At 45.3% G+C, this 121896-nt stretch overlaps 2 protein-coding genes and 2 pseudogenes across 4 annotated transcripts in view; 3 read left to right on the plus strand and 1 right to left on the minus strand.

Annotated features, from left to right (window-relative positions):
* LOC133040328 (cytochrome P450 4A11-like) overlaps window positions 1-15809 on the plus strand; it is a 16252-nt gene extending 443 nt beyond the window's left edge. The window contains exons 2-12 of one of the 2 annotated variants that reach the window (XM_061120052.1): window positions 2372-2513; window positions 3105-3149; window positions 3603-3730; window positions 4918-5042; window positions 5507-5565; window positions 6006-6112; window positions 6197-6387; window positions 6485-6618; window positions 13022-13086; window positions 13216-13292; window positions 15614-15809. In XM_061120052.1, coding sequence (XP_060976035.1) covers window positions 2372-2513; window positions 3105-3149; window positions 3603-3730; window positions 4918-5042; window positions 5507-5565; window positions 6006-6112; window positions 6197-6387; window positions 6485-6618; window positions 13022-13086; window positions 13216-13292; window positions 15614-15809 — 1269 coding nt within the window. Of the gene's footprint in view, window positions 1-2371; window positions 2514-3104; window positions 3150-3602; window positions 3731-4917; window positions 5043-5506; window positions 5566-6005; window positions 6134-6196; window positions 6388-6453; window positions 6619-13021; window positions 13087-13215; window positions 13293-15613 lie in introns of both variants that reach the window. The other variant, XM_061120053.1, reaches the window with a different exon arrangement.
* Window positions 15810-48556: 32747 nt separating this feature from the next.
* LOC133039993 (cytochrome P450 4A11-like) lies at window positions 48557-56492 on the plus strand (annotated as a pseudogene).
* Window positions 56493-82853: 26361 nt separating this feature from the next.
* Window positions 82854-86004, plus strand: LOC133039994 (nascent polypeptide-associated complex subunit alpha-like; annotated as a pseudogene).
* A 128-nt stretch (window positions 86005-86132) lies between these two features.
* On the minus strand, window positions 86133-106200 carry LOC133041395 (cytochrome P450 4B1). Of its 2 annotated transcripts, XM_061121983.1 has the most exons (13): window positions 105979-106116; window positions 99790-100439; window positions 93835-93976; window positions 93609-93653; window positions 92910-93037; window positions 91972-92096; window positions 91527-91678; window positions 91266-91372; window positions 89825-90015; window positions 87958-88091; window positions 87110-87174; window positions 86924-87006; window positions 86133-86519 (listed from the first exon to the last, which is right to left on the minus strand). In XM_061121983.1, exons 2-13 carry the CDS (start codon window positions 99796-99798, stop codon window positions 86336-86338), a joined length of 1365 nt encoding a protein of 454 aa, XP_060977966.1. In that variant the 5' UTR covers window positions 99799-100439; window positions 105979-106116; the 3' UTR covers window positions 86133-86335. The 2 variants fall into 2 exon arrangements, with proteins under 2 accessions (XP_060977966.1, XP_060977965.1); XM_061121982.1 differs by lacking the exon at window positions 99790-100439 and having other exon boundaries at window positions 105979-106200.
* Window positions 106201-121896: the final 15696 nt, after the last annotated feature.

Consider the following 121896-nt stretch of genomic DNA (forward strand, 5'->3'; position numbering starts at 1 on the left):
AACCCTGCCCTTTGAGGACAATGGCTGCTCCTTATTGACTCCCCCTGCTCTCCAGACAGAGCAGCTTCAACGGTCCTCACAGAACAGGCTTTTAGATGCTTCCCTGCTCATCACCCAATTGCATGCTCCCTGCCTGGCCCTGAGCTTGCCTGGGAGCACAGACGTCAGTCTGATGGATCAGCCCTGTGGGTTCACTGTGTGTGGAGACAACAGACAGGAATCTAAGACGGTGCAGGTCACAGAAAAGAGGCTCACCTCCGGGGTCATGTTATGTCAGGTATTAGAAAAAACTGGCTTGGTTTCTTAGGACTGAGGGATTTTTCCAGACGTGTAATTACATGGCTTAATTCCTGACACGTTGCTGGCATGCAGAAACAGTTTCACAGGATGGGGTCAGGTGAGGGGTACTGCCTGCCTGGTATCCTCTCTCTAGACTATGAGCTCTTGGAACTGAGCCTGTAATCCCCCTCACCATCAGCACCCAGACCAGCCTGCACAGAGGGGTGTCAGTCCATTGTGTGAAGGGACAGCAAGGAGGGAAAGCAGCAGCTTGCAGGCTGGGAGGGGCAGCACTTGCCTGGAGGTGGGGGGAGCTCAGAGCAAAGTCAGGGGCCACGTGGAAATGGATCACCAAGGGTTTGTGGCTTAAACAAGTGTTAGGAGACAATCACAGGTTGAAAAGATCTGAGGCCTTTCTTTGTCAGCAGCATGATTAGAGCATAGTGGAGACAAGGACAAGTACTAGAAGCAGCCCAAGCCCCTTGCGGGCTGGCCCAGTGTCTCTCTCCCCTCTCCTTCCTAACCTCCTGCACCCCAGGTCACTCAAGGTCCTCCCCCCCAGCCTGTGCATTCCAGCCTCTGGGACTTGGCTCCCATGTGCCTTCTCCCTGCAGTGATCTCACTCCTCACATGACTTTCTCACAAGCCCCAGGCCCAAGTCATTTTCATCCTGGGTCTCCCAGGAGAGGAGAGGACAACTCTTTTTCCCTTGGATGTCTTCCTCAGTAGTCAGTGGTAACTGGATTCAGCTATTTCTCTCTGCAAGATCATAGCTATGAGCTTCTTCTGGAAAGCCTGCCTCTGGTTCATTTTTCTATCTTGAAAGCATCTTGGTAAATTATGAGTCAAATAATGAGCAAGTGCAGGAAGAAGACTTTTCTAACATCCAGGTCTGAGTTAGACCCTCTTCCCCAAAGCTTCCCCACAGGCTTTGTCTTCCCTCCATCACACATTCATGACCCACTCCTGTTTTGGCCGCTTAACCTCTCAGTCTCCCCCACTAGCCTGCAGGGTCCAAACAGATGAGCATCTAGAGCAGCATCCTAATTTAGTACCTTAAATCCATGCCTGGCACAAAGTAAATGCTCAGTAAACACAGGCTCAGTGAAGGAACGTGACCCACATTACAAGTTGCCTCAAAGCTGGGGAGTTTTGATGGCAGAAGAATATAGGTGGAGATCAGATACCAAAGGGGCAGAAGGTTGCTCTGAGTTACACAGAGTCATTGAAATGACAATTTGACTGCATGAAACACACCTGGGACCAACTGTTGATGAGAAATCCAGAGGTGACAAAACAAACTGAGTCTCCAAAGTTGAGGAAAGGCAGTTGTTCTGTGGCACAGAGAACAGGCCACCAGGTAGAGGGAAGAACGTGGGCAAAGACCTGGAAGATGAGCAGGTGGAGCCAGTGCAAGGAGCGCAGGCAGCATCTTGAAGGCAGAGCAATGCATCCTGTGAAATCGCCACCTCATCAGGGCAAGAGTAGAGACAGTAGAATCAGAAAGGAAACGCCTTAGTGGTGCATAATCAGGTTACAAATATTCCTCTAAGCAGTGGGAAGTGTACCAAAGTTTCTGACAGTAAGTCAATGAAAATGAGATTAAAAATCCACATATCAAAACCTTATTTCAATACCATTCTCATATGTGTACACTCAGAATCTGTCCTACAACTGTGCACACACTCAATATGAAAAATAATGATATATACATACAATGTGGTATTTAACTTTTTTCCACTTAGCTATATACATTCCAAACATCATCAGTTGTTCAAGCAATTATGTCACTGTGTACAAATGATTTCCAAAATTTTCATAAACCAAGTAATTATCTTTGATTAAGTTTCTGTAGGCAGTTTGTAGTGTTGGCCCATACCTCTACCTGACATGGGACAGAATCTGATCTTAGGACAGTGATGGACATTCTGCAAGGTTGGATGATATTCCAGGTCAGAAGAAATAGTTCTAAACTCTTAGTTCTGCTGATGGATCCAGAATGATTACCTGACACCTTTCCTGCCCTTCACCCTGACTTCAGCTCCAGAACTAAAAGAAAGGCATCATTGACTTGTCTTTCCCTTGGTGACAGTACCAAGAGGAGAGTGAGCTGCCACTCCTACTGAAGAGGGTAGAGAAATACCCAAGTGCCTGTGTTCGCTGGCTGTGGGGCACAAGGGCCTTTGTGTTGGTCTACGACCCTGACTACATGAAGATGGTCCTGGGGAGATCAGGTGAGAAGGCAACCCTCAGCTGGAGACAATCTTCCATTTGAGTACATGTCCCTGGGTGTCAAATTCCACAAGAGACTGACACTTTAGACATCAAGGCCTGAACTCCTCCAAACACCCTCCCAACCACAAGCCAGACGAGGGTTTCTCTTTTATGTCCTACCTTTTACTTTTTATAAACAAATTGAGATGATCCCAGAACTGGAAGATAGTTCCCTGTCCACACTGATCTAGGTGGGGCACCTCTCATTGTTGCCTCTTCTGGGTCATGAGATGGCCAGATGACCACACGCTGTAGAAAAATCACAGGTTCTGTCTTATTCTCTGGCAGTGAACTGAGTTTATGTTTCAGGGCAATTCACCATCTTAGTCCTGTGGGTGTTCTGCTCTGGAGCACCAAGTCTACCTTCCTGGGACCACAATGACTATCAGGACAGAGAGAGTCAGGGATGGGAGGCAAGAGTGCTGTGGCTTCAGAAAGACTGTCATCTGACAAGAACCAAGCAAGGAAGGGAGTCCGTGGTCTAGACTTCAGCTGCTCTGGAGGCTCCTTGCAGAGTTTGTTGCCATCCACATTTCTTCTATATCTTTCAGACCCAAAGCCTCATAGAACCTACAAATACTTGACTCCCTGGATTGGTAAGTACATTTAAATACAACTGCAGACCACCCACCACTTAGGTTAACCAAGAGTGGTCTCTTTGCACAAATGGAGAACAACAGGTGCCAGGCACCCTCATCTCTGAATCAAACCTCATTTTTCTTCTCCTAATAAAACCCTCAGCCTTTATAATGGTGCTGTAGCCCTCCTTTTAGCTAAGCCTCTTCTTCATAACTTCTCAGTCTTTACTAATGTTCCCAGCCCAACTTTTCGATAAGGCCTTCTATCACCTGTCTGCCTACTCTTTTTCAACCTCTATCTCACTGCTCTCATACTCACATCCTATGGACAGACATATTGTAAATTCACATCCCTGAAATATACTGGGCTTTCCCACCCCTGCCTATGATAAGCCTTCTCCTGATACCCTTGTTTCCTCCCAAGTTGGCCCCACTCTCCCCAGTGCCCATACACACCCATCTGTGGTTCAGGGAAAGGTTTGCTGCTTTTGGAGGGGCAGACGTGGTTCCAGCACCGGCGGATGCTGACCCCAGCCTTCCACTATGACATCCTGAAGCCCTACGTGGGACTCATGGCCGACTCTGTCCGAGTGATGCTGGTGAGTCCATCCCTTGTCACCATATGCACCAGAATCCAGCACAGCTGACAAAGTCCACTATCAGACACTTATGTCCCTCAGACATCCATTGAATAGAGCCCCATGGAATGATGCATTCTCAACTTAGTATGAGACAGCATTCATTAAAGCTAGGTGGGACAGAGGAACATCTAGGCAACAGCTTGGATCCTTGATTTTCTCCTCACCAAGAGAAATCAGGGCCATGGTGTATTCAGGGTCCACATGTCTCCCATCTCCATGTCTGAACACAGGGAGTAGATCAAGGAGGTCAGTGCAAATTGGTCCTGGCTGGCCTGGGCAATGGCAGATTCGGTGGCAGAGTGGATATCTCAGGATGTCACTCAGGATCACCTTGCCATCCAAGGGACTCTCAAGAGTCTTCTCCAACACCATAGTTCAAATGCATCACTTTTTCGGCACTCAGCTTTCTTCACACTCCAACTCTGACATCCATACATGACCACTGGAAAAACCATAGCCTTGACCAGACGGACCTTTGTTGGCAAAGTAATGTCTCTGCTTTTTAATGTGCTATCTAGGTTGGTCATAACTTTCCTTCTAAGAAGTAAGTGTCTTTTAATTTCATGACTGCAGTCACCATCCACAGTGATTTTGGAGCCCCAAAAAATAAAGTCTGACACTGTTTCCACTGTCTCCCCATCTCTTTCCCATGAGGTGAAGGGACGAGATGTCATGATCTTAGTTTTCTGAATGTTAAAGGACGTACTCCTTTACCTGGTCTTAGGTAACATTAAATGAATGAAAGGAATTGAGTTCATGCCCCTTCTAAGAGCACCATTAGAGTCACTTTAGCTTTTCCTTGCCTTGAAATATTTGCTTTGTAGTGTTAGATATCACTTGTCTAGTTCTGATTTCAGGACACAATATTTTCTCCCCCGAGAAACTATGCTTTCTGCTCAGCTGCCAGCTGGTTAATATCATAAATTATTCCTAACATTCATAATTAATTAGGATATTAGAAGAGAATACAACTATAGTAATGGTTCAAAGAAATAGGAATCACAGTATACATGTGTGTTACAGCCTTAAGTTGCTAAAACATGTCTGCTTAGAAAATTAGGAAATTTCGTCTGAAGATGTAGAGACAGAGAGAAAGCCAGGCCTTCTGGGGAAGCAGAGTAGGGTCAATCCCCATCCCTCCACAGGACAGTTGGGAGGAGCTTGTCAGCCAGGACTCACATCTGGAGATCTTTGAACATGTCTCCTTGATGACCCTGGACACCATCATGAAGTGTGCCTTCAGCCTCCAGGGCAGCATCAGGAACGACAGGTCAGTGACAGCTCTTCAACAGCAGGGTCCTTTTCTCACCAGCTGGGAAGGACTTTCCTGAGAGGCAGTAAGGGCAATGTGGATGCTTCTAAGCCCAAAAAGTAAGTTTTGCAGAGACATGGACCACGGTCAAATTCTACCCAGATTATTCTTGATTCAATCATTAGTCCCACTTTCCTATGCAGGGAGAAGCCTGGATCCTGAGGACTCTTGTAAATACTGAGGGACTCCTCAGGCTAAGACAGAAATGGCAATACCTCAGTGCTGCCTGTCTCCATTGACTGAGGAATCTTCGACCCAGAGACCCAATCCCACTCTAGGTCAGAGATTCCCTCAACTCCAGTCTCTTCTGAATCCTTTCCCTTCAGGAACTCCCAGTCCTACATCCAGGCCATCAGGGACCTCAGCTATATGAGCTTTTCCCGAGTGAGGAATGCTTTCTACCAGAATGACTTCATCTACAGGCTGACCCGTGAAGGCCGCAGGAACCACCAGGCCTGCCAGCTCACGCATCAACACACAGGTTCTCCTCCTTCTTGTGCGCTGCTCCACATACCTTCATCAGGCACATGTGAAAGGGCCTGGCTTTAATCCCTCAGGCAGAGCCCAGACTCCTGCTTCCTCTTCAGGAGCTGGCCCGCCAGCTGCAGGGCTGGGAACCCAGATATAAGGTGTCAGGTGTTGTGTAGGGAATTACAGGAGTCACCAGGTTGGTGATGACTGAGTGAGACCCCCTCCCAGCAGCATTCACACAGAGCCTCCATGGGCTGTGTTACTGCAGGGATTGCCACTGGGAGTAGATGATGCTGGAGCTCTCAGTCCTGATATGCTCACCCAGTCCCACCCTCACCCACATCCACCTGGCATCCAGATTGGGCCTGAGGGGCAGATGGGTCTATGGGGATGCTGCATATGGGCCCCCAGAGTCCTCAGCTCTGGCTGGGAAACACTGTTCCGGGACAGATGCAGTGATCAAGGAGAGGAAGGCTCGCCTGCAGAAGGAGGGAGAGCTGGAGAAGGTGAGGAGCAGGAGGCACTTGGACTTCCTGGACATCCTCCTCTTTGCCAGAGTGAGTGTGGGCAAGAGAGGCCTGAGCCTTTGGGCAGAAGCACACAGGAAGGGCAGACCCTGCACTCTGGCCCTGCCTCCACAGATGGAGAATGGGAGCAGATTGTCTGATGAGGATCTCCGTGCTGAAGTTGACACATTCATGTTTGAGGGTCACGACACCACAGCCAGTGGCATCTCCTGGATACTCTATGCTCTAGCCTCCCACCCTGAGCATCAGCAGAGGTGTCGGGAAGAGATCCAGAGCCTCCTGGGAGATGACACCTCCATCACCTGGTGAGTGTCCAGGAGATGGAAGAACCCTGTTCCACCTGAGCTAGAGAGAATCCCTGGTTGTCCAGTCCTGCCTGCTCTCAGATGGGCTTCCTTTCAGGGACCATCTGGACAAGATGCCCTACACCACCATGTGCATCAAAGAGGCACTGAGACTCTATCCACCAGTGCCAACCATTGGCAGAGAGCTGAGCAAGCCCATCACCTTCCCTGATGGACGCTCCTTACCTGCAGGTATGAACTTCACCTCACCACTTAGCTAAGTACTCTGTAGGACTACATGGTTAGACCAGAAATCCACTTGTGCTTTCCCAGTTGCAGTATGCTCTGATTCTTTTCTGCCAGAACATAATATTTACTCTGCAGTTTCAATGAGTTTTGAAAAATGTTTTTCTTTTAAAACCTAGGAATAATACTACCATATACCCAACAATCCCACTACTGGGAATATAACCTGAGACCCCAGAAATCAAAAAGAATGTGTACCATAGTGTTCATTGCAGCATTATTTACAATAGCCAGGACATGGAAGCAAACTAGATGTCCATTGACAAATCAATGGATTATAAAGATCTGGTCCATAAACTCAAGGGAATACCACTCAGTCATAAAACAGTACGGAACTGAGTGTTGCAGTGAGGTGGGTGAACCTGCAGCCAGTTATACAGAGTGAAGTAACTCAGAAACAGAAAAACAAATATCACATATTAACACATATATAGAGAATCTACAAAAATAGTACTGATGAACCCATTTGCAGAGAAGGAATGGGGATGTAGACATCAGTTCAGTTCAGTCAGTCAGGTTGTGTCTGACTCTTTGCAACCCCATGGAATGCAACATGCCAGGCTTCCCTGTCCATCACCAACTCCCAGAGATTACTCAAACTCATGTCCATCGAGTCAGTGATGCCATACAACCATCACATCCTCTGTCATCCCCTTTTCCTCCTGCTATCCATCTTTCCCAGCAAAAGGGTCTTTTCCAATGAGTCACATCTTTGCATCAGGTGGACAAAGTACTGGAGCTTCAGCTTCAGCTTCAGCATCAGTCCTTCCAATGAATATTCAGGACTGATTTCCTTTAGTATTGACTGCTTGGATCTCTTTGATGTCCAAGGGACTCTCAAGAGTCTTCTCCAACACTACAGTTCAAAAGCATTATTTCTTCGGTGCTCAGCTTTCTTTATGGTCCAACTCTCACTTCCATAAATGACTGCTGGAAAAACCTTAGCTTTGACTATATGGGCCTTTGTCTCAAAGTGATTTCTTGGCTTTTTAATATGCTATCTTGGTAGGTCATAGCTTTTCTTCCAAAGAGCAAGTGTTTCTTAATTTCATCACTGCACTTACCATCTGCAGTGATTTGAGAGTCCAAGAAAATTAAGTCTGTCACTGTTTCCATTGTTTCCCCATCTATTTGCCATGAAGTGATGGGACCAGATGCCATGATCTTAGTTTTCTGAATGTTGAGTTTTAAGCCACTTTTTCACTCACCTTCTTTCACTTTCATCAGGAGGCTCTTCAGTTCCTCTTTGTTTTCTGCCATAAGGGTGGTGTCATCTGCATATCTGAGGTTATTGATATTTTTCCTGGCAATCTTGATTCCAGCTTGTGCTCCATCCAGCCTGGCACTTCCCATGATGTACTCTGCATATAAGTTAAATAAGCAGGGTGACAATATACAGCCTTGAACTCCTTTCCCAATTTGGAACCAGTCAGTTGTTCCATGTCTGGTTCTAACTGTTACTTCTTGACCTGCTTACAGGTTTCTCAAGAGTCAGGTAAAGTGGTCTGGTATTCTCATCTCTTGAAGAATTTTCCACAGTTTGTTGTGATCCACACAGTCAAAGGCTTTAGTGTAGTCAATGAAGCAGAAGTAGATGTTTTTCTAGAACTCTCTTGCTTTTTCTATGATCCAACATATGTTGGCAATTTGATCTCTGATTCCTCTGGCTTTTCTAAATCCAGCTTGAACATCTGAAAGTTCATGGTTCACATACTGTCGAAGACTCGCTTGGAGAATTTTGAGCATTACTTTGCCAGTGTGTGAGATGAGTGCAGTTGTGTGGTAGTTTGAACATTCTTTGGCATTGCATTTCTTTGGGATTAGAGTGAAAACTGACCTTTTTCAGTCCTGTGGCCACTGCTGAGTTTTCCAAATTTGCTGGCATATTGAGTGCAGCACTTTCACAGTGTCATCTTCCAGGATTTGAAATAGCTCAACTGGAATTCCATCACCTCCACTAGCTTTATTCATAGTGATGCTTCCTAAGGTCCACTTGACTTCACACTCCAGGATGTCTGGCTCTAGGTGAGTGATCACACTATCCTGGTTATCTGGGTCATTAAGATCTTTTTTGTATAGTTCTTTTGTGTATTCTTGCCACATTTCTTAATATATTCTGCTTCTCTTAGGTTCATACCATTTCTGTTCTTTATTATGCCTATCTTTGCATGAAATGTTCCCTTGGTATCTCTAATTTTCTTGAAGAGATCTCTATTCTTTTCCATTCTATTATTTTCCTCTGTTTGATCTGTTTTAGTGTTGTTGCTGTTCAGTCGCTCAGTCAGGTTCAATCCTTTGCCATCCCTAGAACTGTAGCACGCCAGGCTTCCCTGTCCTACACCATCTCTGCCTACATGTCCTACACCATGTCTGCCCTTTCCTCTGTTTTGATCTGTTTGCACTGATCACCGAGGAAGGCTTTCTTATCTCTCCTTACTATTCTTTGGAACTCTGCATTCAGATGGGTATATCTTTTCTTTTCTTCTTTGTCTTCTGCTTGTCTTCTTCTCTCAGCAACTTGTAAGGCCTTCTCAGACAACTATTTTGCCTTTTTGCATTTCTTTTTCTTGGAGCTGGTCTTGGTCACTGCCTCCTGTACAATGTCAGAAACCTTTGTCCATACTTCTTCAGGCACTCTCCTATCAGATTTAATCCCTTGAATCTATTTGTCACTTCCACTGTATAATATTAAAAAGTTGAGCCATTAATTTGCTGGCAAAGTTCCATCTAGTCAAAGCTACGGTTGCTCCAGTAGTCATGTATGGATGTTAGAGCTGGACCAAAAAGAAGACTGAGAGCTGCAGAATAGACGCTTTTGTACTATGGTGTTGGAGAAGACTCTTGAGAGTCCCTTGGACTGCAAAGAGATCACATCAGTTATTCCTAAAGGAAATCAATCCTGAATCCTCATTGGAAGGACCAATGCTGAAGCTCCAGTACTTTGGCCACCTGATTCGAAGAGCTGACTCATTAGAAAAGACCCTGATGCTGGGAAAGATTGAAGGCAGGAGGAGAGGGGGACAACAGAGGATAAGATGGTTGGATGGCATCACTGACTCAATGGACATGAGTTTGAGCAAGCTCCAGGAGTTGGTGTAGGACAGGGAAGCCTGGCGTGCTACAGTTCTAGGGATGGCAAAGGATTGAACCTGACTGAGCGACTGAACAGCAACAACACTAAAATGATTACCTAAAATTTGGGTGGTAAGCAGAGTGATGTGGTAAGTGGAAGTGCATATATGCACATGTGTTCATCCACCCAGCCAGTCTATGTCTTTTAGTTGGTGCATTTAATCCATTTACATTTAAGGTAATTATTGATATGTATGATTCTATTACCATTTTCTTAATTGTTTTGGATTTATTTTCTGTAGGTCTTTTCCTTCTCTTGTGTTTCCTACCTAGAGAAGTTCCTTTAGCATTTGTTGTAAAGCTGGTTTGGTGGTGCTGAATTCTATTAACTTTTTGCTTGTCTGATCTGGAAAGCTTTTTTTATCTCCATGAAATCTGAAGAAGTGTCTTTTGGGTAGAGTATTCTTGGTTGTATGTTCTTCCCATTCATCACTTTAACTACATCATGCCGTTCCATTCTGGCTTATAGAGTTTCTGTTGAGAAATCAGCTGATAGCCTGATGGGAGTTCCCTTGTATGTTATTTGTTGTTTTCCCCTTGTTGTTTTTAATATTTTGTCTCTGTCTTTAATCTTTGTCCATTTGATTCCTATGTGTTTCTGAGTGTTCCTCCTTGAATCTATCCTTTCTGGGACTCTCTGTGCTTCCTGGACTTGGTTGACTATTTCCTTTCCCATGTTCTGGAACATTTTAGCTATTACTTCTTATATTTCCTCTGGTCCTTTCTCACTCTCTTCTCATTCTGAGACCCCTACACTGCAAATGTTGTTTAGGCTCTCTTCATTTCTTCTCATTCTTTTTTCTGTAGTCTGTTCTGCAGCAGTGATTTCCACCATTCTGTCCTCCAGGTTATTTTTCCATTTTTCTGCCTCAGTTATTCTGCTATTGATTCCTTCTAATGTATTATTTATCTCTGTTTGCTTATTCTTTAGTTGTTCTAGGTCTTTGGTTAACGATTCTTGCATCTTCTCAATCTTTCCATTTCTTCTTTTCATGAGATCGTAAATCATCTTCACTTTCATTATTCTGAGTTCTTTTTCTGAAAGGTAGCCTATCTCCACTTCATTTAGTTGTTTTTCTGGAATTTTATCTTGTCCCTTCATCTGGGACATAACTTTCTGCTTTTTCATCATGATTAACTGTCTGTAATATGGTTTTTGTTTTAGTCATTGTGAGACTGTACTTCATCTTGCTTCTTCGGTCTGCCTTCTGTTGAATGGGGCTAAGAGACTTGTGTAAGCTTCTTGATGGGACTGGTGATGGAAAAACTGGATCTTGCTCTGGTGGACAGGGCCCTGCTCAGTTAATTCAATTATCTGCTGATGAGTGGGGTTGCATTCCCTCCCTGGTAGTTACTTGGTCTGAGGCAATGCAGCCCTGGGGTCTACAGGCTCTATGGTAGGGTGAATGGTGAATTCCAAGAGGGTTTATGCCAAGGGGGACCTTCCAGTTCCCCTGTCCCTGTGGTAAGCCCCTGCAGGCCCATGCCTCCACAGGAGGCCCTCCAACATTAGTAGGTAGTTTTGGTTAGCCCCCTGCGGGGTCAATGCTCCTCCTCTTTGGGTCTTGGTGCATGCAAACTTCTGTTTAAGCTCTCCAAGTGTGGAATCTGTTTTCCTCAGTCCTCTGGAAGGCCAGTAATCATATCCTGTAGGCCCTCAAGTTTCTCTCCCCAGAGAGATTCCCAGTCCCTTTGTCAGATGTCCATGCTTAGGAGCCTGACTTGTGGTTCAGAACCTTTACAATAATGCAAGAACTTCTTCAGTATTATTGTTTTCCAGTCTGTGGGTCACCCACCTGGCAGGTATTGGATTGGATTTGATCATGATTGCACCCCTCCTATTGTCTTGCAGAAGTTTCTTCTTTGTCTTTTGTCGTGGGTTATCTTTTTTTATTAGGTTCCAGCATCCTCCTGTTGATGGTTGTTCAACAGCTAGTTCCAATTTTGGTGCTCACGCAGGAGGAGATGAGTGCACATCCTTCTCCTCTGCTGTCTTGAACCAGAAACTATAGTTGTTGTTTAGCCACGGAGTCATGTCCTACTCTTTGGCGACCCTAGCTCTGCTGGTAAAGAATCTGCCTGCAATGCAGAAGACCTCGGTTCTATTCCTGGGTTGCGAAGGTCCCCTGGAGGAGGGCATGACAGCCCATTCCAGTATTCTTTCCTGGAGAATCCCCATGCACAGAGGAGCCTGGTGAGCTACAGTTCATGGTGTCGCAAAGAGTCAGACATGACTGAGCAACTAAGCACAGACTTAGCCCTCCAGCCTCCACTGTCCATGAGATTTCCCAGGCAAGAATACTGGAGTGGGTTGCTATTTCCTCTCCATATATATATATATATATATATATATATATATATATATATATATATATGTATATGTATATATATATGTGTGTGTGTGTGTATACACACACACACACACACACACACACACACACACAACATTGTACAGCTAGTAACATCCAATTAAAAAATGACTGACACAGAACTTGGATGCAACAGAAGCTCAATAAACAAATGCTGACCCTTGAATGTGGTCTTAAAATGGAAGCTAAAATTCTAATTCCTTGAAACATGAAGACTTAAGAGAGAAGCAGACAGAAGCAGGGGAAGCACGCTTTTTCCACATGGATCTAAGTAAAGGAGGGAGCTTAGGGACTCCACTGTCATGGGTCAGATAGTTCAGTCTCTGAGGAGTCCTCTGGCAGGTGGCAGAAAGCAGCTGATGATGAAGTCTGAGAGCCCTGCCATGGCTGGAGGCCACCCACTGACTCACCTTCCAGTGGGTCTGAGTCCCAGCCCTGCCCCGTCTTAGCTGTGTGATCATAGGCCCATCCCTTAATCTTTCTGAGGCTCAGGTGCTTCATTGGTTCATACGGATAGAACTGCCTTCCTTGAGGGCTGTGTGAGGATTCAATGAGTTATCGCACATTCCCCAGGGTCATGATGGCACTTGATAAATGTGAGTTGTCACCTGAGCTACTCCTAATTGTAAGCCTCCAATTATTTTACTTCTCAATCCCGGGTCCTGGTCACCTACTCCTAACAGAGCTCATGTGCTTTTTCAAGCCCAGCCCACCTGTCTTGCAAGAACATCATTTCATTCAGAGTGATGGAGGGTGCTATCATGGTGGCTCCCAGGAATTTTGTGAAGACATACTCCCCCTGCTCCAGGGGGACCATCAGGCTTCTCTCTCTCCTCTCTACCCCACAGGAATCTTAGTCTCCCTCTCCTTTTATGGACTTCATCACAACCCAAATGTGTGGCTGAACCCGGAGGCAAGTTGGTGGTGTGAGGAGGGGATAGGATGCTCTCTCCACACCAGCTGCTCCTGCTCCTGCTCCTGCTCTGTGGATTGATGTGAAGAGTTTGACCCCACTGTCCTAGCCCCATTGCTCTCTCTGCAGGTGTTTGACCCATCCCGGTTTGCACCAGGTTCTACTCGACACAGCCATGCCTTCCTGCCCTTCTCAGGAGGATCTAGGTGAGACCTCTGTACCTGGGGAAGCAGGTGTCACTGGTTGCTACCTGATATGTGTGACTGTCTACATTCGTATGTGGTGCACGCAGTTCTGTCCTTGTGTGTTGATGTGTTGAGAAGGAGGTGTGGGTCTCCATGTACAAGAAGACCTTCATGGCCCGCCACAATGACATTGATCTCCTGATGTCCACAATGATTGACCTCATTTCCATGTCAGTGACTGATCCAAAGTATCCAGGGTTTTCCTCACTTAAGGAGTATGACGTCTTAACATTACAAGTCTTCTTGAAAGCTAAACTACACAAGTTTGGTTTGGACAATTTCAGTCACCTTAAAAGATGGTTTCCTCTGTTCCCACATTACTAGTCAGCCTACTGCCTTTCTGCTTAATTCACCAGTCCACCTCTCACTGTATCTATCATGCTTGCATGGGTTTGGAATTCCAGTTGCCTTCTATGTCCTGAGGCTTCAAGTCATGTCTGTGATCAGTCACAGTTGTTGTTTGAATAAGTTTCAGTCATGAGAGTGTTCTCTATTTCTACAGTACATCTGACATAATTTTTACTTCGTATTAATATAATCATGCCATATTTTCCTGTTGCCAAAATTCTTTATATAATAGCAGAAGTTATATATCATAGTCTCAGAGTCTACAGAGTCTAATGTTAGCAAGATAAAGAGTAAAGTGGAGGACAATCAAATCAGCTTTTGGGAGAAAACTGACTATTTTTTATTTGACAAGCATTTGTAAAGTCCCTTGCATGTAAAGTATAAAGCACACTTGAAATAGCTATTAACCTGGATGATATATTCCTAAATGACTGAAGATCTTAAAGGTTACAGAACCTCCTCTGAAATAGTACTTCAGTGACTTTGTGACTTAGGTAGAAACAAGTGTTTTTCTGATTCTACAGTTCTAGAAAATTTTCAACTGTGAATCAACATTCACAGAACAGGTTTGAAGCAAATGGTCTTCCTGAATTACTTCTAGGATTTGGTTTACACCAGGGTCCAGTCCTTCCTTATAGACATGGCTGCACATCATACAGCTGCCACTAGAGGACAGGGGAGACTAGGCAGCTTGGTTTTAGGTCAGAATGAATATTTATTATTCTCTCACTCCATTTGAGTTGTTTTCATTTCAATTAATATTGTTTAAATATGAAAGTATGTATTAAGCATGTCTCTGTGTACCAAGACCTGTGCTATAAGATGGGAACACAGGGATGATAATGCTGTCCTCCCTCAGAGCTCACTGTCAACATATCAACATGTCTACTCAAGACAGACATCATTCACACATCCACTCTTTCACTCATTTATTCATTGGGCAGACTGTGGAAGGATTCATGATCTGGCACTGTGCTGGGCACTGGATGTGATGTGTCCTTAGTTTAACACCCATGGTGCCTTGAGGGTCCCGAGTGGGAAGAGGTGCAGCCAGCAGAGGGGGTGAGGTGGTGGTCACTGGATTGAGCCTTGAGCATGAGGATGGCAAAGGCGAGGGGAGGGGACCTCAACAGTCATTGAGTCAGAAGGAGGAGCCGGACAGACCCCAGGTGAGTGAGGAAGAATCCAGAGAGGGCTGTGATGCAGCTGAGGCCCTGGGACGTGTCCTCCCTGTGATGCGGAATATAATAGGCCTGGAGCTACTGTGGCTTTAGAGGGAGAAGAGGAATAGAGGTTTAAAAGGCCAGATGAGGAGCCCAAGGGATGGTTAGGAGGGTCATTTCTGGATTAGAATGGGAAGGTTCCAAAAATAAATTGACTGAGGGGCTGAGGGGGACAGGAAGCCAGACCATTAATTGGTAGGCAAATGGTCAGCTGGTTAGAGTCGTTAACCCATGTCCCACCAGGAAGCCTCCGTGTTGCCATTCTGACTCCTTACACAATCCTGTCTTGTCATCTCTGGGAACTGGGCATCCTGTCTGTCTACCATAGGTGGTAAGGTCCAAGGAGGCTGTCCACCCTGCCCCCATACAGTGCCCTAGGCTGACTTGAAACCAGGAGTTGTCTGTAGACAAGTGAATAAAGTACTAGTTCGCAGTTCTTGATCCACTTGGCTTGACTCTGTGGCTTACAGCACTGATGCTCCCCAACAGGATTTCCTGCTGAAAGCAGAAGTAGGAGGTAGGAGATAGTCCTTAGAGAGGTGAGATTTGTCATAGGTCAGGGGGAAGAGTTTGGCCCAAGTCTTGGCTGTCCAGTCATTGTGATGAGTAAGGAAGGAATCAGGGCTGGGCCACGTGGAGAACAGCCCTGAATCCCTGTGCTCAGCCCAGGTTAGAAGCCTCTGCTTGCTTCCTTTTTATCTCCCAATCCAGGAACTGCATCGGGAAGCAGTTTGCCATGAATGAGTTGAAGGTGGCCGTGGCCCTGACCTTGCTTCGTTTTGAGCTGTCACCGGATCCCTTCAGGGTCCCTGTGCCCACTCCAGTCATGGTGCTGAAATCCAAAAATGGAATCCACTTGCAGCTCAGAAAGCTGTCTGATCCAGATGTAGACAAGAACAAGCTCTGAGGGCCCCTGACTGCCATGCTATCTTGCTGTCACTCTCTCCTGTCCTTGCCTCTTTGCCCACTTCCTGCTTCTGTCTGCCCCCTGCCAGTTTGCCTCATCTCCTGCCTCCTGCCCAGCAGCAGACTTTCTGCGCTTTTCCTCTCACCTTTCTCCACGTTCCCTGTCTGCTTATCTCTCCATCTGCCTCTGACCCCCTGTATCTCTCACTGTCCACCTGAATCCTGATCACCTGACATCCTCCAGTCTGCCTGTTCTCTCTTGTATTTCTCCACTTCAGTCTGCCTGTCTGACCCTGAATTCATGTACATTTACTTCTAAAATAATTTACCATTGGCTTAGGGACTTGGGGCTTCTCTGATGGCTCATGGGGTAAAGAACGCACCTGGTATGCAGGAGCTACCGGAGACTCAAGTTCAATATCTGGGTGAGGAAGACGCCTTGGAGAAGGAAATGGCAACCCACTCCAGTATTCTTGCCTGGGACATCCCATGAACAGAGGAGCCTGGTGGATTGAAGTTCATGGAATGGAAAAGAGTTGGACTTGACAGCACAGTGCAGAATATCTTAGAGACTTAGAACAATACAAAGTTATTCTCTGAAGGCTCTGGAGTGAGAAATCAGAAGTGGATTTCCCTGGAAAAAGGAAGATGTTGGCAGGCTCCCCCTCCAAGAATCTAGGACAGAGTCCCACTCTTTGCCTTTTCTGCATCTAGAGCTGCAATCCTTGCATTCCGTGGCTCCTGGGCCCTCCTCCCTATGTGAATCCAGCAGCATCTCAAACCTCCCTCTGCTTCTGTCTTCACATCACTTTCTCTTTCACCAGGACCTTTGTGATTAGATGAACAACTCAGATAAGACAGGCTTGTTCTCCTATCTGGGGATTAGGATGAGGACACCTGGGCAGCCATTGCAGGACCTGTTAAGTCTTGTGTGACCACCATCGGCCTGTCCCCGGCTGTCTCCAATGGGTGATGGGCCTACCCATGTGTCAGTCATTTGGCTTCCCCTCTCTTGCCCTCCCTTAATAAAGTTCACAATGTCATATGGAGTGTACTTGTCTTCTCTGAAAGGAGCTGGATGAAACAGAAGAGAGAGAAGTGGAGGGAAGGCAGCGGAGAGGAGGAGGGGATATGATACCTGTTCTGTGGGGTCAGAACTCCAGCAGGGAAAGTGTGTCTGACCCCCCTGCAGCCTCACACTCTGGGGTTCCTCATACCCCACATGCTGCCTGGCACCTGAAGCTCCTGTGACAGCTGAGTCAGGAGAAAGGGCTTGTCTCCAAAGGCTCAGAGGGAAGATGCTCACACCAGCACCTGTCAGGGAAGGAGCCTCCTGCTCTTCCGTGGTGGCTTCCTCACCACATCTGTAGAGGGGCCCAGCCAGTGCCCACCCTGTGCTGAGCGGGGAAGACATTACAGACTTGGCCAGGCACAAGGGGCTTCTTCACCCCAAATGAGACTTGAACAGTGTCCAGGCTGGCCTTCTCTCCAGTCCCTTGGCAGCCCTTCCTCACAGGCAGGGCCTCAGGCTCCTCAGAAGCCTAGAGTAGACGGCTGTGCTGGAGGGTCTGGGAGGAGCCAACTGGGCACAAGCCTTGGCTGCTGGGAGCGGGTGTCAGACCCAAATCAAGGACAGCTGGTGGCACCTCCCCCACAGGACATCACCTTGGAATCTCCTGCATGTGTGCCCAGCCACTCTGAGTGACGACGGGCTTCTTCAGCCCTGCCTTTCCTGGAGAGCATGTTGAGGCCTGTCCTCCTGACCCTGGGCACTGACCAGAACCAGGCCCCTTGCACTCCTCCTCCAGTCTCTCTGCACCCAGCCCTGCTTTCTTCTGGTTCTGCACAGGTCCCCTTCCTTCCCACCCCTGCCCTTCCTAGCCTAGGGCCTGGGTGACACAGGAGACCTCCCGGCAGTGCACATGACTAGTAAAATGGCATCTCCCTCAGCTCCTGCCTGCAGCTGAGACCTTTGGACCAGTCTTCACACACAACCCGATTCCTAAGTCACTTGGCTAGTTCATATTGCTCCAAAAAGGGGCCAGGTGGTATTCAGTGCTAGACCAGGGATAGGGCAGGAGGGTTAGATGGGAGTGTCCTGGACAGGAAACTTGGCAGATCCGCTAGAGTCTGGTGTTGCAGAAGGGCTCAGACTGATCACTCTAAAAGCATGGGATGATGGTCCCTCACTCTCTTTACTATTCCTAGTGTTAAACCACATTTCTGAACCAATAAAGGAAAGCCTCTTTGTTCAGAGTCTAAGTGGAAGGGGAAGACGAGATCTGAGAGGAACCCAAGAGGGAGGAAGGTTGAGTGTAAGTGAAGGGAGGAGGTTGAGTGTAAGTGGTTACCTGCCCCTGACCTTTAATATGGACAGGTGCCCAGAATGTGACCCCATCAGTTGTGTGTGAACCACCTATCATCATGAGGGCAGACAAATGAGGATGGTGTTGGGTCTAGAGTTAAGCTGGTGAGAGAGCTATTCAGGAGGAAACTGGAGGCCCCTGAGAGAGCTGGCTTCCAAGTAATTCTTCATGGAAATCTTTGGTGTTTTGATTTTTGAATCATGGGCATTAGATTTGATCTTAGAAGGGAGAATTATGACATCATAATGTAAGAGACTGAAGATGAAGTTTTTCCCATCCCTTGTTTTTTGACTTATGATCTCCATGATTTTCTCAGTGCACAAACCTCTAGAAGCAGTCTTTACCTGTTTAACTCCTATTCACCCTTCACAGCCCCATGTTTTTAGTTTTCTCCTTTCCTTCTTGTCCCAGTCAGTATTCAGTCCTCCACCACAAGCTTTATCATTTGTATTGCACTAGCAGAGCTTTCTGCTTTTAATAGCTCAGGAAATATTTGCTGAGGGAATGATTGGCTGAGTGAGCATTCCTAGGAGGTATATAGGAAATGAATTATTATTGCACCTTTCAAAGGAGACTGAAGCTTAGAGAGTACAAGTCACTGGCTTCATATATAATGAAACTGCCCTAGGTCAGGCCTCCTGAATCCAAGACCCCATGGACTGCAGCATGCCAGGTTTCTGTGTCCATTACCAACTTCCGGAGATTACTCAAACTCACATCCATCAAATCGGTGGTGCCATCCAACCACCTCTTCCTCTGTTATCTCCTACTCCTCCTGCCTTCAATCTTTCCCAGCAACAGGGTATTTTCCATTGAGTCAGTTCTTCACATCAGGTGGCCAAAGGATTGAAGTTTCAGCTTCAGCATCAGTCCTTCCAATGAATATTCAGAACTGATTTCCTTTAGGATTGACTGGTTTGATCTCCTTACAGTCCAAGAGACTCTTTTCAACAGCACAGTACAAAAGCATCAATTCTTTGACACTCAGCCTTGTTTATGGCCCAGCTCTCACATCTACACACAACTACTGGAAAAACCATAGCTTTGACTAGAGAGATCTTTGTTGGCAAAGTAATGTCTCTGCTTTTTAGTATGCTGTCTAGGTTGGTCATAGCTTTTCTTCCAAAGAGCAAGTCACCATCTGCAGTGATTTTGGAGCGCAAGAAAATAAAGTCTGTCACTGTTTCCATTGTTTCCCAATCTATTTGCCATGAAGTGATGGGACTGGATTCCATGATCTTTGTTTTTTGAAAGCTGGTTTAAGCCAGCTTTTTCGCTTTCCTCTTTCACCTTCATCAAGAGGCTCTTTAACTCGTCTTTGCTTTTTGCCATAAGGGTGGTGCCATCTGCATATCTGAGGTTATTGATATGTCTCCTGGCAATCTTGATTCCACCTTGTGCTCCATCCAGCCTGGCATTTCCCATGATGTACTCTGCATATAAGTTAAATAAGCAGGGTGACAATATACAGCCTTGACATAATCCTTTCCCAATTTGGAACTAGTCAGTTGTTCCATGTCTGGTTCTAACTGTTGCTTCTTGATCTGCTTACAGGTTTCTCAGGAGGCAGGTAAGGTGGTCTGGTATTCCCATCTCTTTAAGAATTTTCGACAGTTTGTTGTGATCCACACAGTCAAAGGCCTTAGTGTAGTCACTAAAGCAGAAGTAGATAATTTTCTGGAACTCTCTTGCTTTTTCTATGACCCAATGGATTTCTTGTTCCTCTGGCTTTTCTAAATTTAGCTTGAACATCTGGAAGTTCATGGTTCACATACTATTGAAGACTCGCTTGGAGAATTTTGAGCATTACTTTGCCAGTGTGTGAGATGAGTGCAGTTGTGTGGTAGTTTGAACATTCTTTGGCATTGCATTTCTTTGGGATTAGAGTGAAAACTGACCTTTTTCAGTCCTGTGGCCACTGCTGAGTTTTCCAAATTTGCTGGCATATTGAGTGCAGCACTTTCACAGTGTCATCTTCCAGGATTTGAAATAGCTCAACTGGAATTCCATCACCTCCACTAGCTTTACTCATAATGATGCTTCCTAAGGCCCACTTGACTTCACATTCCAGGATGTCTAGCTCTAGGTAAGTGATCACACCATTGTGGTTATCTAGGTCATGAAAAGATTTTTTTGTATAGTTGTTCTGCGTATTGATGCCTCCTCTTAATATCTTCTGCTTCTGTTAGGTCAATACCACTTCTGTTGTTTATTGTGCCCATCTTTGCATGAACTGTTCCCTTGGTATCTCTAATTTTCTTGAAGAAGTCTCTAGTTTTCCCCATTCTATTGCTTTCCTCTATTTCTTTGCACTGATCACTGAGGAAGGCTTTCTTATCTCTTCTTGCTATTCTTTGGAACTCTGCATTCAAATAGTATATATTTCTTTTTCTCCTTTGCTTTCCACTTCTCTTAGACAACCATTTTGCCTTTTTGCATTTCTTTTTCTTGGGGATGGTCTTGATCACTGCCTCTTGTACAATGTCATGAACCTCCATCCATAGTTCTTCAGGCACTCTGTCTATCAGATCTAATCCTTTGAATCTATTTGTCACTTCCACTGTATAATCATAAAGGATTTGATTTAGGTCATACCTGAATGGTCTAGTGGTTTCCCCTACTTTCTTCAATTTAAGTCTGAATCTCCCAATAAGGAGTTCATGATCTTAGCCACAGTCAGCTCCTGGTCTTGTTTTTGCTGACTGTATAGAGCTTCTTCATCTTTGACTGCAAAGAATAATCAATCAGATTTTGGTATTAACCTTCTGGTGATGTCCATATGTAGAGTCTTCTCTAGTGTTGTTGGAAGAGGGTGTTTGCTATGACCAGAGCGTTCTCTTGACAAAGCTCTGACAGCCTTTGCCCTGCTTCATTCTGTATTCCAAGGCCAAATTTGCCTGTAATTCCAGGGGTTTCTTGACTTCCTACTTTTGCATTCCAGCCTCCTATAATGAAAAGAACATCTTTTTTGGGTGTTAGTTCTATAAGGTCTTGTAGATCTTCATAGAACCATTCAACTTCAGCCTCATCAGCATTACTGGTTGGGGCACAGACTAGGATTACTGTAATATTGAATGGTTTACCTTGGAAATGAACAGAGATCATTCTGTCATTTTTGAGATTGCATCTGTTGACTAAGAAGGATGTACAACTTGAGAGTTGTGAGTTAAGTTTTATTTGGGGCAGAATGAGGACTGCAGCCTGGGAGGTAGCTTCTCCGATAGCTCTGAGAGACTGCTCCAAAGTAGCAGTGGGGGAAAGTCAATATATAAGGTTTTGGTGAAGGGAGAGTTCAATACCATGAAGCACTCAATTTACAAAAGGTTTTCTGTTACTCATGAGGATATGATGTCACCATGAAGGGATTTAGTGCTTCCCTAGATATGAGGAGATACAAGGATTGAGATCATAAAATCTGTTCCTAAAAACATCCAACTATCTAAAGACCTGTCACACCAGACTCCCTGGAGCACAGAGTGCCTCACTCCTCCTTGAACTCCGTCAGGGATTGTTGAATGTCAACAGCTATAGCAGCATGGGGTTCAATCTCAATAGAGGCAGATGGCAAATGCCTTTGTTGTTCAGTCATTGGCAATGCTCTTGGTAAGTGCCAATTTGTAGTTGACACATCCAAGTATTGCATTTCAGACTCTTTTGTTGACTATTGACTATGAGGACTACTCCACTTATCCCAAGGCATTCTTGCCCACAGTAGTAGATATAATGGTCATCTGAGTTAAATTCACCCTTTCCAGTCCATTTTAATTCGCTGATTCCTAAAATGTCAGTGTTCACTCTTGCCATCTCCTGTTTGACCGCTTCTAGTTTACCTTGATTCATGGATCTAATATTCCAGATTCCTATGCAATATTGTTCTTTACAGCATCGGACTTTACTTTCATCACCAGTCACATCCACAGCTGGGTGCTATTTTACTTTGGCTCCATCTCTTCATTCTTTCTGGAGTTATTTCTCCACTGTTCTCCAGTAGCATATTTGCACCTACCGACCTGGGGAGTTCATCTTTCAGTGTCATATCTTTTCAACTTTTCATACTGTTCATGGGGTTCTCAAGGCAAGACTATTGAAGTGGTTTGCCATTTCCTTCTCCAGTGGACCATGTTTTGTCAGAACTCCCCACCATGAACTATCCATCTTGGGTGGCCCTATATGGCATGGCTCATGGTTTCATTGAATTAGACAAGTCTGTGGTTCATGTTATCAGTTTGATTAGTTTTCTGTGATTGCGGTTTTCATTTTGTCTGCCCTTTGATGAAGAAGGATTAGAGGCTTATGGAAGCTTCCTGATGGGAGAGACTTTCTGAGAGGGAAACTGGGTCTTGTTCTGATGGGAAGGGCATAGCTCAGTAAATGTTTAATCCAATTTTCTGTTGATGGATGGGGCTGTGTTCTCTCCCTGTTATCTGACCTGAGGCCAAACTATGGCGGAGGTAATGAAGATAATAGGGACCGCCTTCAAAAGTTTCCATGCAGGTATTGTTGCACTCAGTGCCCCTGACCCTGCAGCAAGCCACTGCCAACCCATGCCTCCACCCGCCGGAGACTCCTGGACATTCCTGGTCAAGTCTGGGTCAGTCTCTTGTGGAGTCACTGCTCCTTTCTCCTGGGTCCTTATGCACACAGGTTTTGTTTATGCCTTCCAAGAGTCTGTTTCCCCAGTCCTGTGTGAGTTCTGGCAGCTGAATAGTGGGATTAACGGTGACCTCCTCCAAGAGGGCTTATGCCATACCCAGGTCTGCTGCACCCAGAGCCCCTGCCCTTGTGGCTGGCCACTGCTGACCTATATCTCTGCAGGAGACACTCAAACATTCAAAGGCAGGTCTGGCTTAGTCTCTGTGGGGTCTCCTGGTGCACACAAGGTTTTGTTTGAGCCATCCAAGCATCTCTGGCGGGTATGGAGTTTGATTCTAAATGCAATTTAGTCCCTCCTATCATCTTGACAGGGCTTCTCCTTTGCCCTTGGATATGGGGTATCTCTTTTTGGTGGGATACAACATTCTCCATCAACGGTTGTTCAGAAGTGAGTTGTAATTTTGGAGTTCCCTCAGGGGAAGATGAGCATGTGTCCTTCTACTCTGTCATGCTTCCCTGATAGCTCAGTTGGTCAAGAATCTGCCTGCAATGCAGGAGACCTCGGTTCAATTCCTGGGTCAGGAAGATCTGCTGGAGAAGGAATAGGCAACCCACTCCAGTATTCTTGGGCTTCCCTTGAGGCTCATCTGGTAAAGAATCCACCTGCAATGTGGGAGACCTGGGTTTGATCCCTGAATTGGGATGATCCCCTGGAGAAGGAAAAGGCTACCCAGTCCAGATTCTGGCCTGGAGAATTCCAGGGACTGTATAGTCCATGGGGTGGCAAAGAGTTGGAACAGGAATGAGAGACTTTCACTTTCAAATAGGATTAGAACTTAACAATAGAGAGCTCTTACCAGACCACTGCCAGAATATACATTTTAAGATAACAGGATTAGTCAGAAGGTTTTCAAGAAGGAGAAACTGTCCTCAAGCAGGATACATTGTTATTTTATAATCCTTAGTACAGAGTTTAAGCTGAGTTGTTTTATTGTGTAATCAGCTTCAGGCTTAAAGAAAAAAATGTTTGTCCTTTTCTCCTCCTTGAGAACTCCAGACCCCTATCTCCTCCTCGAGAGTCCCAGACCCATGTCTCCTCCTTGGGGACCCTGGACTTCTTATCAACCTGCCTAGGAATTGACTTTCTCAATGGGTTGCCATTTCCTACTCCAGGGGGTCTTACTGACCCAGGGATTGAACCCGTCCCCTGCATCTTCTGCATTAGCAGGCAAATTCTTTTCACTGAGTCACCTGGGAAGCCCCATATTTAAGATCAAAGATCTAGATTTTATTTTATGAGTCATTCATTCTCTTTTTGTAACTATAAAAGACTTATTCAGGATACAGGAATGCAGTGTAATTTAAAAAAAAAAAAAAACTGCCGCATGTGTGTCTCTTTTTAAAGTTTTCTTGAGTGATTTTGTGTGGTGGAAATAAATGTGCCCACCCCTGAAAGTAACACGGTAAGGAGCACATCTTACTAATATTGCTTCATTTATCTACATTTGAATCTTAAAATAGTATCTCAGTACTGGACATAAAACGGCTTAAAGTGTGCTGACAAATGCCTTAGAATCGTTTGCATTTTTCTAACAATACTATCAAACTGATTGTACTAAAAATCCTTTATTTTAGAACATCTAAATGCTTTTGCTGAGTGGTGCCTATTGCTGAGTGCTCTCTTTCTAGGCTGGAGAGTATGTTGGAGCATGTGCTTACTCCAAGAAAGACATTAGTCATCATTAAAAGAAGCACTGACACCATATAAGTGCATCCCCAAAATGACCTAGTGGCATTCTTCTTTCTCTTACACTGTCACTGCTGATTAGGATTTTCTTTCTTGAAACTTTATTTTATCCCCTTTTGTTCAGGGCTTTTTTTTTAATTCCTGAAAAAATGTCATTCAGGAAAGACTCATACATAGCAAAAGAAACTGCACCTATAACATAACTAACAATATAAAACACATTATGGAATTCTCAGCTAACTATTTTATCTAATACAACAGAAAAACACAGATTAAGCAAATGATTAATAAATAATAGGGTGAAAATAATGACTCTGAAAGGAATCTTGCTTTAAGAGTCTATAGGCCTCAAAAAGGATACAGCAAGAGATCTGAATAAAATTTCTCTAAATATTAATTACATAGTCCCAAAGCTTTTTTAAAACTAAGACCATCATATTTCAGTAACAGTCATTTTTCACTACATTTCAAATTTGTTCTCTCATTTCTTAAGTACGAAGACAGATAGACAAGTCACTGCAAACTTAAGAAATAGTTAAGCATCCATACCCACAATGTGAATTAACCTATTTGTTATTTTTAAAAAGGGGGAGGGGGTTGAAATTTTCAGTTGCTTTGGAGAAATGAAAATGATTCATGTGGTCACACAGGGGACTCCATGGTTAAAGGATACTACAGATTTCAACCCTGGTTCTGTACAATACCACAGTATTAAATAAGATATCACAAAAATAAATAAATAAATAAGATATCACAGAGATAAGTTATTCAAGGAAGCTTTAAAAAAACACTTTCTGTTTTACTTCAAATCCTTTAAAGTTTTCAAAAAATGACCGCATATAGTAGTTTACGAGATTCTGGTACAACCTTAACTCCCACTTCTAGTTATCGATATGATCTTCTTGTATTACTTAGGTCGGGAGAGTGTGTAATTTTCTCAGTTCTGTCTCACGACAGCAAAAATTTGAAAAGACAGATGGATCATTGTTACAGCTCAGTTTTATTTGGCAAGCAAAGGAAAATACATTCTCAAGGAGTGAGGGCAAGCCGACCCAAAGGACGTGAAGAGAAGAGAAACCAGAGGCTCAATTCTGGCTCCTCTTTTTATATGTTTTTTCTCCTCCCTCTGAGCCTGCCCTATGTAAACTGTGCTAGCCAGGAGGGCTGTTTGCTTCACCTGAGGTTCTCACTCCGGTCCTCGAACCTTCCTTTGTTCTATTATTGCAGGCGTTTTCCTTTCTTTGTCTTTTAGCCACCACTATTTTAGACTCTTTTTTCCTATTCTAGCTACCTAACATTCCCCACTCAAAAGATCAGGGACCCAGTTCTTTGGGAATATGGACACTGAGGTCTCTCTGGCTGCTTCCTGCTGAACTGGGACAGCAAGGGACATTGGGCCTCCCTCTTGCTAAGTCTCAAACTTCAGAGTCCTTACAGCAGTCCATCTAAGGGTAGGGTAGAGTTTTACATACCCTTGTTGAACTGGCACTGCAAGTTGTAACTTGTTGACCTGGGCAGAGACAAAACAGGTTAAATTATTGATAATATATGGAACAATCATAAGCAATATCAATATGGTGATAACAGAGATTAGTAGGCGCATTCAGTTCGGTTCAGTCACCCAGTCGTGTCCGACTCTTTGCAACCCCATGAATCACAGCACTCCAGGCCTCCCTGTCCATCACCAACTCCCAGAGTTTACTCAAACTCATGCCCATCAAGTCGGTGATGCCATCCAGCCATCTCACCCTCTGTCATACCCTTCTCCTCCTGCCCCCAATCCCTCCCAGCATCAGGGTCTTTTCCAATGAGTCAACTCTTCCCATGAGATGGCCAAAGTACTGGAGTTTCAGCTTCAACATCAGTCCTTCCAATGAACACCCAGGACTGATCTCCCTTAGGATGGACTGGTTGGATCTCCTTGCAGTCCAAGGGACCCTCAAGAGTCTTCTCTACAGTTCAAAAGCATCAATTTTTCGGAGCTCAGCTTTCTTCACAGTCCAACTCTCACATCCATACATAACCATTGGGAAAACCATAGCATTGACGAGACAGACCATTGTTGGCAAAGCAATGTCTCTGCTTTTTAATATGCTATCTAGGTTGGTCATAACTTTCCTTCCAAGGAGTAAGCATCTTTTAATTTCATGGCTGCAGTCACCATCTGCAGTGATTTTGGAGCCCCCCAAAAATAAATTCTGACACTGTTTCCACTGTCTCCCCATCTATTTCCCCTGAGGTGATGGGACCAGATGCCATGATCTTAGTTTTCTGAATGTTGAGCTTTAAGCCAACTTTTTCACTCTCCTCTTTCACTTTCATCAAGAGGCTCTTTAGTTCCTCTTCACTCTCTGCCATAAAGGTGGTGTCATCTGCATATCTGAGGTTATTGATATTTCTCCTGGCAATCTTGATTCCAGCTTGTGCTTCTTCCAGCCCAGTATTTCTCATGATGTACTCTGCATATAATTTAAATAAGCAGGGTGACAATATACAGCCTTGACCTACTCCTTTTCCTATTTGGAACCAGTAGATGTTCCATGTCCAGTTCTAACTGTTGCTTCCTGACCTGCATACAGGTTTCTCAAGAGGCAGGTCAGGTGGTCTGGTATTCCCATTTCTTTCAGAATTTTCCACAGTTTCTTCTGATCCACACAGTCAAAGGCTTTGATGTAGTCAATAAAGCAGAAATAGATGTTTTTCTGGAACTCTCTTGCTTTTTCTATGATCCAGCGGATATTGGCAATTTGATCTCTGGTTCCCCTGCCTTTTCTAAAACCAGCTAGAATATCCAGAAGTTCATGGTTCACGTATTGCTAAAGCCTGGCTTGGAGAATTTTGAGCATTACTTTACTAGCGTGTGAGATGAGTGCAATTGTGCAGTAGTTTGAGCATTATTTGGGATTGCCTTTCTTTGGGATTGGAATGAAAACTGAACTTTCCAGTCCTGTGGCCACTGCTGAGTTTTCCAAATTTGCTGGCATATTGAGTGCAGCACTTTCACAGCATCATCTTTCAGGATTTGAAATAGCTCAACTGAAATTCCATCACATCCACTGGCTTTGTTCGTAGTGATGCTTTCTAAGGCCCACTTGACTTCACATTCCAGGATGTCTGGCTCTAGGTGAGTAATCACACCATTGTGATTATCTGGGTCATGAAGATCTTTTTTGTACAGTTCTTCTGTGTATTCTTCCCACCTCTTCTTAATATCTTCTGCTTCTGTTAGGTCCCTACCATTTCTGTCCTTTATCGAACCCATCTTTGCCTGGAATGTTCCCTTGGTGTCTCTAATTTTCTTGAAGAGATCTCGAGTCTTTCCCATTCTGTTGTTTTCCTCTATTTCTTTGCATTGATCGCTGAGGAAGGTTTTCTCATCTCTCCTTGCTATTCTTTGGAACTCTGCATTCAAATAGGTATATCTTTCCTTTTCTCCTTTGCTTTTCACTTCTCTTCGTTTCACAGCTATTTGTAAGGCCTCCTCAGACAGCCGTTTTGCCTTTTTGCATTTCTTTTTCTTGGCGATGGTCTTGATCAATGTCTCTTGTACAATGTCACAAACCTCAGTCCATAGTTCTTCAGGCTCTCTGTCTATCAGATCTAGTCCCATAAATCTATTTCTCACTTCCACTGTATAGTCATAAGGGATTTGATTTAGGTCATACCTGAATGGTCTAGTGGTTTTCCCTACTTTCTTCAGTTTAAGTCTAAATTTGGCAATAAGGAGTTCATGATCTGAGCCACAGTCAGCTCCCAGTCTTGTTTTTGCTGACTGTATAGAGTTTCTCCATCTTTGGCTGCAAAGAATATAATCAATCTGATTTCAGTGTTGACCATCTGGTGATATTCACGTGTAGAGTCTTCTCTTGTGTTGTTGGAAGAGGCTGTTTGCTATGACCAGTGTGTTCTCTTGGCAAAACTCTGTTAGCCTTTGCCCTGCTTCATTCTGTACTCCAAGGCCAAATTGGCCTGTTACTCCAGGTGTTTCTTGACTTCCTACTTTTGCATTCCAGCCCCCTATTATGAAAAGGACATCTTTTTTGGGTGTTAGTTCTAAAAGGTCTTGTAAGTTTTCATAGAACCGTTCAACTTCAGCTTCTTCAGTGTTGCTGGTTGGGTCATAGGCTTGGATTACCGTGATATTGAATGGTTTGCCTTGGAAACGAACAGAGATCATTCTGTCGTTTTTGAGATTGCATCCAAGTACTGCATTTTGGACTCTTTTGTTGACCATGATGGCTACTCCATTTCTTCTAAGGGATTCCTGCCCACAGTAGTAGATATAATGGTCATCTGAGTTAAATTCACCCATTCCAGTCCATTTTAGTTCACTGCTCCCTAGAATGTCGACATTCACTCTTGCCATCTCCTGTTTGACCACTTCCAATTTGCCTTGATTCATGGACCTAACATTCCAGGTTCCTATGCAATATTGCTCTTTACAGCATTGGACCTTGCTTCTATCACCAGTCACATCCACAACTGGGTATTGTTTTTGCTTTGACTGCATCCCTTCATTCTTTCTGGAGTTATTTCTCTACTGATCTCCAGTAACATATTGGCATTAGTCAACTTCAAATTCCCCCTCACCAGGAGAAGGATCCCCCAAAGAGAGATTGTAGTCACCCCAAGAACTCTCCAGCTTGTTCTTTGGGATCCTGTAGGATCTGAATGCTTTTCTTGAGGACAGTGAGACTTTCTTTAACTTAGTTGGAGGTATTTACCCAGAAACAACACTTCTCATTCAAGATGGCTCAAGTCCCTCCTTGTTCAGGAATCAGGAGATCTCTCTCCTGTCTATTTTGAAGTACAACCCCTGCCAAGCAGTCTTGACTCTTTAGAGCTATCCTGAGGATTCTTATCCCCAGAAACTTAATTTTGGGGGTGTTCATTAGAATGGCACTCATTTGTAGTCCTGAATAGGTATCTGAGATCTCCCACGGGTTCACAGGTCTATTGAGTATTCTCTTCTATTTTCTTCTATGGCTTGACTCATGAGTAGTGAATCCAAGAGTCATGCTCTGGTAAAGTGACTGCTATGGGTATAGAAAGTATTACAGGACAGGGCCCCTTTCATGTGGGCTGGAGTTAAGCCTTTGAGGACCCAACTTTTCAGACTTTAATTAGGACTTCAGTCCCTGGAGCATATAGTGGGGGCTGTTTAGAATCTTTTGGATCCTGGTTGACACCCCACAAGCATGTATCTTGTTGGAATTGCCCAATGGCCATGGTATAAGACCAGAGGGTCTGAGCCTCTGGATGTAAGAAGAGGTCATTGACATAAACAAAAGGTCTCCTGTATCACATCTCATAAGGAATAAAACCAACCTGTTCCTTAGGGGCAATATGAGTGCCATAGGAGAGCTATTGGTAAATCCTCCTTCCATCCCATGGAGGTCTCCTGGGTTATCTTTTTTTATTGCTTGGTTTTAAGAATTGGTTGGGGGAGGAGCTAAGATGGCGGAGGAATAGGATGGGGAAACCACTTTCTCCCCCACAAATTCATCAAAAGAACACTTGAGCTCTGAGCAAACTCCACAAAACAACTTCTGAATGCTGGCAGAGGACATCAGGCACCCAGAAAAGCAGCCCATTGTCTTCAAAAGGAGGTAGGACAAAATATGAAAGATAAAAAGAGAGACAAAAAGTTAGGGATGGAGATCCATCCCAGGAAGGGAGTCTTAATAGAGAAAGTTTCCAAACACCAGGAAACCCTCTCACCGGCGGGTCTGTGGGAAGTTTTCAAATCTCAGAGGGCAACCTAACTGGGAGGAAAAATAAATAAATACAGCCCACAGATTACATGCCTAAAGGCAATTCCCAGCAGAAAAGTACCCCCAGACGCTCGCATCCACCACCAGCTAGTGGGGATTGAACGGAGAATAGTGGGCGGCATTGCTTAGGCCAAGGACTGGGCCTGAATGCCCTGAGGGCAATCTGAGGGAGCTAACGTGAGATAGCAACCTAAACTGTGGGATAGCAAGAGAGAGAGAGAGAGAATTAACCTGCGAAAAGCCCTAACCCAAGGCACTGCCAGCCCGTTCACAGAACAAAGAACTGAGCAATACTAGAGAAGAGCTACCCAGCTGCGGACCGGCCCATCCCCCATTGGAGGCAGGGTGGAGGCGGGCGCCAGCCAGAGCCAGAAAAGGGCAAACTCAGCCCCAGAGAGGGCATCCCCTACCAAACTGCAAACAGGCTTCCAGTTTCTAACCAAAGACTTCCTGGGATTCTGGATGGTTGACATCCACCGGGTGGGTTGCAGCCAGAGATCAGCTCCCCAGAAGAGACACAAGGCACATGGGACTGGGCGCGCCCAGAAACTGAGGCTGGGACCACAGAGGGAATAAGTCACACTGCACCTGAAGAGTGTGTGCTCCTCAAGCACCTGGTTGCCTGAGCTGCTCTGACCGGGAAAGGCACAAAACACAAGCCCAACTGAGTCTGCGCCTTTGTGGAGTACCCAAGAACCTGAACCTGAGGGGCTTAGACCTGGGAAGTGCACGCAACTCAGGGCCCGGTCCCTGTAGAGCAACCTGAAGCCTGAGCAGTGTAGATGGGGAGAGCACACATGCTGTGAGTGGGGGCAAACCCAGTGTGGCCAAAACACTGCGAGTACTCCCCACACACACCAGTGATATTTGTTAGCAGTGCCCCTCCCTCCCCACAGCACGACTGAACAAGCGAACCTAAACAAGAGACCACCTCTGCCCACTTGTGTCAGGGCAGAAATTAGACACTGAAGAGACCAGCAAACAGAAGCCAAATAAACAAAGACAACCGCTTTAGAAATGACGGGTGCAACAGATTAAAATCCCTATAGTTAACACCGACTACACTGGAAGGGGCCTATAGATATTGAGAAGTATAAGCTGGAACAAGGAACTGTCTGAAATTGAACTGAACCCACACTGCCTGCAACAGCTCCAGAGAAATTCTTAAATATATTTTTACTGTTATTATTTTTTTATTTAAAAATTTTTTTCTTCTTCTTTTTTAAGTCCTCGATTACTCCTTTAATTTTCATTTTTATAACCCACTATGACCTTGCAAAAAAAAAAAAGGACCCATTTTCAAAGCGAACTTCATATATATTGCTTATACTTTTTGTGTTTTTGTTTTTTTAATATTGTATTTTTAAGAGTCTAACCTCTACTCTAGATTTTTAATCTTTGTTTTTCAGTATTTGATATCAATTTTGTACATTTAAGAATCCAATTTTCAGTACCCACTTTTACTCAGGAGTGTGATTACTGGCTTGATTACTCTCTCCCCCTTTTGACTTTCCTTTTTCTCCCCCAGGTCACCTCTATTTCCTCCCTCCCCCTTCTCTTGTCAACCCAATTCTGTGAATCTCTATGGGTGTTCTGGGCTGTAGAGAACACTTAGGGAACAGAGTACTGCCTAAATCTGTCTCTCTCCTCTTGGTTCCCCCCTTTTTTCTCCTCCTGCTCACTTCTATCTCTTTCCTCCCTTTCCTCTTCTTTATGTAACTCTGTGAACTTCTCTGGGTGTCCCTCACAGTAGCGAATCTTTTCACCATTAACCTAGAAGTTTTATTATCAGTACTGTTTGGATGGAGAAGTATTGAGGCTACTGGAAGAATAAGACTGAAAACCAGAGGCAGGAGGCTTAAGCCCAAAACCTGAGAACACCAGAGAACTCCTGACCACAGGGAACATCAATTAATAAGAGATCATAAAAAAAACCTCCATACCTACACTGAAACCAACCACCACCCAAGAGCCAATAAGTTCCAGAGCAAGATATAACATGCAAATTCTCCAGCAACACAGGAACATAGCCCTGAGAGTCAATATACAGGCTGCCCAAAGTCACACCAAACCCATAGACATCTCAAAACTCACTACTGGACATTCCATTGCACTCCAGAGAGAAGAATCCAGCTCTACCCAACAGAACACCGATGCAAGCTTCCCTAACCAGGAAACCTTGACAAGCCAATCGTCCAACCCCACCGACTGGGAGGAACCTCCACAATAAAGAGGAACCACAAACTACCAGAATACAGAAAGGCCACTCCAAACACAGCAATATAAACAAGATGAAAAGGCAAAGAAATACTCAGTAGGTAAAGGAACATGAAAAATGCCCACCAAACCAAACCAAAGAGGAGGAGATAGGGAATCTACCTGAAAAAGAATTTAGAATAATGGTAATAAAAAGGATCCAAAATCTTGAAAACAAAATGGAGTTACAGATGTATAGCCTGGAGACAAGGATTGAGAAGATGAAAGAAATATTTAACAAGGACCTAGAAGAAATAAAAAAAGAGTCAATTAATAATGAATAATACAATAAATGAGATCAAAAACACTCTGGAAGGAACCAACAGTAGAATAACGGAGGCAGAAGATAGGATAAGTGAGGTAGAAGATAGAATGCTGGAAATGAATGAAGCAGAGAGGAAAAAAGAATCAAAAGAAATGAGGACAACCTCAGGGACCTCTGGGACAATGTGAAACGCCCCAACATTTGGATCATAGGATTCCCAGAAGAAGAAGACAAAAAGAAAGGCCATGAGAAAATACTCAAGGAGATAATAGTTGAAAAATTCCCTTAAAATGGGGAAGGAAATAGTCACACAAGTCCAAGAAACCCAGAGAGCCCCAAACAGGATAAACCCAAGGCAAAACACTCCAAGGCACATATTAATCAAATTAACAAAGATCAAACACAAAGAACAAATAATAAAAGCAGCAAGGGAAAAACAACAAATAACACACAAGGGGATTCCCATAAGGATAACAGCTGATCTTTCAATAGAAACTCTTCAGGCCAGAAGGGACTGGCAGGACATACTTAAAGTCCTGAAATGAAAGAGAATAACCTACAGCCCAGTTTAGTGTACCCAGCAAGGGTGTCATTCAGATATGACGGAGAAATCAAAAGCTTTACAGACAAGCAAAAGCTGAGAGAATTCAGCACCACCAAACCAGCTCTTCAACAAATGCTAAAGGATCTTCTCTAGACAGGAAACAGAAAGGTTGTATAAACTCGAACCCAAAACAACAAAGTAAATGGCAACGGGACCATACTTATCAATAATTACCTTAAATGTAAATGGGTTGAATGCCCCCAAACAAAAGACAAAGACTGGCTGAATGGATACAAAAACAAGTCCCCTATATATGCTGTCTACAAGACACCCACCTCAAAACAAGGGACACATACAGACTGAAAGTGAAGGGCTGGAAAAAAATATTTCACACAAACAGAGACCAAAAGAACGCAGGAGTCGCAATACTCATGTCAGATATAACAGACTTTCAACTAAAGGCTGTGAAAAGAGACAAAGAAAGACACTACATAATGATCAAAGGGTCAATCCAAGAAGAAGATATAACAATTATAAATATACATGCACCCAACATATGAGCACCACAATATGTGAGCAAATGCTAATGAGTATGAAAGGGGAAATCAACAAAAACACAATAATAGTTGGAGACTTTAATACCCCACTCACACCTATGGATAGGTCAACTAAACAGAAAATTAACAAGGAAACACAAACTTTAAATGACACAATGGACCAGCTAGACCTAATTGATATCTATAGACATTTCACCTAAAACAATAAATTTCACCTTTTTCTCAAGTGCACTTGGAACCTTCTCCAGAATAGATCACATCCTGGGCCATAAGTCTAGCCTTGGTAAATTCAAAAAAATTGAAATCATTCCAGTCATCTTTTCTGACCACAGTGCAGTAAGGTTAGATCTCAATTACAGGAAAAAACTATTAAAAGTTCCAACATATGGAGGCTGAATAACACACTTCTGAATAAACAACAAATCATAGAAGAAATCAAAATATGCATAGAAATTAATGAAAATGAAAACGCAACAACCCAAAACCTATGGGAAACTTTAAAAGCAGCACTAAGGGGAAGGTTTACCTGAAGAAACAAGAAAAAAATCAAAAAAATAACCTAATTCTATGCCTAACGCAACTAGAGAAGGAAGAAATGAAGAACCCCAGGGTTAGTAGAAGGAAAGAAATCTTAAAAATTAGGGAAGAAATAACGCAAAAGAAACAAAAGAGACCATAACAGAAATTAATAAAACCAAAAGCTGGTTCTTTGAAAAGGTAAATAAAATTGACAAACCATTAGCCAGACTCATTAAGAAAAAAGGGAGATGAATCAAATCAACAAAGTTAGAAATGAAAATGGAGAGATCACAACAGACAACACAGAAATACAAAGGATCATAAGAGACTACTACCAGCAGCTATATGCCAATAAAATGGACAACTTGGAAGAAATGGACAAATTCTCAGAAAAGTATTATTTTCCAAAACTGAACCAGGAAGAAATAGAAGATCTTAACAGATCCATCACAAGCACTTAAATCGAAACTGTAATTAGAAGTCTTCCAGTAAACAAAAGTCCAGGACCATATGGCTTCAGAGGTGAATTCTACCAAAAATTTAGAGAAGAGCTAACACCTATCTTACTCAAACTGTTCCAGAAAATTGCAGAAGAAGGTAAATGTCCAAACTCATTCTATGAGGCCACCATCACCCTAATGCCAAAACCAGACAAAGATGCCACAAAAAAAGAAAACCACAGGCCACTATCACTGATGAACATAGATGTAAAAATCCTTAACAAAATTCTAGCAAACAAAATCCAACAACGTATGTAAAAGATCATACATCATGACCTAGTGGGCTTTATCCCAGGAATGCAAGGATTCTTCAATATCCACAAGTCAATCAATGTAATACACCACATTACCAAATTGAAGGATAAAAACCATATGATTATCTCAATAGATGCAGAAAAAGCCTTTGACAAAATTCAACATCCATTTATGATAAAAAGCCCTCCAGAAAGCAGGCATAGAAGGAACATACCTCAACATAATAAAAAGCCACATATGATAAACCCGCAGCAAACATTATCCTCAATGGTGAAAAACTGAAAGCCTTTCCCCTAAAGTCAGGAACAAAACAAGGGCGCCCACTCCCACCACTATTATTCAACATAGTTGGGAAGTTTTAGCCACACCAATCAAAGCAGGAAAAGAAATAAAAGGAATCCAGATTGGAAAAGAAGAAGTAAAACTCTTACTATTTGCAGGTGACATGATCCTCTACATAGAAAACCCTCAAGACTCTACCAGAAAACTACTAGAGCTAATCAATGGATATAGTAACATTGCAGAATATAAAATTAACACACAGAAATCCCTTGCATTCCTATACACTAAATGAGAAAACAGAAAGAGAAATTAAGGAAATAATTCCATTCACCATTGCAATGAAAAGAATAAAATACTTAGAATATATCTACCTAAAGAGACAAAAGACCTATATATAGAAAACTATAAAACACTGATGAAAAAATCAAAGATGATGACACAAATAGATGGAGAAATATGCCATGTTCATGGATCAGAAGAATCAATACAGTGAAAATGAGTATACTACCCAAAGCAATCTATAGATTCAATGCAATCCCCCTCAAGCTACCAACGGTATTTTTCACAGAACTAGAACAAATAATTTCACAATTTGTATGGAAAGACAAAAAACCTCGAATATCCAAAGCAATCTTGAGAAAGAAGAATGAAACTGGAGGAATCAAGCTGCCTGACTTCAGGCTCTACTACAAAGCTACAGTCATCAAGACAGTATGGTACTGGCACAAAGACAGAAATATAGATCAATGGAACAGAATAGAAAGCCCAGAGATAAACCCACACACCTATGGACACCTTATCTTTGACAAAGGAGGCAAGAATATACAATGGAGAAAAGACAACCTCTTTAACAAGTGGTGCTGGGAAAACTGGTCAACCACTTGTAAAAGAATGAAACTAGAACACTTTCTAACACCATACACAAAAATAGACTCAAAATGGATTAAAAATCTAAACGTAAGACCAGATACTATAAAACTCCTAGAGGAAAACACAGGCAAAACACTCTCCGACATAAATCACAGCAGGATCCTCTATGACCCACCTCCCAGAGCAATGGAAATAAAAGCAAAAATAAACAAATGGGTCCTAATTAAACTTAAAAGCTTTTGAACAATGAATGAAACTATAAGCAAGGTGAAAAGACAGACTTCAGAAAGGTAGAAAATAATAGCAAATGAAGCAACTGACAAAGAATTAATCTCAAAAATATACAACCAGTGCCTGCAGCTCAATTCCAGAAAAATAAATGACCCAATCAAAAAATTGGCCAAAGAACTAAACAGACATTTCTCTGAAGAAGACATACAGATGGCTAACAAACACATGAAAAGATGCTCCACATCACTCATTATCAGAGAAATGCAAATCAAAACCACAATGAGGTACCATCTCACGCCATTCAGAATGGGTGCTATCCAAAAGTCTACAAGCAATAAATGCTGGAGAGGGTGTGGAGAAAGGGGAACCCTCTTACACTGTTGGTGGGAATGCAAACAGCCGCTATGGAGAACAGTGTGGAGATTCCTTAACAAACTGGAAATAGAACTGCCATATGACCCAGCAATGCCACTGCTGGGCATACTTACTGAGGAAACCAGAACTGAAAGAGACATGTTTACCACAGTGTTCATCGCAGCACTGTTTACAATAGCCAGGACATGGAAGCACCCTAGATGCCCATCAGCAGATGAATGAATAATAAAGCTGTGGTACAGATACAAAATGGAACGTTACTCTGCCAATAAAAAGAATACATTTGAATCAGTTCTAATGAGGTGGATGAAACTGGAGCCCATTATACAGAGTGAAGTAAGCCAGAAAGAAAAACACCAATACAGTATACTAATGCATATATATGGAATTTAGAAAGATGGTAATGATAACCCTTTATGCAAGACAGAAAAAGAGTCACAGATGTATAGAACAGACTTTTGGACTCTGCAAGAGAAGGCGAGGGTGGGATTATCTGAGAGAATAGCATTGAAACATGTATATTATCAATTGTGAAACAGATCGCCAGTCCAGGTTTGATGCATGAGACAAGTTCTCAGGGCTGGGGCACTAGGATGACCCAGAGGGATGGGATGCAGAGGGAAGTGGGAGGTGGGTTCAGGATGGGGAACACATGTAAATCCATGGCTGATTCATATCAAAGTATGGCAAAAACCACTACAATATTGTTAAGTAATTAGCCTCCAACCAATATAAATAAATGGAAAAAAAAAAAAAAGAATTAGTTGGCTCTTTCTACTTTTCATGAAGACTGAGGCCTCCAGGCACAATGGAGATAAGTAACGCCCAATGCGTTCGAGACCCCTTGGGTGACCTTAGAAGTAAATGATGTCCCATTGTCATTTTGTAATGACCTGGGCAGACCAAATCTCAGAATGATTTCATGGAGCAGTTTTTTTTTTACCACCTCCTCAGCCTTCTCAGTCTGGGTGGGAAAGCCTTTGATCCTTCCTGTTAATGTATATATCATGACTAATAGGTATTTATACCCTTGAGAAACTGGCATCTAGGTGAAATCCATCTGCCAGTCCTCTCCTGTGTAGATCCCACGTCATTGCATGAGCTGGGCCAGCTGGGGTCTTCGAGCTCCTTGGGGGTTCTTTAATTGGCAAATGGGACAAGAGGTGATCACTTGCCTTATAGTCGTTTGGAGGCTTGTTCCTCTAAAGGACCTTTCTAATAATCCCTGGAGGGCCTTTTCCCCTAAATGAGTGGTGGCATGTAAGGAGTTAACCAACTTCCATTGGAGGTTCCCAGGCAGAAAAAGGAGTCCCTCCTTTTGGAACCACCCCATATGATCTTCCTGAAATCCCTCACTCTAGTCTTTAAGGGTCTCACCTTCAGTATATGAAGCAGTTTCTGGCAAATTAGTCTGTGGAACTAAGGTGGCAACCCCTATTAGGTCATTATTCTGTAATGCTGCTCTCTTAGCTGCCTGATCGACTGCTTGGTTCCCTCCTGTCACTTCTGTGCTCCCTTTTGGGGAGCACAATGGGAGACTGAAACCTCAGTGGGCAGATGGACTGCCTCCAAGAGCCTAAGGATTTGATCACCATATTTGATTGGGGACCCTCGGGTGGTCAAGTGGCCTCTTACTTCCCAAATAACAGCATGCGCATGTATCACCAGTATAAATGGCTACTGTTTTTCCTTTTCCCAGCTCTAAAGCTTACGTCAGGGCTGTGAGCTCAGCTAATTGAGCTGAAGTACCCGGTTGCAAAGGTTTAGCCTCTATGGTCTCAAAATTGGAGACTACTGCATTTCCAGCTATTCTTTTTTCCATCCAAGACAAAGCCGCTTCCATCAGTGTACCAGATTTCCTCAGGATTGGTCAGAGGATCTTCTGACAATCCCTCTCGGGGTTTTGCCCAGAGGTCCAAGGTTTCCAGGCCAGAGTGAAAAGGGAGAGAGCCCTCAGGGGTAGGCAGGAGGGCAGCTGGATTAAGAACCTCACAAGGGAATATAGTCAGGTCTGGATTTCCCATCAGCACTACTTGATATCTGAGGATACTTTGATCAGACATCCATAAATGGCCTCTCCCATTCAAGAGTTGTTTCACTTGATGGTTGGTAAAAGTAGTCAGTTTGCCCCCAAAAGAGAATTTTAAAGCATTTTCTATCAGGATTGTAATAACTGCAAGATTTCGAAGGCAGGGAAAGATCTCTTTCCAATAAGCAAGTAGGACACTCGGGGACCACTAGAAATTGGTGGGAAAATATTTTTCCATCCATCCCAGAAACAGTGCTTAGATGAATCTTTTTGTAATTGTTTTTCCTATAGCATCCAAAATGGTACAGGTTTGGCAGGAGAAGGCACCAGAGTAGGAGGTCAGGACAGAGTAGTTGACACATTGGTCTGTGTCAACCAACAAATTCTCAGACCTACTGCCACATCCAGTTGCACCCTTGGCTCCAGTCCCATGATGGTTTTCTGTGACAGGTGAGCTGGCTGGAGTGGGCCACTTCTGTCCTGTTGAACCATCATCAGGGAAGGCTTGGCGCTTGACCTTGAGGCTCTTGGGTCCCGAGGGCAGAGTGCCACCCAAAGTCCCAATTGATGGCATTTGTAGCAAGCCATTTTAGGAGACTTGTCATGGTTTCAACACTCTCTGGCCCAGTGTCCCGCCTGTCTACAGATTAGGCATTTGCCTCATGCCTTGTCTTTTAGGGACTCAGGGTTTGCCATAGGGCTTTCCTGGAGGGCAGCCAGCATCTGGGCATGCCTTGTCTCTTTCCTTTTCTCCATTTCCTGGGCCTTGGCTTCCCTCTCTTATTCTCTGCTATAAAATGTATTGGTAGCTGTCTGGACTATCTCATCTAAAGAGGCAGCAAGGTTCTGCTGTTGTAGCTGTTGTAACTTTATCCTGATGTCTGATGCACACTGGGACAGGAATTTGTCTTTTAAAATCACCTGTCCTTTTAAGAGTCTAAGTACAGATTGGTAAACTTCTCGAGGGCTTCTTTTAGCCTTTCCAGAAAAGCAATGGGGTTCTCATTCGGCTCCTGAGTTATTGGTGAGATCCGGACATTGCTGATTACTTTTTGTTGAGCTGCTTTTGGTCCTGCCTTTACACAGATCGGAAAATGATCCCTTTCCCAGATGTGCTCAGGGTTATTAAAATTTCAATTAGGATCTGAGGAGGGGACCACACTTTCCCCCACTGGGTATTTATCACTTGACATGTGAAGCCCTGTAGCATACCTTTGGGCTTCCTTTAAGGCCCTAGCATACTCAGAGTGAGATAATGTTTGACTAAATATGACCATGATGTCCTTCCACATCAAGTCAAAGGCCAAGGTAATGTGTTGGAATGTATCTATATATTTGCCTGGGTCATCTGTATGCCTTCCCAGGTCTTGTTTGATCTGTCTTAATTCTAAGAGGGAGAAGGGCTTATGGACCCAGGTTGATCCGAGTTCTCCTCCAGTTTCAATTAAGGGACATACTCAAATTGGCTTTTATGGAAGGGGTGCTCCCCAGATATGGGGGTACGTTTGGATACAAGGAAGAAGCACCAGGCAACTCGGGAGCCATGGGAGGTGAGCCTTCACAGGGGGCTTCCTTCTCTTGGTTGTCTGTGCCTAACACCATTTGTCTAGTGGGTTCTTTTAGGACATACAACAATCCCATACTTAAGACAGAGTTCCTTCATATCTCTTAGTCAAAAGAAAATTTGGACGTAGGTGATCTCTGCCCATTTCCCTTGTCTTTTGCAGAATAAGTCTAGCTTCAGGGTGGTATTGTAATTTAAACTTCCAACCTCAGGCCAGTGTTCCTTATTTCTCAGAGTATACCATGGCCATGCAGTGGCACAAAAGAATTTTAAGCGACTTCTTAAACATAGAGGATCAAACAGCTTCCAGTTATCAAGGATGCATCTCAAGGGCATTTGTCAGGAAGTAGATTGGTTATTTCCCATCTAAAAGACAGTGATGACAGGGAGGAAAAAAAAAAAAAAAAACTAATAGGCCTCCTTCTATTTCCATGGGTGGACTTCCTTAAGGGTGAGTCTTTCTGAAGCATATCCTACCCAGTACTGTTGCAACCTGAGAGCCGGGAGTCCCCAGGTCAGGGTGCAGATCCCCAGGCAGGTCGAGGCATGTTGGCCTCCCGAGAATTGGGTCCCTGGGCAGGTTGAGGCATATCGACCTTTTGGAACCCCTGTACTGGCAGATCCCTGAGCAAGTTGAGGTGTGACATCCTCCTGAGGACCAGAACCCAAGGCAGGTCGACCTCCTGGAACCCCCGGATTGGAGTTGGGCATCCCCAAGGTCTCCAACATGACCAGTGCTGGGTAGAATTAAGGGGTTGTAATCTTAACTCATTGCTGGTTTGTCCACCTTGGATGGGAATAGATATCATGATGTAAACCAGTCCAAGTCTGTCCTCTGAGACTGGCAACCTGGTGAGACAGCCATAAGCCTTATCCTCTTATTGCTCTGAGGGAATGTAAGTCACTGGTTTCTTTCCCTAGCCCTCCATAAGAGCATTTTAGGGCGTTTCCAATGGTAACCATTTCATTCTCATAGACCCACTTTAGGTAATAACAGAAGTAATGACAAAGGAATGGGCTCTCTGGTCCTGTTAGGGGCATTAGGGGGCTTCCCTTGTAGCTTGGTTGGTAAAGAGTCTGCCTGTAATGCAGGAGACCCAAGTTCGATCCCTGGGTCAAGAAGATCCCCTGGGGAAGGAAAAGGCAACCCACTCCAGTATTCTTGCCTGGAGAATCCCATGCACAGAGGAGCCTGGCAAGCTACAGTCCATGGGGTCACAAGAGTTGGACATGACTTAGTGGCTAAACCATCACCACAGGGGCATTAGAATATTTTAATAATAAGCAGGGTGAAGTGATGTTGCCTACAAGGGGGCAGGGTCCTGGTTGTAGGAGTTAGTAAGTGGCTTAAGAATAAATTGATAAGAGGTAACAGATCAGATGTTCCATAAAAGTTAGTGGAGATTTGGTCTGGGGGTATGTTTGTAACTTTAGGAGAAGGGTGGTAAGGATTTGGGCCCATATGGCCCACAGGGCTAACTTCCAAAGTGGAAAACATTATCCCTGGAAGTCCAATTGCCCTTGTAGGGATGCCACCAGCAGATGGACTTCTAGCAGGCATTGTGTGCCTGCCACCCACCCTAGCAGTTTCCCTGAGAGATGCTGTTGTTGCACATATTGTGGGAAACATGGAAGTTGAAGGCCTGGATATCTAGAGGGATTGGATATTATACAGTATTTGCCTCCCATGGGCCAGCTATTTTCTGGTTGTCCCTCCAGAAGATTGTAAAGGCACCAAGGCACAGACAGCGCTCAGGAAAAGAGCATGATACGGGAGCGAAGTGGGCAGTGCACAACTTTTGACAGAATGACATAGCCCAAGGGCATAACATAAACCCATTAAAATCAAATGGGTCCGAGATGGCAGACAAGTCAAATTCAACTAAACATTGATCCTCAATCTGCAAACTAAATGAAACACCTAGAAGCTCCATGACAGTTCCAAAGCACTGTCAAAAGACCAAGGAGTGGGTGGTTCCCCAATTGTTGGAATGATCCTCCCACTCCTTAGCATATGAAATCACCCAGCCCATTAAAACTAACCACACATTGCATGGCCACTGCACTTGTCCTCTGCTATGGCCCACTCTTTGGAGAATGCTTCTCTCTGAATTTGAATAAATCTACCTCTTACCTATCCCTGTGTCTCTCACTGAATTTTTTTGCAATGAGACATCAACAGCCTGAGCTTCATTAGATCCTAAAGCCAGACACCGTGGGTTTTGGCTGGGCTCAAGTCCCAGTTGAATACGACTGAGTGACTAAGCACAGCACAGAGTCCCTGCCACGTGGGTTTGAGTCCCAATCTTAGGTAATCAGTTTCAAACACAACTTTCAGAAATGGAAAGATGATGACCTGCCCAATACTTTGTAAATAGAGGCCTAGATGAAGAGAGGAGCTGAAGGACAGAAGGAAAAAGCAGTGGGAAAACATGCTGAGGAATCCTCTTCATAACCTGCTGGAAAATCTGTGACCTGTGCTCACAGTTTTCATTGGCCTGATCCTTGGCACACAGAAGATTAAGGACAGAAGAATCGCCACCCGCTTGGACAACAGCTACTACATAGCCCCTGCCAGAGTCCCTCAGTTGCACCCACTGCTACTCACCTGTTCACAGGGGGTTTGAGGAAACAAGAAACAAGAGATTGTAAAGGAGTTAAGATTTTGTTAGCCATGTGTCCATCCAGCCATAGGAGCAAAGACCTCCTAACTTAACTGGAGGTCTCCTGGAATCTGAGCCTGAGGCACGTGAGATTTCTGCTGAGCTTGTTTTTGATGTCCCAGTTTTCAGTATGTTGGACTTCTTGGCACTTCCACTGCACTGGGTTTTTCTTTTTTTTTGTAATTAATTAATTTATTTATTTTACTTGGAGGCTAATTACTTTACAATATTGTAGTTGTTTTGCCATACATTGACATGAATCAATCATGGGTGTACATGTGTCCCCCATCCTGAACTCCTATCCCACCTCCCACCCACACCATCCCTCAGGGTCATCCCAGTGCACCAGCCCTGAGAGTCCTGTCTCATGCATAGAATCTAGACTGGTGATCTATTTCACATATGATAATATACATGTTTCAATGTTATTCTCTCAAATCATCCCACCCTCACCTTCTACCACAGAGTCCAAAAGTCTGTTCTTTACATCTGTGTCTCTTTTGCTGTCTCACATATAGGCTCATCGATACCATCTTTCTAAATTCCATATATATGCATTAATATACTGCACTGGTGTTTTTCTTTCTGATTTACTTCACATTGTATAATAGGCTCCAGTTTCATCCACCTCATTAGAACTGATTCAAATGCATTCTTTTTAATAGCTGAGTAATATTCCTCTGTGTATATGTACCACAGCTTTCTTATCCTTAGTCTGCCGGTGGACATTGAGGTTGCTTCCATATCCTAGCTATTGTAAACAGTACTGTGATGAACATTGGGGTACACATGTCTTTCAGTTCTGGTTTCCTCGGTGTGTATGCCCAGCAGTGGCATTGCTGGGTCATATGGCAGTTCTAGTTCCAGTTTTTTAAGGAATCTCCACACTGTTCTCCATAGTGGCTGTACTAGTTTGCATTCCCATCAACAGTGTAAGAAGGTTCCCTTTTCTCCACACCCTCTCCAGCAGTTATTGCTTATAGACTTTTGGATAGCAACCATTCTGACTGGCGTGAGATGGTACCTCATTGTGGTTTTGATTTGCATTTCTCTGATATCCCACCAACAGTGTAAGAGGGTTCCCCTTTCTCCACACCCTCTCCAGCATTTATTGCTTGTAGACTTTTGGATAGCACCCATTCTGAATGGCGTGAGATGGTACCTCATTGTGGTTTTGATTTGCATTTCTCTGATAATGAGTGATGTGGAGCATCTTTTCATGTGTTTGTTAGCCATCTGTATGTCTTCTTCAGAGAAATGTCTGTTTAGTTCTTTGGCCAATTTTTTGATTGGGTCATTTATTTTTCTGGAATTGAGCTGCAGGCACTGGTTGTATATTTTTGAGATTAATTCTTTGTCAGTTGCTTCATTTGCTATTATTTTCTACCTTTCTGAAGTCTGTCTTTTCACCTTGCTTATAGTTTCATTCATTGTTCAAAAGCTTTTAAGTTTAATTAGGACCCATTTGTTTATTTTTGCTTTTATTTCCATTGCTCTGGGAGGTGGGTCATAGAGGATCCTGCTGTGATTTATGTCGGAGAGTGTTTTGCCTGTGTTTTCCTCTAGGAGTTTTATAGTATCTGGTCTTACGTTTAGATTTTTAATCCATTTTGAGTCTATTTTTGTGTATGGTGTTAGAAAGTGTTCTAGTTTCATTCTTTTACAAGTGGTTGACCAGTTTTCCCAGCACCACTTGTTAAAGAGGTTGTCTTTTCTCCATTGTATATTCTTGCCTCCTTTGTCAAAGATAAGGTGTCCATAGGTGTGTGGGTTTATCTCTGGGCTTTCTATTCTGTTCCATTGATCTATATTTCTGTCTTTGTGCCAGTACCATACTGTCTTGATGACTGTAGCTTTGTAGTAGAGCCTGAAGTCAGGCAGCTTGATTCCTCCAGTTTCATTCTTCTTTCTCAAGATTGCTTTGGATATTCGAGGTTTTTTGTCTTTCCATACAAATTGTGAAATTATTTGTTCTAGTTCTGTGAAAAATACCGTTGGTAGCTTGAGGGGGATTGCATTGAATCTATAGATTGCTTTGGGTAGTATACTCATTTTCACTGTATTGATTCTTCTGATCCATGAACATGGCATATTTCTCCATCTATTTGTGTCATCATCTTTGATTTTTTCATCAGTGTTTTATAGTTTTCTATATATAGGTCTTTTGTCTCTTTAGGTAGATATATTCTAAGTATTTTATTCTTTTCATTGTAATGGTGAATGGAATTATTTCCTTAATTTCTCTTTCTGTTTTCTCATTGTTAGTGTATAGGAATGCAAGGGATTTCTGTGTGTTAATTTTATATTCTGCAATGTTACTATATCCATTGATTAGCTCTAGTAGTTTTCTGGTAGAGTCTTTAGGGTTTTCTATGTAGAGGATCATGTCATCTACAAACAGTGAGAGTTTTACTTCTCCTTTTCCAATCTGGATTCCTTTTATTTATTTATTTTTTCTTCTCTGATTGGTGTGGCTAAAACTTCCCAAACTATGTTGAATAGTAGTGATGAGAGTGGGCGCCCTTGTTTTGTTCCTGACTTTAGGGGAAAGGCTTTCAGTTTTTCACCATTCAGGATAATGTTTGCTGCAGGTTTATCATATGTGGCTTTTTATTATGTTGAGGTATGTTCCTTCTATGCCTGCTTTCTGGAGGGCTTTTTATCATAAATGGATGTTGAATTTTGTCAACGGCTTTTTCTGCATCTATTGAGATAATCATATGGTTTTTATCTTTCAATTTGTTAATGTGGTGTATCACATTGATTGATTTGTGAATATTGAAGAATCCTTGCATTCCTGGGATAAAGCCCACTAGGTCATGATGTATGATCTTTTACATATGTTGTTGGATTCAGTTTGCTAGAGTTTTGTTAAGGATTTTTGCATCTGTGTTCATCAGTGATATTGGCCTGTAATTTTCTTTCTTTCTTTCTTTCTTTCTTTTTTTTTTTTTTTTTTTTTTTTTTTTTTTGTGGCATCTTTGGTTTTGGTATTAGGATGATGATGGCCTCATAGAATGAGTTTGGACGTTTTTCTCTAAATATTTGGTAGAATTCAGCTGTGAAGCCATCTGGTCCTGGGTTTTTATTTGTTGGAAGATTTTTGATTACAGTTTCTGTTTCCATGCTTGTGATGGGTCTGTTAATATTTTCTATTTCTTCCTGGTTCAGTTTTGGAAGGTTATACTTTTCTAAGAATTCATCCATTTCTTCCAAGTTGTCCATTTTATTGGCATATAGTTGCTGATAGTAGTCTCTTATGAATCTTTGTATTTCTGTGTTGTCTGTTGTGATTTCTCCTTTTTCATTTCTAATTTTGTTGATTTGATTCATCTCCCTTTTTTTCTTGATGAGTCTGGCTAATGTTTTGTCTATCTATTTATCTTCTCAAATAACCAACTTTTAGTTTTGTTGATTTTAGCTATAGTCTCCTTTGTTTCTTTTTCATTTATTTCTTCCCTAATTATTATGATTTCTTTCCTTCTACTAACCCTGGGGTTCTTCATTTCTTCTTTTTCTAGTTTCTTTAGCTGTAAAGTTAGGGTATTTATTTGATTTTTCTCTTGTTTCTTGAGGTAAGCTTGTATTGCTATGAACCTTCCCCCAGCACTGCTTTTATTGAATCCCATAGGTTTTGGGTTGTAATGTTTTTGTTTGTTTCTATGCATATTTTGATTTCTTTTTTGATTTCTTCTGTGATTTGTTGGTTATTCAGAATCATGTTGTTTAGCCTCCATATGTTTGTATTTTTTATAGTTTTTTTTTCCCCTGTAGTTGACATCTAATCTTACCACATTGTGATCAGAAAAAAAATGTTTGAAATTATTTCAATTTTTTTGAATTTACCAAGGCTAGATTTATGGCCCAGGATGTGATCTATCTTGGAGAATGTTCTGTGTGCACCTGAGAAAAAGGTGAAATTTATTGTTTTGGGGTGAAATGTCTATAGATATCAATTAAGCCTAACTGTTCCATTGTATCATTTAAAGTTTGTGTTTCCTTGCTAATTTTCTGTTTAGTTGACCTATCCATAGGTGTGAGTGGGGCATTGAAGTCTCCCACTATTATTGTGTTACTGTTAATTTCCCCTTTCATACTTCTTAGTGTTTGCCTTACATATTTTGGTCCTCCTATGTTGGGTGCGTATATATTTATAATTGTTATATCTTCTTCTTGGATTGATCCTTTGATCATTATGTAGTGTCCTTTTTTGTCTTTTTTCACGGCCTTTATTTCAAAGTCTATTTTATCTGACATGAGTATTGCTACTCCTGCTTTCTTTTGGTCTCCAGTTGCGTGAAATATCTTTTTCCAGCCCTTCACTTTCAGTCTGAATGTGTCCCTTATTTTGAGGTGGGTCTCTTCTAGAGAGCATATATACAGGTCTTGTTTTTGTGTCCATTCAGCCAGTCTTTGTCTTTTGTTTGGGGCATTCAACCCATTTACATTTAGGGTAATTATTGATAAGTATGATCCCATTGCCATTTGCTTTGCTTTGGGTTCAAGTTTACAAACCTTTTCTATGTTTCCTATCTAGAGAAGATCCTTAAGCATTTGCTGAAGAGCTGATTTGGTGTTGCTGAATTCTCTCAGCTTTTGCTTGTCTGTAAAGCTTTTGATTTCTCCTTCATGGCACTAGGTTTTCTTCATGTTCAGTTTCCACCATGGGAGCTTGCACTGAGTTGGGCTTCTGCTGTGCTTGGCCTCCATCTCGCAGGAGCCAAGCTGAGGTTGTTTCAGCTAGGTTAAATTCAAGAAACAGCACCATAGATGTCAGAGGAGTGTGTAATATCCACGATTCTGTCTTGCTGCAGCAAAAAATTTGAAGTGATGGATGGATCGGTGTTACAGCTCAGTTTTATTTGGAAAGCAAAGGAAAATACATCCTCAAGGAGTGAGGGCAGACTGATCCAAAAGACATGAAGAGAAGAGAAGCCAGAGGCTCAGTTTTGGCTCCTCTTTTTATATGTTTTTCCTCCTCCCCCTGAGCTTGCCCTGTGTAAACTGGGTTAGCCAGGAGGGCTGTTTTCTTCACCTGAGGTTCTCACTCCAGTCCTCGGAACTTCCTTTGTTCTATTTTCACCGGTTTTTCCCTTTCTTTGTGTTTTAGCCACTGCTATTTTGGACTCCTTTTTCCTATTCAAACTACTTAACACTTACATTTTGTGACAAAGAAGAGATGGTTTAAATTAAAAAAAAAAAAAAAAAGCCAACAACGACTCTGGAGGCCCAGGTCTGAGCTCTGCCTTCACCTTCACCTTCCCCTATGTGGGCGGGAGATCCTCCCAGACCAAGGTAGGTGCTCCAGGAAGGTCAGCCACAGTCAGCGACAGTCAACGATCCAGAAACCACTGCACCATGAGTGTCTGTACGCTGAGCCCCACCAGTGCCTTGGGCAGTGTCTCTGGGCTTCTGCAGGTGATCTCCCTGCTCGGCCTGGTTCTGCTTCTGCTCAAGGCAGTACAACTTTACCTGTGCAGACAGTGGCTGCTCAAACCCCTTCATCAGTTCCCATCTCCTCCTTCCCACTGGCTCTATGGGCACAAGCAGGAGGTAGGATGGAGCTGGACTGGGGATTGGAAGGGCCACTAGGGGCAGGGATGTAGAGCATGGTTATGGTCAGTGAGTTCATACCTTGTCCTGTGCTTGTCTGGAAGCACTGACATCAATCTGATGGATCAGCCCTGTGGGTTCACTGCCCGGCAGACAACAGAGAGATATCTAAGACAGTGTCAGGTCACAGGACAATAGCTCACCTGCTGGGTAGTGTTATGTCAGCTATAAGACAAACCTGCTTGCCTTGATCAGACTGAGGGATTTTGCAACTCGTGATTTCAGTTGTTGGCACACAGGAGCAAGGTTTCCAGGATGGGGCCAGGTAAAGAGAACTGACATTTGAGTTTCACCATCAACAGGGTGAGTTTGCCTGCCTGGTGTCCTTTCTCTGGACTATGAACTCTTGGAACTGAGCCTGTAATCCCCCTCATCCCCAGCACCCAGCACAGAGGGGTGTCAGTCCATTGTGTGGAGGGACAGAAGGAGGAAAAGGAGCAGCTTTCAGGCTGGGAGGGGCAGCATTGCCACACTCATTGGTAGCACTGGCCTGTGAGGTGGGGGATCTCTGAGCAAAGTCAGATGGAGAGGGGTCACCAAGGGTCTATGGCTTAAACAAGTGTTAGGCGACAATCACAGATTGCAGAGAGCTGAGGCCCCTCTTTCTTGGCTGCATGATTAGTGCAGAGTGGAGACAAAGACAAGAACTGGAAACATCTAAGTCCCATGTGGGCTGGCCCAGTATCTCTCTCTCCTTCCTAATTTCCTGCACCGCAGGTTACTCAGGGTCCACCCCACCTGCCTGTGCATTCCAGCCTCTGGGAGTTGGCTCCCATGGGCCCTCTCCTTGGAAGGACCTTGTCCCTCTTTTCTATCTACCAAGGCCCAACCCCAAGCCATCTCCTCTTAGGTACTTTTCTTGGTCACCCAGGAGTGAAGAGGAAAACTCTTTGTCTTTTGCAGATCCTTCTCATAAGGCAGAGCTGACTAGATTCAGCTATTTCTATCTGCAATGTCATAGCTATGAGCTCCTTCTGGGAGAGCCTGCCTCTGGTTCATCTTTGTAACCCAAAAGCATCTTGGTAAATGATGACTTGATTAATGAGCAAGTTCAGGACAAAGACCTTTCTAAGACTGCTCTGAGTTAAGCACCCTTCCCAAAGCTTTCCTGAGGCTTCATCTTCCCTCCATCACACATTCATGCTGCCCTCCTGTTATGGCCACTTGATCTCTCAGTCTGCTCCACTCCCCTGCAGGCTCCAAACAGACAAGCATCTAGAGCTGCATCCTAGTTCAGTGCCTTAAATCTGTGCCTGGCACACAGTAAATGCTCAATAAACACAAGCTTAGTGAAAGAACATGACCCACAGTAGACAAATTGCCTCAGAGCTCCTGAGTCCTGATGGGAGAAGGATGCAGGCAGAGATCAGATACAGAAGTCATTGAAATAAAGATGATTTGACTACAGAACATGCTGGGGACCAACCGTTGATGAGAAATCCAGACATAACAAAACAAAGCTGAGTCTCCAAAGTTGAGGAGAAGCAGTTGCTCTGTGGAGAAGAGGACGGGCCACCAGCTAGAGGGAAGAACATAGGCAAAAGCCTTGAGAGTGAGCAGGTGGAGCCAGTGCAAGGAGCGCTGGCAGCAGCATCGTGGGGGCAGAGCAGTGGGTCCTGTGAAATTTCCAGCCCTACAAGGGCAACAATAGAGACAGTAAAACATAAAGGAAAGGGCTTTTTGGTCCACACTCAGGAGTGTACAAAGATTCCTCTAGGCAATGGGAAGTGCACAAATGTTTCTGAATATTAATAAATGATATGAGATTTAAAAATCCAACTATTTTCACAATCTTATTTCAAAACCATTTTCATATATATGCCCGGAATCTGTCCCACAACTATGCACACACTCAATATGTAAAATAATATTATACACACACATATAGTTTAACTTTTTTCACTTAGCCATATATATTCTAAATACCCTTTCATATTAACATTTACATGTATGCTGTGACAGTATTGAAGATATATAACAGTCAGTATGGCAAAATGAAATTAAATCATAGCTTAATTTTTTAAATATAGTCTATTTTTTCTTCTTCAAATAAACAAAATAAGACAAAACTGTTTACCAAGTGATATGAATTATCATTAATTGCTCATGCAAATTTTATCCAAATGACTTCCAAAAGTTTTGTGCACCAAGGAGTCAACCGCTGATGTAGGTATCTGTAAGCAGTTTGTAGTGGTGGCCTAGGTCTACCCAACAATGGGAGAGAATCTGGTCTAAGCATCAAAGATGGACAGCCAGCAAGGTCTGGATCAGAGCCCAAGTCATAAGAAATAGTTCTAAACTCTTAGTTCTGCTGATGGATCCAGAGTAATCTCCTGATACCCCATCCTAACCTTGACATGACTCCAACCCTGGCACTGAAAGAAGGGTTTTATTGATTAATCTTTCCTTTGCTTACAGTTCCAAGATGACAGTGAGCTGCAAGCCCTACTGAAAAGGGTAGAGAAATACCTGAGTGCATGTGTTCGCTGGCTGTAGGGGACAATGGCCATAGTTCTGATCTATGACCCTGACTATATGAAGATGGTCCTGGGGAGATCAGGTGAGAGGGAAACCCTCAGCAGGAGAAAATCTTCCCTTGAGTACATGCCCCTGGGTGTGAAATTCCAGAAGAGACTGGCCCTTCAGACATCAAAGCCTGAACTCTTTCAAACATTCCTCAACCCACGGGCCAGACTAAAGACAACATTATTTACTATTTCTAAATGCTCAAACACCTGGGTGAGGCTGCTTTCTCTTTTATTTCTTACTTTTTATCTTATTACAGCCAGATTGAGATGATCCCAGATCTGAAAGACAATTCCCTATCCACGCTGATCAAGGTTGAGCACCTCTCACAGTTGCTTCTCCTTGGTCATGGGATGGACAAACCACCACAAATTATAGTACACCCACAGCTTCTGTCTTATTCTAAGGCATTGAACAGAGCTAATGTTTCATGGCAATTCACCATTCTTGGTCCTGTGGATGTTCTGTTCCAAGAACACTGAGTCTGCTTTCCTGGGCTCACTGTGACTATCTGGACAGAGAGAGTCAGGGATGGGAGGCAAGTGGGGGGGTATATTGAGACAGACTGCCATCTGACAAGCACCAGAAAGGGGAGGAAGTGCATGGCCTGGACCTCAGCTGCTCTGGGGGCTCTCTGACATTTTTGGTCCCCTCATCTTTTCTTCCTTACTTTTCAGGCCCAAAGTCTCATAGTATCTACAGATTCCTGATTCCCTGGATTGATGAGTACATTTAAATACAACAGTGTTCCCCCTACTAGTTAGGTTAAAAAGAGCTTCCACTTTGCATAATGGAGAACTGCTGCCAGGCACCCAGTTACCACCTCCATCTCTGAATCAAACCTTATTTCTCTCCTTCCAACACAACATTCATCCTTTGTAATGGTACTGAGAGCCCTCCTGAAGCTAAGCCTCTTCATCTCTTCTCTGTTATTTCCAATGTTCTCAGCCTGACTTTTAGATAAGTACTTCTATCACCTCCCCCCCCCCCCCAACTACTGTTTATTCACTTCTATCTCACTGCTGTCATAATCATGTCAGCATGACTATGGGACAGAAATACTGGAAATTCACATCCCTGAAATGTACTGCCTTTCCAACTCTTGCTTTTCATGAGCCTTCTCCTGACATACTCGGTTCCTCCCAAGTTGGCCCCAGTGTCCCCGATGCCCATATACACCCATCTGTGGTCCAGGGAAAGGTTTGCTACTGCTGGAGGGGCAGACGTGGTTCTAGCACTGGTGGATGCTGACCCCAGCCTTCCACAATGACATTCTGAAGCCCTACATGGGACTCATGGCCAACTCTGTCCAAAGGATGCTGGTGAGTTCAACCCTTGTTGCCAGTACCCACTCACATTCAATAAAATTGACAAAGTCTGCTCTCAGACACTTGTGTCCCTCAGACAACCATCAGATACAGTCCCCAGAATGATGAATTTAGAAATTCATAAGAGACAGTGCTCACCAAAACTGAATGGGACAGAGGAGCACTCAGGCACCAACTTGGATCCACAATTTGTTCCTCAACAAAGGAAAGGAGGTTATTCAGGGTGCACATTCCTCTCATCTCCAAGTCTTCAACACAACAGACTAGAACAAGGACAGCAACACAAATTGGCCATGACTGGCTTGAGCAATGACAGATTCAATCGAAAAGTAGACATCCAAGAATGTTACTCAGGTGGGCTCTATGTGGGTTCAGGGCTTCTTTGTAGCACTGAGCCACTCATGGGAGCAAATGAAGTCAGGTCTACACTCAAAGAGTTGGATCCTCGCAAACGTCATCTCTGATCCAGACCAGGTACCACCTGGGCTCAGCTAATATTGGATAAATGAAAGGAACTGAAGTAAGTCAAGCCCGTTCCTAGGAGCCCTATGAGAGCTTCTTAGGCTTTTCCTTGCCCTTAAATATTTGCTTACTAGTGTTGGACATCGCCTGACCAACCGTCGATTTCAATTCCCGCTTTGTCCGCAAGAAACTATGCTTTTTGCTCTGCCGCAAGATATTTATCATCATAAGTTATTGCTAAAATTCAGAATTCAAATATTATGAGAGAACATGTCAATTTATATAGTAAAATATTCATAGAAAACTGGCATCATATCACACACATACGTTATAGCTTCAGTTGCTAAAGCACATCTGCTTAGAGAGTGAGGAAATCTCAAGCAAATAAGTAGAGACAGAGAGGGACTGGCCTTGTCAGCACAGGCCTTCTGGGAGAGCAGAGCAGAGTCAATCCGCCTCCCTCCACAGGACAAGTGGGAGGAGCTCATCAGCCAGGACTCACACACATGTAGAGATCTTCAGACATGTCTCCTTGATGACCCTGGACACCACCATGAAGTGCACCTTCAGCCTCCAGGGCAGCATCAAGATTGACAGGTCAGTGACAGCACTTCAACGGCAGGGTCCCATTGTCACCAGTTGGGGAGGACTTATCTGAGAGCCAGTCAGGGCAGCAGGGATGTTTCTCAGCACAAAAATTAATGTAAAGAAACATGGACCAAGGTCAAATACCACTCAGACTATTCTTGACTCAGTCACAGGTCCCTGATTCCTACACAGGGAAAAGCCTGGCCCCTCAGGACACTTGTAAATACTGAGGATTTTCAAGGGTAAGACAGAAATGACAATGCCTCAGTGTTGCCTGTCCCTACTGACTGAGGAATCCTCGACCCAGAGCCCTAATCCCTCTCCAGGTCAGAGGCCCCTCAACTCCAGTCTCTTCTGCATCCTCTCCCTTCAGGAACTCCCAGTCCTACTTCCAGGCCATCAGGGATCTCAACAGTCTGATATTTTGATATATATTGATCTCAACAGTTCTGATATTTCCCAAATGAAAAATATATTCCACCAAAACGACTTCATCTACAGGCTGACCCCTGAAAGCTGGAACCATCAGGTCTGCCAGCTCGCCCATCAACACACAGGTTCTTCTCCTTCTCATGGGCTGTTCCACACACCTTCATCAGGCACATGTGAAAGGGCCTGGCCTTGACCCCTCAGGCAGAGCCCAGACTCCTGCTTCCTCTTCAGGAGCTGACACACACCTGCATGCTGCAGGGACCGGGAACCCAGAGGTCAGGGTGTCAGGTATTGAACAGGGAGTTACAGGAGTCACCATGTTGGTGATGACTGAGTGAGACCCCCTCCCAGCAGCATTCACACAGAGTCTCCATGGGCTGTGTTACTGCAGGGATAGCTGCCTGGAGTAGATGACACTTGAGTTCTCAGTCCTAACATACTCACCCAGTCCCACCCACATCCACATCCACCTGGCACCCAGACTGGGCCTGAGGGGCAGATAGGTCTATGGGGATGGCAGATGGCATATGGGACCCCAGAGTCCTCAATTCTGGCTGGGAACCACTGTTCTGGGACAGACACAGTGATCAAGGAGAGGAAGGCTCACCTGCAGAAGGAGGGAGAGCTGGAGAAAGTGAGGAGCAGGAGGCATTTGGACTTCCTGGACATCCTCCTCTTTGCCAGAGTGAGTGTGAGCAAGAGAGGCCTGAGCCTTTGGGCAGAAGCACACAGGAAGGGCAGACCCTGCACTCTGGCCCTGCCTCCACAGATGGAGAATGGGAGCAGCTTGTCTGATTAGGACCTCTGTGCCGACGTGGACATGTTCATGTTCGAGGGTAACGACACCACAGCCAGTGGCATTTCCTGGATCCTCTATACACTGGCTTCCCACCCTGTGCATCAGCAGAGGTGCCAAGAAGAGATCCAGAGCCTCCTGGAGGATGGTGCTTCCATCACCTGGTGAGTGTCCAGGAGATGGAAGAACCCTGTCCCACCTGAGCTAGGGAGAATCCCTGGTTGTCCTATCCTGTCCACCCTTAGATGCATTTCTTTTCAGGGACCACCTGGACTAGATGCCCTATACCACCGCGTGCATCAAGGAGGCACTGAGACTCTATCCACCAGTGTCCAGCACAGCCAGAGAGTTGAGCAAGCCCATCACCTTCCCTGATGGACGCTCTTTACCTGCAGGAATGAACTTCACCTCACCACTCACCTAAGGCCACTCCAAGACCACACAGGACCTCAGAGCCCCACATGGGCTCTTCCAGTTCTGGAATGGCATGACTATGTTTCTGTCTCAAGATAGTTAATATTTGCTTTGAAGTATGGACAACTTTTCAAAAGTGCTTGATGCAGAATCTGAAGCATCAAATGCTCAATAAGCAACTGCTGGACTTTGAATGTGGTCTTGTAATGGAGTCCTAGAGTTCTAATTCCTTGAGTTGTAAAGGCTTGAAGCAAAAGTAGAGAGAAACAGGTGGAGATTGTTTTTTCCATATGGGGTCTAAGGAGGGAGCTCAGTGAAATCACTACCAGGGTTCACACGGGGTCTTCTTTTTGAGGCCTTCCTGTGGATGGTAGAGAGCATCTGATGATCTGCCATGGCTGGAGGCCAACCATCAGCTCCCCTCCCAGTGGGCCTGAATCCCAGCACTGCCACTTCCTAACTGTAAGATCATGGACACATCCGTTAACTTCTCAAGGCTCAGGTGCTTCTTCTCCACCTGGGGATAAGATGGCCTTCCTTGAGGGCTGTGTGAGTACTAAATGAGCTACTGCACATTTCCAAAGGGTCGTGATGGCACTTGATAAATGTGACTTGTCATCTGAGTTGCTCCTGTATATAAGCCTCCAATTCTTTAACTTCTCAGTCCTGGGCCCCGGTTACCTACTCCTAATCAGTGATCATGTGATTTGTCACGCCCAGCCCACCAGTCTTGCAAGAGCATCATTTCATTCAGAGTGATGGAGAGTGATCCCAGACACTTTGTACCAGCACATGCCCGCTGTTCCATGGGGACCATCAGTTTCTCTCTCTCCTCCCTTCCCCACAGGATTCATACTGATCCTCTCCTTTTATGGGTTTCATCACAACCCAAAGATATAGTCAAACCTGGAGGTAAGATGGTAGCGGGAGGAGTGAATGGGATGCTCTCTCCACACCAACCCCTTCTCCTGCTCCTCCTCTGGGATTCTTGTCCCCTGGTAGATTGAGGCAAGGAGTTTGACCCCATCTGTCCTGGCCCCGGTGCTCTCTGCAGATGTTTGACCCATCCCGGTTTGCACCAGGTTCTACTTGACATAGCCATGCCTTCCTGTCCTTCTCAGGAGGATCCAGGTGAGGCCTCTGTACTTGGGGAAGCAGGTGTCACTGGTTGCTACCCAGTATGTGTGACTGTCTACATTCAGATGTGGTGCATGCAGTTTTGTCCTTGTATGTTGATGTGTTGAGAAGAAGGCATGGGTCTCCAGGTATAAGAAGGCTTTCAGGACCCGCCACAATGACTTTGATCTCCTGACTTCTGCAATGACTGGCCACATTTCCATGTCAGTGCTGTTTCAAAGTATTCTGGGGATTTCCTCACTTTAGGAGTATGACTTTTCAGCATCAGACGTTTTCATGAAAGTTAATCTTCAGATGCTTATTTCTTTGCAATATCAGTTATCTTAAAAGGTAGATGACTCTTCTCTCTTCCCACATTCCTAGTCAGAGTACTACCTTTTCTGCTTAAATCACCAATCAGCCTCTCATTGTATATATTATGTTTCCATGGATTCGGACTCCCAACTCTCTTCCTTCTTCCCAGCTGTCCTGGGGGTTCAAATCATATTAGTGATCAGTTACAATTGCCCTTTGAAGAAAGTTACACAGTCAGTGTGTTCTCTATTTCTGTGGGGGACCCTAACAAATCTTTGACTAAATATTCATATAAATGTGATACCTTTTCAAGTTTCCCAAATTCTTTATATGTATGGTGGTTATACACTGCACTCCCAAATTATACAGTGTCTAATGTTGGCAAAAAAGTATAAAGTAGAGGACAAGCAAGTAATTGTGAGAGAAAAATCCACTATTTTGTATTTAACACAAGCATTTGAAAATTTTTTGCATGTAAATACAAAGCACGCTTTAAATGATAATTAAGTGAATGACACATCCAGGATAACTATGGTGAAAATTGTAATTTCATCCCCTGAAACAGTAACTTTCATAATGCAACTTCTTAGTAAGAACGTTTTTTCTTTTTTTCTGAATCTACAGTTCTGTGAAATTTTCAATTGGTGAATCAACCTTCACAGAACAGGTTTGAAGCCAACTGTCTTCCTGAATTGGTTCTAGGATTTTATTTAAACCAGGGTCCAGCCCTTCCTTGTAGACATGGCTGCATGTCATGCAGTTGCCACTAGAGGGCAGGAGGGACTCAGCTGCTTGATTCCTAGGTCAGAATTAATACATACCATACTGTCACTCCATTTAGGTTGTTTTCAATTCAATTCAGTTCAGTTCAGTTCAGTCACTCCGTCATGTCCGACTCTTTGCAACCCCATGCTTTGCAGCACGCCAGGCATCCCTGTCCATCACCAACTCTCTGAGCTTACCCAAACTCATCTCCATTGAGTCGGTGATGCCATCCAACCATCTCATCCTCTGTCATCCCCTTCTCCTCCTGCCTTCAATCTTTCCCAACATCAGGGTCTGTTCAAATGAGTCAGCTCTTTGCATCAGGTGGCCAAAATATTGGAGTTTCAGCTTCAACATCAGTCCTTCCAATGGACACCCAGGACTGATTTCCTTTAAATTTTGTTTAAATATGAAAGTATGTATTAAGCATGTCTCCATATGCCAAGACCTGTGCTAGGAGATGGGAACACAGAGATGATAACGCTGTCCTCCCTCAGAGCTCACTAACAACAAATCAACATGTCTACTCAAGACAGGCATCATTCACACATCCACTCTTTCACTCATTCATTCATTGAGCAGACTGTGGAAGGTTCGAAGATCTTGACACTGTGCTAGGCACTGATGTGATATGTCCTTGAGTTAACACTAACGGTGCCTTGAGGTGCCTTGAGGAGGGGAGAGGTGCAGTGAGCAGAGGTGGTGAAGGTGGTGGTCACTGGATTGAGCCTTGAGCTTGTGGTCTGTGGAGTTGGGGGAAGGAACCACAAGAGAAGCTGAGTTGAGGAAGAGGAGCTGTGATAGCTTACAGTAAACTGTATTGGATTCATGATCTCTGAGGAAGAGAATTTCGCTTTGGGACCAGAGAGGTGGCTTTAGTCACTCAGAGCTTTGTGTGGCAAAAGTTTTATTACTCTCACAAGGGACAGAGAAAGCTTTTGACATAGACATCAGAAGAAGGCAGAGAGTGTTGCTAGTCTTAACAAGGGATTTATATACTTTTTCAAAAGAATGCCTCAAGGTTGTAGAGGTCTTATCAGACCCACTTCCACAACATATATCTTAAGATAATAGGATTAGTCAGAGGGTTCCTGTTAAGAAGGAGAAACATGTCCTGGATCAAGATATATTGTTGTTATGCAATCATTAGTACGAGCTTAAGGAAAAACACCCCTGAGCAAGATTTGGCCACCTTGTGAAGAGTTGACTCATTGGAAAAGACCCTGATGCTGGGAGGGATTGGGGGCAGGAGGAAAAGGGGACAGGTAAGATGGCTGGATGGCATCACCAACTCGATAGACATGAGTTTGAGTAAACTCCGGGAGTTGGTGATGGACAGGGAGGCCTGGCCTGCTGTGGTTCATGGGGTCGCAAAGAGTCTGACACGACTAAGCGACTGAACTGACTGACAACTGAGCAAGACGTGTTTTGCTTTGTTTTGTTTTCTGTAATCATTAGCTCTGGGCTTAAAGAAATTTAGTCTTAGGCAATTTAGATTGTTACCATAACAACTCAGAGCTTAAGAAAAAAAATGTATTATGTGACTAAGATGAAGGAATGTAAGGGGAAAAAAGAGGTCTGTCCCTTTCTCCTCCTTAAGGGCCCTGGTATCCTTATCAACCTGCGTAAGAAGAAGTTCTCTCTGCTGGACAGGACCCAGATGAGTAAGGAGCAATCCAGAGAGAGCTGTGATGCACCTGTGGCACTGGGTGGTGTCCTCCTTGTGATGGGGCACAGAACAGGCCTGGAGCTGCTGTGGCTTCAGTAGAGAGAAGGGATGCAGGGAGGCTGAAAAGGTCAGGTAAGGAGACCAAAGGATGGTTAGGGGGTCACTTCTAGGGTAGAATAGGAAGATTCCAGAACAGATTGATTGAAGGGCTGAGGGGAGACAGGAGATCAGTCCATTAATTAACTGGGAGGCAAATGGTCCAGCAGATTCAGGGTCACTAATTTGTGTCCCAACAAGGAAGTTGTCTGTTGCCATTCTGATTCCTTGCACAATCCTCTCTTGTCCTCTCTGGAAATGGGAACCCCTATTTGTCTGCTATGGAAGATAAGGGCCTGAGCATGAAGCCCACCCAGCCCCATAGAGTGTCCTGGCCTGGCCTAAAACCAGAAACTGCCTGTGAACCAGTGAACAAAGTTCTGATTCACATTTCCTGACTTGCTTGACTTGATTATGTGCTTAGAGCACAGGTGCTCCCCAACAGGATTTCCTGCTGAGAGCAGAAGGAGGAGTTAGGAGCTAGTATTTAGAGAGGTGGGCTTTGTCAGAAGACAGGGGAAGAGTGTGGGCCAAGGCCTAGGTGGCAAGTTCAGTGTGACCTATAGGAAAGCTATCACGGCTTGGTCATGTGGAGGACAGCCCTGAATCCTTGTCTTCAGCAGGGGTCAGAAGCCTCTGCTCACTTCCTTTTCCCATCCTGACCCAGAAACTGCATCGGGAAGCAGTTTGCCACGAATGAGTTGAAGGTGGCTGCGGCCCTTTGATTTGAACTGGGACCAGATCCCTCAAGAGTCCCAGTGCCCATTCGAAAAACTTGTGTTGAAGTCTAAAAATGGGATCCACTTGTGGCTCAGGAAGATCCTCTGATCCTTTTGTGGACAGCACAAGCTCTGAGGGCCCTGCCTGCCAGCCTGCCTTGTTGTGTCTCTCTCCTGTCCTTGCCTTTTTGCCCACTTCCTGCTTCCATCTGCCCACCTACCAGCCCACCTCATCTCCTGTTTCCTGCCCAGAAGACTTTCTGCCCTTCTCCTCTCACTTTTCTGTAGGCTCCCTATCTGCTTATCTCTCCATCTGTCTCTGACCCCCTGTATCTCTCACTGGCCATCTGAATCCCAATCATCAGCCCTCCTCCATTCTGTCTACTTTCTCCCTGCGTTTCTCCCCTTCAGCCTGCCTATCTGTCCCTGTATTCATTTCCTTTTGTTGATAAAATAATGTATCACTGCCTCGGGGAATAGGCTCTGACAGCTCTGGAGTGAGATATCTGAAATAGGTTGACCTTGAATAACCAAGATGTTGGCGGGCCCTCTCTCCAGGGATCTAGGACAGGGTCCCACTCTTTGCCTTTTCTGCATCGGGAGCTGTAATCCTTGCATTCCTTGGCTCCTGGGCCCTCCTCCACATTCAAATCCAGCAGCATCTTCAAATGTCCCTCTGCTTCTGTCTTCGCATCATGTTCTCTTTAATCATGACTTTGTGATTAGATGAACAATTCAGATAAGACAGGCTTGTTCTCCTGATCTGGGGTTGAGGACAAGGACACCTGGGCAGCTGTTGCTGGACCTGCAAAGTCCTGTGTGACTACCATCGGCCTGTCCCCCGCTCTATCCCATGTGTGATGAGTCTTCCCATGTATCACTCATATGGCTTCCCCTCTCTCACCCTCCCTGGATAAAGTTCACAATGTCATATGGAGTGTGTGTGTCTTCTCTGAAAGGAGCTGGGAAGGGAGAGGGAAAGGATAGGGAAAGGGAGGGAAAACAGCGGAGAGGACGAGGGGAGATAACACCTGCTCTGTGGGACTGGAACCCCAGCAGGGAGAGTATGTCCAACCCCCCTGCAGCCTCACACTCTGGGTTCCCTCATGCCCCACACCCTGCCCAGCGTCTGAGGCTTCTGTGACAGCTGAGTCAGGAGGAAGTTCTCATCTCCAAAGGCTCAGAGGGAAGACGCTCACACCAGCACCTGTCGGGGAAGGAACCACCCTGCTCTTCTGTGGTAGCTTTCTCACCACATCTGTAGAGGGGCCCAGCCAGCACCCACCCTGTGCTGAGCAGGGAAGACTTTACAGACTTGTCCAGGCACAAAGGTCTCCACCCCAGAAGAGATTTGAAAAGAGCCCAGCCTGGCCATGTCACCAGCCCCCTGGCAGCCCTACCCCACAGGCAGAACCTCAGGCTCCTCAGAGGCCACAAGTGATGGGGGCATGTGTGTACTGGACGGCCTGGGAGGAACCAGGTGGGCACAAGTGTTAGCTGCTGGGAGAGGATGTCCGATCCAAATCCAGGACAGCTGGTGGTACCTCCCACACAGGACAGCACCTTGGGGTCTCGTCTTTCTCCTCAGCCACCATGATGGAGGAGGGGCTTCTTCAGCCCTGGTATTCCCAGAGACTGGGAGGGGGTAGTCCTCCTGACACGGGCACTGACCAGAACAAGGCCCGTGCACTCCTCCTCCAGCCTCTCTGCACCCAGCCCTGCTCTCTTCTGGCTCTGCACCCAGGTCCTCCTCCCACCCACCCCTGCCCTTCCTAACCCAAGGCCCTGGTGCCAGAGGAGACTTCCTGCAGCCCTGGGGCTGCGCTGCTATGGTGCCATGTGCCTCTTGAAGGGGCCTCTCCCCAGCCAGTGCCTGAAGCTGGAACCTTCAGACCAGTTTCCCTTTTCCCCCACTCACCCCAGGCCCTAGGGCTCAGGGCTAGTTCATCTGCTGCAAGGATGGGTCAGATGGACATTCTGGGCTAGGTGGAGCATAGGGCAGGAGAGTTGACTGGGAGGGTCCTAGACAAGAAGCTTCTCAGGCCCCCTGGTGTCAGGAGGCACAGAGGGGCTTTAGTTGGTCACACTGAGAGCACATGACAATGGACTCACTCTCCTTTCTGTTCTTAGGGCTGAATCAAGATGCCAAACCAATAAAGGAAAATCTAGTCACTCAGAGTGTGGGGAGGAAGAGCTTCAGAACCTTGAGAGGAACCCAGGACAAGGAGGAGATGGATGGGCTGGGAGGGGGTTGAGTGTAACTAGTTACCCGCCCCTGACCTTTAGTTTGGACAAGCCCCCAAAATGTGGCTCCATAGGTTGTACATGAACCACCTATCAGGAGATCAGGCATTCAAGGAGAGTGTTTGGGTCAGAGTTACATAGGGTGGAAGAGCAGGTCAAGAGGAATCTTAAGGCTCCTGAGAGAGCTGGCTTCCAAGTAGATTTCATGGATATCTTTGGTGTTTTACTTGGAATTGTAGGCATTGGATTTGATCTTAACGGAGAGAATTATGAAATAGTGATATAAGTCACTAAAGATGAAACTTTCCTCACCCCTTCCTATTTTGATCTGATCTCCATCTCTTTTCAGTACCCACTGCTCTAAAAGCACTCTCTACTTGCTGAACTCTTATTCACCCTTAAATGCCCCATTCTTTTTTGGTCAGGGGAGCAGGTCAGTGTTTATTCCTGGGCCACAAGAATTATTTTTATTGTACTAGGGTAAGTTTCTACCTATAATACAGCCTGTGAGCTCAAGAAATATTTGATGAATGAATGAATGACTGAAAGACCGTTCCTGGGAGGTATGTAGGAAATAAATTATTATCCCACCTTTCAAAATAGAAGCTGAGGCTCAGAGAGGACAAGTCACTAGCTTCATAAGTAGTAAAATTGCCCTGGGGCTGGGCCTTCTGGATCCAAGGCCAGTGCTCCGTCCACTAGCACAGTCATCCAGGACACACTCCATAGTGGACGGGACAAGCCCTGGGAAACTATTCAGAGGAGCTGAGGTGGGCAGTTCTGAGGTCCAACAGAGAAGGATTTCAATTTCACCGGGGTCTCTCAGAGTCTGCTTTCTGCTGACAACATCACTTTTCCTCTCTGAAGTTAGTTTTCCTCTCTGAAATGGGGATGATAATAAAACAAACCACATCTACTGAAAGTCTGTCAAACCAAACTGTGACTGACTAGTTTCAAGTCAGCTCTATTTGCAGCTGTGTCTCAGCACCAGACAGATAGCATGGCACATTGCAGCTTCTCATTAAATATTTGGTAAGAAATAAGGAGAAGGAAAAGTGGGGGTATGCCTGGCCATTGTCACTGTCAGCTAAGAAAGCTTTTCTCCCACTCTTCCCCAAAGTGTATCCTGCACAATCAACTCTGGAGTCCCAGGTCTGAGCTCTGCCTTCACCTTCACCCTCCCCCAGGTGGGTGGGGAGATTCTCCAGACTGGGTGCTCAGGGAAAATCAACCACAGTCAGGGAGAGTCAGCAATCCAGAAGCCACTGCACCATGAGTGTCTCTGCACTGAGCCCCACCAGAGAAGCTCTGGGCTCCTGCAGGTGGTCTCCCTGCTCGGCCTAGTTCTGCTTCTGCTCAAGGCAACACAGTTCTACCTGCACAGACAGTGGCTAACCAAAGTCCTTCGTCAGTTCCCATCTCCTTCTTCCCACTGGTTCTATAGGCACAAGCAGGAGGTAGCATGGAGCTGGACCAGGGATTGGGAGGGCCGGGAGGGGTGGGGCTCTAGGGCACGGTCATGGTCAGTTAGTCCATGGGACAAAGGCTTGCTGTGTGACCAGCACATGACTCCATGAAGTAACCCAGCTAACCTCTCAGGTCTTGGCTCCTCACCCAGTCCTGGGGACTCATTCCTCCCAGGCCCTGTGCTGGTGTCCACGTGTCTGTCAGACACTGCCTCCTCAGGGACATCTCAGGCTGTCCTGGCAGCCCTGCCCTTTGAGGACAACAGCTGTTCCTTCCTGAGTCTCCCCATTCTCCAGGCTGAGCACCTTCAGGTGTTCTCACAGGCTTCCAGATACTTCCCTGCCCCATCCCTCAATCCCACCCTCCCTGCCTGGCCCTGAGCTTGCCTGGGAGCACAAATGTTAGTCTGACAGATCAGCCCTGTGGGTTCACTGTGTGTGGAGACAACAGACAGGAATCTAAGACAGTGTCATGTCTCAGGAAAAGAGGCTCACTTGCTGGGTGGGGAATTATATCAGCTGTAGAGACAAACCAGGTCAGTTTGTTCAGACTGAGGGATTATACGGTCTCATGATATCAGTGCCTAAACCCTGACATGTTCCTAGCACAGAAGAGTGAAGCTTCCCAGGATGGGGCCAGGTGAGAAGAAGTGAAATTTGAGTTGCCTGCCTGGTGTCCTGTCTCTGGACCATGAGCTCTTGGAACTGAGCCTGTAATCCCCCTCACCCTGAGCACTCAGCACAGAGCCTGCACAGAGGGGTGTCAGTCCATTGTGTGGAGGGATGGGAAGGAGGGAAAGCAGCAGCTTATAGGCTGCGAAGGCCAAGCAGCTCCCCACCCAGCACTGGCACCACTAGCCTGAGGGTTGGGAAGCTCAGAGCAAAGATAGAAGCCACGTGGAGAGGGGTCGCCAAGGGTGTGTGGCTTAAACAAGTGTTAGGAGACAGTCAGGAGTTGCAGAGAGCTGAGACCACTCTTTCTCTGCAGCATGATTAGAACAGAGTGGAGCCAGAGATAGGAGCCCAAACCCCATGCGGCCTGGCCCAGTACCTCTCTCCTTCCTAATCTCCAGCACCCTAGGTTACTCAAGATCCTCCCCACCTGCCTATGCATTCCAGCTTCTGGGACTCTGCTCTCATGGGCCCTCTCCCTGGAATGCTGTTGTCCCTTATGTCCATCTACCAAGGCCCAACCCCAAGCCATCTCCTCCAAGATGGGTCACTCACAAATGGAGAGGACAACTCTTTTTTTCCCTTGCACGTCCTTCTCCTAAATCAGCAATAACCAGATTTAGTTATTTTAGTCTTCAGTCTTCTAAAGACTATTTTAATCTTTAGTCTTCAGTCTTCAATACTATGAGCTCCTTCTGGGAGAGCCTGCCTCTGGTTAAACTTTGTAATCCAAAAGCATCTTGGTAAATGATGAGTCAAAGAATGAGCAAGTGGAGGAAAAAGAGCTTTCTAATGTCCAAGTCTGAGTTGGGCCCCCTTCCGCAAAGCTTCCCCATAGGCTCTGTCTTCCTTCCATCACACATTCATGACCCCCCTCCTGTTATGACTGCTTAATTTCTCAGTCTCCTCCTCTAGCCTGCAGACTCCAAACAGATTAGCCACATCCTAATTCTGTGCCTTAAATTAGAGTCTGGCACAGAGTAAATGCTCGGTAAACACAAGCTTAGTGAAGGAACATGACCCACAGTAGACAGATTGCCTCAGAGCTCCTGAGTCCTGATAGGAGAAGGATGCAGGCAGAGATGAGATACCAAAGTGCAGAGGGTTGCTCTGAGTTACACAGAAAACACTGAAATAAAGATGATGTGACTACATGGAACATGCCTGGGACCAAATGTTGGTGAGAAATCCAGAGGTGACCAAATAAAGCTGAGTCTCCAAAGTTGAGGAGAGACAGTTGCTCTCTGGCAAAGAGGATGGGCCACCAGGTAGAGGGAAGAACGTGAGCAAAGACCTGGAAGATGAGCAGGTGAACCCAGTGCAAGAAGCACTGGCAGCAGCATCTTGGGGGCAGAGCAATGGGTCCTATGGAATCGCCAGCCTGTCAGGGCAAGAATAGAGAGAGTAAAATCAGAAAGGAAAGGGCTTGGTGGTCAACATTCACGGGTGTACAAAGATTCCACTATAAGATGGGAAGTGCACATAAATTTCTGGATATTAGTAAATTAAAATGAGGCAAAAAGTTCACATATCAAAATCTTAGTTCAATACAATTTTTATACGTGTACATCCAGAAACTGTCCTGCAACTGTGTACATACTCAATTAGCAAAATAACATTATATAGATACAATTTAGTACTTAATTTTTTTAAGCAGTCATATACATTCCAAACATTCTTTCATATTAACAAATGTTTACATACATACTGGGATAATATTGAAGATATATAATAATCAATATTAAATTTAAATATGAATTTAAATCATAAGTTTAAGTTTGCCATTTCTTCCTCCACGGAATCATCCCAACCCAGGGATAGAATCCACGTCTCCTGTGTCTCCTACATTGCAGGCAGATTCATTACCTGCTGAACCATCAGGGAAGCCCTTTAAAATATAACCTATTTTATAATCTAAATAAAATTATATGACAAAACTGCTGACCAAGTGATATGTTTTATCATAAATTGCTCATGCAAATGTTGTAAAAATAACTTCCAAAAGTTTTGTACACCACGGGTTTTCCTGGTGTAAGTTTCTGTAGGTAATTTGTTTGTTTGTTTGTTTTTTCTTTTTTTTTTTGGATGATTACACTCCAATTTTATTTTATTTTTTCATTTATTTTTATTAGTTGGAGGCTAATTACTTTACAATATTGTAGTGGTTTTTGCCATATATTGAAATGAATCAGCCATGGATTTACATGTGTTCCCCATCCCAATCCCCCCTCCCACCTCCCTCCCCATCCCAACCCTCTGGGTCTTCCCAGTGCACCAGCCCTGAGCACTTGTCTCATGCATCCAACCTGGGCTGGTGGTCTGTTTCACCCTTGATAGTATACTTGTTTCAATGCTATTCTCTCTGAACATCCCACCCTCGCCTTCTCCCACAGAGTCCCAAAGTCTGTTCTGTACATCTGTGTCTCCTTTTTCTGTTTTGCATATTGCGTTATTGTTACCATCTTTTTAAATTCCATATATATGTGTTAGTATACTGTATTGATCTTTATCTTTCTGGCTTACTTCACTCTGTATAATGGGCTCCAGTTTCATCCATCTCATTAGAACTGATTCAAATGAATTCTTTTTAATGGCTGAGTAATATTCCATGGTGTATATGTACCACAGCTTCCTTATCCATTTGTCTGCTGATGGGCATCTAGGTTGTTTCCATGTCCTGGCAATTATAATCAGTGCTGCAATGAACACTGGGGTACACGTGTCTCTTTCAGATCTAGTTTCCTTGGTGTGTATGCCCAGGAGTGGGATTGCTGGGTCATATGGCAGTTCTATTTCCAGTTTTTTAAGGAATCTCCACACTGTTCTGCATAGTGGCTGTACTAGTTTGCATTCCCACCAACAGTGTAAGAGGGTTCCCCTTTCTCCACACCCTCTCCAACATTTATTGCTTGTAGACTTTTGGATAGCAGCCATCCTGACTGGCGTGTAATGGTACCTCATTGTGGTTTTGATTTGCATTTCTCTGATAATGAGTGATGTTGAGCATCTTTTCATGTGTTTGTTAGCCATCTGTATGTCTTCTTCGGAGAAATGTCTGTTTAGTTCTTTGGCCAATTTTTTGATTGGGTCATTTATTTTTCTGGAATTGAGCTGCAGGAGCTGCTTGTATATTTTTGAGATTAATTCTTTGTCTGTTGCTTCATTTGCTATTATTTTCTCCCATTCTGAGGGCTGTCTTTTCACCTTGCTTATAGTTTCCTTTGTTGTGCAAAAGCTTTTAAGTTTAATTAGGTCCCATTTGTGTATTTTTGCTTTTATTTCCATTACTCTGGGAGGTGGGTCATATAGGATCCTGCTGTGATTTATGTCAGAGAGTGTTTTGCCTATGTTCTCCTCTAGGAGTTTTACAGTTTCTGGTCTTAGATTTAGATCTTTAATCCATTTTGAGTCTATCTTTGTGTATGGTGTTAGAAAGTGTTCTGGTTTCATTCTTTTACAAGTGGTTGACCAGTTTTCCCAGCACCACTTGTTAAAGAGGTTGTCTTTTCTCCATTGTATATTCTTGCCTCCTTTGTCAAAGATAAGGTGTCCATAGGTGCGTGGATTTATCTCTGGACTTTCTATTCTGTTCCATTGATCTATATTTCTGTCTTTGTGCCAGTACCATACTGTCTTGATGACTGTGGCTTTGTAGTAGAGCCTGAAGTCAGGCAGGTTGATTCCTCCAGTTCCATTCTTCTTTCTCAAGATTGCTTTGGCTATTCGAGGTTTTCTGTATTTCCATACAAATTGTGAAATTATTTGTTCTAGTTCTGTGAAAAATACCGTTGGTAGCTTGAGAGGGATTGCATTGAATCTATAGATTGCTTTGGGTAGTATAGTCATTTTCACAATATTGAGTCTTCCAATCCATGAACATGGCATATTTCTCCATCTATTTGTGTCCTCTTTGATTTCTTTCATCAGTGTTTTATAGTTTTCTATATATAGGTCTTTTGTTTCTTTAGGTAGATCTACTCCTAAGTATTTTATTCTTTTTGTTGCAATGGTGAATGGTATTGTTTCCTTAATTTTTCTTTCTGTTTTCTCATTGTTAGCATATAGGAATGCAAGGGATTTCTGTGTGTTAATTTTATATCCTGCAACATTACTATATTCATTGATTAGCTGTAGTAATTTTCTGGTAGAGTCTTTAGGGTTTTCTATGTAAAGGACCATGTCATCTGCAAACAGTGAGAGTTTTACTTCTTCTTTACCTATCTGGATTCCTTTTATTTCTTTTTCTGCTCTGATTACTGTGGCCAACACTTTCAAAACTATGTTGAATAGTAGTGGTGAGAGTGGACACCTTTGTCTTGTTCCTGACTTTAAGGGAAATGCTTTCAATTTTTCACCATTGAGGATAATGTTTGCTGTGGGTTTGTCATATATAGCTTTTATTATGTTGAGGTATGTTCCTTCTATGCCTGATTTCTGGAGAGTTTTTATCATAAATGGATGTTGAATTTTGTCAAAGGTTTTTTCTGCATCTATTGAGATAATCATATGGTTTTTATCTTTCAATTTGTTAATGTGGTATATTACATTGATTGATTTGCAGATATTAAAGAATCCTTGCATTCCTGGGATAAAGCCCACTTGGTCATGATGTATGATCTTTTTAATATGTTTTTGGATTCTGTTTGCTAGAATTTTGTTAAGGATTTTTGCATCTATGTTCATCAGTGATATTGGCCTGTAGTTTTCTTTTTTTGTGGCATCCTTGTTTGGTTTGGTATTAGGGTGATGGTGGCCTCATAGAATGAGTTTGGACGTTTACCTTCTTCTGCAATTTTCTGGAAGAGTTTGAGTAAGACAGGTGTTAGCTCTTCTCTAAATTTTTGTAGAATTCAGCTGTGAAGCCATCTGGTCCTGGGCTTTTGTTTGCTGGAAGATTTCTGATTACAGTTTTGATTTCTGTGCTTGTGATGGGTCTGTTAAGATCTTCTGTTTCTTCCTGGTTCAGTTTTGGAAAGTTATACTGTTCTAAGAATTTGTCCATTTCTTCCAAGTTGTCCATTTTATTGGCATAGAGCTGCTGGTAGTAGTCTCTTATGATCCTTTGTATTTCAGAGTTGTCTGTTGTGATCTCTCCATTTTCATTTCTAATTTTGTTGATTTGGTTCTTCTCCCTTTGTTTCTTGATGAGTCTGGCTAATGGCTTGTCAATTTTATTTACCTTTTCAAAAAACCAACTTTTAGCTTTGTTGATTTTTGCTATGGTCTCTTTTGTTTCTTTTGCATTTATTTCTGCCCTAATTTTTAAAATTTCTTTCCTTCTACTAACCCTGGGGTTTTTCATTTCTTCCTTATCTACTTGCTTTAGGTGTAGAGTTAGGTTATTTATTTGACTTTTTTCTTGTTTCTTGAGGTAAGCCTGTATTGCTATGAACCTTCCCCTTAGCACTGCTTTTACAGTGTCCCATAGGTTTTGGGTTGTTGTGTTTTCATCTTCATTCATTTATATGCATAGTTTGATTTCTTTTTTTATTTCTTCTATGATTTGTTCGTTATTTAGAAGCCTGTTATTTAGCCTCCATATGTTGGAATTTTTAATTTTTTTTTCCTGTAATTGAGATCTAATCTTACTGCATTGTGGTCAGAAAAAATGACTGGAATGATATCAATTTTTTTAAATTTACCAAGGCTAGATTTATGGCCCAAGATGTGATCTATTCTGGAGAAGGTTCCATGTGCACTTGAGAAAAAGGTGAAATTCATTGTTTTGGGGTGAAATGTCCTATAGATATCAATTAGGTCTAGCTGGACCATTGTGTCATTTAAAGTTTGTGTTTCCTTGTTAATATTCTGTTTATTGATCTGTTCATAGGTGTGAGTGCGGTATTAAAGTCTCCCACTATTATTGTGTTTTTGTTGATTTCCCCCTTCATTCTTGTTAGCATTTGCCTTACATATTGTGGTGCTCCTATGTTGGGTGCATGTATATTTATAATTGTTATATCTTCTTCTTGGATTGACCCTTTGATCATTATGTAGTGTCCTTCTTTGTCTCTTTTCACAGCCTTTAGTTGAAAGTCTATTTTATCTGATATAAGTATTGCGACTCCTGCTTTCTTTTGGTCTCCATTTGCGTGGAATATTTTTTTCCAGCATTTCACTTTCAGTCTGTATGTGTCCCTTGCTTTGAGGTGGGTCTCTTGTAGACAGCATATATAGGGGTCTTGCTTTTGTATCCATTCAGCCAGTCTTTGTCTTTTGGTTGGGGCATTCAACCCATTTACATTTAAGGTAATTATTGATAAGAATGGTCCCGTTGCCATTTGCTTTGTTGTTTTGGGTTCACGTTCATACAACCTTTCTGTGTTTCCTGTCTAGGGAAGATCCTTTAGCATTTGTTGAAGAGCTGGTTTGGTGGTGCTGAATTCTCTCAGCTTTTGCTTCTCTGTAAAGCTTTTGATTTCTCCATCATATCTGAATGAAATCCTTGCTGGGTATAGTAATCTGAGTTGTAGGTTATTCTCTTTCATAACTTTAAGTATGTCCTGCCAGTCCCTTCTGGCCTGGAGAGTTTCTATTGAAAGATCAGCTGTTATCCTTATGGGAATCCCCTTGTGTGTTATTTGTTGTTTCTCCCTTGCTCCTTTTAATATTTGTTCTTTGTGTTTGATCTTTGTTAATTTGACTAATATGTGTCTTGGGGGTGTTTTGCCTTGGGTGTATCTTGTTTGGGACTCTCTGGGTTTCTTGGATTTGGGTGGCTGTTTCCTTCCCCATTTTGGGGAAGTTTTCAGCTATTATCTCCTCGGGTATCTTCTCATGGCCTTTCTTTTTGTCTTCTTCTTCTGGGACTCCTATGATTCAAATGTTGGGGCGTTTCACATTGTCCCAGAGGTCCCTGAGGTTGTCCTCATTTCTTTTAATTCTTTTTTCTTTTTTCCTCTCTGCTTCATTTATTTCCACCATTTTATCTTCTACCTCACTTATCCTATCTTCTGCCTCTGTTATTCTACTGTTGGTTCCCTCCAGAGTGTTTTTGATCTCACTTATTGCATTATTCATTTTTAATTGACTCTTTTTTATTTCTTCTAGGTCCTTGTTAAACATTTTTTGCATCTTCTCAGTCCTTGTCTCCAGGTTATTTATCTGTAACTCCATTTTGTTTTCAAGGTTTTGGATCATTTTTATTATCATTATTCTAAATTCTTTTTCGGGTAGATTCCTTATCTCCTCCTCTTTTGTTTGGCTTGGTGGGCATTTTTCATGTTCCTTTACCTGCTGGGTATTTCTCTGCCTTTTCATCTTATTTAGATTGCTGGGTTTGGGGTGGCCTTTTTGTATTCTGGTAGTCTGTGGTTCTTTTTTATTGTGGAGGTTTCTGCCAGTGGGTTGGGCTGGGTGTTTGGCTTGTCAAGGTTTGCTGGTTAGAGAAGCTTGTGTTGGTGTTCTGTTGGGTGGAGCTGGATTTCTTTTCTCTGGAGTGCAATGGAGTGTCCAGTAGTGAGTTTTGAGATGGGTCTGTGGGATTGGTGTGACTTTGGGCAGCCTGTATATTGACTCTCAGGGCTATGTTCCTATGTTGCTGGAGAATTTGCATGTTATATCTTGCTCTGGAACTTATTGGCTCTTGGGTGGTGGTTGGTTTCAGTGTAGGTATGGAGGTTTTTTTATGATCTCTTATTAATTAATGTTCCCTGTAGTCAGGAGTTCTCTGGTGTTCTCAGATTTTGAGTTTAAGCCTCTTGCCTCTGGATTTCAGTCTTACTCTTTCAGTAGCCTCAAGATTTCTCCCTCCATACAGCACTGATAATAAAACTTCTAGATTAATGGTGAAAAGACTCTCCACAGTGAGGGACACCCAGAGAGTTTCACAGAGTTACATGAAGAAGAGGAGAGGGAGGAAGGAGACAGAGGTGAGCAGGAGGAGAAAAAGGGGGATTCAAGAGAGGAGAGACAGATCTAGGCAGTACTCTGTTCCCTAAGTGTTCTCTGCAGCCCAGAATACCCACAGAGATTCACAGAATTGGGTTGAGAAGAGAAGGGGGAGGGAGGAGATAGAGGTGATCTGGGCGAGAAAAAGGAGTATCAAAAGGGGGAGAGAGTGATCAAACCAGTAATCACATTCCTGAGTAAAAATGGGTACTGAAGTTTGGATTCTTAAATGTCCAAAATTGGTATCAAATACTGAAAAACAAAGATTAAAAATCTAGAGTGGAGGTTAGACTCTTAAAAATACAATAGTAAAAAAACACAAAAACATTTAAGAAATATATATGGAGTTCACTTTAAAAATAGGGTCCTTATTTTTTTGGGGGGGGCAGGTTATATTGGGTTATAAAAATGAAAATTGAGGAGTAAGAGAGGACTTTAAAAAAAGAAAGAAGAAAAGTAAAAAAAGAAAGAGAAAAAAAATTTTTTAATTAAAAATTTTAAAAATAGTAGTAAAAATATACCTAGGAATTTCTCTGGAGCTGTTGCGGGCAGTGTGGGTTCAGTTCAGTTTCAGATAGCTCCTTGTTCGAGCTTACACTTCTCGCTATCTATAGGCCCCTTCCAGTGTAGTCGGTGTTAACTACAGGGATTTTAATCTGTTGCACCTGTCACTTCGGAAGCGGTTCCCTTTGTCTCTTTGGCTTCTGTTTGCAGGTCTCTTCAGTGTCTAATTTCTGCCCTGACACTCGCCGGCGGAGGTGGTCTCTTGTTTAGGTTCGCTTGTTCAGTCGTGCTGTGGGGGGGGGGGGGGGGGGGGCACTGCAGACAAATGTCACTGGCCTGTGTGGGGAGCACTCGCGGTTTTCCGGCCACACTGGGTTTGCCCCGGCTCGGGGCGGGTGTGTGTGCTTTCCCCGTCTGCTCTGCTCAGGCTCCAGGCTGCTCTCCAGGGAGCGGGCCCTGCGTTGCGTGCACTTCCCAGGCCTATGCCGCTCAGATTCAGGTTTTCGGGTATTCCACAAAGGCACAGACTCGGTTGGGCCTGCGTTTTGTGCCTTCCCTGGTCAGAGCAGCTCAGGCAGCCAGGAGCTTGATGAGCGCACTCTCCCCGGGTGCAGAGTGCCTTCTCCCCTCCGCGGTCCCAGCCTCAGTTTCCGTGTGCGACCCTCCCAGCGGATGTCAACCATCCAGAATCTCAGGAAGTCTTTGGTTAGAAACTGGAAGCTTGTTTGCGGTTTGGTAGAGGATGCCATCTCTGGGGCCGAGTTTGCCCTCTCTCCCCTCTCCCCTGCCTCCTGCCTCCGGCGGGGGATGGGCCGGTCTGCCGCGGGCTAGCTCTTCTCTGGCATTTGCTCAGTCCTTCGTTCTGGGAACCGGTGGGTAGTGCCTAAGTTTAGGGCTTTTCCCAACTTAATTCTTTCTCTCTTGCTATCCCACAGTTTAAGTTGCTATCTCACGTTAGCTCCCTCCAATTGCCCTCAGGGCATTCAGGCCCTGTCCTTACCCTAAGCACTGCCGCCCGCTCCTCTCCATTCCGCCCCCACTTGCTGGTGGCGGATGCGAGCCTCTGGGGTACTTTTCTGCTGGGAGTTGCTTTTAGGCATGTAAGCTGTGGGTTTTATTTATTTTTCCTCCCAGTTAGGTTGCCCTCCGAGATTCAAAAACTTCCCCCAGACCCGCCAGTGAGAGGGTTTCCTGGTATTTGGAAACGTCCTCTATTAAGACTCCCTTCCCGGGACGGATCTCTGTCCCTAACTCTATTGTCTCTCTATTTATCTTTTATATTTTGTCCTACCTCCTTTCGAAGACAATGGGCTGCTTTTCTGGGTGTCTGATGTCCTCTGCTAGCAATCAGAAGTTGTTTTGTGGAGTTTGCTCAGCGTTCAAATATTCTTTCAATGAATTTGTAGGGGAGAAAGTGGTCTCCCCGTCCTATTCCTCTGCCATCTTAGTTCCCTCCCCATCTGTAGGTAATTTGTAGTGCTGGCCCATAGGTCGACTAGACAGTGGGACAGAATCTGGTCTGAGGACAAGGATTTCGGGTCAGAAGAAATAGTTCTAAACTCTTAGTTCTGCTGGTGCCTTCAGAGTGATCATCTAGTACCCATCCTGCCCTTCACCCCCACTCCAGCTCTGGCAGTGAAATAAGGGTTTTATTGACTTGTTTTTCCCTTGGTGACAGTTCCAAGAGGAGATCAAGCTGCAACCCCTACTCATACTGCAAAGGGTAAAGAAATACCTCAGAGCCTGTGCTCACTGGATGTGGGGAACTAACGCCCTGACTAAATGAAAGTGGCCCTAGGAGATCAGGTGAGATAGAAACCCACATCCAAACAGGAGTAAGTCTCCCCTCTTGGGTACAAGCCACTGGGTATGAAATTCTACAAGAGACTGGCACTTGAGACATCAAGGTCTAAACTCTTCTTTAATCAGCTATGTGTAAAGCCTCCTCAGACAACCACTTTGCTTTCTTGCATTTCTTTTTCTTTGGAATGGCATTGGTCACTGCCTCCTGTACAAGATTACAAACCTCCACCCATAGTTTTTCAGACAATAGAGTGTCTAATCCTTTTAATCTATTCATTATTTCCACTGTATAAGGGATTTGATTTAGGTCATATCTGAATGGCCTAGTGGTTTTCCCTACTTTCTTCAATTTAAGCCTGATTTGGCAATAAAGAATGATCTGAGCCCCAGTCGGCTCCAGGTCTTGTTTTTCCTGACTGTATAGAGCCTCTCCATCTTCAAAGAATATAATCAATCTGATTTAGGTATGGCCATTTAGTGATGTCCATGTGTAGAGTTGTCTCTTGTGCTGTTGGAAAGGGTTGTTTGCAATGACCAGCAAGTTCTCTTAACAAAACTCTGTTAACTTTTTCCCTGCTTCATTTTGTACTCTAAGGTCAAACTTGCCTGTTACTCCAGTATCTAACTTCCTACTTTTGCATTCCAGTACCCTATGATGAAAAGGACATCTTTTTTTTTTTTTTTTTTTGGTATTAATTCTAGAAGGTCTTGTAGGTCTTCATAGAATCAGTCAATTTCAGCTTCTTTGGCATTAGTGGTTGGGGCATAGACTTGGATTACTGTGGTGTTGAATGGTTTGCCTTGGAACAAGCCAAGATCATTCTCATTTTTGAGACTGTACCCAAGTACTTCATTTTGGACTTGTTTGTTGGTTATGAGGGCTACTCCATTTCTTCTAAAGGATTCTTTCCCACAGTAGTAGATATAATGGTCATCTTACTTAAATTCACCTATTCACATCCATTATAGTTCACTGATTCCTAAGATGTCAGTGTTCACTTATGCCAGCTCCTCTTTGACTACATCCAACTTAACTTGATTCATGGACCTAATATTTCAGGTTCCTGTGTAATATTGTTCTTTACAGAACTGTACTTAACTTTCACCACCAGATATATCCACAACTGAGTGTCATTTTTGCTTTGGCCCAGCCACTTGATTCTTTCTGGACCTATTGTCCTCCACTCTTCTCCAGTAGCATATTGGACATCTTCCTACCTGGGGGGTTCATCTTCAGGTGTCATGTTTTTTTGCGTTATCATACTGTTCATGGGGTTCTTGCAGCAAAAATACTGGAGTGGCTTGCCATCCCCTCCTCCAGTGGATCACGTTTTGTCAGAACTCTCCCCTATAACTCATCCATCTTGGGTGGCCCTGCGTGGCATGGCTCATAGCTTCATTGATTATAAAAGCCCCTTCAAAACAGCAAGGCTGTTATCCATGAAGGGAAGATATCTGCTCAGTTCAGTTCAGTTCAGTCACTCGGTCGTGTCCAACTCTTTGAAACCCCATGAATCACAGCATTCCAGTCCTCCCTGTCCACTGCTACATACTGCCAAATAAAATTCAAGATTATCAACATATATGAGAAATCTGAGAACAAGGAAAGACTTATCAAATTCATTTGGACTCTCCAAGGAGTGAGACAGGCACAAGAAGCCTCTGCTGATCCCTTGGCTCTAGTTCCTCATAGCTTTCAGGCAAAGAAGAGAAGCCCACTCTGGGTCCCTTTGTGGTCACCATCAACTTAAAAAGTGCACAACATAAAAGCTGCGAGTTAAGTTTTGTCTGGATCAAAATGAGGACTGCAGCACAGGAGACAGCACCTCAGATAGCTCTGAGAAAGTGCTCCAGGGAAGCATGGCAGGGAGCTATATATATATATATATAGCAGAAAGTTTCTGGTAGTTACAAGGAACAGTCATCACCCAGAAGGGCTTTAGTGCTTTTCTAAGTATGAGGAGACACAACAATCGGGCTCATAAAATCAGCTCCTGAAAATATATAACTATCTGATGATCTGTTCTACCAGTTTCTCATTTCTTCTGTCTACCCTGAACTATTTTCAGGGGATATTGACGATCAGCAGCTGTGGGAGCACATGATTTAACCCCTGTAGAGGAAGATGGCAAGTGCCAGTGACACAGGCCAGTTTGCAATTGACAATATAAATACATATATGACACCTTCTCTAGTTGTCATAATTTTTTTAAATTAAAAAAAAATTTAGACTGTAATGAGCTGACTGCAGGATTTTAGTTTCCCACCAGGGATGGATCTAATAGGCAGAGGGCCTGAAGAACTATGGATGGAGGTTTGTGACATTGTACAGGAGGTGGTGATCAAAACCATCCCCAAGAAAAAGAAATGCAAAAAGGCAAAATGATTGTCTGAGGAGGCCTTACAAATAGCTGAGAAAAGAAGAGAAGTGAAAGGCAAAGGAGAAAAGGAAAGATATACCCATCTGAATGCAGAGTTCCAAAGAATAGCAGGGAGAGATAAGAATGCCTTTTTAAGTCATCAGTGCAAAGAAATAGAGGAAAACAATAGCATGGGAAAGACTAGAGATCTCTTCAAGAAAATTAGAGATACCAAGGGCACATTTCATGCAAAGATGGGCACAATAAAGGACAGAAACAGGGTGGATGTAACAGAAGCAGAAGATATTAAGAAGAGGTAGGAAGAATACACAGAAGAATTAAACAAAAGAGATCTTCATGACCCAGATAACCACGATGGTGTGACCACCCACCTAGAGCCAGACATCGTGGAGTACGAAGTCAAGTGGGCCTTAGGGAAACATCACTGTGAACAAAGCTAGTGGAGATGATGGAAATAGCTGAGCTATTTCAAGTCCTGAAAGATGATGCTGTTAAAGTGCTACACTCAATATGCTAACAAATTTGGAAAACACAGCAGTGGCCACAGGACTGGAAAAGGTCAATTTTCATTCCAATCCCAAAGAAATGCATGCCAAAGAATGTTCAAACTACTGCATAATTGCTCTCATCTCACATGCTAGCAAAGTAGTGCTCAAAATTCTCCAAGCAAGGCTTCAATAGTAAGTGAACTGAGAATGTCCGGATGTTCAAGTTGGATATAGAAAAGGCGGAGGAACCAAAGATCAAATTGCCAACATCCATTGGATCATAGAAAAATCAAGAGAATTTCAGAAAAACATCTGCTTCATTGACTACGCTAAAGCCTTTGACTGTGTGGATCACAACAAACTGTGGAAAATTCTTCAAGAGATGGGAATACCAGATCACCTTACCTGCCTCCTGAGAAACCTGTATGCATGTAAAGAAGCAACAGTTAGAACCGGACATGGAACAACTGACTGGTTCCAAACTGGGAAAGGAATATGTCAAAGCTGTATATTGTCACCCTGCTTATTTAACTTATATGCATCATGTGAGTACATGATGTGAAATGCCAGGCTGGATAAAGCACAACCTGGAATTAAGATTGCCAAGAGAAATATCAATAAACTCAGATACACAGATGACACCACCCGTATGTCAGAAAGCCAAGAGGAACTAAAGAGCCTCTTGATGAAAGTGAAAGAGGAGAGTGAAAAAGCTGGCTTAAAACTCAGTATTCAAAAAACAAAGATCATGGCATCCTGTCCCATCACTTCATGGCAAACAGATGGGGCAACAATGGAAACAGTGACAGACTTCATTTTGGGGAGCTCCAAAATCACTGCTGGAGAAGGAAATGGCAACCCACTCCAGTATTCTTGCCTGGAGAATCCCAGGGACAGAGGAGAGCCTGGTGGGCTGCCATCTATGGGATCGCACAGAGTCAGACACAACTGAAGTGACTTAGCAGCAGCAGCAGCAGCAAAATCACTGCAGATGGTAACTGCAGCCACAAAATTAAAAGATGCTTGACCCTTGGAAGAAAAGTTATGATCAACCTAGACAGAATATTAAAAAGCAGAGACATTGCCAACAAAGATCTGTTTAGTCAAAGCTATGTTTTTTCCAGTAGTCATGTATAGATGTGAGAGTTGAACCATAAACAAGGCTGAGTGTCAAAGAACTGATGCTTTTGAACTGTGCTGTTCAAGAGTCCCTTGGACTGCAAGATCAAACCAGTCCATCCTAAAGGAAATCAGTCCTGAATATTCACTGGAAGGACTGATGCTGAAGCTGAGGCTCCAATCCTTTGGCCACCTGATGCAAAGAACTAACTTATTGGAAAAGATGCTGATGCTGGGAAAGATTGAAGGCAGAAGGAGAAGGAGATGACAGAGGATGAGATGGTTGCATGGCATCACTGACTCAATGGACATGAGTTTGAGCAAGCTCCAGGAGATGGTGAAGGACAGGGAAGCCTGGCATGCTGCAGTCCATGGGGTCACAAAGAGTGGAACACAACTGAGCTACTGAACAACAACAGTAGGAGTTCGAACCTGTGCCCCTTGCATTGAGAGAACAGACTCTTAACCACTGAGCCACCTGGGAAATCCCATGTCATAATCCCAGGATCTAGAGTCTAATCTTGGCAGAGAAAGAATAAAATGGAGGGATACCAAGCGCTTTAGAGAGACTATTTTGTATTTGACACATGTATTTGAAAAGTTAGTGGCATGTAAGATATAAAGCACACTTTAAATAACTGTTGTGCAGAGTGATACACTCCAAAATGACTGCTGTGAAAGTCTTCAAGGGCTACAGATACTCCCTGAAACAGTCATTTCCATAGCTTTGTAACTGCTTATTAAAACAAGCTTTTTCTGAATCTATAATTCTGTGAAATTTTCCGTTGGTGAATCAATCTTCACAGAACAGGCTTAAAGCAGTTTCCCAGAATTTGCTTTAGGATTTGGTTTCTGCCAAGGTTGTGTTCTTCCTTGTAGACACTGGCTGCAAATCAGGCAGCTGCCACTTGAGGACTGGGGGTATTACACAACTCAGTTCCTAGGGCACAATTAATATTTAATTTTTTTCAATTCATTTTGTTCAAATATAAAGCTATTTATTAAGCCTGTCTCTGTATGCCAAGTCCTTTCTTAAGAGATGGGGGGAAAAAATGAAAGACATTTTCCCTGCTTTGAAGAGCTCACAATCAAGAGACAAATACTGCTATCTAAGACAGACAGGCAGCGTTCTCATGTTGTAGAGGTTCTGCCTTATAAGACAGAAATCATATGTTCATGACTTCTTTACTCTTTCATTCACTAAGCAGATTGTAGAAGGTTCCATGTTTCTGGCACTGTCCTGGACACTGCATGGTGATGTGGCCTTGAGTTAACACTAATGGTGTTTGGGGTCCAGGAAGGATGAGGTGCAGCCAACAGAGGGGATGGGAGTGGGTGGTCACTGGCTTGGGCTTTGTGCATATATGGCTGGCAGAGGTCAGGGGAGGGGACCTTAATGGCAGTTGAGTCAGGAAGAGGAGCTGGACAGACCCCAGGTGAATGAGGAACAATCCAGACAAGGCTGTGATGCAGCTAGGCACTGGGATGTGTCCTCCCTGTGATGGAGGGCATGGGAGGCCTGGAGCCAATATGGCTTCAGTAGAAGGTAATGAGGCAAGGAGACTGAAAAGGACAGATGACGAGACCAAGGGATGGCTAGGTGGTCATTTCCAGAATAGAATAGGAAGACTCCAGAGGCAGATTGACTGAGGGGGACAAACCATTAATTGGGAGGCAAATGGTCCAGCAGGTTCAAGGTCACTAACCCGTGCCCTCTCCAGAAAGTCTCGCAGTTGCCATTCTGATTCCTTACCTAGCCCACTCTTGTTCTCTCAGGGGATTGGGAACCCTGTTGGTCTGCCTTCGATGGTGACAGCCTGGAAATGTGGCATTCCTTACCCCCTACACTGCCCTGCCCGGCCTGAAACCAGAAACTGCCTGTGGGTGAGTGAACACAGCTCTGATTCACATTTCCTGATTCACCTGACTTGACTCTGTGACCTAGTGTGCTGATCCTCTCCAACAGGATTCCCTGCTGCTGAGACCGGAAGTAGGAGTTAGGAGTCCTCAGAGACGTAGGTATTGTCAAAGGTCACAGGGGAGTGTGGACCAAGGCTTGGGTGGCGAGTTCAGTGTAGCTAGTAAGAAAGGGATCAGGGCTGGGCCACATGGAGGACAGCCCTGAATGCCCTGTTTCTGGTCAGTGGCCAATGCCTACCTAGCTCAGAACAGGGTTTGAGACCACTTCTCATTTCATTTACCCTGCTGGCCCAGGAACTGCCCTGGAAAGCAGTTTGCCATCAATGAGATGAAGGTGGCCATGGCCCTGACCTTGCTTCACTTTGAGCTGTCACCAGATCGCTCCAGGGCCGATGTTCATTCAAAGACTTGTGTTGAAGTCTAAAAATGGGATCAACTTGCAGCTTAGGAAGCTCCTCTAATCCTTGTAGGAACAAGGACAATCTCAGAGGGCCCCGGCCTGCCATCCTGTCTTGCTGTCACTCTCTCCTGTCCTTGCCTGTTTGCCCACTTCCTGCTTTGATCTGCCCGCCACCAGTGTGCCTCATCTTCTGCCTCCTGCCCAGCTGACTTTCTGTCCTCCTCTCACCTTTCTGGAGGCTCCCTATCTGCTCATCTCTCCATCTGTCTCTGACCCTCTGTATCTGACCCACTGTCCACCTGTATCCTGATTGTCTGCTCTCCTCCAGTCTGTCTAGTCTTTCCTGTGTTCCTCCCCTTCTGCCTGCCCGTCTGTTCCTGTATTCACTTCCTTTTGCTGATAAAATAATTTGCCACTGCCTTAGGGACTTAGAACAACACAAAGTTATTCTCTGATGGCTCTGGAGTGAGAAGTCTAAAAGGGGTTTCCCTGGACAAAATAACATGTTGGTGGGGCCTCTCTCCAGGGATCTAGGACAGGATACCACTCCTTGCCTTTTCTGCATCTAAAATTACAATCCTTGCATTCCTTGGCTCCTGGACCCTCCTCCCTACATGAATCCAGCAACATCTTCAAACGTCCCTTTGCTTCTGTCTTCACATCACCTTCTCTTTCATCAGGACCTTTGTGATTAGATGAACCACTCAGATAAGACAGGCTTGTTCTCCTGATCTGGGGATGAGAACGAGGACACCTGGGCAGCCGTCGCTGGACCTGCTAAGTCCTGTGACCACCATCGGCTTGTCCCCCGCTCTCTCCCATGAGTGATGGGTCTTCCTGTGTGTCAGTCACTTGGCTTCCCCTCTCTTGCCCTCCCTGGATATAGACTGTGTGTGTCTTCTCTGAAAGGAGCTGGATGAAACAGAAGAGAGAGGAGGGGAGGGAAGACAGTGGAGAAGAGGAGGGGAGATGACATCTGGGGAAAGTGTGCCTGGCCCCCCTGCAGCCTCTCACTCTGGGGTCCCTCATTCCCCACACCCTGCCTGGCATCTGAGGCCCCCGTGACAGCTGAGTCAGGAGAAAGGGCTCGTCTGAAAAGGCTCAGAGGGAAGGCGCTCACACCAGCACCTGTCAGGGCAGGAGCCTCCTGCTCTTCCGTGGTGGCTTCCTCACCACATCTGTAGAGGGGCCCAGCCAGTACCCACCCTGTGCTGAGCGGGGAAGACTTTACAGACTTGGCCAGGTACAAGGGTCTCCTTCACCCCAGAAGAGATTTGAGCAGAGCCCAGCCTGGCCAGGTCACCAGTCCCCTTCCTCACAGGCAGGGCCTGATTCCTCTGAGGACAAGAGTGGGTGGCTAAATTGGAAGGCCTGGGAGGAATCAGCTGGGCACAAGGCTTGGCTGTTGGGAGCAGATGTCAGACCCAAATCCAGGACAGCTGGTGGCACCTCCCCCACAGGACAGCACCTTGGAGTCCCTGGCATGCAGCCTGGCCACTCTGAGTGAGGACGGGCTTCTTCAGCCCTGCCATTCCTGGAGACCATGTTGGGGCCTGTCCTCCTGACCCTGGGCACTGACCAGAACCAGGCCCCTTGAACTCCTCCTCCAGCCTCTCTGCACCCAGCCCTGCTCTCTTCTGGTTCTGCACACAGGTCCGCCTCCCTCCCACCCCTGCCCTTCCTAGACCAGGGCCCTGGTGCCAGAGGAGACCTCCCAGCAGCACTGTGCTGTGCTGTGATGTTGCCATGTGCCTCCTGATGGGGCCTCTCCCCAGCCAGCACCTACAGCCGGGACCTTCAGACCAGTAATCCTCTCCCCATCTCCAGGTTCCTAGGTCTCCAGGCTAGCTCATTCTGCTTCTAGAAGTGACCAGGGGAAGGCTTCCTTCTTCAACAGGGTTGGATCACACTCTCGCTTGCTCTCTTTCTATGGCCATCTTGGTTCTGCACTCCCCAAACAAAACACCCGGTGAAGCCACAGAAAACGTCCCTGCCCTAGAGCAGGAGTTGCCACAGTCCCAGGCTGAGACAAGGTCTGGAACAGAAATCAGAGCTTGAGAAACAGGATTCTACGCAAGCAACCACACAAGCCCAGCTGGCAGCAGCAGCTGAAACTGATGAAGAACCAGTCAGGAAAGCAAAACAGAGCTGGAGTGAAAAGAAGGGATGGAAGGCTATGTTCAAACTAGGTCTTCACCAGGTACAGGGGTTACTAGAGTGACTAGCCAGACATCTAAGAATATCCTTTTTGTTTTTTTTTGTTGTTGTTGTTGTTGTTGTTTTTTAATTTTTTTTTTTATTATTATTATTATTTTTTTCCAGTGGGTTTTGTCATACATTGATATGAATCAGCCATGGATTTACATGTATTCCCAATCCCGATCCCCCCTCCCACCTCCCTCTCCACCCGATTCCTCTGGGTCTTCCCAGTGCACGAGGCCGGAGCACTTGTCTCGTGCATCCCTCCTGGGCTGGTGATCTGTTTCACCATAGATAGTATACATGCTGTTCTTTTGAAATATCCCACCCTCACATTCTCCCACAAAGTTCAAAAGTCTGTTCTGTATTTCTGTGTCTCTTTTTCTGTTCTGCATATAGGGTTATCGTTATCACCTTTCTAAATTCCATATACATGTGTCAGTATGCTGTAATGTTCTTTATCTTTCTGGCTTACTTCACTCTGTATAATGGGCTCCAGCTTCATCCATCTCATTAGGACTGGTTCAAATGAATTCTTTTTAATGGCTGAGTAATATTCCATGGTGTATATGTACCACAGCTTCCTTATCCATTCATCTGCTGATGGGCATCTAGGTTGCTTCTTTTTTTTTTTTTTTTTTTTTTAATTTTTTTTTTATTATTATTATTATTTTTTTCCAGTGGGTTTTGAGAATATCCTTTTTGTTATCAAGAAACCAGATGTGTACAAGAGCCCAGCTTTGAATACTTAGATAGTTTTGAGGGAAGCCAAGATCGAGGATTTATCTCAGCAAGCACAATTAGCAGCTGCTGAGAAATTCAACATTCAAAGTGAAGCTGTTTCCAAAATTCAGGAAAACACACAGATTCTAACTGTATAAGAGGCGAGCAAAGAGGAAGAGGTTGATGAAACAGGTGTGGAAGTTAAGGACATAGAACTGGTCGTGTCACAAGCAAATGTGTCAAGAACAAACGCAGTCTGAACCCTGAAGAACAACAGTAATGATATGGTAAGTGCTATTATGGAATTAACAATAACCATCTGAATAAAGGACCTTTTTTTGGTGCTTCAAAAGAGTAACTTCAGCTGACTTTGAAGTTTGTACTGTTTCTAACATTAATGAAGTTAAAGATTCTTGTTGAATGAAAAAAAAAAACAAAAAGTGGCCAGTTAGACACTGTGTTTGACCAGGAATGGAGCAGTAGAGTTAGCTGGGTATGCCCTAGACAGGAAGTTTGATGGGTCCCCTGGAGCGAAGTGGCACAGAAGGGGTCAGGCTTGTCACTCTCAGAGCATGGGGCGACAGGAACTTTTTCTTCTATGTGGCCAGCCATGAACATGAGTTGTAATCACAGGATTTTACAGGAGCTGAAGAGAATGACTAAGAAGAGACCTGGCTTGTTCCAGGCAGTAGGAAAGACCCCAGTTGCATCCATACTCCTACGTGCATCTGCCAGGAGTATGGATACAACTGGGGTTGTACATGTCATATACATGTATCAACTGGGGTTGTACATACACAGGCATCCCTGTGCAACCTCAAGCTATATGTGCCCCTTACACATTCCACACTCTGCTCACACACATGTGCACAAACTCTGGATCCTATGAGGCAGCAGGATCTCTTTGGAGAGCTGGTAGGATTAAATGGAATTCAGCTTTGGTGCCCACTGGTCCCCCAGCTCCCCTCTCACAGGGACCTTCCCCATTCCCTCTGACTCCAGAGCTCTCAGGGGCATGTGCCCTCAGAGAGAGATGCAATTCTACCCATAGAGTCTTAGTCAAAAGAGGGCAGAGTCAGGTTCTTTCCCTTAGTGTTTAAGTGGGATAACAGCTTCTTCCAGTCCTGCCTGACTGGCCTCCTGGCAATCCAGGGATCAGAGGAGTAGATGCACCTTAGACTTGAGTTCCACCCATGGGTCAGAGATGGATGGTACGCTGAGCTCTGCTTCCCAGGGTTGCCTACTGAAACCACTTCTTTACTCGTGCAGATAAAGTTCTGTCCAGGGCCAGGACAGAGGGGAAAGTGGGTGGCATGGGAGACACTCTGGTTAGGCCTCAGCATCCCAGCCTCAGGTGAGCAAGGAGATTTGAGTCTTGACAAGGTTTTGTAGGAGTGAGCATGAGGCCCATGGCCCGACTCCCAAGCCTGTGACCTTCTTCTCAGACCTTCTTCATCAGCAGCAGGAAGGATGTGTCTCCAGATGGTCTATCCCCAGGGCAATATAAAGACATCCTCAAGTCCCAGGGCCAGAATTCCCCCTCTCTTGCCTCTCCCCTAAAGCCCAGTTCCCTTTCTTCCTGTCCAGTTCCTGGACTGAAGCCCACTAATGGCTTTAGACTTGAACCCTAGAGGTGTATATGCCCCCAGCCATCAGGCAGGGACTACTTTGGGAAGAGCACTAATTCCCCACATGGCCCCAGCCTGAGTCCTTCTCCAAAAGTCCCTCTTTGCATCCTCATACCTCACCCTGCCTTAAAGTCTGATTCGAGCACCATCTCTTCCAGGAAGTCACCCTTTAATGTCACTCTGCCACCTTCCCCAGCCAAAACTGACATGCCCAGGGCACCAGGCAATAGTGATACAGACGCTGACTATGGCAGGAGTGCCCCAGAGACCAATCTCAGAAGGGGCAGAATTTACAACCATGAAACCATAGTCCATATTCCTCAACCTCAACAGTGGTTACCAGGGAGTTTTCTCTAAAAATTCATTCTTATGTATTTTTGGTTTAAGCAGTTTTTCCCTATGTCTGTTATATTCCAGACACATACACACAAAGTTAAACAAAGAAACAGATCTCGGTAAAGAGGGCAAGCCCTGAAAGCCATCTGTCTATCATGTGGAGTGGATGAGTATCTGATCATAACCACCAGTCCCAAGGCACAGATTCCATGTGAATGCTGTGTAGATTTTAGAAAGATGGACAATTTTGGGAGATCAATAAAGAATCTAGAAGCAAGTAGGTATTCAGCATGTTTGTTAAATGAATGAGTGAGCTCTGGAACACATGTGCAGTAAGCATTTATAGACATACATGTTTACATGGCATTGCCTTTGAGGTGATTATCTATCAGATGCCTATTCTGCTTCTAGTCCACAAGCCTACAGCAGAGAGGGGAACACAACTACTCTACAACCAGCTTGGAGAGAGCAGAGTCCAGGAAGAGGCCACAGATTGGGCTCTCTGGGGTCCTCATCTCAGCAGAGCTACTTCTCAGAGCCCGGGCTCAGAGGCTTCAGGTGGAGGTGGATGCCATTCTTGGAGCGTAGGACCAGTTGGGGCATCTGGATGGGTGGCCTCGAGAGATCCGGGGCAAACTCAAAACGGAGCAAGCAGAGGGCTATGACCACCTTTACCTCGTTCATAGCAAACTGCTGGCCAATACAGTTCCTGCAATGAGCAGCACAAAATGACATCAGGCTATGAGATGTCCAGAGTGATGAAAACTAGCGCTCTAAGTGTCCAACAGAAATCAGTCACTATGGATGAATCATTGGCTGATCGACTGATTGGCCTGGGCTTCAGAAGCAGATCTTGGGGGCATAGTGAGGGTCCCAGACTAGGCAGGTTCACACTGTGGGTTGTGACTTAGGGGTCTCTCTTGGAATGACTCACCCACCCCACCTGCCAAAGACAAGAGTATGCTAATGACAGGAAGAGGGTCCCTTAAACTTCCCTCACATCAGGGTCACCACACACCCAGCATGGCCCTCCTCATCCCAGAGTTCCCCCAAAGGATGTTCCATGACATCCTCCATCCTCACCTCTGGACAGGGACATTGGGCTCTCCTTACCTGGGCCCAGCAGAGAAGGGGATGAAGGCAAAGCTGTGGCGTTCAGCCACATTCTCAGGAGAAAAGCGCAAGGGGTCGAAGACCTGAGGGGACCAGGCTTGCTTGAATATCTGCCAAGTCCCAGGGCAGGCTGACCCCACAGAAGCACACCCCCCCACCCGAACCCCAAGCCCAGGGATGGCATACCTCAGGGTCAGGCCACACTGTATTATTCCTATGAAGGGCATAGATGTGCAGAGAAATCAGGCTGCCTGTGGGCAGAGCAGAAGCCTGGTGACCAGACAGTCCTGGGACAGCCAAGCCCACCTCCTCACAGGGTCAGAATCCCCTAACTGGTGCCCCTAACTAAGCACCAGTCCCTCCCTTAGCACTGCCAGTGACAGAAAGTTCATAACCATCCTCAACACATCAAAGTGTGTTGATCAACAGCACACCTACTTCCTATAGCCCCAGCACCAGGTGTAGGACCTGACACAGACATTTGTAGAACAGAGAAGGAAAAGAGGACTGAACCCACCCCACCACGAGGAAGGACAGGCAAGGATTATTACCCACTTTCTCCTTTCCATTAACTGACTCTCAAGGGAAGTAGTTATTCATAATATTATGCCATCAGCAGTAACAACTACCATTCATTGGGTGCTTATTATTATTGACTCAGATCCAGAGTCAAACACTCCTTACAAAGCTACCACACACGGTTGTACAGCTTGTACTTTGCCCAGCATTATAGTCTAAGTGAATGACACCTCCTGAAGCTGTTCAGGGCACAATCTGCTTGGTGGTACATGACAGCCCTGATGAATTTTGTCTCTTTAATCCTGACAACAGCCCTGTACGGCAGGGACCCTTCTCACCCCCAGTTCATAGGAGACAGAGCAGAGGTGGAGAGGTTGGTGGATTTACCCACACATTGTGGAGCTAGGACTTTGATGCTGGCCGAGCACAAAGCCTGGTCTCCTCCCCTCTGGTACATGGGTAGAGAGAGCACCCACAGGGACTCTGGCTCCACCCCGAAATCTGCCCCATCCCACCTGCAGGCAGAGAGCGACCATCCACAAAGTCGACAGGCTTGCTGAGCTGGCGGTACACCTGGGGCACAGGCGGGTACAGGCGGAAGCTCTCCTTGATGCACATGGTCAGGTAGGTCATCTCCGCCAGATCGTCCCTGGCAGCAACACAAGCAGGTCTTTGTGGACTGGGGAGCAGCACAGTCCTGCGGGAAGGCAGGCCCAGCCAGAATCCCCACTTCACCGCCATCACACATCAGGGAGTCAGAGGGACACAAGCGCTCCAAGTGTCCAGGCCAGAGGTAGAGTGGACGCTCAGGTGCAGGGGCCTGGCTCCACTTTTCTCCATCCCTCCCTCATCTTTCCTGCTAGGAAGGGAAAGCACAGGATCCTAGGGGTGTATGTGCACCTGGCCATCAAAGGCAAGGTCACTCTTTCAGTGTCCCGCAGAAACCCCACAAGGGACAGTTCTTTAGGTTCTGCTTCATTCCCCATGGAGCTGGAATGGAAAGGGGTAGGGGCTGACATACATTGGCTGAATGAAGTAATAAATGCCAAATAATAACGAGCTTAGAGGGGGTGAGTAACTACATATAAATAGATGGATAGATAGATAGACAGATGGATAGATATTTCTATCTTGCCACTAGGAAGTTCAGACCTCAAATGTGCTCCAGCTATAATGACTGTGCAACAGCTTACTACGGAGCCCCAAATTCTAGGATTTATTCCCCCAGTCCTCATTTTTCATTTGTGTTCTACATTTAATTGAATGTGTCCTTTAAGTTGCTTCAAGATTGAGATGGAATAAAATGAAAATTAAATAAATGTTTCAACTCCCTCCCTTCAGGCTGTGTTCACACTGTTCCCCAACCCAGAGCACCCCGAGCACCCAGCTCTCGCCCTTGGCCTTTCTGAGCTTCACACATCTCTTTAGAAAGCCAACTTGGGCCCACCACTTTTGACTCCTCTGTTCTGAACATGGGGCTGCTCAATCTTACCCCACTCTGTGGTTTTCTCTAGCTTTTTGATTCTGCAAGTTTGTCCTTCTAAAAACTCCCCCAGGGCAGTATTGGCCACTCACCCTCAACCCCCACACTCCTAACAGCATCTAGCACTTGGCTGGACACCCTAGGATGCTTCCAACCTCTGACCAGTAAAACCACATCCTTCAAATCCCAGATCCTGGAATTCTAAGTCAGTCTCCCTCAGTGAGTCTAAAGTTTCTCCCCTCGACTGAGCATTTTCTGTGGCCCCTGCTGTGTCCTATCCCTGGGCTGCAGGTAACACAGGACTCGAAAGCCCAAGGGGAAGAGGCAGGCAGAGGCGGGGCAGAGGGCACAGGCAGGAGGGGGGCCAGTCAAAATTGCCAAAGATCATTCTCCAGAGAGAGGTCAGCATCAATCAGTGTCATGATAGTGAGCTCAAGCTTGAACGAAGAAACAAAATAGTTGTAAGTTTCTAAGTGATGAAGTTTGGGCAACAGCCTTTTCTTCTTCATCAGAGGAGTCTAGAGGCTGCACATGGCCATCCAAAAGCAGGTGGGAGGGAATCAGCTCTTCCTGCTACCCCAGCTCTGTTCATCCTCAGTTTTCAAATCCTTTCCAGTGCTCCCTGATCTATCTAGGAACCCAGAAGAGTAGCCAGGTTCTGCCACCAGAAGGAGCCAACCTAAAAGTCAGCCTCTTGACCACCTTTACAAGACACATCTGAAAATGGTCTGAGGTGAGAGAAAGGGCTCGGGGCTGTGTCCACGCACAGCTTCCCCCCAAAATCCACAGTCTGGAGGGGAAAATGACAAGGGCTAACTGCCCTCGCCTGGTTTCCAGGATGGCCCTGTAGGTGCAGCTCTTCCCTCAGACAGACTGGGCTCACCCACAGCCTCACTCACCACTTCAAGGAGTCCCGGTCCCCAAGAATCTCTTGAATCTCTTCCCGACAACGACGCTGGTGCTCGGGATACAGGGACATGCAGTAGAGAACCCATGAGATGGCACTGGTGGTGGTGTCATGGCCTGCGAACATGAATGTATTCACCTCGGCCCGGAGGTCTTCATCTGACAGCTTGATGTCTTCTTCATCCTGAGTCAGGAAAGCACAATGGGACAGCCCAAGGCATGTGAGGTAGGTTCCAACAAGGCCTTACAAGAGTAGCTGTCAAATGAAGGTCTGGGAGAGGGAAGGAAATTCTTTTTCAGACTAGGGGTTCGGACCATCCTCTTGATTCCTATCTGTTCTCCCAAGGCCAGCTTGGATGACTCCTACTCCAGGAAGCCTTCTTTGATCCCTCTGGCCAAATGACTTGTGACCTTACCCAGTCCTCTCAATTTGGCTCACCTGACACGCACAGTGCCTTCTGGAGGAGGAAGAGGTCTTTGTCAACATCTACCTCCTGTCCCTGCCACCTGTGAGAGTCAGGAGGCCAGGGCTAGGGCTTTCTCAGCGTCTGCATCCCTAGCATGAGAACTAATGCAGAGTAGGGCTCAGTGAGCTTGTGGAGTGAAAGGACCAACTGAATAAATGCTGCTGCAGGTGCTCAGTCACTTCAGTCATGTCCGACTCTGTGTGACCCTATGGACTCTAGCCCCACCCAGGCTCCTCTGTCCATGAGATTCTCCAGGCAAGGGTACTGTAATGGGTTGCCATGACCACCTGGAATGAATGAATGAGTAATGTATAAAGTCTAAGGTTCTAGGTTGCTAAGATTCTTCACAGTCTTTGAAGGCTGGAATTGGTCTTCTGTTTCATGTAGACCCAGTCTCCCTGCCACTAAATCTCTCCCCAGCACTACACCAGTCACCTTCCCACCTCTGAGCCTTTGCTGATATATACCATGGGACAAGGGCTTCCCAGGTAGCTCAGTTGGTAAAGAATCTGCCTGCAATGCAGGAGACTCCAGTTTGATTCCTGGGTCAGGAAGATCCCCTGGAGAAAGGATAGGCTACCCACTCCAGTATTCTTGGGCTTCCCTGGTGGCTCAGACAATAAAGAATCCACCTGCAATGCTGGAGATCTGGGTCCAAGCCCTGGGTTGGGAAGATCCCCTGGAGGAGGGCATGGCAACCCACTCTAGTATTGTTGCCTGGAGAACCCCCCATGGACAGAGGAGCCTGGCAGGCTACAGTCCACGGGGTTGCAAAGAGTTGGACATGGCTGAGTGACAGAGCACAGCCCAGCACCACAGGACAAGAAACAGGTCATATTTGCTGGGGAAAGAGAGGAAAGATGCTTAACAGCCCCTGCTGCTGTCCAGGGAGCCCTGTCCCAGGAGGACAGCCTGAAGACCCGTGTCAGGGTCTTTCTTAGGCAAGGGTGGGTGACTGCACACTCACCCGGGCCCCCAAGAGAATGTCCAGGAAGTCTAGGTGCCTCTTGCTCTGTATCTTCTCCCGCTCTTTCTCGTTCTGGAGAGCTGCTTTCCGTTCCCTGATGACCTGGTCTGGGCCGGGAGGACAGGGTGTCACTGCCTGGGGACCCACCCTCTGCCCAAGAGGGGAACAGAGGTCTTGCAATGGGAGGGGTCCCCCAGGGGCCGGGAGGAGCTAGACCAGGACCTAGGCCTCCTGTGGGAGGGCGGTGCAGGAAAGGCCCACCTGCGTGGTCATGGGCCACCTGGCAGGCCCGCAGGAAGCGGCGGCCATGCGGGGTGAGAAAGTAGATGAAGTCATTGTGGTACTGGAAGGAATCGATGCGCTGCTGCATCAGCAGTGTGAGTTCACTGACCGCCAGGTAGTAGCTACTGTCCCTGCACAGTGGAGGGAGGGAGAGATGCTGAGACCCTGACCCGCAGCAGAGCCCCCGAGGGAGTGGAATCCAGTTCCAAGCACTGCACTCTCTGCCCGTCCTCTCCCCACCTCCCATGAAGCCCCATCAAGCCTCCCATGAAAGCCATGGGAAAGGCCCAGCTCCACCTGAGCTGGGGCTCCCTAGAGCAGGACCCCCTCTCCTCTCAGACCAGGGCCCAGGAGTCCTGTCACCTCATACACCCTTTGAGCCGACCCGGGTAGAGACCGTGGTCAGCCCCCAGGGCCCGCTGACCTGTCGTTCAGGCCGCTGGTTCCTTTGCCAAAGGTGCATTTCATGAGCGAGTCCAGTGCCATGTGGCCCACATCACAGAAGATGTCAAAGCTCTTTTGCTCACGAGCCTTTTTCTCCCATTTGTCCTAGAGCCCAGAGATGGAAGGTGATGTGGGGGAGGGAGCCCGCCAGGCTGGGTGTCCCACCTTGCCCGCAGGACCCACCACTGTCCTCCCCACACACGCTCCGTGTCCCTGGCTTGGCTTCCATCCTGCTCTTATGGGTGGGGAGTTGGGGGTGGTTCAGGCTCAGAGGGCAGAACCCACAGGCAGCCTCACCCAGCACACACAGCCAGGGCAGCTGTGTGTGAGGGAAGAGGAGGGCCAAGAGGTGGTAAGCTCCCCAGCACAGTCTGTGTGCGTCAGGCCTGCAGTGATGCTGGGGGGTCGGGAAGGGTGTAGTCTCTTGCAAGCAGAAAGGCTAGCCCAGGTAATCTAGCGGATTATCCAGCTGTGAGGCTCTGAGCCTAACTCCTGACCCCTGACCCCCAACATCCATTTCAGAGTTACTTTTGACATTATTAGGCCGAGGATGAGGAGACACCGAGGATGAGGAGATATGAAAGGTCTTCCTAATATTCTCAAATACAGGCAGCCCTCCAGTCTGCTACAGTAGGAGCTTTCTTGGGGTCTCGCAGAGGCCCTTTGATGTGGGAAGAGGGAGTGCTGGTCTCCCGGTGGAGACAAAAGCTGGGGCTGTCGGGCGGCTTGGGGCGTCAGCACATTGTCAGCACACAGCCGGCAGTAGGTATCAGGCAGAGCAAGGCTCACACTGCTGCTGCAGGCAGAACAGGGCCTCGGGCCTCAGCAGTTCTCCTCACTGCCCTCTCCCAGGAGAAACTGGGGGCGGGGGGCTGGCCCTGCAGCACAGCCTCCAGGATCCTGGCACAGGGAGCTCACCAGCATGACATGTGCGGACTCGGCGAACACGGCCACGTAGGGCTTCAGCACATCATAGTGGAAGCCAGGTGTGAGCAGCTTGCGATGCTGGAACCACTTAGGCCCTTGGAGAACCAGCAAGCCTTTCCCTGGGGAAGGCATGGGAGAGGGACAGCTGGTCAGTTCACACAATCCTGCCCCACCCCTGGCAACCTGGGATCAAGCACATGCCACCCCGCCTAACCCTACTCCCATCCTCCTGATCAGCCTGGCATCCAAACCCAGGTCTGCCTTTCAGTCACCCAACCTCACAACCTCTGGTGACATCAACCTGGGTCCTGTCTTTCCACGCTCCTTTCCACGGGCCCTTGCCCCAGCCAGCACCACCAGTAAAATCTCCTCCAATCACCTGTAGTGCCACCTCCTCCAGGAAGGTGTTCCTCACACTAAAACATTGCCCAGAGCCTTTGCCCTGCCTGCCCAGGAAAGAGGACACCCTGGCAGGACAAGTTGCCTGAGCTCCACCTCTCAGGCAGCCCGGAGTTCTCCTGCCTCCTCCGCTATTTCCTACTGAGAAGCTGAGCTTAGGGTGGCAACGTGGGGCCAGGTGGTCTGGTGGATGGAGTAACCATAAGAGTGGACAATGGGCAAGGAGGGATCAGGCAGGGAAGGCTCCTGGTCACCCAGCACCAAGGACAGGGAGGGCAAGTGCCTACTCACCAATCCACTGGAGGAAGAAGTCATACACATCTGGGGCCTTAGGGTCTATAACAGAAAGAGAAGCTTGGTCAAATGGGGACTGGGGGATTCCTGGAGGATGTTTGGTGATTTATAGGGTAGGGACCTCACCTGCCCAGACTTAGGGTGCAGGCCCAGGACCCCTCCCCACATGGCATCCTGAGCCCTCTGCTCTCAGGAAGCTCCAGATTCTCCCAGGAGTCCTCACCTCCTCGACTGTACACAGCTTTGGCATAGTCAGGATCATAGATGTTCAGGAAGCCAAGAAATTGTCCAAGCCAGAGTTGGTGGGCGTAAGGGAACTGGTGAGTCCAGGACACCACCTTGTCCAAACTCCCGGTCTGCTGGATCTGAAATAGCAACAGAAGGCCAGGCCACTCAGGAACCCAGCATCACCAGCCAGGCCAGCAGGGAAGAGAGGAGGCTGCCTGGGAAGGTGCAGGGAGCACCCCTCCCTCCTCCTGCAGTCCTTCCCTCCCAGCCAGTCACAGTCCTACACATCTCTGGGCTCAGTCCTCTCTCCAGCCCCAGAGCCACTGCTCTAAGTTCAAGCCATGCTTTATTGCCCCTGGGTAAACACAGTAACTCCAAACTGGTCAGCTTACTTCCATCTGGTACCTGCCACCAACCTATCTCCACTGCAGCCAAAAAGAGGTTTCTTTCAGCATCAAAGTTTTCATTAGAAAGAGAATTCCATCTTGTTGTTCGATATACCTCAAAATCACCTCGATTCCACCCCTAAATCATGGGGCACTTTTTTTTTTTTAATTGCGGACATACTATGTGCAGAGCACTGACTAGATGTCTCAGGGGAATGAGATAAACATAGTCCTTCCCATTCACTCTAGGGGGGGAAGAGTGATAACAAACAAGTCAACAACAAAGTAAAATGACTGCAGACAGTAGTAAGTACTAACAAGGAAATAAGCGCAGTGCTGGAAGAGAGACTTAACAGGGAGACCCTGCTGAGATAGAGGAACCCAGGAGGGACTCTTGTTGGAGAGGACATTCAAGGTCACACTGAAGGACGATACTGGAGCTGACCGTGTGAAGAGTAAGGGAGAGCACTCTGAGGCAGAGGGAGCAGCAAGCAGTGTCTAGAGTAGGAAAAAGTGTGGTGTGTCCCAGGAGCTGCCACTAGATGGGGCAGTGGCCGGAGACGAGGCGGGAGAGACCAACTTTGGAGGTTTTTCTGACCACATCTACTCACCCAGAGCTGCCTTATGTGAGTGCGGTATATGATAAATACCCTTCCAAGATATGCCTTTTTTATTTAAGATATTTGATGGCTCAGACGGTAAAGCATCTGCCTACAATGAGGGACACCCGGGTTCGATCCCTGGGTTGGAAAGATCCTCTGGAGAAGGAAATGGCAACCCACTCCAGTACTTTTGCCTGTAAAATCCCATGGATGGAGGAGCGTGATAGGCATCGGTCTATGGGGTCGCAAAGAGTCGCACAGGACTGAGTGACTTCACTTTTTTCACAGTGTTTCCAACAACTGCCTAGTATTCCACTTCAGGGGTATACCATTATGTATTTATCCATTTTACCCTATTTTGAAGGAGCCTTTTAGAAGTACACTTTAAACTCTCCAGTGGCCTGCCCATGGGTTAGCGCCATAGTTTGGGAGACAGTATAGTAACAACTAATCTTCATTAAGCACCTGCTGTGTGCCAGGCCTTCTTCTAAGCACCTTATAGCTTGACTCATCACATCCTCAAAACCATTCTTCCCATTTCAGGGAAAAGTGAAGTTTTTCAGTCGTGTCCAACTCTTTGTGATCCCATGGACCATATCCCACCAGGCTACTCTGTCCAAGGGATTTTCCAGGCAAGAATACTGGAGTGGGTTGCCATTTTCTTCTCCAGGGGATCTTCCTGACCTAGGGATTGAACCCAGGTCTCCCGCATTGTAGGCAGACGCTTTACCATCTGAGCCACCAGGGAAGTAAGAGGAGCCTAAGTACAGAGATCTGAGGTTGCTTCCCAAGAACTCACAGCAATCTTTGGAGCCTGACAGACCTGGGTTTGAATATTGATTTCCCCTATTTTTCAGATTTGTGAACTTGGGCAAGTCACTGTGGCATTAATGAACACACAGGCAGGCATGTCATTAGTTGAGGTCATGTGGATCCTGGGCAAGGGAAGCCCTTGACTGACCAGAAGTTTCCTCTCCTTCAAACCTTCCCTCCCATTCCCAATATCTTCCTCCAAGCCTCATCCCTGCATCGCCTGCACACATCCTCCTCCTCAATGCCCCTAAATTGCACTAAAGAGTATGGTCTGATCATGCCCTGAGGTACTTCCAACTGTGGGTAAAGCATTCACCAAACTTTGTCTCATGTTACAAGGTAAACTGACCCTTGAGTTACACTCTCCAACCCATTCCCCTGGAAACTTGACAACTGTAGAACATCAACTGTGTTGCTAGGCAACATAGCTATGGCCAAATGAACCCTGGGAGGTAAATAACATCTGGACTTGGAAGAACCATGAACACCTGATGAGAGCACCATGCTTTGGGCTTCTCTGAGTGTGGTGACTCTGGTAATGTGCATGACCTTGCAGGACACTTGGGACTGCTAGTGGACACAGGGATTCAGTGGGACTTGGAGATTCGAAAACAAGCTTGACCCACATCCAGGATGGGGAGCTTGTCTCCCTGCCTTTGGCTGGCCCCTGAGGAGCAGACAGTGGCTGATGGCTATGAGGAGGTTGTGAGGAATGCCTGATGTCGCCTTGCTGGCTGGCTGCCCATATCCTTGGAGGAGATGGATGCTAACTGTGCCTCTGGTAGCCTTGTGAGTCTGAGTGCTTGAAACTAAGTTGACCTCTTGGGGTGTGGCATCATCTCTGAGCATTTGTTATATACCATTCCTCGCTCTTTGTACACCCTCTACCCAAGAAAGCCCATTGATGTTCTGTCTGTACCTTGGCATCCAGCCTGAAGGACCTCTCCAGGGATCTCTCTAACCTTCCACCAGCTGACATCTCTGCCTCCTCTGGACCTCTCCAGCCCTACTAGGGCCTTACCTGTATTCTGCCTTGCTTTTTATCTAAGACCCAAAAAATTTAATAAAACTAACATTTGGTATTCACTGAGTATTTGATGTGTTCAGATACTGAGCTAATGCTGCATGCAAATTCTTTTATTTAACTCTCAGGAAATTCTATAAGGTAGGCACCTTCATAATCCCTACTTCAGAGTTGAGAACAAGTCAACTATGAGAAGCTTAGTCACGCAGCTGGTTCTCAGTAGACCTGTGATTCACACCCAGGACCCCTGACCTGACCCCACCCGTGGGCCGTGAGTTTTGCAAGAGCACAGATCATATGTGGGGCATCCCTGGGTCACTATGGAGCTCAGCAGGGGGCTCCGGATACAGAGTATACTTGATAAACAGTGTGCTGGATGAACAGAATGAAAAAGGAGCTGACAAAGAAGACCAGAAAGGAGGGAGAAAGCACACAAAGCATCTGGCTAGTCTAAACATTGGCCAGAGATAGGCCATCTCATGAAGAACCAATCCAAGTCTCACTCAATCTGGGGAGTCAAAGAAGAAAGGCCACCATTAGCACTTCCTGTGTGGTAAACAGTACTGCAGATTTTTTTTTTGTTTTCCCAGATGACCCTAGCCTGCCGACCCTGGCTAAAGTCCAGATTCACTGTTCATTTCCACATTCTTTCTCACGAAATAGGGGATGGGAGGGGACAGATATTATTGTGTATCTCCCATAAGTCAGGTGCTACAGGAGTGAATTCATAGATCACTTCAGGTACCTAATACAGAGCAATTATTCCCATCTTACAGATGAGAAAACTGAGGCTCAGAGGTGTGAACTGACTTGCACTTTGCTTGTAGGTTAGTAGTACTCTGACTCGGGTTAGAGCCCCACGTTCTCTTCCCCATACTGAAACCTGTCAGGGTTGGGTTGCTGTGTTCAGCTACATAAACTGTACACTGCACAATCCTAGGGTGTGCCGTTCATGACAAGGTCTGTGCAAGGACTGGCCCAGCTTTTCCTCCTTGTAAAGTTTCTTTTCATAGTCCTCACCCACTCAATTAATCTATGTTGTATCTTCCAGGAAACAACCTTGAAGAAGAACACAGGACATTTCAAAATTTAGCCCCAGGAATCCTTGTCTAGACCAAGCCGCTTCTCCCAAAGGGGGACTGAGCTTGGCTACTTTGGCCTCCAGCCAATCATCTGTGGTTTTTCTAGGGTTCCTCTCCTTCCAGGCCCTCTGTAGAGTCCTGTGTAATCTCCCCACTGAGCCTTTCCCCCTCTGCCTCTGAACTCATTATTCTGAGTTCAACCCAAGGGCGTTTTAAGAATTTCACTGCCCTTGTGAACACAATGTCCAAAAGGTTACAAGTGAGCAACATAATCTCTGCCGATCAGTAAAAGGGGACCTTCCTTCTGGTGTCCCTGACCTCTTTCTTGCTTCCCTCTTGTTTGGTATCCCTGGAAATAATCCTTTCCTCTCGTGTCCCTCTTATTTTTCCATCTGTGCTCCTGGGTTTTCCTTGCTGACTTTTTGATTACCATGAGAGTGTCCTTTCTCTCCATCCCTCTCAAGTTCAATTGACAGGGGACAAGGAGAGGCTTAAATCACAAAGTCAGACTCACAGAATCTCAGGGTTGGAAGGAACCCTTGGCTGATCTGGTTCATCTGTGCCTCATGTTTCTCCTCATTAGCTGTGAGTATCCCCCTGGCCCGCAGCATCCCCACCCAGGACGGAAGATTTGACCTCATGCTGACACATAGCACACGCACAGCACATACACAGCCTGAGCAAGCTTTGCCTCCCCACACCCAAATTTCTTCTGCATGCCCTTGATCACCCCAGGAGCCTGGCAGGAGTGGGGATAGCTCTTGGTACCTGGCCCCACTAGTGGAGCGGTTGCCCCATCAAAAGGGCTGGGGCATCCTCTCTCAAGGGGTCATGGCTGCTTGGCTAGCTTCTCTGGGTTACATAACTGGACATCTCAGATCAGTCCTCAGATGACCCAAGTTGGGACGCCTACAGGACTCTGAGGTCTAGGCCAGCTTGTTTTTCTCCAAAAGGAAGGAAGCAGGAAAAGAGCAAGTCGTGGAGATAATTCACTGACCCTGGCTCCAGAGCCACACGCCACTCGTCCTCACATTTGCAGCCATTTTAGACATCACCAAGAATAAACAGGAGAGAATGGGAAGAGCAAGCATGGGCACCACTTTCTTCTCTGCCTCCTCAGAACTGGAGGAAGTTTTGCTCTGAGGAGTATATCTGAAAGAGATCTCAATATTGCCACACCACAGTCCTTCTTTATGGGTGGGAATGATACATTCCAAAGACAAAGATGACCATTCCACAGGAGTTAGGCTGACTGGGATTCTGACAGAGGCACTTTCTGCTCCCCCTCTTTTTAATGAGCCTGCCCAAGTCGTTAGTCAGTTGAGCCAAATCTCAGAAGGTGAGTGTTCAAGAAACAAGAAACCCGCTCAGCCAGTCTGCTGCAGCCACAGCTCTGCCATGGGGAACAAACAAATCTGTTCACAAAATGGGGTAGCAGTTCAGAAAAACAAATTGTTAAGGAGGGGAGGGGATGGGCTTTCCTCTTCCTCAGCCTGCGCGGCTCCCTTGAGGCAGGTCATGCTAATCTCCGGTTCCCAGAACCCAGAGTTGCCTGGCCCAGCTCCTTCACCATGTGGGAACTTCTGCCCCCAGAGCTCGAACATCTCAAGCAACCAAGAACTTACTGCTTTTCAAAATGTAGTCCCAACCATCTCTGGATCATCTTAATTCTTACTTCCCTGGCAGTCCACTGCTTAAGACTCCCCACTCCCAGTGCAGAGGGCACGGGTTCAATCCATGGCCAGGGATCTAGGCTCCCCCATGCCACACAGTGTGGCAAAAAAAAAGAAAAAGATTTAAAAATTAAATATAATAAAAATTAAAAAAGACTCCTTAGTCACCAAACTAAAAGCTGCCAGCTTGTGGCCTTCCCCATGAGTGTGCAGTCTGCCCTCTGGGGCTACAACAGGCTTCTACTGTCGCTTGGGAGTTGGGGGCCAAATCCTCCTGGGTCTGCTCTCCTCCAGTAAGGACACTCCTAGATGCCCTAGGGTGCTATAGTCTTCCCCACTCCATGTGCCCTGCCCCGCCCCATACACACACCAGATTCATGAGCACTCAGCATGTTTGTGAGCCCCAGGCAGTGTCAAGGACAGCAAATCTGTGTAGTCAAAGCCAGAGGGCTTGGGAGTGCTTGACAAGAAGCAAAAATTGAGATGAGGCAGCATCCCTGAAAAAAACCATGAAAATCAGTGAGAAAAAAAAAGACTCAATTTACACAAACTCTTTGGCGATTCAGCTATGAGAATGAGCAGGGAGCCATGGGGAGCTTGGAGGAAGGGATCTATGCGTGATGCTCCAAGGAGCAGAGAAATGGTTTCCCCCAACTCTAGAGACAAGTAAGTGACTTTATCCTCCGTCTTCCCTTTCAGAGAAAAGTATACTACTGCACATGTATCTGTGAATGTATGTGAATGCATAACACATGGAAGCAACCCCTGGCTCAACAGAAGGAGCTTGGGAAGCTTTGGATGAGGTTGACACAGGTCATCTTGACTCTTCTAGCACCACATATTGGCTGGGAAGTACGGTGGGCCTTGCCCAGTGGCACACAACTCTCAAGTCTAGGTTTTTCAGTCCCAAAGCCTGCGTATGCTTGGCCTCCAACACCTGTCTCTGTCTTCAGCACCAAAGATAAACTCCAGCACCAGGAATAACCAGGTTGAAATGGAGCACAGGAAGCAATCCAACACCTAAGAAGACAGAAGGGCAGAGATTCAAGAGGCACCCAGGAGTCCAGGGGAGTGTAAACATTGGCCCTCACCCTGTTGAGTGGCTTTGCTGCCCAGAGTTGGGTCTCCCAGGGATACAATCACACATTCAACTAACGGGCATGGAGCACCCACTCTCAACGCCAGGACCTGGTGCTAGTTCCCAGGGACATAGTGTGAACAGGACAAAGCCCTGCCCTCCCCAAACTTACTTGCCAAGTAGGGAGAAAGGAAATCAACAAGAATCAAATATATCAGGCATACAATTTCAGGTAGTGGCAACTCTTGGAAGAAATATAAAGCAGAAAAGGGGTGCTATTGTAGACAAGGGATTAGAGGATCGAGGAAGCCCTCTCTTAGGTGACATTTGAGCAGAGGTTGACAGAAATACCTTCTAGAAAGCCTCATATTATTGGCCACAATCTGCCCCTCAAAAAATTCTTTTTCCTCAACTATCTCTCCACCCCTCTACTCCTCGCTCCTCGTAATGCAGCCTTGCTCTGTTTCACAGAGAAAAGTAGAACCTTTCAGAAAAGAGATCCCTTTTCTGATCCCTAAAGTCAGCTGTCAGACCTGAAGAACCACTGCCTGCTCCCAACTTTCCTATTCCAGCAGAGGAGGTATCCAGGGCTTGTCCAAGGTCACTCCCTTTGGATTTCAACCCTCCCCTCAGGTACCTCATCCGTCAGTCCCTCATCTCTTGCCTAACACAGATCCCACCCTCTCCCAGCTCCTTGCCATTTGGCATTTAAAACAAGGTCAAGTCTCTCGCCCTTGACCAAACAAAGCCTCCTTTGGTTCCGCTTCCTCCTCCAGCTAACAACTGTTGCCCTCCTCCCTTCATAACCCAATTTCTCAAATGGGCTGCCTCCCGGGTTTCCACTTGCTCCTGCCTCAGCCCCCACCTCTCCAACAGCAATGGGACATGGTCAGCTCCCCCATCTCTCTTGAGCTCTCTCCTGGTTGTCCTCCTACCTCTCCTGATGCCCCATCTCAGCAGCTCCTCACCTATCATTTGTTAATCAAAAACTGAGGCTCCCCAAAGTCCAGCCTCTAGTCTGCTCCCAAGCTGCACCATCTCCCTAAAGGCTCTCACCTACTTCCATTGCCTCCTCTGGCATCTACCTGACTGGTTCCTAAATGGATCTCTCATCCCAGCTTACCTTTCTCCTGAGCTCCAGAAATATGACCAGTCACCCCCTCGATATTTCTGCATAACATCCTCCAGGCCCCTCAAGCTCAGCATGTTTGCCCCCCAAATCTGCCCCTCCTCACGTACCTAGGGATGGAAACACCATCCATGCTGATACCAACCAGAAACAAGGAATGATGTTTTCTCTGAGACTTATATTAATACTGAGGAAGACGCCCTGTGGAAGCTGCCCCTCTCCCCTGCAGATCCACGAAGAGACTTTTACATTGGAATCAGCTAACCAGAATTCAGAGAACCAAATGTAGCTGTTCTGGGGTTGGGGGCTGGTGTGGGGAGGAGGGAGGTCCTGCCAAGAAACACTCCAAATCCAGAACCTAAGATTCCCATACCCAGACACTGACAGGTGCTGTCAATCCCTGAACCCCTGCTTCCTGGGTCTCAGATCCCCACATTTCTACACGTAGACAGACACAGAAATTGATTCCTCAAGGCTACATAGCAGTCTTGTGGCTCAGGGGTCCTTTAGGTTACTTTGCCAAATTCTGCGCTGAGTCAGCTGTCTTGATGCCACAGTCTAACAAAGCTCCCAGAGCAATCCTATGTCCCCCTTCTCCTGGTACATGAAGGGAGTCTCCCTTACATCTCATATCTGGCCACGGTGAAGGCGTCAATGCCTCTCCTCCCCCCATGCCCACAACATCAAGACAGCCTGTTCTGCCTCTCATTTCCCTCATCCAGCTGGCTCATGCCATCAACAGTGCCCCAGCCTCCACCCTACTCTCCCTGCCAATCTAGCCTTTACCCAGAAGCTAAAGTTTATCTTTCTACCACACAAATCTGAGCTCTTCACTCCCTTGCATTAATCCACTCCCTGCTTCCCTGTTGTGCTCACAATAAAGCCTTTTGACCTGGCCTATGAGGTCCCATGTGATCTGTCTCCAACCCCACTCCAGTTTTATTTTCTCCTCTTTGCCCTCTCTCTCACCCCTCCAGAAGCGCAGAACTACCCATGCAGGCACATATAAGACTTTGAGAGACAAACATTTGTTGAACAAATTAATTTCTTAAACACACAGTGCTCTTTGTGGCCTCTCCCTTTGGTATCATCATAGGTATCATCTTCCTCCCTTCCTTCCGCACTTTCTTGGACTGCTACATCCAGATTCTCCTCAGTCTCGGCACAGCAACCCCTCCCTGGGCCCTAGTATCTGGAACACTGTGCTGTGTTATCTCTCTCTCGCAGACCGGGTTCCCCTAGGGCCCAGCTCCAGTCTTGTTCCTTCCTCCTCTGGCCTCAACATAGGGCCAGACCCAGAGTAATTGGTCAGATAATGCTAGCTGCTTGGGAACAAAAGGATCTTATCTGGCTCCCGAAGACTGGGTTGATTTAAGAGGAAGGAAGAGGATGAAGAAAGCAAGTGCTTCCTTGTGTTTTGCAGCAAGAGTCTGCCTACGATGACTGACACATGATGTCTATCTGCCCAGCAGTTTGCAGGGTGAAGTGAAGTGAAGTCGCTCAGTCATGTCCAACTCTTTGTGACCCCATGGACTGTAGCCTACCAGGCTCCTCTGTCCATGGGATTCTCCAGGCAAGAATACTGGAGTGGGTTACCACTTCCTTCTACCTATACTTTATCTCTGTCGATCCTCTTCCAACCCAGCAAGGTAAAAAGGCTTTTCTCAATGTGGAGAAAAGGAAATGGAAGCACAGAGAGGAAGCATGGTGAAGGCCCATGACCAATGTCTTTTGAGTGAAAACAAGCCACATCCCCAGGCCAGTGCTCTTCACTAACCTGCACATGGTCAAGGGAACCGTCCCAGCAAGGAGCAGGACCAGGGAAAAGGGCTTTTATAGTCTCAGGAAATCACCTGCCCTGGGCTTGGAGTTGGCATTCTCCTTTCTCTCCTTCCAACACAGATTAGAGCCTTGGGCCCCTCCCGGGGGCCCCAACTTCCAGTCAACAATATGGCTGAGCACCTATTATGTGCTGGGTCCTCTCTGGGCCCCAGAGTGGAATGAGGTAGACCCTGAAAGAATCCCCCTGCCTCAAGGTGATGCATTCTAAGAATTGAGGGGGCTGACCAGTAGAGGACAGACTATAACTGGCAGCCAAGAGGGGAGAAGTGAATCCTGAAGGACATCTCTTCCCGGCCCCTGGGGCCCTTCCTTTTACCACCAGTCCTCCTCCTTCCTTTCCTACTTCCATCACCACGAGGCCCGAGAATCAAACATGCAGTTACTCTGTACAGACTGACCATGTCCTGATCAGTCATGGACTGATCAGCAGACAAGTCCATTCATCTGAGAGCAGAGGTGCCAAGCCCTGGAAGAATGCAGGGGTGTTGAGCCTGCCATGGTTCCCCAGGAAATATTTGTTGTGTCTGAGAGAAACCACCCCTCCAGGCCTTGCCCACCCTTCCTGGCGCCAAGACCCTTCAGATACTTGTGTGAGAGCCAAGACGCCAAAGCTAAGTTGTATTCCAGGTCCTTAATATATTCTCAAGGTGAGGGCAGGAGCATCCGGGGGAAAGAGGGCAGACAGCACTGATATGGGGGTCACAGAGCAAGGTCTCTGTCCAAGGAAAGCCCACAGGCTGTTGGCAAATCCAGCTTTGATGGAGGCAAGGAGAAAAGGAGGAGACACGAGAGGAAAGGGATTGAAGGTCTCCCTAAAAGCCTCTCTTTCCCACATTTGGGTCATACCTCAACCTTCCCATGAAGAAAACATCCCTGTACTTAATACAGCCCCTCAGATAACTCCTGACCCCTCCACTTGTCTTCTCCATCATTGTCTCCTCTGTTGATACCCTGCCCTACTCTCCTATGCTCACTGTCTGTTCATCCAGTGATACCTACTTTGGGGAGGCTTGTGCTGTACCCTGAGGGGACAGGGAAGAATCAGACCAGATCTCCATGGTCAAGTGAGGATGATGAACAAGCAAACAGAAAAGATGACAACCATACAGGACAAGCGCTGAGATACCAAACCTGGGGCTGATGCAAAACACTGGTGAGGCACCCCAGCCCCTAGGAGCCTGGTGGCAGCAAAGGCTTTTTCCCTAGAGAGTAAGCTCTTTGAGAGCAGAGCCTGGGTCTGATTCATCTTCCAGACCTTTCTGTCCTTTTCTGGGTGTGTCTAGGATGCAGGTATGTTACTAGGCCATCCTAAGATGACAGTTATTTGTAGAGACTTCTTACCTGGGCTTCCCCACTGATTCAACAGTAAAGAAACTGCCTGCCAGTGCAGGAGACACAGGTTCGATCCCTGGATTGGAATGGTCCCCTGGAGGAGGGCATGGCAACCCACTCCAGTATTCTTGCCTGCAGAATCCCATGGACAGAGGAGCCTGGCAGGCTGCAGACCATAGGGTCACAAAGAATCAGACACAACTGAGCGACTGATCACATTCTTGATCCCACCCGGAGGTAAGGCTTATCCTGAGTGTCAATCATGAAGGAAAGGCAATTCCCTAGACTCCTTCTGGGAAAAGTTTACTCAGGACGTAGTAGAAGTCTATATTCCTCCCTCAAAACCTTAACTTCTGGCAGCTATACTTACTTTTCCAAGCCTGGCTGCAGATCAAAACACTTGGGGGCGTTTTTTAACTCAGACCCCTAGCTCCAAAATGTTAGAGTCATCAGGGCTCAGGGGCCAAGGAATCTGCTTCTCCCAGTTGATTCCAATGCAGCGTGTTCAGAAACCTCTACTGTAGATCCTCATGGAGGTAGGAACTAAGAGCTCTTCCTGACAAGGGGTGCTAAGTGTCCCCACCGCCCTGAGATAACTGGGAAGGATGAGTCAGAATCTGAACCAAGAAAGTTGCCTAGCCCCTGACCCAGTCCATAGGCATGGCAGGGAGAACTCCACCTCTGGGGGCACCAACTTTTTAAATGGTTCAGGAGGTCTCTCAGGGGAGAGCACTTGTCCCCGCCTTCACTTCTATTTTCTGCCCTCAAAAGGGAAATATTTACAGTGTACAGAACAAGAGGATACTGATTAAGCTCTAAACGAGATTGCCTAGTTGGATCAGACTATCCGGGGAATTTTTTCCCCCAGGTTATCCCTGAGTCCTTAGCAGAGCTCTCTCTGAACCTTGGGCCTCAGAATGATGGGGAGGAGTCTGTGGCCCTTCTGGATTCCAGCTTTTAAATGCTGCCCCCCATTCCCCAACCCCACCTGAGGCCAGCTTGGAAAGTGAGAGTGAGGGGGGGACCCAGTGGGAAAGATGAATTGGAATCACGACTCACAGAACCCCATTCCTCTGCCCAAGCATAGGATCTCCTTCCATGGCCCCCAGCAGGTTAGGCCAGACTCCCAGATGGGAAGGAGGCTGGTTTCTTTCTCTATCCTCTGCCCAGTCACTTACCTCAAGGGCATGCCCAAAGAGCCAGTGGGTGGGGGGCCCTGAGAATCTGTCCATAGCCCTGGCTAGCATCTGCCTCCGCAGCAGCAGGCGAATGAGCTTAAGGAAGACTAAGACCGAGACCAGTCCAAAAGCCCACAGGCTCAGGTGGGAGAGACTCAGGGAGAGCAAAACAGGCACCATGGCTGGAGTCGCAGTCGCCCAGGTTTCTGCCTGCCTCCTACTGCCCTCAAGTTCCCTTATACTATGAGCCCTGGCACCCTGCCAGCTCCCACTCCAGCCACGCCCTGCAATCAGAGACAGCCCAGGCTGGGCTGAGCTCCACAGGGCAGAGACAACAGTCCCCAAATTCACAGACAACAGAGGAGACAGCCTGGCTGATTTTTACCAAAACTCAAATGAAGAAAACTAGATAATGGGCTTCAAAGAAAAGAGGCAGTGGGTTCCTTAGAGGAACAAAGAGAAGGCAATGCTTGGTATGATCACTGCCACGATAACGACTACCTTTTCATGTAAGCCACCTTGGATGCTTCAGGTACTTGCCACACACTATCTCATTTAACCCAAACAAGGTCAGAAATGTTTGTACACACAAGTTTGTGTTATGATCTTGGGAGTGGAGTTGGCCTTTCTCTGACCTAAGCTCTCCCTTCTAGGGCTTGAACCTTGCTCCTGAAGATGACTCAACGAAACAAAAAACAAAAAGGACTTAAAGCCTCATGAGCCTGGTGTAAATGCAAGCTCTCCCAACAGTCCGTGTTCAAAGGGAATAACGGAAGCTCTCTTGCAAGAAATCACAGGCAAGCTGAGCCTCAGTTTCATTATCTGGAAAATGAGTTTTAAAAGCAAGCACTGAGTTGGCCTGTCTCTGACCCAGGCTCTCCCTTCTAGGGTTTGAACCTTGCTCCTGAAGGTGACTCAATGAAAAAAAAAAAAGGACTTAAAGCATCATGAGCCTGACAAATGCAAGCTCTCCCAGCTGTCCGTGTCCAAAGGGAAAAATGGAAACTTTCATTCAAGAAGGCACAGGCAAGCTGAGCCTCTTCATTATCTGGAAAATGAGTTTAAAAAGCAAGTACTGATGACCTTCTTGTTTGAGTTAAATGAGATAGTGTGTAACATTCAAGGTAACTTGTGTGAAAATGTGGTCATTATTATGCCGATGGCTACACAACTCGTCACATATCCTGCTGTTCACACGGTGGCTGAAATCTGGCAACGATCCTCACTTCTACCACCAGAGAGAGGTCACCACATTGCCAGAATCCAAGACTCGCCAGCATTCAATTCCTAGGCCCTGATCCTACCAGCTACCCCTTGCACTACCTTGGCAGTGTGATTCTTGAAACCAAAATGTGCCTTCCTGGAGCTTTCACTGGCTATGCCCTCAAGGACCCAGTAGAAAATGTCAACTGCAAAGAAAAACTTAGAGATAACCTCCAATCCAGTAGTTACCTGGGTTAAGGAGATAGAGACATTGAGCCTCTGCCTTTACCCAAATGCTTTCCAAAAGCTCTTCTCCTCCAGAAAATCTTCCTCCACACTCTTCCTCCATTTCAGAAACACAAACTAGAGCCAGTCTTTAACCATCTGCAACTCTTCTTGGGTTTGTTCACATTTTGCCTTGCAGCAATTGTCTTATCTAGAATGCTTGTCTTGGCCTCAAATCTCCCCATTCTACTACGTCAGAGGTTGGGCTGGTCTTTTCCTTTGTTTTCATGGCTAAGCCAGGACAGACAGGATACAAGCATTCAGTGAAACCTATGATCAGGTGGATGAGTGAAAGGATGGACACCCTGGAGGGTTCTGTAGGCCCTGGGTTTTACTGGAGTTAGGAGAATATTGGCAACATGCACCCACTGCACTGCCCTACTTATACCCATAGTTCAGTAACTTTTCAAGGGAGGCTTTGTGTCAGGGTTCTCTCCTCTTCCCCAGCACCCAGCACAGTAGACACTTAATAAATAATTGTTTGTTGAATGGATTTTGACAGGATTGGCTCTTATAGTGGCAGATAGGGGGAAGAGAAAGTGAGAAAAGGTTGATTGACCAATGCGAAATATACTGGAAATGCCATGCTGGTACCTCCCTGGACAGTGAATTTGGCCCCTCTTGTCGCTGGGTCCCAGGGATCGCTGCCTAGTGAGGAGCCCAGAGCTCATGACCGTCCTCAATCTGACGCTTAGTATGCTTCCTTCAATTTCCTAGGGATGTCAGACATATAGAGTGAGTGATAAGTGTGAATTCTTGATAGGAGTGAGGAGGTAGCAGATTATATCCAAGGAAAGAAAAGAAGTGTCTAGAACAATAGTCCTCCATCCTGATTCACATTGGAATCACCTAGAGAGTTTCAGAAACATCTGATGTCCTTGATGCATCCCCACTTCTGAGCTCACCTGCATCTGTCTTCTGCTCACATGACCTTCTTCATGGGGCTGTGGTGAGGATCCTGAGAGCATGACAATGGTCTGTGTCATTGCTGGTTTTCTCTGCTAGTCAGAGCCCGAAGTGAGTTGGGGGAGGCACGGGGAGAGGCAGGGTGAATGGCTCCTCTACCTGGAATCTGGGACTCCCAAATCTGTGTGGTCAGCCCACGTCCTTCCACTTGTGCTATGTTTGCTCATGAGCATTCCCAACCAGCTCTGGCCAAGTATCTTGGTCCTGAAAGTGTGAGATATAGGGGAGGCAAGTGTGAAGCGTGTGGATGGGGAAGGCAAGAGGAATGTGATAGGGTTGGGCTGGATCAAAGTTGGTTGTTCCGCAGGCTCTGTCCAGAGAGAGGTGAGGTTATTCCAAGGTGTTCTGATCCACCCTAAGATGACTTTGTCACAAGGACAGCAAAGGATGCAGCATATTGGAGGAAGACTTGGCTTAGAATCCCTGATCTTCCCAGGACGCCAGACCCTAGCCCTTTCACCTAAAACAGTATGGTAATTTAGGTTCTGGGTAAAACAGAGAGCTGTGTAATGTTCTGAAACAAAACAAATGAGTAAGAGATGCCTCAACCCTGGGAAAGATAGATACAGTGTTGGCAAATAGGAGGAGAAAGAGAGGTGGGGGAGCAGAACAGATAAAACTCAGCAGACACAAGTTACACACAGCAAATGAACCTGTTGGTGCCTGAGAAGATAAACATCAAAGAGGAGATCAGCAGACAAGAGGAGCCAAGAATGGTGCCAATTTTCTCTGATCAGTCATCAAACTGATTCATTTGTTTACCGACATGTATATATTGAGTACCTTCTATGTGCAGATATTTCACTAGGTACTCAAATGATAAACAAAACAGACAAGGAGCTCACATTCTAACATTGTTCTGCCAAAATAAAAATAAACAAATAAAGACTTTTCCCAGTATTCCCAAGAGCTTGGGTCCAGAACTCAATTCCCCTGTCTGCCAAGTGACCCTGTTCCTGGGAAGATGGCTTCTAGGAAGCCCAGTAAACTGAAGATTCTTGAAAGAGAGTCAGGAAATATGAGTTCTGGTTTTAATTCTGTCTGTGAGTCACTGAGTGACCTCAAATGAAACCCCACTGCCATTGGTGACTCTGTTGGCCCCTGTCATTGCATTAGATGGTGTCTGGGGGTTCGTGGAGGTGTGGTGAAGATCCTGAGATAATGGCAATGCTCAGTGCTCTCCAGAGGACAAGTGATGGTACCTCTGCTCCAGCAGTTTTTTTTTTTTCCATTTAATCTTATTAGTTGGAGGCTAATTACTTTACAATATTGTAGTGGTTTTTGTCATACATTGACATGAATCAGCCATGGATTTACATGTATTCCCCATCCTGATCCCCCCTCCCACCTCCCTCTCCACCCAATTCCTCTGGATCTTCCCAGTGCACCAGGCCTGAGCACTTGTCTCACACATCCAGCCTGGGCTGGTGGTCTGTTTCACCATAGGTAATATACATGTTTCGATGCTGTTCTCTCGAAACATCCCACCCTCGCCTTCTCCCACAGAGTCCAAAATTCTGTTCTGTACATCTGTGTCTCTTTTTCTGTTTTGCATATAGGGTTATCGTTACCATCTTTCTAAATTCCATATGTATGTGTTAGTATACTGTATTGGTCTTTATCTTTCTGGCTTACTTCACTCTGTATAATGGGCTCCAGTTTCATCCATCTCATTAGAACTGATTCAAATGAATTCTTTTTAATGGCTGAGTAATATTCCATGGTGTATATGTACCACAGCTTCCTTATCCATTTGTCTGCTGATGGGCATCTAGGTTGCTTCCGTGTCCTGGCTATTATAAACAGTGCTGCGATGAACACGGGGGTGCATGAGTCTCTTTCCAGCAGTTTTTATAAGCCATCTCACTGCTTCCCTGCCTGCCAGTGTGCTCTGGCCATTTCTACAGCAGCCAGCTGCACACATATGTAACCTGTTGGCACCTCACCTCTTTCTCATATCTCTCATTTTCTGTTCCTGCATCTGCCAAGTGAGACACCTGGTGGGGGTCTGTACAGTCGTGCCATCACAGGTGCACACACTTGTTTGGACCAGATAGCTAACCCTGGGGCAAACCTTGACTGTGGGGGAAGGAGAACCTTCCCCCCAAACACACACCCATCTTGAGTTCTTGTGGCTAGACTAATAATAAAATTGATGCAAGACAGATTAACAGGAAAAAAAGAAACCAATTTGATTTCTGTGTTCAGAGGTCTCATAGAAATAGAACTGAGAAGTGACCAAAGCAGGCAGCTTTTCTGATTTTTAGACATAGAAACAATAGATTTGAGAGGAATTTGCAGGAAAGAAACTTAGGTTTGGGTGCTTAACTACCAAGGAATTTTGGCAAAGTTTGGGCTTGGGTATGAAACTGAGCAGGATCCTATGGGGCCTTCCTGGGAGAGGCCTTTCCCCCATATCCTCTGCTTTAGCTCCTCTCTGAAGTACCTGGATAGCAGTATTTGATGCACATTTCCTGAGCTGTTTTACAGATGTGAAAAGCCCCCACCAGGGGCTTTCCAGATAGCTCAGTGATTAAGAATCCATCTGCTACTGCAGGAGACATGGGTTCAATCCCTGGTGCAAGAAGACCCCTCATGCCACGGAGCAACTAAGCTCTTGTGCCATAACTATTGAGCCTGTGCTCCAGAGTCTGGGAAGCACAATGACTGAGTCCACATGCCACAACTACTGAGACCGTAAGCCCTGGAACATGAGCTCTGCAACAAGAAGCCAGTGGACCACAATTGGAGAGGGGCACCCACTCACAGCAACTAGAGAAAAGCCCTTGAAGCAATGGAGACTCAACACAGCCAAAAATTAATTAATTAATTAATTTAAAAAAACAAACAAACAAACCTAACCAAATGGAAGATGTTAACTTCTTGATGCCTAAGGACTGGTAAGGTTAACCTCTGTGACACCACCCTGTTCCCTCACCATCAGCCAGAGAGCTGTGTAAGCTGATCCCTTATCCTGTGACACCACCCCCACCACCACCACCACCTTTCACCTGGCTTTTAAAATTGCTTTTCCAAAACCCTTCGGGGAGCTTGGGGCTTGTGAGAACCTGAGCCACCCGTGTCCTTGCTTGCCCCTGCAATAAACCTTTCTCTGCTCCAAACTCTGAGTTTCAGTTTGGTTGGCCTCACTGAGTGTCAGGCACATGAACTTGGGCTAACCATTTTGGCAAGCCAGCCTAGGAATCAACCCTAGCTAGGGACAGCCCTTTCCCTGACTGAGCCTCCAGCAGCTGCTCATACTCATTTCACTCCAAGGATCTCAGAAGAACTATCCCCAACAGGTGCCAGCCATCCAGGACACGAGGCAGTTTGGAGCTGAGAAATATCCAGAGTTGTGGTCCATATTAGGTGTCATTGGGTGAGTTGCTCCAGCTTTCTCAGGCTAGGAATTCTCTCCATTCCATCTGGGCTGCTTCCCTTTCAGGAATTGAGCCACTTGGTCTGTCCTCTTTCAAGAGCCCGCCCAGTATGTTTGGAGGCCTCTGTCTGGGAGTAGGAGTGGAATTTCAGACTATACCACCTCTGATTTTCTGTCTGTGTGCCTGTAGCTTAGTTGTTGTTTGTGTTCTTGTGTGTATCATTTTGAGGTGAGCCACTTGTGGTCCATTCTCTTTCAGGAGGCAGGCCACTCTGGGCCTCCATCTGGGAATGAAAGTGGAAATTCTGGACTATGCCTTGTCTGATCCTCTGTTTTGGGACCTTATGTTTGTTGTTTGTGTGTGTGTTAGTACTTGCATTGACCAGTTGAGACATCTTTGGTGAATAAGGGGCTCGTGAATGATGAAGCCAGAGGATCTTCTCCATTGCATTGATTTTGCCTTTGGAGGAGCAATGGTTGGGAATTTTTTCCCTTTTGAACTAGTCTTGGTCATTCACTCAGCTTCATCTCCAATGGGGGCATTGGTAGGGGTTCTTCTCTTTTGGACTGATGGGGTACTGGTTGGGAATCTTTCTTTTGGGGGCTAGGAAACTGTGACCCCAAAAGAAAAATTTGGATTGCCATTTACTTGATATTTTATAAAATGGCTGTGAATAATTGTGAGTGATCAGAACTCTGTTCCCTCTTATAGCCCCTGGGATGTCTTTGCATAACTAGGAGCTCTTTATGGGCTTCCCAGGTGGCTCAGATGGTAAAGAATCTGCCTGCCAATCAATACAGGGAACCCGGGTTTGATCTCTGGGTCAAGAAGATCCTCTGGAGAAGGAAATGGCAATCCAGTATTCTTGCCTGGAGAATTCCATGCACAGAGGAGCCTGGCAGGATGCTGTCCATGGGGTCGCAAAGAGTTGGACACAATTGAGCAACTAACACACACACACACAGGAGCTCTTTAGCTATGCTCCCTAAACAAAAGAAAATGCCTCAATACTCCCCAAGATCTGGAGAGCAAAGGTCCCTAACAGCTTGATTTTTAATCAAAGTGGGTCTTTTGTAATTGCTTTTATCTTGAGGCTTGGATTACCATGATACTGAATGGTTTGCCTTGGAAAGGAACAGAGATCATTCTGTTGTTTTTGAGATTGCATCCAAGTACTGCATTTCGGACTCTTTTGTTGACCATGATGGCTACTCCATTTCTTCTAAGGGATTCCTGCCCACAGTAGTAGATATAATGGTCATCTGAGTCAAATTCACCCATTCCAGTCCATTTTAGTTCGCTGATTCCTAGAATGTCGACATTCACTCTTGCCATCTCCTGTTTGACCACTTCCAATTTGCCTTGATTCATGGACCTAACATTCCAGGTTCTCATGCAATATTGCTCTTTACAGCATCGGACCTTGCTTTTATCACCAGTCACATCCACAACTGGGTATTGTTTTTGCTTTGACTGCATCCCTTCATTCTTTCTGGAGTTATTTCCCCACTGATCTCCAGTAGCATATTGGGCACCTACCGACCTGGGGAGTTCCTCTTTCAGTATCCTATCATTTTGCCTTTTCATACTATTCATGGGGTTCTCAAGGCAAGAATACTGAAGTGATTTGCCATTCCCTTCTCCAGTGGACCACATTCTGTCAGACCTCTGCAGCATGACCTCTCCATCTTGGGTGGCCCCACATGGCATGACTTAGTTTCATTTGCAGTGGCTGCGACAGACAGTGCAGAAGTGCAGCCAGAAGAGCTACCCCATGTCCGAGGTCAGGGGCGGTGGCCCAAAGCCTTTGACTGTGTGGATCACAATAAACTAAACATTCTGGAAGAGATGGGAATACCAGACCACCTGACCTGCCTCTTGAGAAACCTGTATGCAGGTCAGGAAGCAACAGTTAGAACCAGACATGGAACAATGGACAGGTTCCAAATAGGAAAAGGAGTATGTCAAAGCTGTATATTGTCACCCTGCTTATTTAACTTATATGCAGAGTACATCATGAGAAACGCTGGGCTGGAAGAAGCACAAGCTGGAATCAAGATTGCCGGGAGAAATATCAATAACCTCAGATATGCAGATGACACCACCTTTATGGCAGAGAGTGAAGAGGAACTAAAAAGCCTATTGATGAAAGTGAAAGAGGAGAGTGAAAAAGTTGGCTTAAAACTCAACATTCAGAAAACTAAGATCATGGCATCTGGTCCCATCACCTCATGGGAAATAGATGGGGAGACAGTGGAAACAGTGTCAGACTTTATTTTGGGGGGCTCCAAAATCACTGCAGATGGTGATTGCAGCCATGAAATTAAAAGACGCTTACTCCTTGGAAGGAACGTTATGACCAATCTAGATAGCATATTAAAAAGCAGAGACGCTACTTTGCCAACAAAGTTTCGTCTGGTCAAGGCTATGGTTTTTCCAGTGGTCATGTATGGATGTGAGAGTTGGACTGTGAAGAAAGCTGAGCGCCTAAAAATTGATGCTTTTGAACTGTGGTGTTGGAGAAGACTCTTGAGAGTCCCTCAGACTGCAAGGAGATCCAACCAGTCCATCCTAAAGGAGATCAGTCCTGAGTGTTCATTGGAAGAACTGATGCTGAAGCTGAAACTCCAATACTTTGGCCACCTCATGCAAAGAGTTGACTCATTAGAAAAGACCCTGATGCTGGGAGGGATGGGGGCAGGAGGAGAAGGGGACGACAGAGGATGAGATGGCTGGATGGCATCACTGACTCGGTGGACATGAGTTTGAGTGAACTCCGGGAGTTTGTGATGGACAGGGAGGCCTGGCGTGCTGCGATTCATGGGGTCGCAAAGAGTCAGACACGACTGGGAGACTGAACTGAACTGAACTTATCTTGTGGGGGTGTGTGTCTGTGAATGACTGTCTCAGTAGCTAAGTCCAAATCCCTTTTTCTCCTAGTTTTGCTGGCAGAAAGGCATGTGAGTGTGAGCAGATGATGTGTATTACTGTATATTACTGTTATTTGTTTGTTTAATCTGAATTGAGTATTTGGGAACTGGAAAACATATTGACTTTGAGCATTTATAAATTAAATATAAAAGAAGCTACACAAAATGAGTTTCAAGTTCACATGAACAGGGAAATACTCTAAGTTAACATCTGATATTAAGGTTTGTTTGTTGATCTTGTTACCGCAGGCAGGTAGCTAGGGGGACAACGTCCAGGTGGCAGGAAATCACCCATCTTGTAAACAAATGTGGAGGGTGGTGCATGGGCAGACAAAGGAAGGAACCTGAAGACTGACAGCAAACCACATCTTTTGGGTGATAAGTGTCTCGGAAGCAGACAGAGAGAGGTGGGGAAAGGCAGGACTCTTCTGCTTCCCAATGTAACCTGTTGCTCACTATGCTCTCATTACAGTAAAATTAGCCTTGCAGGTAAGAAGTACCCATCAGGCACCAATGCCATGACACTTCTGATCTAAGCTAAATAAGTACAAAAATCCGTCCTCCCCTTGGAGAAATGAAGTTGGAATGAAAATTAGGGAATACGACCCCCAAGTTCCTCCTTCCCCAGGGAATATTCCACCCCTTCATTTGTATGCCCCTCGTAACTGGCTTGCAAAGAAACCCAGTGCAGCAGCTCCTCACCTTTCTGACTGCTTTCCGCCTGAGAAGTATTGTTGCTTAAAGTGTCAATTTCCTTTCTCCTTGCTCGTCTCCAAATTCTTTTGAGGTGAAGAAAGAACCTTAAATTCACCTGGAACAATCTAATTAATATAGATCTGTCTTTAGAGCCATCAACATTGAGCATAATACTTTTACTGCACCTCGGTTTCGTTGTTGTTGTTGTTGTTCAGTTGCTCAGTCCAACACTTTGTGACCCCATTGACTTCAGCACATCTGGCTTCCCTGTCCTTCACTATCTCCTGGAATGTGCTCAAACTCATGTCCATTGAGTCAACGATGCCATCCAACCATCTCATCCTCTGTCGCCTGCTTCTCCTCCTGCCCTCAATCTTTCCCAGCATCAGGGTCTTTTCCAACGAGTCAGCTCTTCACATCAGGTGGCCAAGTACTGGAGTTTCACCATCAGTCCCTCCAATGAATATTCAGGGTTGATTTCCTTTAGGGTGGACTGGTTGGCTCTCCTTGCAGTCCAAGGGACTCTCAAGAGTCTTCTCCAGCACCACAGTTCAAAAACATCAATTCTTTGGCACTCAGCCTTCTTTATGGTCCAACTCTCACATCCATACATGACTACTGGAAAAACCATAGCTTTAACTATATGGACCTTTGTGGACAAAGTAATGTCTCTGCTTTGTAATATGCTATCTGAGTTTGTCACAGATTTTCTTCCAAAGAGCGTCTTTTAATTTCATGGCTGCGGTCACCATCTACAATGATTTTGGAGCCCCCAAAAATGAAGTCTGTCATTGTTTCCATTTTTTTCCCCCATCTATTTGCCACGAAGTGATAGGACCGGATGCCATGATCTTACTTTTTTGAATGTTGAGTTTTAAACCATCTTTTTCACTCTCTTCTTTCACCTTCATCAAGAGGCTCTTTAATTCCTCTTCACTTTCTGCCATTAGGGTGGTATCATCTGCATATCTGAGGTTATTGATATTTCTCCTAGCAATCTTGATGCCAGCTTATGCTTCATCCAGCCCAGCGTTTCTCATGATGTACTCTGCATATAAGTTAAATAAGCAGGGTGACAATAAACAGCCTCGACGTACTCCTTTTCCTATTTGGAACCTGTCCATTGTTCCATGTCTGGTTCTAACTGTTGCTTCTTGACCCGCTTACAAGTTTCTATGGAGGCAGGTAAAGTGGTCTGGCATTCCCATCTCTTTAAGAATTTTTCAGTTTATTGTGATCCACACAGTCAAAGGCTTTGACATAGTCAATGAAGCAGAAGTAGATGATTTTTTTTTTAATTCCCTTGCTTTTTCTATGATGTTGGCAATTTGATCTGTAATTCCTCTGCTTTTTCTAAATGCAGCTTGTCCATCTAGTCACAGGACTGGAAAAGTTGTTTTCATTCCAATCCCAAAGAAGGGCAATGCCAAAGAATGTTCAAATTACTACACAATTGAGCTTGTTTCACATGCTAGCAAGGTAATGCTCAAAATCCTTCAAGCTAGGCTTCAATAGTATTTGCACTGAGAACTTCCAGATGTACAAGCACCTAAGGTTAATGTAAGTTAAAAGAAATCTTGCTATATCTGTTGCAAATTTCTCCAGAAAGAAAAATAACTTGGTATGAAACTGTTATGAGTGAACTGAATACAAATGACATAAGAGTTTTTCAGTAAACCTCAGGAATAGTTGCATTCTGAAAATTCTCTAAAACTGTCTCTCCAAATTTTGGTAACAATTACTTGCCTCTTGTCTTTTGCTAGATATTAAGATGTTTAAGACTGGGGGATTCTAATTTAAACATGCAATCAGTGCTACTAAAAATAATAAAACATTTTGCTATACAATAGGAAAGGTGGATACATGTTTTGAGTAAAAAAGGATTGTTATGCATGGTTGGGATGAGATTAGGTTAAACTTATTTGGGTAAATGGATTTTGTTATTAAAAGTAGACTGTTGCATAACTAGATATGGTTCTTCTCTTCTGAGAGAACAAGTTTACTTAGAATTCTGCTTTTGATAACAGATTGTATGAACTTGCCTTTAAGTGATCTGTATTTGTTTTAAAATAGTCACAGTGACCTACGATTCTATCTGACCACATATTTTTAAAACATTTTGATATTTTTTATGAACTTCCTATCAAATTCTAATTAAAGTTCTTTTGACTTCAGCTAGCTTGGAGATACTTCAGAGGGCCGCTCAGAAAAAAAAATTTAATTTAATTTAAAAATACATATATTCATATAAACTGACTAGAATTGGTTGATATGTTAAATTGCACAGAAATCAGTGAACGATCAGCCTCCTCAAATTATACGGTATGAATAAATTTTATTAATACAAACATTCTAGAAACCACACAACTGTTTCTGAAATTTGGATGTGCCCTGATATGACGTTTCAATTTTAGTTGCTATTGTACAATGTTGTATGTCAACAACTTGGATAAGCTTCTTTGTCAAGACACATTGTAATTAAACCTTTAACCACACCTTTTTAAGACCTTTATCATTCATAAACAGATAAGCTGACAATTTGCAAAACTGCCATATCTTCAAAAAGAGTCATGAAAAGGAAATTTTGACAAAAACAGGTTTCTGATAACTTTTAAATCTTACTGCTAAACTAGGTAAGATATTTTAAAAGTCTAATGGAAACTCTGATTTCATAAAAATGTTAATAAAAAGAATTAATTATACAGAACTGAGTCAACTGACGAATATGGCTATAATTTTTTGGTTTTGCCTGAATATTACTGGCTTTTAATCTGTGCTTAGACATCATATTAAAAAGCAGAGACATTACTTTGGCAACAAAGGTCCATCTAGTCAAGGCTATGGTTTTTCCAGTAGTCATGTATGGATGTGAGAATTGGACTATAAAGAAAGCTAAATGCCAAAGAATTGATGTTTTTGAACTGTGGTGTTGGAGAAGACTTTTGAGAGTCCCTTGGACTGCAAGGAGATCCAACCAGTCCATTCTAAAGGAGATCAGTTCCAAGTGTTCATTGGAAGAACTAATGTTGAAGCTGAAACTCCAATCCTTTGGCCACCAGATGCGTAGAACTGACTCGTTGGAAAAGACCCTGATGCTGGGAAAGATTGAAGGCGGGAAGGGAAGGGGATAACAGAGGAGGAGATGGTTGGATGGCATCACCGACTCAATGAACATGAGTTTGAGTAAACTCCGGGAGTTGGTAATGGACAGGGAAGCCTGGCGTGCTGCAGTCCATGGGGTCGCCAAGAGTCAGACACAACTGAGCAATTGAACTGAACTGAACTGAGTCTGTGCTTTTCCAGATGTAAGGAAATCTTTCCCCCTAAGTATAGTTAGGGCAGTCATAAAGTTAAAATTAATAGCTGTGGATCGGAACTGGAGCTAAAAGCCTAAGTCCAACAACAAATTAGAAAACAACAAGGTTAAAGAAGTTCATCAAGTTCAAATAATTGTAGATAAAGAAGAAAACTGTGCTATTTTCTAAAGATTCTAATATCCCTTGTCCAAGGCTGATCAATTCTGTTCCACAATCACCCTTCATCTTCCCTGTTTGGCAGGAAGTAGACAAGAGTGGTTTTTGCCCCTTTCACACAAGATTGTGGATTGAACATTGACAGTGGGGAATTGTAATAGGGAATAACAAATCTGACTCCATACTAGTTGTTTCTTGTATTTTAACCTTTGCATTCTGTTGCTTTTGCTACAAGTAGTGGATGTGATGGAATTCCAGTTGAGCTATTTCAAATCCTGAAAGATGATGCTGTGAAAGTGCTGCACTCAATATGACAGCAAATTTGGAAAACTCAGCAGTGGCCACAGGACTGGAAAAGGTCCATTTTCATTCCAATCCCTAAGAAAGGCAATCCCAAAGAATGCTCAAACTACCACACAATTGCACTCATCTCACACGCTAGTAAAGTAATGCTCAAAATTCTCCAAGCCAGGCCTCAGCGGTACGTGAACCAAGAACTTTCAGATGTTCAAGCTGGTTTTAAAGGCAGAGGAACCAGAGATCAAATTGCCAATATCTGCTGGATCATCGAAAAAGCAAGAGAGTTCCAGAAAAACATGTATTTCTGCTTTATTGACTAGGCGAAAGCCTTCGACTGTGTGGATCACAATAAACTGTGGAAAATTCTGAAAGAGATGGGAATACCAGACCACCTGACCTGCCTCTTGAGAAACCTGTATGCAGGTCAGGAAGCAACAGTTAGAACTGGACATGGAACAACAGACTGGTTCCAAATAGGAAAAGGAGTACGTCAAAGCTGTATATTGTCACCCTGCTTATTTAACTTATATGCAGAGTACATCATGAGAAACGCTGGGCTGGAAGAAGCACAAGCTGGAATCAAGATTGCCGGGAGAAATATCAATAACCTCAGATATGCAGATGACACCACCTTTATGGCAGAGAGTGAAGAGGAACTAAAAAGCCTATTGATGAAAGTGAAAGAGGAGAGTGAAAAAGTTGGCTTAAAACTCAACATTCAGAAAACTAAGATCATGGCATCTGGTCCCATCACCTCATGGGAAATAGATGGGGAGACAGTTGAAACAGTGTCAGACTTTATTTTGGGGGGCTCCAAAATCACTGCAGATGGTGATTGCAGCCATGAAATTAAAAGACGCTTACTCCTTGGAAGGAACGTTATGACCAATCTAGATAGCATATTAAAAAGCAGAGACGCTACTTTGCCAACAAAGTTTCGTCTGGTCAAGGCTATGGTTTTTCCAGTGGTCATGTATGGATGTGAGAGTTGGACTGTGAAGAAAGCTGAGCGCCTAAAAATTGATGCTTTTGAACTGTGGTGTTGGAGAAGACTCTTGAGAGTCCCTCAGACTGCAAGGAGATCCAACCAGTCCATCCTAAAGGAGATCAGTCCTGAGTGTTCATTGGAAGAACTGATGCTGAAGCTGAAACTCCAGTACTTTGGCCACCTCATGCGAAGAGTTGACTCTTTGGAAAAGACCCTGATGCTGGGAGGGATGGGGGCAGGAGGAGAAGGGGACGACAGAGGATGAGATGGCTGGATGGCATCACTGACTCGGTGGACATGAGTTTGAGTGAACTCCGGGAGTTTGAGATGGACAGGGAGGCCTGGCGTGCTGCGATTCATGGAGTCGCAAAGAGTCAGACATGACTGAGTGACTGAACTGAACTGATCTGAATCACTCAACTGATGTTGCCTATCCTTTAAACTATACATACTGGCCGGTCTCAGGGAGCCCTGCCCCCATGCTTGAATGTTAAACTAAAACAACTTTTTTCAGCCCACAGGAAACACCCTGACCTAGCTCACTTAACATTTGCAGGAAAGAAGAAATTAATATATCCCCCAAACCAGGAGATATTTGCAATAACTTATGATTGATATTGCCTGTTTTACAAATTTGTTGTTCCTTGCATTAACAAATGTACAGCTGAGCCTCTGATAAAATGATAATTCATAGTTCCATATGAGATTAATGATAGTGTAACTCTAGATATGGGAAGAAGCAACAAGAGGGAACATTTTCCTGGACCATAAGAGACTAGTAAGACAGGTGGTCCAGAGACTTTAGGCTATTGTTAATAAGGTTTAGTTCAGTGACAGCACATTAAGTGGCCTTATCAGTGAAATCTTTGCCAGACTTGGGAATGAGCATTCCTAGTACCATGGAATGAAGTGGTCATGAAATGCTCTCAAAGCCATGGTCAAATTTATGACCATGAAGGGGCCCTGCCGACTAAAAACTAGCATTTTCCATCTACCTCTCCACTGTAGCTGCTGACCTTTAACACCCCCTAAAAGGAGTTCAGGTTGGAGATCAGGGACGCACCCTGTAGTCTGGGAAAAGGTGGCAGAACAGATCTTCAGATACATATTTTCAGATTCTATGAGCCCAAATTCTTGCATCTTCTCATATCTAGAAAAGCATTAAAATCACTAATGGTGACACCTGTGTTAGCCACTGAGGAGAGCAATACATTGGGAAGTAAAAATGGAATAGCTATGTCAGATTCAGATGTCAGCAGCCAACCTCAAAGCAGCGTCTGATGGATTTCTAACTGAGCGGGATTGGGACAGGCCTTTCCTCCACATCCTCTGCTTTAGCAGTACCTAGATAACAGTACTAACAAATGTATAACTGAGCCTCTGATAAAATGATGATACATAGTTCCATATGAGATTAATGATAGTGTAACTCTAGATATGGGAAGAAGCAACAAGAGGGAATATTTTCCTGGACCATAAGAGACTAGTAAGACAGTTGGTCCAGAGTACCTAGATAACAGTATTAGAGACACATTTCCTGAAGTACCTAGATAACAATATTAGAGACACATTTCCTGAGTTGTTTTACAGATATGGAACCCCCTGCCCCCATCAAATGGAAGGTATTAACTACTTGATGACCATGAGAATATAGGCCTAGGCCTCCCAGAGCCTAAGGACTGACAAGGTTAACCTCT

Source organism: Dama dama, chromosome 20, assembly GCF_033118175.1.
Source record: "Dama dama isolate Ldn47 chromosome 20, ASM3311817v1, whole genome shotgun sequence".
Classification (NCBI taxonomy): domain Eukaryota; kingdom Metazoa; phylum Chordata; class Mammalia; order Artiodactyla; family Cervidae; genus Dama; species Dama dama.

Excerpts from the sequence above, each read along its gene's own strand:
- LOC133041395 (XM_061121982.1), bottom strand. The coding sequence starts at position 106,158 with ATGGTGCCTGTTTTGCTCTCCCTGAGTCTCTCCCACCTGAGCCTGTGG. Across the intron at positions 93,977-105,978 it reads TCTTTGGGCATGCCCTTGAG|ATCCAGCAGACCGGGAGTTT; the intron begins GTAAGTGACTGG and ends TTGCTATTTCAG. Across the intron at positions 87,007-87,109 it reads CAGTGTGGCCTGACCCTGAG|GTCTTCGACCCCTTGCGCTT; the intron begins GTATGCCATCCC and ends TGGTCCCCTCAG.